At 47.9% G+C, this 118,258-nt stretch overlaps 4 protein-coding genes across 6 annotated transcripts; 3 read left to right on the top strand and 1 right to left on the bottom strand.

Annotated features, from left to right (window-relative positions):
• Positions 1-3,826: 3,826 nt before the first annotated feature.
• LOC109436403 (mas-related G protein-coupled receptor member X2-like) lies at positions 3,827-10,253 on the top strand. Its single transcript, XM_019714943.3, has 2 exons — positions 3,827-4,047; positions 8,406-10,253. The coding sequence occupies exons 1-2, from the start codon at positions 4,037-4,039 to the stop codon at positions 9,415-9,417; spliced, it is 1,023 nt and encodes a 340-aa protein (XP_019570502.3). The 5' UTR covers positions 3,827-4,036; the 3' UTR covers positions 9,418-10,253.
• Positions 10,254-32,170: 21,917 nt separating this feature from the next.
• Positions 32,171-88,048, top strand: PTPN5 (protein tyrosine phosphatase non-receptor type 5). 2 transcript variants are annotated; one of them, XM_019714966.3, is made up of 14 exons: positions 32,178-33,156; positions 51,783-51,859; positions 73,334-73,527; positions 74,080-74,187; positions 74,427-74,504; positions 74,983-75,224; positions 76,437-76,626; positions 78,986-79,070; positions 82,951-83,030; positions 83,214-83,351; positions 83,870-83,980; positions 86,141-86,301; positions 86,386-86,499; positions 86,908-88,048. In XM_019714966.3, the coding sequence occupies exons 2-14, from the start codon at positions 51,835-51,837 to the stop codon at positions 86,999-87,001; spliced, it is 1,620 nt and encodes a 539-aa protein (XP_019570525.3). In that variant the 5' UTR covers positions 32,178-33,156; positions 51,783-51,834; the 3' UTR covers positions 87,002-88,048. The 2 variants fall into 2 exon arrangements, with proteins under 2 accessions (XP_019570526.3, XP_019570525.3); XM_019714967.3 differs by lacking the exons at positions 86,141-86,301; positions 86,386-86,499; positions 86,908-88,048 and adding an exon at positions 84,232-86,127 and having other exon boundaries at positions 32,171-33,156.
• Positions 88,049-88,197: 149 nt separating this feature from the next.
• IGSF22 (immunoglobulin superfamily member 22) lies at positions 88,198-109,323 on the top strand. Of its 2 annotated transcripts, XM_088791694.1 has the most exons (22): positions 88,198-90,799; positions 93,435-93,566; positions 93,812-93,948; positions 95,114-95,213; positions 95,300-95,339; positions 95,546-95,720; positions 96,361-96,474; positions 97,002-97,164; positions 97,794-98,066; positions 98,971-99,255; positions 99,883-100,007; positions 100,094-100,235; positions 100,390-100,686; positions 101,737-102,039; positions 103,005-103,178; positions 103,391-103,519; positions 104,149-104,445; positions 104,910-104,998; positions 105,185-105,377; positions 106,074-106,373; positions 107,442-107,771; positions 109,098-109,323. In XM_088791694.1, exons 1-22 carry the CDS (start codon positions 90,694-90,696, stop codon positions 109,166-109,168), a joined length of 3,975 nt encoding a protein of 1,324 aa, XP_088647820.1. In that variant the 5' UTR covers positions 88,198-90,693; the 3' UTR covers positions 109,169-109,323. The 2 variants fall into 2 exon arrangements, with proteins under 2 accessions (XP_088647820.1, XP_088647819.1); XM_088791693.1 differs by lacking the exons at positions 88,198-90,799; positions 93,435-93,566; positions 95,114-95,213; positions 109,098-109,323 and having other exon boundaries at positions 107,442-107,938.
• A 1,164-nt stretch (positions 109,324-110,487) lies between these two features.
• Positions 110,488-114,848, bottom strand: TMEM86A (transmembrane protein 86A). Its single transcript, XM_019714968.3, has 3 exons — positions 114,668-114,848; positions 112,316-112,580; positions 110,488-111,972 (listed from the first exon to the last, which is right to left on the bottom strand). Exons 1-3 carry the CDS (start codon positions 114,686-114,688, stop codon positions 111,536-111,538), a joined length of 723 nt encoding a protein of 240 aa, XP_019570527.1. The 5' UTR covers positions 114,689-114,848; the 3' UTR covers positions 110,488-111,535.
• Between the last annotated feature and the right edge of the window lie 3,410 nt (positions 114,849-118,258).

Raw genomic sequence — 118,258 nt, 5'->3', positions numbered from 1 at the left:
TGGTAAATGCCTAGAGTACATTGTTGGGTTGTATGGTAAGTGTATGTTCAATTTTTAAAGAAAATGCAAGCGTTTTCCGCCATAGCCGTACCATTTTACTTTCCCACCAGCAATGTATGAAAGATCCAGTTTCTCTAAAACCTTCCCAATATTTGAAACCATCAGTATTTTTTTATTTTAGCCTTTCTAAGAAGTAGGTAGTGGTATCTCATCATGGTTTTAATTTGTATTTCCCTAATGGCTAGGGATGTGGAACATCTTTTCATGTGTTTATTTGCCATCCATGTTTTCTTTAGGGAATGTCTGTTCAAATCTTTTGCCCTGGTTGAATCCAACTCTCTACTAACTCCAGGCCTGTTCCCAGAGGGCTGAGAGTAGCTAGAGAACAACACACAAACATGCCCAATGGTTTCACTTCTGATTTATGTCCACGAGCCCTGCATATCCACTTAGCTCCGCTGATTAATCATGTAACTTTTCCATGAGTGCTCTTTTACTCTCCAAAGGTAACATTTCATGCCATCTCTCTCCTGAAATCCCCTCCTCACTCTTCTATCACTCTCAGATGATGCTGCCCTGAGAATCTCCCCATCTCCACACACCAAATCCACCAGCCAGTCTGCCTCTCCGCTCATTTCTCTGCCTTTCTTCTCGTGCCAGGGAATAGCTCTGCATGCTCGCATCTTAAACCCTTTTTCCATCTGCCTATAGGTTCCCATCCCTCTTCTACATAGAAACACTTCACAAGATATTACCTCTCCCACCTGAATCTTCAATGTTCCCTTCTCAATGGGATCATCTCAATACTGTACAAACATGCTATCCTGTCTCCCAGCCTGAAACACCACCCAAGTCTACATTCTCCGCCTCATTTCTCTCCTTTCCTTTATCGCAAATCTCCTTAAGTGAGTTTTCTATACTCTTTTCCTTAATGTCCTCACCTCCCAGTCTCTCTCTCCCTGTTCTCAACCTCTCCCTTTCTCTCTATCTCTGTAGCTCTCTCTCCTCCGCCCCCTCCCTCCGCTTTCTCTATGGCTCTATCCAGCTCTAGCTTTTATCTCTTTCTTCCTCCTACTCCCCCCTCCCTCTCCCCTTCTCTGTCATCTTTTATATATCTCTATCTTCTTATCTTGGCTGTATCATTAAATTTATTTTCCATGTTTTAAAATTTTATTTTTGAAATAGCAATACATTCACATCTTTAAAAACCATTTTTAACGCACACATGGCAAACCGTCATTCCCTTTCCAGGCCTTTAGGTGTCTATGATTTCTCCTCAAAGACAAATACTGTTATTATAGTTATTTGTTTCTCAAAATCTTTCCAGAGATATTTAACGCTAAAATAAGCATATATAGATATTTTGTATGAGAAGGACTGTATATAATACACATATCATGTTATATATTATACGTTATATCTATAAACATATATTTATTTATTTATTTATTCTCATACAAATACACATTGTTGGACACTCTGTCTTTTATTTTTAACTTGGGGATCCTTTCATAACATCTTTTTTGCTCTCCTTGTATAGCTACACAGTATACCATTGAATGGATTGACCATAATTTATGCAATATTGATGGCTATTTTGGCTGTTACCAATCTTTCTTATTGCAAATTATTCTACATTTATTAACTTTGTACATATGCCTCTTGCACATGTACAGATATATCGTTAGGATCAATTCCTAGATGAGGAATTACAGGGAGAAAAAGTATGACACTTTGTAGGTGTTTCAAATTGTCCTCTCTGGGTGTCTCTATCAAATTTCACTCCCACCAGAAATGTGTGAGAGTGCCACATCCCACGCCATCTCCCTCATGGTACACAACCAAACTTTTTGGTCTTTTATATTTCAAAGAGTAAAATATATCTCTGTGTAACTTAAATTTGTATGTCTTTTATTAGAACTTTGGTTTCTCATCTTTCCATAGATTTAAGAGACATTTTTTATTTTCTAGAAATAGTAAATTCATGACCTATAGTCATTTTCTTAGTGGCTAGTAGGATTTTGAATTATCATTTTACAAATAGGAGAATTAGTACTTTGTCTTTGATGTGAGTTACCAATACATTCCTAACTTGTCATTTTTTCTTTTGATTGCGACAGTTCCTGCCATGCCAAAAAAAAAAAAATTCTTTATATTCTCATCTTTATTAATCTTTTCTTTAAAGACTTCAGAATTTCATGTTATATGTTTAAATTACCCAACTTTGAGTTAGAAAGAATTTTCCTATGGTTTCTCCAGGCACTAGTATATTTTCATTATTAATTTTTAACTATTTAGTATATCTGGACTTATCCTAACATCATATGTAAAATATATTTTGAATTTTATTTTATTTTTGGTGGTCACCAGTTGTCCCAATTCCAATCACTGATTAGGTCATGTTTCACTCACTACTTTAACATACCGTCTTTGTCATATACTAAATTACCATATGCATTTGTGTCTGATTCTGAGACTTTTCTTCCGTTGATCAGCTTCTCTATATATGATTTACTGGATGCAACTTTTCCTCCAGACTTCTAATGGATGAAGACCCTTCAGACCTCTTCTCTTTTCAGTCTGTATTTACTTTCTGAGGAAGCTCATCCAGACCTTTGAGGATAAGCTTCAAAAGGCTGTGGGTCCAGTTTATGGTTGTTGTTCATAATGAAATGCCATTGTCTGAAGTAATGCCTGGGGCACAGTAAGTCTGTATTAGTTAGCTAGGGCTGCTATAACAAAATATACAGAGTGGGTGGCTTAAATAACAGAAATTTATTTCCTCACAATTCTAGACACTAGAATTCTGAGATCAAGGTGTTGGGAGGGTTCATACCTTCTGAGGCCTCTCTTTTAGGTTTCGAGATGGCATTTTCTCCCTGTGTCTTCACATGGCCTGCCCGCTGCATGTCTATGTCCTACTCTCCTCTTTGTATAAAGACGCCGGTCATGTGAGATTAGCACCCACCCTGATGACCTCATTTTAACTCAATAAGCTCTTTAAAAATCTTATCTCCAAATGGTCATATTGTGAGGTACTGGGAGTTAGGATTTCAATATATGAATTTTGGGGAGACACAATTCAGCCTATAACAAGGTCATTATTAAATATTTGCTGAATGAACCCATTGAAGAACTTTTCTGAATATTTGAAATAGTTTCTAATTCAAATGACATTTTTAAAAATAACAAGTAGCTTAACATGGCTGTAGCATGAAGAACACTAACGCAAGACATAAGAGCTAAGACCTAAACTTTTAATATTTACACCAAATGAAAACAAGTTTTAGAATTTCATGAAGTGCAGGGAGGAAGAAAAAAAATATGTTATGTGGGCTGAACTCCTTACGTTTTATAATGGAAGTCATTTGATACACTGGTTAATGCTGATAAATTAAAAATATACATTTATCCTTCAGAGCTAATAAAAGAACTAAGCATAGAAAGTGTAATAAATGGTTGCCTCTGGAGAATGGGATTCAGGGAGCCTGTCACCTTATATATACTTCTCTATCATTTGGAAAGAAATTATACACATGAATACATTACTGCTACGATAATTGAAACAAACAAAAAGTGGGTTCAGGCCATGGTCAACTTTCAATCACCCTATGATAGGTTCTGTTCTTTCATTATAAAGCCTCACAATGCAAACTTACACTGCTTGACATTGCTCCCCAGGCTCACAGTGGTCAACTCGAGTCTCCACAACAACGATTACGTACTGGAAGGTGGACCGGATGGCGTAGGATGGGAGAGGCTGATACGTGAGTGGAAGTGGTGCAAATGCTGAGAAACATCTCGGTGAGTGAGCGTGTCTCGAACATCTCTGGCCTCTGAATTGCCCACAGTTCCTGCACAGGAAATTGCAAGGTCTGTCCAATACTTGATAAACTTTTCGTAGTCACCAAATTTCACTCCAGCTGCTGCACACATCTTGCGATTTACAGGACAGCAAAGTATCCTCTGGCATCACTCAATCCCGGAAAGGCTCTCTCCTTCGGCACAGGTCAGCTCTCCACCTCTGGCTAGAAGAATGAAACAATGGTAAGAATATATACCGAGACCTGTCTTATTTCCAAAGTCAGTTGTGGTTTTTGCGCTAAGTTCCCATCCCTGTGTTTCCAATGTGGGTGCTACATGCAGAGGTCCTGTGCATCCTTTAGGAAAAGGCTGGAGTTATGAAGCTCTCTTCTAGCATTTTTGGGTGCAGCAGCTCAGACTGTGAGAAATGCAAATGGAGTCAACCAGAACCTTTCTCCCTTCTGATCCACTTTGCCATATTCTCCCCTTCATTCTAACCATTCAAATCTGTTGTCATGGAAAGAATGTTGCCTCTTAAACCTTAATTCAGGCAGCAAGGTACCATGCAGGTGTTGCTTCCCAGAGCATAATTGCTGTTAACCCAGATTTCATTGTTTTACTGGCTTTTCAAAGTTATTTTCTCTTTTGGACCCGGCAGAGTCCCGGGAGTAAACAGTCCACTGGGATTAATGAGGAGTGGTTCATGAGGCGACTATTGAGCTGGTTTAAGGGAAAGTGACAATGCATTGTGAAGCACCCTAAGGCAAGCAATAACGCAGCACTGTTTCCACCCCACAGCTTAAAGTGACCAGGGACAGAGCAGTTACCCAGAAAGAGCATAGCCATAGCCAAAGCAATAGCGGTAGGAGAGAACGACCAGACAGGTGGAGAAGGGTTGCCACTGCCAACACACAGCCCAGCAGGGAGAGTGCCAGGAAATGAAAAGCCCAAATCTCTCTTCCCCTGCCCTCGTCTCCTGGTGGCTCAATTCGATCAAAAACCAGTACAGGATCCTCCTGATGAGGTACCTAGAAGCCACCCTCTTGGGATGCCAAACAGGGTACAGAAGGATGGAAAGGAGATTCTCAGAACAATTGGAGACTATCTCTCACATCTCTTTGTCCTCCTCACAGTTTTTCACTTCCTGGGTTTTTCTCTACCTCAGTGTCATGAAATCATTTCTCATCTCGTCTCTGTCAGAGTTATTTTTCCGACTGTTTGCACCTTCTTTCTCTAGTGTTACTTTTATGGAGCAATCACCTACATTCATCAAAAATGCCTTGAAATTGGAATGTAACTTAAAAAAGGAATACATATTCCTTGTAAGTGTGGCTCTCTAATAGACTCGCTGCAATGATGACTTAAACAAGAGAGAAAGGTTATTAGACCTGGACTGGAGGCTTCAGGGCGTTCAAAGATGCACCTTCCAACTCTCTGCTCCCTATCCCGATCCCCATGACTATTTTGTAACTACCAATTTGTATTTCTTAATCCCTTCACCTTTTTCACCCAGCCCCCAAACCCCTGCCATCTGGCAACTATCAATTCATTCTCTGTATCTATGTGTCTGATTCTGTTTTGTTTGCCTGTTTATTTTGTTCTTTAGATTCCACATGTAAGTGAGATCATATGGTACTTGTCTTTCTCAGTCTGACTTGTTTCACTTAGTGTAATACCCTCTACGTCCACCCATGTTGTCACAAATGGTAAGATTTCATTCTTTTTATGGCTAAGTAATATTCCATTGCATGTATATGCCATATCTTCTTTATCCAATTGTCTACTGATGGTCACTTGGGTTGCTTCCATATCTTGACTATGGAAGTAATGCTGAAATGAACATAGGGGTGCATACATCTTTTTGAATTTGTGTTTTGTATTTCTTCTGATAAATACCCGAAGTAGAACTACTGGGTCAAAAGTTGTTCTATTTTAAATTTTTTGAGGAACCTCCATACTGTTTTCCATAGTGGCTGCACAAATTTGCAATTCTACCAATAGTGCATGAGGTAAAAGACCTGTACTCAGAAAGTTATAAGACACATTATTTTCGCCACATCCTCACCAACACTTGTTGTTTGTTCATGTATTGATGATAGCCATTCTGATAGGTGTGAAGTGTTATCTCATTGTGGTTTTAATTTGCATTTCTCTGATGATTAGTGATGTTGAGCATCTCTTCATATGTCTATTGGCCATTTGTATGTCCTCTTTGGAGAAATGCATATTCACGTCCTCTGCCCATTTTTTTTTTTAAGATTTTATTGGGGAAGGGGAACAGGACTTTATTGGGGAACAGTGTACTTCCAGGCTTTTTTCCAAGTCAAGTTGTTGTCCTTTCAGTCTTAGTTGTGGAGGACGCAGCTCAGCTCCATGTCCAGTTGCCGTTGCTAGTTGCAGGGGGCACAGCCATCCCTTGCAGGAGTCGAACCGGCAACCTTCTGGTTGAGAGGACACGCTCCAACCAACTGAGCTATCTGGGAGCTCAGCGGCAGCTCAGCTCAATGTGCCATGTTCAATCTTAGTTGCAGAGTGCAGAGCCCACCATCCCTTGTGGAATCGAGGAGTTGAACCGGCAACCTTGTGGGTTGAGAGCCCACTGGCCCATGTGCGAATCGAACCAGCAGCCTTTGGCATTAGGAGCATGGAGCTCCAACCACCTGAGCCACAGGGCCAGCCTCCTCTGCCCATTTTTTAATTGGATTGTTTGGGAGGTTTTTTGGTGTTGAATTGTATAAGTTCCTTATAAATTTTGGATATTAACCCCTTATCAATATATCATTGGCCAATATCTTCTCCCATTCAGTAGGCTGTCTTTTCGTTTTGTTGATGGTTTCCTTTGCTGAGCAAAAACTTTTTAGTTTGATGCAGTCCCATTTGTTTATTTTTTCTTTTGTTTACCTTGCCCAAGGAGGTATATCAAAATATATATACACCTCTTTGTTAAGAGCAATGTCAGAGAGTTTATTGTCTATGTTGTCTTCTAGGAGTTTTATGGTTTTGGTCTTACATTTAAGTCTTTAATCCATTTTGAGTTTATTCTTACATGTGGCATAAGAAGGTGGTCCAGTTTCTTTTTCTTTTGTTTTTTCTTTGCATGTATCTGTCCAGTTTTCCCAACACCTTTTATTGAATAGACTGTCTTTACCCCATTGTATATTCTTGCCTCTTTTGTTGTAGATTAAATGACCATTAAATGGACTTATTTCTGGGCTCTCTATTCCATTCCATTAATCTATGTGTTTGTTTTTATGCCAGTTCCAATACTGTTATGATTACTATAGCCTTGTAGTATAGTTTGGTATCAGGTAGCACAATACCTCCATTTTTGTTCTTCTTTCTCAAGATGCTGTGGCTATTCAGTCTTTTGTGGTTCCATATAAATTTTAGGATTATTTGTTCTAGCTCTGTGAAAAATGCCATTGGTATTTTGATATGGATCTCATTGAATTTATACATTGCTTTGAGTAGTATGCACGTTTTAACAATGTCAATTCTTCCTATACATGAGCATGGTATATGCTTCCATTTATTTGCATCTTCTTCGGTTTCTTTCTTGAATGTCTTATAATTTTCTGAGTACTGGTCTTTTACCTCCTTGGTCAAATTTATTCCTAGGGATTTTGTTTGTTTGTTTGTTTGTTTGTTTGTTTGATGCAATAACAAATGGGATTGTTTTCTTAATTTCTCTCTCTGGTAGTTCATTATTGGTGTATAAAATGCAACCGATTTCTGAATATTAATTTTTGTATCCTGCTGTTTTACTAAATGTATTTATCAGTTCTAGTGGTTTTTGGTGGAATCTGTCAGGTTCTCTATATAGAATACCACATCATCTGTAAATCATGACAGCTTTACTTCTTTTTCAGTTTGAATGCCTTTTATTTCTTTTCCTTGTCTGATTGCTGTGGCTAGGACTTCCTGATTGAATAAACATTTATTGAGTACACACTATGTGTCCCACACAGCTAGGCACTGGGCATATAAAAAGTACTTCTGTCCTCATAAAGTTGACACACTGAGCCATTTTGAGCCCACCTGGCCCAGCTATCCTCACTCCTGTCTTAGCAAGTGGTCATATTCCCCTTATGCTTCTAAAGCATGGTCTCTTTCTCCTCTGTGGACAGGCCACTCTTACTAATGAGGGTGGCCCTTGGTCATTTCTGCATCCTCTTGACTTCATGCAGCTGAGAGAAAATTTCCAGCCCAGGACAGAGTAATATTTGCACACATAGTCCTCTCCTGGTCTGTCAGATTCTATCCCAGACATTTATCTCCTCCTTCAAGAAATTCTGTGGACACAACATAACGTCTGGACAATGAGTGAGGCATGTAGAGACACGATGGGACTACAGAATATTCCCATATCAGTAGCTGGTCTGTATTGCAGTAGAGAGAACATAGGCTCTAGAATCATATAGAACTGAGTTTAAATCCAGGTTCCAGGACACCAAGGCTGTGTGGCCTTCAGGAAGTACCTTAATCTCTGCAAGCCTCCATTTCCCTCCTTTGTAGCACAGGGACAGTAATTCCCACATAGCAGAGTGGCCATAAGAGTCAGAGATCATACAGCAGGTACTAAGGTCTCGTTTCTGTTCTAGTGACACCAGTGGAGGGTTCCCGAGCATGAATGCAACTGTCACAGCCTGGGGGACTGCACTTACTCCAACAAATGGAAGTGACCAAGCCATTCCTAAATGTGACACGGTGACCCTGACCCCAGCCCTTCCGGTCTTCATCATTGCCCTGGTGGGGCTGGCAGGAAACGCGGTTGTGCTGTGGCTCCTGGGCTTCCACATGCGGAGGACCGCCTTCTCTGTCTACATCCTCAACCTGGCGGGAGCCGACTTCTTCTTCCTCTGCTGCCAGATTATATGTTCCCTGGAGGCACTCATCAAATACTTCCATTCCATCTCTATTGGCATACCCTGCTTTTTCATTACTATGTCGATCTTTGCCTACATCACAGGCCTGAGCATTCTCAGTGCCATTAGCACTGAACGCTGCCTGTCCGTCCTGTGCCCCATCTGGTACCGCTGCCATCGCCCCAGACACATGTCGGCTGTCATGTGTGCCCTGCTCTGGGCCCTGTGCCTGCTACTGAGCATCCTAAATGGGAACTACTGTGGCTTCCTATTTAGGAATCGTGACAAAGATTGGTGTCGGATGTTTGATTTCATCACTGCTGGGTGGCTGATTTTCTTATTTGTGCTTCTCTCAGGGTCCAGCCTGGCCCTGGTGACCAGGTTGCTGTGTGGCTCCCAGCGGGTGCAACTGACCAAGCTGTATGTGACCGTCCTGCTCACAGTGCTGGTCTGCCTCCTCTGTGGCCTGCCTTTTGGCTTCAAGTGGTTTCTGTGGTACTGGATTGAGCATCCTTGCAGCATGTTCTCAGATTTTCTTAGAAGGACTGGGATTACCCTGTCTAGTCTTAACAGCAGTGCCAACCCCATCATTTACTTTTTTGTTGGCTCCTTTAGACAACAGCGGAAGCTGCAGCAGACCCTGAAGCTGGTTCTCCAGAGGGCTCTGGAGGACATAGCTGAGGAGAAGAAAAGTGGAGGAAGCCTTCCTCAGGAAACCAGGGAGATTTCGGGAAGCAATTTCATGTAGTGATTCTGTATCAAACAAGCCTCAGTCGCAGAAGTAGTATTTCTCAAAGTTTATGTGTATAATTGTGTAAGGACACACACACACACACACACACACACACACACACGGTTAAAATGTCTCTGTAAAGCTGTTGTCTGTTTGATGCTAGAGCTTGAAGTTTGCAAGGCTGAACTGGGAACAGGAGCTAAAACCCATGAGAACTTACCACAATGCATGCCAGTCTCTCTAAGTGCCTGCAGTTTTGATGATGTGGGAATTCTGAAGGAGAAGTTGGCTTCCTTCATCATGGAGCTAAACACATACCTGGTCCAGGAGTCAGAGACACTGAGGGAGGATCCAAGTGAAGGTGGAGCAGCTGCAGGCCCAGCTGCTACTTTATACCAATTTGATGAGCCAACAGAGAAGCAACACTGTGCATGAGTGACCTGGTAACTTGCACTAATCTTTCACACATAAAAACAATATGGCTGCTGCTTCATTTCCAACCACCAAATGTTGTGCAAAATGTCTCTTTTGATGCCCACCTTAACTGGAAACATACATGGAAGGGAAAATAATTCTGAGAAATGTAATTCAGACTAGCCAAGTTTCAAACCCATCGCAGTCTACCCCTTGTCAACTTGGCACCCACGAACACCTCATTAAACCATAGTTAATTCCAAATAAAAATAATAAAGCAAAGTCAAGCTTCTCCCTAACATGATATACCTATCTCACATATACCTGAAACATACCAACCTTTTCCCCAAAAGAGGATACATCTTTTCATGTGCTATTGACCATTTACATATCTTTTCTGAAGTGTCTATTCAAGTCTACTATCCATTTTTATTGGGCTGTTTGTCTCTTTATATTGATTTGTTGAAGTTCTTTATATATTCTAAATAAAAATCCTTTGTCAGATTTATGTATTGCAAATATTTTTTTCCTAGTCTGAGACTTGCTTATTAATTTTTCATTATCTTTTTATGGGCAGAAATCGTTGGGGTGTTTTATGAAATTTAATTTACTAATTTTTTTCTTTTATGGTTAGCACTTTATGCAGTCTAAGAAACCTTTGCCTACTCCAAAGGAAACAAAGGTATTCTCCAATGTTTTCTTCTAATGGTATTATAATTTTTGCTTTTTACAATAAAGCAAAATTACATTTAGATGTATGAGCCGTTTCAAATTCATTTTTGTACAGAGTTTGAGGTAGGGGTCAAGGTTCTTTTTTTCCCCCATACAATTATACAGTTGTATGGCACATTTGTTGAAAAGACTCTTTTCCTCCCATTGAGTCATTTAGCTCCTGGGTCAAAAAGTATTCTTATAAGCCCTGGAGTATTTCTAGACATTCTGATCTGTTCTATTAGTCTATTCCAGGAGTCAGCCTATGGACCAAATCTGGTTCACTGCCTGTTTTTGTAAATAAAATTTCATTGGAACATTGCCATACCTGTTTATTTACATATTGTCTGTGGCTGCTTTCGTACTACAACAGCAGAGTTGAGTAACTGTGACAGAAACTATATGGCCCCAAAGACTTAAAATATTTACTATCTAGCCCTTTACAAAATAAGTTTGCTGATGTCTGGTGTATTCTTAAACCAACACCCACTGTTCTGGTAACTATAGCTTTGTGGTAAGTCTTAAAATCCTGTAGAGTATGTCCTCAAATTTTGTTTTTCTTCTTCAGAATGATTTTAGCTACCTAAGTCTTTTGCGTTTGCATATAAATCTTAGAATTAACTTCTTAATTGCTACAAAACTCCTGATGAAATTTTGACTGTGATTGCATTGAATCTATTAATTAATTTGGGAATAACTGACATCTTAGAATAGAGAGACTTTGAATTCATTAACATGGTATATCTTGCTATTTATTTAGGTCTCCCTTAATTTTTCTCAGCAAATTTTTGTACTTTATACTCTACAAGTCTTGCACACCCTTTGCCAAATTAGTACTTTACATTTTCTGATGCTATTGTACCAAATATTTTTTTTACTTCATTTTCTGATTGTTCATTACTAGAATATAGAAATATAATTAAGAGCAAGATGGCTGGATAAGAGGCTCCTGACTTTCCCTCCTCCCACAGAGGATCAATTTCCTCTGAAAGAAATCCAGAAACAAATTGAGGGACTCCTATAGATCAGGCAATTGAGAAAATGTGATAAATTTCTTTTAGCTCATGAGAAAGAAGGAAAGAAATGGGGAAGAAAGAGGAAGAGAGGAGCTAACAAGATGACCAGTGGCTGCTTGAGTACCTGGTAGGGCAAAGGGCCAGTGAGAAATCTCTAGTGAGGGGAGGGCCAAAAATGTACATTAGAACAGAAATGTATAATATTTATATGTTGGTTATTTGTTTATGCGATATAATGTATGGCCTCTTCCCATGACCCTCATATCTTCAATGAAGTCTTCACCACACTTACAAATAATGTGGATAGATATATGGGGAGTGGGGAGCATTGTGTGCATGTATGTGCATATGTCTGTGGGTGTGTGTAAATCAAGTTAGATGAACTTTCCTCTGGGAAGATACACTAGAGAAAAAGAGATCATCTATAAACCAGATGCTGAAGACAGAGGTGATATAAGCATGCAAGGTCCCAGATGACATCTGAGTTATCCAGGACAGTATAAATTAAACATGGAGAAAAATAAAAGAAAGATACTCAAGGCTGGAGACAAAATGATGCCAGAAATTAGACTCAAGTGCAGGTCACACAAACTCCTTAGCTCCCTGAGTTTTCTAGTGGGCAATCTGAAGACCAAGTCAGTCACACATTCATGATGTATAAATAGGCAAACTTCCCAAGAGAACAGCAAATGTACTTTGTACCAAGATCAAAGTATACTTTGCCCCGGGACACTCTCATAACTCAACATTCTCAACTAGATCCTGACAGAAGACTTAACCATGAGCTTCTGCAATGATTTCTGACACCAAGTAACTGGAGTCAGGCTAAACTTCACAGATGAAAGGCACAGTCCTCACAAGACTGCCCTCATTTAGACACCAGCTGAAAGTTCAGGGGAACCCTGGCCAACCTCACTGCTGACCAGCTGGCTATAGATTCAGTGTTATGCACTATCCCTCAGGTTCAGCTATTCTCTAGAAAGACTCACAAAACTAAGGAAAGCACTATATTTACCATTACAGTTTTATTATAGCAAAAGAATACAAATCAGAAATAGCCAAATGTAAAGGCATGTAAGACAAGGTCTGAGACAGTCCCAAACTTGAATCTCCCATCATTCTCAGGAATGTATCACCCTTCTAGGACACCAATGTATGGAAACATGCAGAGTATTGCCAACTATGGAAGCTCACTGGAGCTTCAATATCCAGAGTTTTCACTGGAGTTACATTACGTAGACGTGATTATTTGACTCATTGCCATGTGGTTTAACTCAATCTCCAGATCCCTCCCCTCCCCGGGGCTCAAAGTCCCAATCTATAATCACATGGTTGGTCTTTCTGGCATGGTCAGCTCCCATCTTGAGTGATATAGTTAGCATAAATTATCTAGGGCCCACCAAGAGTCACCTCATTACCACAAACTATCAGGTATGGCCTGAAAGGCCCACCATGAATAACAAATACTCTCCTATCACTCTGAAAATTCCAAGGGTTTAGATGCTACCTACCAGGAACAAGAACAAAGGCCAGCAAAATTCTTTATTAGATGTCCTCTCATTGGTTGTTTCTAACAACAGAAGAGAAAAAAAAAAAAAAAAAAAAAAAATATATATATATATATATATATATATATATACTTATATTTATTCATAAATGTTCAAAGCATCTTTATTCACAATTTCCAAATATTTGAAAACATCCAAATATTCAGCAACAGGTGAGTGGATAAACAAATTTTGGTATATTCACACAAAGGAGAACAACTCAGCAATAAAAAGAATGAAGTAGGGATATATGCAACAAAAGATTACATAGTGCAATAGTCCATTTTAAATAAGAAAAAAACTATGCTTTAGTGACAGAATACAGATCAGTGGTTGTCTGGGCAATTGGTTAGGTTGGAAGATTGATTGCAAGAAAGCATAATGGAAATTTTGGGGGGTAATAGAAAAGTTTTATATTATGACTGGTGGTGGTGATTACACAGATGTACGTATTTGTCAAACCTCATTTTGATTATACCTCATACACATAAAATGTGTGCATTTTATAATAATACATTTTGTAAATTGTAGTTTAATAAAGTTGATTAGAAAAATATGAAAAGGGGAAAGGTCAAGATGGGAGAGTAGGTAAACGTTGTGCTTGCCTCCTCTCCCAACCACATCAAAATTACAATCTCATTGAACAATCATCACGGAGAATCTCCTGAAGTCTAGCAAACAGAAGTCCTATAACTAAGGATATATAAAAGAAGCCACATCAAGACTGGCAGGAGGGGTGGAGATGTGGAACAGACTGGTCCCAAACCCATGTGTGACCATTAAAAATCAGGAGGAATATCTTGACTGCAGTGATTCCCCCTGAGGAGTGAGGGGTCCCAACCCCACACCAGGCTTCCCAGCCCAGGGTTCCAGTGATGGGAAGAGAAGTCCCCATAACATCTGGCTGTGAAAACCAGTGCAGATTGTGGCTGGGTGAGTCAGAGAGCCTCTGGAGTCCCAGGCATTCCTCTTAAAGGGACTACGCATGATCTTACTCACAGACAGACTCACTCACTCTGAGCTCCAGCACTGGGACAGCAGCTTGAAAAGCACCAGGGACATATGGAGAAGAACAGAATTGTCTGGATTCAGGGCAAGGGCTGGAAGGGCAGCTCTCTCCCAGAGAGAAGTGCTGGAATGTACTATTCTTTTTTTTGTTGAGTCCTCCCCTGACCCAGAGTGCAGTTGCCGGCAGCTGCCATATCTAAGAACCCATAAGCCTAACTAACACCATTTGCCCTGCCTTGGTGATTCCCTGAAACACCGCCCCACCCAATTTGTGGGCTCCCCTAAGACGCTTCCAGTGGCTTTTCCACATAAACAGATTGTCTTGGCTTATGTTGCAGACATTCCTAAAATCTCTCAGAGGTTCACAAACCCCAAACAAGAAGGGCCTCAGCATGCCCTGTACCACTTGCTGAGAAGTCCCGAGCCTGGCACTAATAATAGCCAGACTCGGTTCTCATCTTGGCCTTCCCCAGGCACTTCCAAGCCCAGTGCAAGTGGCAACCATCTGCAGATTGCTTTGTAGCTCATATTATACTAAGTGGCCCTATGCAGGGCACAGGCAGTGGCTGATCTGATCCTGCAACAGAACCCCTCTCCAGGGGCCCCAGAACCAACACACCTGGTGGTCACCTTCAAACCAGTGCACCATCCAACCACCTCCACAAAATACACATACAACGGGCAAACTGGGCAGGCACCAGTCCTGCTAAATCAAATCCTGCTCCATAGGGTCAGCTCCTCCACTGGAGTCACGACCAATAAGCCTGAAGGTTAATTCCTCCCATTAACATGCAAACATCAACCATGGCTCAACTACAACAAGAGGGTACACACAAGTACACAAGGGATATACCTAGAGCACCTGGCTCAGGTGACCAGGGAGGCTGCACTACTGGACCCCCTAGGACACGTACTACATAAGTCCACTCTACTAAAATAGGGAGACATAGTAGCTCAACCTAATACATATGAACAATTAAGTTCACAAACTTGTTGCAACGATGCTGCTAACCTTTATCAGAGGGATTATTCATTATGAATTTGTACCAAATGGACAAACAGTTAACCAAGTTTACTATTTGGAAGTGCTGAAAATGCTGCATGAAAAAGTTAGACAACCTGAACTTTTCACCAATGATTCATGCCTCTTGCATCACGACAATGAACCAGCTCACACGGTACTGTCTCTGAGGGAGTTTTTAGCCAGTAAACAAATAACTGTATTGGAACACCCTCCCTACTCACCTGATCTGGCCCCCAATGACATCTTTCTTTACCCAAAGATAAAGGAAATATTGAAAGGAAGACATTTTGATGATATTTGGGACAGGAAGAGTAATATGACTAAGCTCTGACTCCCATTCCAGAAAAAGAGTTCCAAAATTGTGTTGAAGGGTGGACTAGGCACTGGCATTGGTGCATAGCTTCTCAAAGGGAGTGCTTCAAAGGTGACCATAATGATATTCAACAATGAGGTAGAGGTATGTAGCACTTTTTCTAGGATGAGTTCACGAACTTAATTGTCTGACCTCATAGAAACAAATACAGGGATGCATCCAAAATAGGGATATAAAAGATGTGTCCCAAATGAAAGAATAGAATAATGCTCCAGAAAAAGAATTAAACAAAATAGAGACAAGCAATCTACTAAATGCAAAGTTCAAAACACTGGTTGTAAGAATGTGCAGTGATCTCAGTGAGAACTTCAACAAAGAGATAGGAAACATAAAAATGGAGATAGAAAACATAAAAAAGAACCAGTCAAAAATGAAGAATGCAATAACTGAAATAAACAACATATTAGAGGGAATCAACAGATTAGATGAAGCAGAGAATTGAATCAGCAATTTGGAAGATAAGGTAGCAGAAAACACCCAATCAGAACAGCAAAAAGAAAAAAGAATAAAAAAAAATGATGATATTTAAAGTGCCTCTGGGACAACATCAAGCATACCAACATTTGCAACAGAGGGGTACCAGTAGGAGAAGACAGAGCAAGAAATTGAAAACTTATTTGAAAAAATAATGATGGAAAAATTCCCTAATCTGGAGGAGGAAATAGACATAAAGCCCAGGAAGTGCAGAGAGTCCCAAACAAGATTCACCCCAAACAGGTCCACACCAAGACACATCATAATTAAAATACCAAAGCTTAAAGACAAAGCAAGAATCTTAAAAGCAGCAAGAGAAAAGCAGTTAGTTACCTGCAAGGGAGCTCCCATAAGACTGTTAGCTGATAAAAGAATGGAACAGTGCCATCTGTGACAACATGAATGGATCTAGAGGGCACTGCGTTGAGTGAAGTAAGTCATACAGAGAAAGACAAATGTTATATGGTTTCACTTATATGTGGAATCTAGAGAACAGATAAATGAACAAACAAAACAGAAACAAGCTCAGAGAGCATTTTGGTGGTTGCCAGATTAGAGGGCGGAGCTGGAAGGATGGTTGAAGGGGGGAAGGGGATTAAGAGGCACAAATTGGTAGTTACAAAATAGTCATTGGGATGTAGAGTATAGCATGGGAAATATAGTCAGTAGTATTGTAATAACTATATATGGTGTCCGATGGATACTGGATTTGTTGGGATGATCACTTCGTAAATTATTTAAATGTCTAATCACTGTGTTGTATACCTGAAACTAACATAATATTGCATGTTGACCATAATGGAAAAATAAAAAATATTTTATGTAAATAAAGAAAGAAAGAAAAATAAGGCTAAAGGCAGACTGAAGAAAAAGAAAAATATGAAAAGGACAAACTCTAAGGATAAAAATTGTCCTTTAAATTGAGTAAATCCAGTTTTGCTGATTAACAGAAGAAAACAATAGCACAGATATGTAACTCATATGTTTATAATAGCTCAGAAAGTTGTTAGTGAATTAAATGTGTTCATATATAAGGTGATTAGAACACTGCTAGCAATACATAAGTATTAGCTGCTATCATCATCATCATCATCATCATCATCATCATCATCATCAAATTACTCTTTAGATTGAAAGCAGGGGCTCGGGGCACAGAAGTGATCCTGAGAACAAAAACCCACTGTGAAACAAAACCCACAGAAACAAAAGCGACCGTGAGAAACAAAAACCCACAGGAATTAAAAGTGCAACAGAAGAGGCAGAAAGAGAGGAGAACAAAGGTGGGGGTCCTAGTTAAGCCAGGTACAAGGTTTAAAATTAAGACCAAGATTTCTGCTCCCTGGAGGACTGCTTCCCATTTTATCCCCTAGGTATGCATACAGCCCATGTGAAGACAGGTTTCTCAGAAACACAAACTGCATTGGCCATAGCATTTTTTATTTGTTTGTTTTGTAAATATAGAATAATGAAATGACTTATATCCAGAATATATAAAGAACTCTTACAACTTAATAATAACAAAACAAAAACAAAAAAAACCTCATTTTTAAAATGAGTAAAGATTTTTTTTCAATTATAGTTCATATTCAATATTACATAAAAGGCCATAGCATTTTTAAAAACTCCCTTGGAATAGCTCTCATAACCTAGATCTCTGGGGATACACCATTTTCCCCTGATCTTCCCTAGTGGCTCCTTGTGAAAAGGAAACATCTTTGCCACTTCCAGTCAGAAAAATCTCAGTAGAGGATGTTCATTGGTTCTGCTTGGGTCACATGACCCATGGGCCAATCACTAGAGACAAGGTGTATGGCATTCAGTATGACCCCGGTTTACTCACATACCATTATCCTTTTCAGGAAAGTGGAATCCGTCATAAGCAAACAGGAAAAGGTTGTAGTTCAAAGTATGGACACTAAAGGATTTGTGAGCCAGCCAGCCACACAAACTAGTGTCAAATGTCTTTATTCAGCCCTATGCTCCCTGGTCCTCTGTTATTCAGAGAGTTTGCTTGGTGCCGCTCAGCTCCTGTGCTGCCAGATGGCTCAGCTGGTTGGTGTGTGGGCTCTGAACCACAAGGTTGCCGATTCGACTCCCGCAAGGGATGGTGGGCTGTGCCCCTCTGAAACTAACAACGGCAACTGGACCTGGAGCTGAGTTGCGCCCTCCACAACTAAGACTGAAAGGACAACTTGACTTGGAAAAGTCCTGTAAGTACACACTCTTCCCCTGTAAAGTCCTGTTCCCCTTCTCCAATAAAATCTTTAAAAAAAAGAGAGAGAGAGAGAGAGAGAGAGAGAGAGAGAGAGAGAGAGAGAGAGCTTGCTTGGAATTTGGACCGACACTATGTTGCACGTTCTGCCCTTCTGCTGAATGGACAGCCATTTCTGTCCAGTCATGGGTTGATTAATAAGTTTCAGGTATCAGTACTGGTAAAGCACTCTGACTGACCCTGTGATAGATGTACAAATGGACAAGATACAGTACTACAGGCTGTTCTCAAGAGGGCAGAGATGCTGGCTACCAATAACTACCATCTCAGAGCTAGCCGAGTACAGAGGTTGAGGTCGGTGAGGACTTTCTGGGGTGGGGGTACAAACAAGGGGGCAGCTTCAGGAAGGGGCTGGAATTTGAGAGCAGAAGCTCTTACCTTTATACAGTTCTTCACTTACAAAGCAAGTTCCTAACAACTGTCAATATCTTTCTTATCTTTCGACACTCATTACAATCCTAGGATGTGCCTAAGTGTAAGACAAGAAAATTTTCCACCAGTAGAGATGGCAACAGGGAAAGCAAGCAGACACAGGGTAATTTCAGGAAAGGCACAAAAATTACTTAGAAAGCATTGAACAATGTGGAGGTTTCCTCTCTCAGGTTAACACCAATTGATTGTTAAAGTCTGTGCAGTGCTGTCTTCAGAGGAATTCTCCAGTTCCAGCCAGACTCAGTGTGACAAGTTTCTGAGATCCATTACCCATGTCTTCTGTGGGTGGGGTTTGGGAGGACGATGCCAGAAAATAGGAGACAACAAGTAGGTAATGAGGATGGAAAGGTAAATAGAAGCCTTAATATTAAACATCAGAGGATCCGGAAAGTTGATTGAACACTGTTTTCTCTAGTTGCCAGAAGTTAAAAAAAAAAAAAAAAATTATTAATTTGGGTTATGCCGAACTGTGGAACCTATCCACCCAGGTGTGCGAGACACTGCATCCCTAACAAGTAAAATGAAAAATCAGGACCATTTTCATAACCAAGGTACTCATTTGCCCGCAGACTTAGTCTCTCAGCTCCCCCTTCTGGAAAAACTGAGGCACAGCATCACAACAACTGTGTGTGAAGACTGACTATACTTGTCCACAACCAGATGATGGGGGAATCTGCATCTACCTTGCAGCTCAGCTCCCTAGGCGCCTCCATAAGCAGAGGGCCAAACAGCCCAGAATCCTGTCCTCACTGTAAATTTTCATCTATACAGCTGCTACGACCAAGATATGGTCATCTGCTTCAATCATGCTCCCTCAGGAAGACAACTTGAAACTGCCCAAAAGTCACGCCCACAACAGCACTCATGTGTGCAAATTCATCTCAGGCTGCAGAGCTCTGTCAACAAGTAGCAACCAGCACTCAAGGCTCTTCCCTTCTGTGGTCTCTGTTCCACCAATCAGAGAATGACATAGTCCCATCATTTTATAAACACGTGTCTACAGTCTTTAGTTGAAACCCTTGAGCCAAATATGATCACATATGAACGATGACCTTGATGGCAGCCTCATAAAACCCCATGCAAAGAACCCAGATAAGCCATACCCTGACTCCTGACCCACAGAAATTGTGAGACAATAAATACGTATTGTTTTAAGCCTCTAAATTCATGGTAATTTGTTATGTAGCAATAGATTAATTAATACAATAGGCAAGTAGATATATGAGTCTGGAATTAAGAGGTTCTTGGGGAAATAAAAATGTGGAAATCATCAGTATAGATCGCATTTGTGCTGGCTATTGTTTCTTTGCCCCCACCTCAACCAATTCTCCATCCTTCTCTGCCTTTCTTTGTGCCCCCAGGAGGCTACCTTCTACTGACTAAACTCATGGGCTTCCTTGGTTCAGCCAATGGGAGCTAACAGCAAGAGATCAGAAAGCAGGAGGGAGTAGTCGAGATATTTCTTCCCCTGCTCCCTTCTAGCTCTGGGTTGTACCGCCCTTAGACTTGGATAAGAGTGGCCCCTGTAGGCCAGCAGTGCCACTGGGATGGGGCTTCACCCTCCAACCCTTCACTTTCCTACCGCATGGGGTTAGCACTAGTAGGAATAGCGATAGTTCACCTACAGGAACAGAAGGGAAGGGATGGCACATAGTTAAAGGTGCTGGTAGGTAATAGATGTAGAGTTGGAGCTTTGAGGAATTTCTCTTCTGATTGTTTCTATTGTTCCGATTAAGGTCATCAGTTGATAGTGAGAATGATGGAGACGGTGTCAGAGGCTTAAGGAAAGAGGAACTCACAGAATAGTCATGTAGGAAAATAAGAGGTGAATGGACTGGGGAAATGTACCATAGTCGTCTGGCCGTATTAAGGATTCACTTGAGACTGTTGGTCATTTTTAAAGAGATACTATTCATTGGATTCCTTCTCTAGCCATGGTCTGTTCTTCGGGTACAGACACAAAATAAGCAGCTTCAGCGTCAACTAGGGTTGAGGCCTGTCCAAGTATAGCAGACACTGTCAGTGACCTGCCAAGATCCCCTGAGACTCAGTTTGTTCTTTTGATTCCATTTGTCCATCCAACAGCTGGTGCAGGCACCACTGATAATGGCTCAAACCTGAAACATTCTGCAGAGGCTTGTCTTTGGGTGAATGGAGCCATCTCACCCTGAGATGCTTGGCTGAGGGGGAAATTACTAAAACCCTTCTTTCTTGCCTCAAGATGGGACAGACTCCATGATACAATTTATACTCCAGATCAAGATGAGACTTGACTTTCCCTGAAACCATTTCCATGCTTAGCTCTGCCCCTTCTCTATTCTGCTCCCCTCACTTTCATACAGGTTCCTGCTGAACTTGCACAGCAATCCTCATTTCAGGCTCTGCTCTTCAGAACACCCCAGAGGAGCCTGCCCTTTCCAAGGTGAAAAGGAATGAACATTGAGGGAGGGCTCAGCTTGGTTGAGAAGCTCAGTGGTGGCTGTCCTCTGCAGACTGAAGCTGACAGTAGGAGATGCTGCTACAGAGCTGGGCTCCCTGGTTTCAATTGGGATGATAGGATTCTGGAGTCAGAGAGGCCAAATGGCAGCATTAATCACCTGAGGCGAGATGACCTTAATTACCACAGTGGGCAGCAATGTCAGAATAGCAGCCTGGGCCCTGACCTGGAGGACTGTGGAGATGGAAAATAGAGCAGAGTATTCCTCGGAGCAATAAAGATTTACAGGCATCAAATATATCGTTTAATATGTATAACCAAAAGAAATCAAGAATGAATGAGCAGAAGATTGAGGTCAGCCACCTCAACAGAGTGTCAAGATGCTTTACCCGATTTTCAGACCTGAGCCAGGTCTCAGTCCCAGAACCCATCAACTGAAAGGCAGGTTGATGAGTCCATGCAAGGACATCAGAGCCAGGGGTTGGGGGGAGTGATGCAGACCAGCTAGATCAATACATGCGTGAGGAGGGTGTCCCAGCAGAGTGCTGGCCTGGTGGGGTCAGGCTATTGGTCATATTCAGGGGGATTCAGCAAATGAGTAAATATATTGAGCATAATGGGAGCCAGATTTCTTCTAGTTGGGAAAGGCAAATACAAATAAATACAGGGAAAGCTGTGAACCCTGTTGGATTGGTGTTAGATTGGAATTTGAGATATAGGTGTTAGCTAATGGTTTTCAATATATACATTTAGATGCAGAAATATCCGTATTTATCTGTATGAATATGCATATGCACACAGCTACATATGCACACACACAGAGTATTCTAGCTCTTACAACTTGGGCATGTTGATGGACATTGTACAGATGACTGGCCTGTGATCTTCAAAACAAATGTCCACGTCATAAAAGCTACAAAAAGGTAGAGGAGCTGTAGCAGTGTAACGGAGACCATAGAAACATGACATGTGAATGAGACATGTGCTCCTCGACTAGATCCTTTTGCGCCAAAGGACATTCTTTTTTTTCTTTTATCAGTTGTCGTAATGGACATTCTTGATGAAACTTGAATAGAGTTTCTGGGAAAGGATACGCAGGACTTGTTTGTACTATTCTTGCAACTTTTCTGTAAGTTTATAATTGTTTCAAAATAAAAACCTACACTTTAATTTTCTTTAAAGAAAGAAAGTCTGAGTCCCCTTGGGGAAGTACCCTGAAATACCACAGTAAGTGTGTGTATAGTGAACCCTCCACTTTTTGAGTGACTATAGTGCCAATATTTGGGTAAAAGGCAATACCTAGGTCTTCTGAGGGCTGATATCTATGGAATCTGAGCTGACACAGAGACCCAGGGACCCAAAGCCCATCATTGTCCCCTGTTAGAGGAGTGGCACATGGGAGTCAAGTAATAAATGGAGTCCTGGGCTACGTCCGTCTCACAGTGAAACATGTGAGTGGTCATCTTCCCAGCTCTTAAATATATAATTGAAAAGGTCTTACCTAGCAGTTAGCAAAGCCCCATATTGGTCCCTTGACCTATAGAGTAAAAGCTACTGTAGTATGAAAGATCAGGTGGAAGTCCCTGAAACTACACCCTCTTCTAGCCCAAATAATAAATATAAAACAACATTGCCTTCCAGGGGGAATGCAGACATTGGTACTGCCTTAAAAAATTGAAGTGATTCAGGGGTAGTTGTCTCAATCATATGTCCACTTAACTCATGAGTTTGGCCCTTGTAAAAAGCAGGTGAATATGGCAAATAACAGTGGACTGCTGACATCTACCAAGCAGTAGTACCAAGTGCAGCTGCTGTGCTAAATTTGATATTTTCACTAGCACATAGTAACATGGCCTCTGCTATAATTTTTAGTAGCCATCAGGAAGGAGAATCAAAAGAAGTTTGCTTCGGGTGGGATGGGCAAGAGTATGCAACAATTGTACTCTCTGTCACAAAATATTCTGAAGAGACAGGGACCATCTGTACCTTCCAGAATATATATGTTCCACTAAATTGATGACATCATATTAGTTTGACTAGATGATCAAGAAGTGGCAAATATTCTGGATATCCAGGAGATAACTATTTAAAAATTCCAGGTACCTGCCTACCGCATCTGTGAAGTTTTGGGGGTTCCGTGGTTGTAGGCACGCTGGGACATCCCCTTCAAAGTAAAAGACCTTACACTTCTTGTCACCAAGAAAGAAGCTCGAGACTTGAGAAGCTTCTTTGTGTTCTGGAAGCAGAATATTTCACGGTGGGGGATACTGCTCTGACCGATTTATTGAGTGATGTGGAACGGACTATTTATTATATGCCAAACAATAAAAAATTAAACTTTTGTAATCTCACCTCCAGAACATAACCATGCTTGATTTTTAATCTAAATTAGAATCACACTATTGACACTTATTTGTAATATGCTTGCTCTTCTTATGAATATATACAAATTCAATTTCTAATTCCAATTTGCTAATGATCATTTATTGTGACTTCAGGAAAAGCACTTCGCTCTGAGTCTCAGTTACTTCATCTCTAAAATAAGGATCTTAGAAGAGATCATCCCTAAGATGCTTTTCTAGCTCTGAGAACCTGTAAATATAATACATGTATATGCAACTCCTGACGTCTGTATCTGTTCTTCTCTCTACTCTACTCTCATCCACAGGCTACACCCAGGACCAACTGCACCTTGGAGAATGAAGACCTTGAACCAGCTTCCCTCAGATTCCACTTTCAGAACCCAGAACAGCTGCCAGTGGGAGGGCTCTTGTCTGTCACGGTGATGTCCAGAGGCCTCAACTGCTTTTACTTCGATGTACCAACCTCCTTAGGGCCCCAAGTTCCGGACCAAAATCATTGCTATAATTTTTTTGTCAAACCAGACTAGCATTATTTGGAATTGATGAATCTTAGAACTTCTGATTAGAAAAGAACATTGGGGGTCGTTTCCCCCAGTAAAATGTAAGCTCATAAAACAAGGACATTTTTTTCTTCATAACATGCATGCCCTACCACGTAGGAAGTTTCTAGGACACAGTAGGTACTCAATAAGTATTTGATCATTTGAAAGAGTGAAATCTAACCTTACCTCTCCTCTTTCTAGCATTCCCAAAAAGGACTCCTGCAACATCTGCTTCTACATCTCCAACCACGGAGAGCTGATCATCTCTTGAAATAACCAATTCCACTGTTGCACTGAGAGACAGGTGTAACTGGAGGATGGCAGTATCAAACTCAATATGTCCTCTACCCCAACTGCTAAGTCAGGAATTGAGCAGCAAAGGGTGAACATGCCAAATGGGAAAAAGTTGGCTCTGAGAGTGGAAATACAAGATTGGAGACAATAACTTTCCCCCTTATAGACTGTATATTCTTTTACAGGACATTTATGCCCATTTCTGTTATCCTACCTTGAGGGTTAAGCAGAGGCAGGACTTAAAATTCAGTTTGTAGCATCTATTGAATGTCTGAACTTTTCTGCAATTTTCACATATGTCACCAGGGGGCGCACTTGTTGCTTTAATTGTCAATCATCCTTGCTGCTGGGGACCGGCGGAGTCTAAGAGCTCTATATTGGATTTGAAGAATAATCATAGACATTTAGGTCCTGTCACTGGCCCTTTGTACAACAAAGGAACGATGCTAAAGTAATATTATCTAGCAAAAGAGTAAGACACCGAGGGCACATCACATCTACTGAGAAAGGGGGATAGAAATCCCTCCTCTACCACTGATTAAGTAGCTAGAGGAGAGCCTGAGGACAGCAAGCCAAAGACCTACGGCAAAATATTATGGCTTCAAGGTGAAGGGCCTCTAGGATCTTGCTGACGAGAGCTGTAGAGACTTTACCTGCTGGTGCTACCTTATTCTCTAAATCTCTGGCAGCTCCTAAAATATTAGGGCTAGAAGGAAATACATACAAGAGCATCCAAGCACCCCCTCTACCCCTCTATTTTACAGATGGGGAAACTGAGGCCCAGAGGAAAAATAAATTACTTGCCCAAGGCCAAATGACTATCTAGTGGCAGAGCCAGAATTAAAACTCAGGAGGTCATTTCACTAAGAATTTAATAGTTTGGCCGGTGGGAGTGATCTTTAGACATAAATCCTTTGGATTCAGGACAACTTAAACTGTACTGGTGATTAAGATTGGTCTTTTAAAATGGGTTACTGATTATGATATCTTTGCTCAAAAGAGAAGAAAGGGGGGAAAGGAGGGGAGGGGAAGGGAGAAGGGGAGGGGAGGGAGAGGGAGGAAGGAAGGAAGAGAGGACAAGAGTTTTCTGATAGCCTTGTTTCCAGGCAGCCTCTGCTGCTCCTCTCTCTTCTTAGCAACTGCAGCTATGCTGCATTGTTTGAAGTACTCATTTTTTTCAAAATCAAAAGATGAAGGATAAACTCCCAAAACAAAAGGCATTTTTCTCCCAAGGGCTCAGATGAATCATAATTGAAGGACAAAAGCGTCAAGGGTGAGCAATCCCTCAAAACCCATCTGCAAAACAATTAAGCATTGTCAATAGTACAACTCATTTCTGAAGTGCAGACTTGGAGAGCCCTGGAAACCGGAACTAGAAAGGGCCTTGGAATCACTGTATTCAAATACCTCACTTTACAAATGAGGAATGTGCAGTGCACAGGGGGGAAAGGATAGGGTCATAAATCAAATGCTTTCAGAGGCCAGGGAAATGAAGCAAGCTGGGTCAGATAAGAGATATTTTAGATGTGTTACAGGAAATATGTGACTTTCCCCTTTCAGAAAAACGACAGGGCAAGCATCTTGATAAATGGCAAATAACACATGCCCTCGATAATGGGGTGGAGATTCTGGCAAACTGTACATGCCCTGCCTCAAGGGAGGAACTGCTACCCAGCTCCATTGGTCACTATCATGTAGGCATGTGAGCCTGAATCTGCCAGATTTGTTCCTTATTTTAATATGGATTTGTACTTGAAATGTCCCAGTTATTTTTTAATGGTGGCAACTAATTTGATTTGGTTGCAGGCTCAACAGAGCCCTCTGGAGTCTCGTTTCCACCATGAGTTTCTGTGTGCGCCCTCTGGACTAGGGTATTGTGGGTTGTGCTGGGCCCTTTGAGAGCAGAAGGGCTGAGATCATCAGTGCTTCTGTGATGCTGCTTCTCCCTAGGATCCCCCCAGTTCAAGGCTAGATCTCATCACTCTCCCCACTTAGCGACCTCCCATTGCTTCCAAGCCCATTAGAGAAACAACCAAACTCCTCCACAGCCTTCAATGCCCCATGCAGCCTGGCTCCTGCCCTCCTCTCTGCCTCCTCTCACTCTGGCCTCCCTGCTCTGCCTAGAAGAGAAAGTTCTGCCTGGGAAGCTCTCCCCCTACTCTGCACTGCTGGTTCCTTCTAGTACCTTAAGGCTCTGTTCAAGTGTTATCTCCTCTGAGAGGCTATCTCCGAACTCCCAATCAAAAGGACCCTCTCCACCTTCTCTCCCCATCACCCCATTCTCTTTTCTCTTTCTTCATTGCACTTACCACTGTCGAAAATTATCCTTCTATTCATTGTTTTAACCTGGTTCATTGGCAGTGTGTCCCCACTAGAATGTAAGTTCCATGAGAGCAGAGAAGCTATCTTGTTCTCTAAGCTTCTGGAACAGTGGCTACCACACAGTAGGCCAACAGATAAAATATCTATTGAATGACTCTGCTTTGCAGGAGCCCAGAGCAGTGACCATGGGAGAGACAAACTTCTGATTCCCACTCCTCCTGAGACAGTTTCTGATGTTTCTTCCTGGGACCAGCAGCCAGATGCCCTTGGCCTTCACCTTGAGCTTGCTGGCTGGTGTCTGTGGCCCCCAGAGGCTTGGTTCGGTCTGTGGCAAGCTCCCACAGCAAGGTTACATCACACTCCCTACCACACACAGCCCAGCAATCGTCTCAGCTCGGGTTCCCTCCTGACAAACCTTGCTAACGTCCTTGGCTTTTCACTCTTTAGGCTTGCAGCCAGGAAATACGACTCCGGAGTTGAGTGCTTAGGAACACAAGGATATCCTCTCCCTTTAGATCAATTGTTTCACACGAAAGCTCTGCTTTGTATTTTCCTATCTCCATCCCCATAGCATCTGCTCCAAATCCCAAATCCTTGGGACTTGTACTTGGACACTATTCCTAGACCCCTTATAAGGATTATCTTTGCCGATTTAAGTGTGGGGATGATGTCCAGTTTCCATTGAGCGAACGCATCAAAATGAGCCTCACGAATCCCATGTATGCATTTGCTAAAACAATGGTATGAAAGTCATTGGCCCCAGGGACGCTCAGGGTCTACCATCAGAAAGCCCTCCTGAAGACTTGCTCTGAGAGCTAAGTGCTAGAGCTGCCTCAAATTCTTTGTGGAAATGAGAAAATGAAAAGGAGAAAAGAAAAGAGGAGGGAAGGGAAGGGAAACAAAATAGGAGCTAGCAAAAAGAAAGCAAACTACTTTGCTACTGCATATTCAGAGGGTGCCAAAAAAACGTATACACATTTTAAGAAAGAAAAAACTGTATGAAATTTGTAATACTCTAATATATACTGACAACAAAAGATGGATACAAGTCATGTGTATACATTTTTTGGCACCCCTAGTATATTGCTCTGTTTCTTCCTCTCTAAAACAATCATTCATGTGTTCAAACATTTATTGAGTACCTACTATGTACCAGGCATTGTCCATGACTTGGGATAGATCAAAGATGCCTGACCATGTGGGCCTTGTATCGTAGTGGAAGAAGACAGACAATTACATAGTGAACACATTAAGTAGATAAATTAATTAATTTGTATGTATAAATAAGTTTATTAATATAGAATGTATCATAGAATATCTTACATTATATAAAACATACTATATATATTATATAGTTTAGAAGTTCTCCAATGTTACAAGGTAAAATGTGCTATCTTAGAAGAAAAGATAAATGGAGAATGAGACTACTGAAGGGATCAGAAGGAGACAGACTGCAGTATTAATTAAGGAGAGTGGTCAGGGTAGGTCTCTTGAGAAAGTGACTCTTGAGCAGAGATTTGAAGGCTGTGAGAGCACTAGTTCTATGTCACTGACTGTTTCCCTTTCTTTTTGGCATCCAAAAAGGTCAGAACCAAATTTGAGGCTCAGTCCTCTAGAGGGCCCTGTGGTCTGCAAACTTGTGGTCTTTTGTCCATCAGAGAGGCAGGACAGGACAAGTGGTTAAGGACATAAGTTCCTTCTCAAACTGGATCCAAACCCAAACTGGCTATACCACTTACTACCTACACGACTTTGGGCATCACATTTAATCTCTCTGAGCCTCAGCTCCCTATACCTCAAAACAGAGATAATAATACCACCTCCTTACAGGGCTCTTTTAAGGATGAAATGAAATAATGTACATAAATTCTTTGCATACAAAAAGAACTCAGTAAAAAATCAGCTATAATTATCGCATTTCCCAGAAAATAAGACCAGGTCTTATACCGTGTTTCCCCAAAAATAAGTCCGTGTCTCATATTAATTTTTGCTCCAAAAGACGCATTAGGGCGTATTTTCAGGGGATGTCTTATTTTTTCATGTACAACAATCTACATTTATCCAAATACAGTCATGTCATCTTCCTCTGGAACATCGTCATAACGTACTAAATGCGTCCATCTGGCTGACAATCTTAACTGGGGCTTATTTTCAGGGAAACACAGTATTAAGCCTAGTCTTGTCTCTCAAAGTTTATTTATGCTTTCCTCCGTCCTGATTCTCTGTCCTTGTTGATATTTTAACATTGTTTTATGGTTTCTGCTCTTGTGGTAAGCTACCTCAAATCCTTTGTGGATTGGGTGGGTTATAAATACGTAAATAAATAAAAATCTGGATAGGGGAACATTTTCACTCAAGCAAAACATTTTATTACCAAGAATGAATTGCAAGTGAGGCCAAAAAACAAAACATATTGACTCTAATCTCTAACAGTCCATCAGAAAATACCAGCAAGACACTCTCTGGTTACCAGACCATCTTTCTCTTTCACAAACACCTCTTCCACCCTCTATCAAGAGAGAGCAAATGAGTCACACAAAATGACCCAATAAGCCTAAATGCTCCCAACCTCACAACTACTTCATTGTCGTGGGTTTCAGAGAACTTTCCTTCTTCCCAATTAGAGAAAAGAACTTGATGGGGTTGCTTTGCATGGTGATGGGCTGAGGGAAGAGGAGTGCTGGCTCAATGCAGAGTCAGACGTAGGTTAGAATCTCATTACTGCCATTACCTAGTGAGGGCTGTGGCCATGGGAAAGTCCCCGGACCTCTCTGGGCCCGTTTCCTTGTTGGTGGTAACAATAGCTCCCTCCTAAGGTGTCTGTGCAGATGAAAGAGAGAATGAAGAGAAGAAACATGAATAGCTGTTGGTAAAGCTCTCAACAAATGTTAGACTTTCCTTCCTTACCTGCACCGCAGGGCAACACTCAATGGACTATGGGAATCAGAAGCTATTCTAAGAGGGTGTACAGGGCAGACATGGGGTGAGGAAACTCGTTTAAGTACATCCCTATATGATAGCAACTCCCTGCAAGAAGTAAGGGGAGGGGCAGACGGTGGCTCAGTAGGTTAAAGCCCAAGCTCTGGGCAATGGAGCTGCCAGTTCGATTCCCACATGGGCCAGCGAGCTGCACCCTCTGCAACTAGAATGAAGTCAATGAGCTGCAGCTCAGCTCCTAGGTGGCCAGATGGCTGTTTGTTGGAGCACAGGCTCTCAACCACAAGGTTGCCGGTTCAACTCCCGCAAGGGATGGTGGCCTGTGCTCCCTGCAACTAGCAACGGCAACTGCACCTGGAGCTGAGCTGTGCCCTCCACAACTAAGATTGAAAGGACAACAACTTGACTTGGAAAAGTCCCGGAAGTATAGACTGTTCCCCAATAAAGTCCCATTCCCCTTCCCAAATAAAATCTTTTCAAAAAAAAGAAGGGGAAAAGATCATTTTTGAGCCCCTCTTACTTTCTAAGTATATCACCACATTTCTTCCTCGCCATAATCCTTTGAGATAAGCGTTGTTATCCACATCTGACAACTAGAGCTGGACTTGAATCCAGAGCACACAGCTAGGAATGTCTGAGAGGCAGCTCTGGTCTTCTGAAATTGACTACAAAGGCCAAGGACCAGGTCCCACCACAGGCCATCAGAGGCACCAGCGACAGAAACCTGCGAGTTCCCAGCCCTTCTGCAGTGCCATACCTCTGTGACTCCCTAGCTGAACTGAGTTCAGCAAGAATCTAGGACAGGCTGACCTCGCGGAGGCTCCCTAAGCCCCTCCTCTCACCTCCATCAGCCCCCAGGGCCTTCCCTATTAAGGTATCCCTGCTTTCTATAAGCTTTGGAATTAGCTGGATCTAAATTTGAAACACACACCCCTCACCTATCAACTGGAGGACCTTAAGTAAGTCACTTATTCTTTCTGGTTCTGCTCCTAAAGACAGGGATATCAAAATGCCTCCCTCCCAAAGTTGCCATGCAGATTAAACAGCAGTGCATTGAAAACACACTAAACTGTACCTGGCACATAGTATTCACTCATTTATAGTAGCTGCTGTTGTTACCGTGATACCGTCTGGGGAATATCAGCAGTATGCTGAACCACAGAGATGATGGTTGTCAAGGAGAGAGCGTGTGTCCTTGGGCACCAGCTGACAGGTCTACCCACATTGCCACACAGGCCAAGCATCATGAACTGGTTATCTGACATTTATCTACCCTTCCCCTAGCCCCACAGGAGACTAGTTGGGGATAACAAGAAGACTTAGCAGGGCTCTGTGCTCCTTCTAGAGACTAACCAAGGCCCAGGCAAGGGCCTCCCCTTCACTGCCCTTGATCCACAAACATGTACTGCTGGTACCTTCTGTTCTGTGAACTAGGGAGAGAGAAGAGACCCAACCTTATCCCAGGAATTCACAGAGCACTTGGGGGGAAAGACAAAGTACTGCAATTACAGCAAACAAAAAAGAATGAGGGGCCAAGTGTCCCTGGGAAGATGAGGGAAGGCTCCATAGAGGAAGTATTTTAACTGTACCTTAAAAATTAGGTAAGACGTGGGGGGATGGCATTCCAGACTGAATGAACAGCATAAGCAAAGGCAAGAAAAGGGGAAATATGTTTTTTGTGTGTTTTTGTTTTTTTATAGAACAGAGTGGTCTGGTGAGGCTGCGTGAACTGGGTACAGGAGGGTTGAGGTGAGAGCTGGCAGTGAAGAGCCAGTGAGTCTCAGGGGCAGGAAACACAAAATAAAGATCATGACAACCATGGAGAAAATGGGGGAAGTGGCCTGCAATTTAAAATAGGATGGTCAATACAGAATTGTACACCTGAAATCTATGTAATTTTACTAATAATTGTCACCCCAATAAATTTAATAAAATAAAATTTAAAAAAAAAAAAAGGATGGTCACAGAAGGCCTCTTTGAAGTGACACATTTAAGAGGTTAAGGAGCAAGCCCTGTGACTATCTGGGGGAAGTTTTCAGGCAGAGAAAATAGCAGGGCAAAGGTCCTCAGGCCACAGAGTGGTTGCCGTGTTGGTGATGCATTAAAAAGGCCTGGAGTGGTAAGAAGTGAGGTTCGAAAGTTAAAAGGGAGCCAGCTCATGAGATACCTTGCAGGCAGTTACAGAGGCGTCAGCTGTCACTTGGATGAAATGGACAGCGATTGTAGGATTTCTAATAAAGGAGCAACGCGATCTGACTTATTCTTTAAAAGGATCGCTCAGACTTCTGTGTAGAGAATCAATTGCAAGGGATCAAGAGTGGAAGCAGGGAGACCGCGGTAAGGAGGCGATTGCCGAAAACCAGGCGAAAGAGTATGGTGGCTGGAGCCATGGTTATAGCTGTGTGGTGGTGCTCCTCGGTTTCCTCATGTGAAAATGGAGCTTAGGATCCCCGCCCTGTGTACAGCCCAACGCTTAAAAAAAAAAAAAAAAAAAAAAAAGACATCGGGAAGGAATGTCAGGAACCTCTGGCCAACCGAGTGCCAGCCTGGGGAATGTGGGATTGTGGGCTTCCTTACGCGTCCGGGCCCCTGGTGCCCACGAGAAAGGCAAGACAGGTGCGCGCCCCGCGATGCGTCCGGAGGACAAGACCTGGCAGAGGAATATCTTGCTCCCCAGAGACTGAAAGGGAAGGGTAGGAAGGAGGTTGCCTATTCCCAGCCCTAGAGCGGGTCCCGGGCACCCGGCACTGTGTGAACCCCGGTATGCAACCACTCCGCTTCTGCAGGTGTGGGCATCGTGCGAGCCTCATGAGGGTAATGCCACAGCACCCCCTCCATGCAACCCCCCCCCCAGCTCTGACCCCTTTGTCTCACTTTTCCCTACCCTCATTTGTCTGCCTGTCTGTCCCACACCGGGTTCGGCGCGCACGATCCCGCGGGGATCCCTCTGACTGTCGCCGTAGCGGCGCAGCCCGGGCCCGGGGCTCCCAGGAGGAGAAAATCATGAATGAAATGGATGCGGTTCTCTTGTTACCCCGCCCTCCCTGTCCAGGCAACCTCGGCGCGGGGGCGGCGCTTGCGGGGACTCCGAGCAGAGTCTGGGGAGGGGGCGCCCGAGATCTGGGTCAGGATTAAGGGTCTGCGATCGGCCTCACTCGGGCCCTGGGAGCTGCCGGAGCTCCCACCTCCCGCCCTCCAGCCCCGCCGGCCCTGCGCAATTCCCGGGGAGCTGCACAAGCCTGCCGGGAGGCGGGGCGGAGCTGGGTTTGGGGGGTGCCGAACCCACCCCGCAGCTGCGCCCGCGACTCCGCAGCTGAAGCGCATTTGGTGGGGCGGTCCCGCGAAGGAGCGCGCACGGAACGCGGGACAGAGCGCTGGGCGGACAGACCCACGGACGGACGCCCCCGCACACGCAGACGCATAGAGCTTAGCGAGGCCCTGTCACACACACACACACACACACACACACACACACACATTCGAGCAGACACAGGGACACACGCAGACACACGCACACTCTCGCTTGCACAACCTCCCGCCGGCCTGCCTGCCCGTCCGCTCGCCGGCGCCCGGAGCCCGCTCTGGCCGGTAAGTGTGGCGTCACCGTCCGCGCCTTTGTGTGGGGAGCTGGGAGGCGGAGGGCGCGGGGTCCCTCCCGGGGCGGCCTCGCAACTGAGACCTCCTCCAGCCCCCAGGGCCGCGGAGCCCGCGCCCGCCCCCGCCACGCCCCCATAGGGCTTCCGACGCCCCCGGACTGGGGGGAGGGGTCCCCCTCGCTGGGGGAGGGGGCCGGGCGCTGGGGAGCCGGGAGGGAGTAACAGCCACTCCCCACGGAGCTCGGAAGCGATGCTAGGGAGGGATGGGGTCATGGTCCCGGGTCCGAGCCTCTGCGACCAGGGTTTGTGCGCGCGCTTCCTGGCAGCATCGTCTCCCCAGTGTCTGAAGCTCCGGAAGGAGGTTAGAGGTCGCCGCTAGCCTGTTGGCTTGTAAACTGCGGCTCTCAGCCTTGGTCGCTTCTCCTCCCCCGGACCATGTAGCTTAAATCACTCGCTTCCCACCTACCTCCAAAATAAAAGCCCAGCGCATTCCCCTCCTCCAGGATGCCCCTTTTTTCTAGATGAGGCCCAGGTTCCTGCAAAACTTGGAGATTGCCTAGGTCAGAGCCCTAATGAGGGCTCGCCTTAACGAGGATCATAAGGCTGAGAGGGTCAGGATAAGAGGAACCTTTGGAACTCATTTAACCGCCTCATTTTACAGATGGGGAAACTGAGGCCCAGTGATGCGGTTTGACCAAGGTCACCGGAGAATTAGTAGCAAAGCCTGCATTAGAATCTGGGGTCCCCGGCTTTCATACTCATTCCTCGCCCCTACACAATTTTATCCTGTTCCCATTGAAGCCTCAGAACCCCAGAATTCATCTGAGTGTACCTTGAAAGTCTTTGTAATCCCAGCCCCGCCCCCACTCGGAGCAGCAGGTGCCATTCATTTACTACCATCCTTACTGTAAAGAAAAAGGGGGAGGTTAGCCTTTCATTTGCCTGTTTCGGCCTCAGAGGAGAGCGCTGTTCTTATGCAAGCACTCCAGGTTTGGGATTTAGTTTTACAGAATGAATCAGTCCTGGACAGAGCAGATTCCAAGGTGTACATCCTGGTTCTCCCAGGAGTCATTGGGCCTGTGTCCTCAATTGGACCAGGTGATGTGGCATTCAAGGAGTCACCCCCTTCCCCTACTCTGACCTGCCTGACTGCATGCTTTCCCAGTCACTATTCCCTCCTTTGTAAAGGCCTAGGTCTTCTAATCCAACGAGGCCCCTTTCATCATCCTTCCGTGGAAGGATGATGTCAGGTTACCTCTTCCTCCTTGCTGTTTGTTGAGTGTGGTTGTTGGTGTTGCTGACAAAGCTCCTGGCGAAGCTTGAGTTACAGCCTTATCAGGCTCGGGTGACAGCTCAGGGCAAGGCTCCCTCAAGGGCACAGAGAGGGTGCCCTGAGAGGCATGCTGAAGGAGTGCAAGCTGGGTGGTGTATGGACAAAGCCAGTTACCTTTGAGGAGACCCCATTGGATGGGATAGTTGGCAAGGAGGGCACTGTTCAGTCTCTAGGGGCCTCTCGCCTCAGGAGCTTCCTTCTTGGGTGGGGTGAGCAGTGTGGCATGAAGCAGAGCCAGGGTGACCACCTGAGTAACTCCAAGAGCCACAATTCATATTGTAGTCCGCCTAAATGGCATTGCGCCCCAGAAGCACCATTTGCGTAGACTTCATAATGAGTAGTGGCCCCTGGGTTTTTGCAACGCAGTGGCTCCCACCCTGAGAGTGAAGAGATCTGGGCTCCAGGCCCAGTCTCCTCACGGGCTGGACAGTTTCATTAAACGCTCATAATCTCTTGGGTCTCAGTTTCTCCATCCAAAAAATAAGATCATCATTTTGAAGAGTTTCAGGATATCTTGCAGGTCTGCATTGTTGGGGGTGGGAAGGGGAGCACTTATTTTATAACTGCTGTGGGCCTGGTTTTCTTTTATGACTCTGTGAAGGAATGAGATGAGATAATTTATGAAGGGTACTTAGCACAGTGCCTGGGGCATAGAAAAGCTCAGGAATAAGTAACTAATAAGTAACTAATACCATTAGTGCTCCAGCTTTATGTCTATACCCTCCACTTCTTCCCTTTTTCAGATTGCCCAAGGAATGGGATTTTTAGGGCCTCAAAGTCCCTCTCCCTCAAAATCCCTCCCCTCTGACCTGTTCTTGGATTTGAGGCTCAGCCAGCATAAGACATCCAGGCAAACTGCGTGGGAGAAGTCGCACTTTTGTTTATCAGTTATTTCACACCTAAGTGTGATTCAATTTATTAATTTATATGGTGCCAAAGCATTTCTTACACTCTGTCACTTATACTTAATCCTCATAACACACCTATGATATCAATAGTGTTATTGTTGCCATTTTATAGATGGGGAAGTTAAGATTCAGAGTTTAACTTATCTACGGGGGTGTGCTATAAAAGTCTCAGAGCCAGAGAGCTGTACCTCCAGCTCAGATCATCTGACTCTCGATTATGAACTCTTTGTTCTATGTCACAGTGCCTGTCCTTTTCCAAGATCTGTCCTAAAAGAGAGGTAGCTAACCCCTTGGAAAGAGTGGAGAAGAAAGAGGGTTTTATTCTTCTGGAAGATCAGGAATGGCTTCTTGGAGAAGCTAGGTAGCATTTGAGCTGGGTCTAAATGATTTGTACAATGGAAGAAAGGAGGGTAAATATTGCAAGTAGTGGAAACAGCGTAAGTGCTTCTAGGGCACGTGTAGAAACAAGAAAGCAGTTCGTTCCAACTGGTGCAAAAAAGGATGAAAGAGGAGCAGTGAGAAGCGAGGCTGAGTAGGAGGGGGGAAGTAGTTGCTGAGGGCATTGAGTGCCAAGCTAAGGGATTAGCCTTTAGTGTTTGAGTCGGGGAGAGACATGATCAAACCTGGCTATTAGGAAACTCACTCTGGCCACTCAGTAGCAACCAGATTGGAGGTGGAGAGCCTGCTGGCAGGGAGCCCAGGTAGGAAACAGTGACAGTGTAGGTGAGAGAGAACGATGGTCTGGACTGGAAGTGTTTGTAAGAGTGAAGAGAAAAAGGACTTGATGCAGGAGGTTCCAGTGTCACCAAAAGTGGCAGCTCATTGGATGGGAGTGCTGGAGGGAGGGAGGAATGAGAAATGATGGCAAGATTTTGAGCCTCAGTGACTAAGGATGCCATTCACAAAAAGAGCCCAACAGGGGAGCAGTGAGGAGGCTTAAAGTGGGGGCCATGGATCCGACAGGGAACCATAAAAACTCCTCCTGCAAAGCTGGCTCGCTGAGCTCCCCAAACTCAAGAGCTGGTTCCTTCTTTCATTCATTCTTTCTCCAAATACACAGAAACATCTGTAGCATGACAGGTTGTCCTAGGCTCTAAGGATACATCACTGAAAAAAAAAAAAAAAAAAAGAACTTCCTGCCCAAGCTCTACCAAGGTAGACAGAAAATAAAATATAAGCAAAGATATAACATTTGAAGGGAGTGAGCAATGCTCTGGAGAAAAATTAAGCAGGGTGACTGGGGGCGAGAGTAGAGGAAGAGATTTGCCTTTAAATAGAATCGTCTTTAAGGAGGTGATGTTTGAACCAAGACCTGAATCAAGTGAGGAGGAAACCTCGGGGAATAAAAAAGCACCGTAGGAAGAGGAGACCACAAGTGCAAAGGCACTGGGGTCGAAATCGCTTGGTGCTTTCAAGGAACAGCAAGTGTGGCTGTAAGAGATAGGCAAAGGGGAAGGGTGGTAAGGAGAAAGGTGGGAGAGAGGGGCAGGGCCAGACCATGTAGTTGCCTGAGGAATAAGAAATCACAGTGTTCATGAGTCCAAGAGAACCTGAGGCCTATTCTTGTATTCTTTATGCCTGGTAAACCAGCCTGACACTCAGCAGTGACTCACTAAATAGTTGCTGAATGAATGAATGTTGGAAATGAGCATTTGTGTGTGGAACTTCATATCTTGAGCTTATATGAACCACTAAATAAAGATATTATGACATAGTAAGGGCATAGTAAGGTATAGTGTGATCAAAATGGTAAAGCTCAGATGATTTGAATATGTTGTCATTTAAACATGAAAATTTGAATCAAATCTGTTTGTATAATTCGGTATGTCTTGATATTATAGACATTGCTATTGATTAAGACTAAATAGTAAAACATACTTGAAAAGACTGTAAAACAATTAAGATGGTAACATTTTTGGTCATCCCTCATCCCCTTCCAGTGCATACACAACCTCTGGCCTCATTTCAAATTTTCCCTTGTGCAACTCTTGTGCCCTCAGCCATTTCCCTCATACAGACTTTAAAGAAACTCATCTCTAGCACGAAGACCTGTATTTGCAGAACAACAAATTGTCATCTTCTCTGATAAATTGACAGATTCCTGAAAAGGCAGAGAGGGGAGTGGGGAGAGAGAAATTATTTATAGAAGGATAATTCTAAAGGCACCTAATTAATTGTTTAAATGGATCTATAAATGGGAATGGAAAAGCTCCAGAAGATGGCTAATCGTTGAAAGCTTTTGCCTCCATGAAGTTGAACACAGGGAGATATGTGAACATTTCAAAGCATATGGCACCAAAAATTTAACCAACTCATTATGAAATACGTATGAAGCAGTGTTCTTACTGGTGTGGGTCAACACAACTGTGTGTGTGTAAGAATCTGTGTTCAGTCCTAAGCTTACTCATGATTAAGTGACCTGGGGTGAGGTCCTTCCCCTCTTCCAAATTCAGTTTCCCCATCTCCGGGGGGGAGGGCTGGGGTTTCTGGGTCCCTGAAGCACTCAGCCCTGTGACCTGTTTTATCTGTAGCCCCACATCATTGTCTTTCTGGAGGACAGTGACCACTGTCACACAGTGGGGGTGTGGCCTCCTGTGGCACTTGATGATTTTGTGGATGGGATGTCACAGAGGAGATGGGATGCTCCCATCAGCAGACAGAGCCAGATATTAGGCTGGACCTTGTGAGAGCACGAGTTGACATGTGGTCTAGTCTTCTTAGAATCATAGACTCTCTAGGTGCTGTGGTCCCAATTCTGTCTCATGCTGCCTCTCTTGTTGCCTCTAAAAAACATGGAAACTCAGTTCAGCCCCCAAAAAAGAAAAATTAAAAACCCATTTTAGTTGGGGCGGCCGGTTGGCTTAGTTGCTTAGAGCACGGTGCTCATAATACCAAGGTCACTGGTTCGATTCCCGCATGGGCCAGTGAGCTGCACCCTCCACAACTAGGTTGAAAACAATGACTTGGAGCTGATGGGTCCTGGAAAAACACACTGTTCCCCAGTATTCCCCTATTTGAGAAAAAAAAAATTTTTAAAACCCAATTTAGTTTTTAAACAGTGTCATCATTAAAAATCTCTTCCTTATTTTAAACCATGGCATTATGGGAAATAAGATTTCCCCCCTTTCTTCAACACCGTCACCATCTTCTCTGCATCTGGTGAGATGTGGGACGAACATTTGGCCACCAATGTCTAGCAGAGTTCTGAAATTCCCAGACTCTCAGACTGAAAAAAGCTTTTGTCACTGAACTGTGGCACATAGAACAAAAACCACCCTCCTTCCTGCTGCTGTTGGCCAAAGACAAGGTCTAAGAGTGACAGTGGTGGTCACATGTCTACCCTCTGCGTCACTTCACTGCCCTGAGATGCCTGGACCTTGTGAGCTCCCATCACTGCCATGGCTCTGTCTTTCCCAAATCCAGACGTAGCCAGTTCTCTCTGTTCTTTAAACTCCTGTAGCTCCTGTGGCCTGCACACTTCTTCTCAACAGGGATCCTCTTGGCCTTTGGTTAGGAGAGTTCTTTGTTGTGAAAGCATCCCTGGCCCCAACGCTAAATATTTGCCAGGAACGCCCTTCAGTCACAGTGACAACCAAAAAAAATGCTCACACGCATTTTAAAGATATTCCAGGGGTACCAAATAAATGTATACACATGACTTGTATTCATCTTTTGTTATCGGTATATATTGAGTATTACAATTTTAATAGTTTTGTCCTTTCTTACAATATGTATACATTTTTTTTGGCACCCTCTGAATTTCATGAACGCAGAAATGTACAGACTTTAAGTGTTTCGTTAAGTTTTGACGATTGCACGAACTCATCCAACAACCATTCAGTTTGAGATGTGGAACATTTCCATGGTCCCTGAAAGTCCTCTCTTACTCCTGTCCAGCCAGTGCCCGCCCTCCGTAGTAACTGTGCCCGTTGCTGTCATTGTCGATGAGTTTTGTGTGTTCTTGGACTTCATATACATGTAATCAGATAGCATGTGGTGCTGTGTGTCATAAAGCAGTTTTTGAGATCCATCCGTGTTGTTGTGCCCCCACATTCCCTGACATGCATAGACTTCTAATTGCCAAATAGTGTGCGGATAGCTGCCTGGCGCCCACGGAGAAAAACATGGGCTATGAGTTAAAGTCAGTATGTCACAACCTGAGGTACAAAACCGTCTGCCATGTAATGTGAGTTCGCGCTCCTGCCCACTGTCCAGCCACACTGAGGTGCCCTCCTTCTCCCAGCACAGCGTTCTCTGCCAGAAACGCCCTCCCCCACTGTCTGGTGAACTGCTTGTCCTTGCGGTGCTCAGATATCACCGATCTGTGCAGCTTCCCAGACTCTCCCATTGTGCCCTCCTAGGCACTCCTGTAAGACAGCCTCCGCTGACACTTAGCACATTTCAGACTTCACTTACTGGGCCGGAAGCTGGTTGAGACAGGGACCGGGTCTTAGTCATCTGTGTATCCCCACCAGCCCAGGTCAGAGCCTGATAGTAAAGAAATGGATATAAGATTATGATAGGTCACTTCTCAAGATTATCTTAGAGACAAGCTGGGTTTAAAATAACTGTAAAATATGTCTGAAACCACCCTCTGAAGCTGATAAAAGAAAGGTGGTCCAAAAAGACACTTGTAATCTCTGACTACAAATGATAAATGTTGCATGAAACTCGGGGCCAGTGAGGCAGAGACCTCCAGCCCTTCCCCAAAGGGCCTGTCAACATGGGAAATGGCATGAGTGAATGCCAAGCAGTGCAGCTCAGGCACCCAAGGGGATGGGGAGAAGATCAGAGTCAATCAGAGAAGGCTGCCTGGAGGAGGTGAGTTCCAAGAGTTTTAAACAGGAGTCTGTTGAGCAAGGGAGTTACATAGTCAGAGGGTAATTCATATAGAACCGTAAAGCATGATCCAAGGCAGCCTGTGCATGGGCTTGATCTGTCCTCTTGTGACCCTGGTCCTGAGTCCACGCAGCTGCCCTTCCCTCTTCTTTCACTCCTTTTCACTCATTTCTTCCTTCCTTTCTTTCCTCCCACTTCTTCCCATCTTCCTTCAAAATCTGAGTGTACAGGAAAAAGCTGGATGTGCATTGCCCTGCTCTCCGTCCCTCCTTCTCTACACTGGGCTCCCTGTTTTGGGGGGTATTGAAAGAGGCCCGTCCCTTGTCCCTTCTCAGCCAGGGAAGCTCACAGAATCCAACAGCCAGGGAACAGCTAGGGTGGGGTAAAGTCCATTGCTAGATTCTGAGTCACCCATCAAATGCTGGGTGGTTGGGGGGCCTTCAGCCAGAAGAGAGGTCAGTATGTACCAGACTCCCTGGGGAGGCTTCCGGGAGGCTGTATGAGCTGAAGCAGGCCTTGGAAAGGCAGGTGACCACAGCTCAGAGGGGAGCAGGGAGGCCCATCTAGGAAGAAGGAACGGAAGACAAAGGCTGAGAAGCAAGAGTGACTGTGGCTGGAAGAAGGGGGCGTTTTCATGATGGAGGAGGATTTGGCAAATCCTACTAAGTCGGGTTTCTGGTTCTTTGACCTTCCCTTCCCACGGATTCTGGGTCTAACTTGGGGGACTTAGAAACAGTCTGGGGCTCTCCAGAGGGGAGAGGAGTCTGAGGCCCCGCTCATCCTCAAGCTACTGTTTCCTGCATTGTTCTCATTAGCTCCAGAAACACCGGACACAGCCTGAGGAATAAGGAAACAGACCTTTGTACTGATGGCACTGCCAAGTACAAAGAGCAGGAGCATGTCCCGTGCTGGGTTGACTTAGAGGGCGCCTGGAAGTGAGGTGCAGAGCCAGGTCAGCAGTAATGACAAGGAGGCTGTGTGCCTCAGGTTGCCTCGTACTTTATGTCAATCACTTCCGTGGTCCTTCCCACAACCCTGCAGCAGGCAGCTCTTCTTGCTCCCATGTCCCAGAGGAAGAAACTGAGACTCAGAGAGGTTCAGACACTGGCCCCGTGGGGGAGAAGGTGGCAAAACACAGCCTTTCAACCAGCTCTCTCTACCTCTGAATCCATCCTTTTTCCAGAGAACCATGAGTACTCTGACATGTGTGACCTCAGGATGGTCAGTCTATTATGTTATGAGGAATTCTACCCTTGATTGAGGAGCTCTGTTGGCAGCACACCCGAGGCCCCAGGTTGCCAGCTGTCCACTGGCACGAGGCAGAGAGAGAATCAACTCCCCTTGGCCCAGGACCAGGCTTTGTCCTGTCTCCTCCATCGGGCACCTGGGCAGGACCAGAGTGACCACTTCCCTGCACTCACACCAGTCTGTAGCCCCGTTGAGTGCCTAGTATGTCGCTCCTGTACAAAGTGGGGTAATGATGTCTTCTTCACAAGGTTGTCACATGGGTCGCATGAAATAGAGATTGGAAAGCGTGTGGCACATGGTAGGTATGCAGGTGAGATTTATTCAGTGTCAATTCAGGAGGTCAGACCCTTTCCAACCTTGATTCCAAGTCCCATCTGGCTGTTTTTTCTTTCCCATTCCATTTGACTCCCTATCTCACATTCTATTCTCTCCTGTCAAAAGAGCCTCAGACCTAGCTAATGCTCTCAAACGTAGCCTCTGCCAGGCCTCACTTCTGAATCAGTTTGCCTGACTCTTCTACCAAACCCTAAAGAGCCAGGATCTTCCCAGCCGGTGCTGCCACAGCTTAGCTAGCCTGAGCGCGGAAGGGTTCAATCGGAGGCTGAGGGAGAGGTCCTGACAGAGGACTAGACCCCACAGTGGGGTATGGCAGGAGCTAGGGGCCTCTCTAGCTACAGGTGGGAGCCATCCTAGCTCCGAACCCCAGCTTTCCCCTCTGTGAGTGCTACATGTCCCGTGAGAAGTGGTTAGAGAAGAGAGCAGAGGTCAGATGGGACCATCCTGGACAATGTGGAGCAAGGCACAGGCGGTCCTGGCAGTCCAGGCCAGGGCTTGGCATCAGAGACGTCTAGGGCTGAAACCGGAGGCAGGTAGCGCCCACAGCACAGTCATTTGTGATCAGGGTGGGTGAGTAACCAGCACAGGCTAGGTCAGAATTCTAGTTCCAGGTGGATGGAACTGCAAGAGTAGACAGGCTTCAGTCCTAGAAAGCAGATGATCAGGACAGACTCTGCCTGCCAGGGCATAGGCGGGAGGCCAGGTGCTGGGACTGGGCCGGTGTCAGAGCCAGACAAGCAGCAGTGAGCCTAAGTGTTGTTGAAATTCTTAACAACAGTAGTATTAGTTAATAGTTACATAGTGTAGTACGTGCGAGGTATTCTCAGAGCTTTCTGTTTACTCATCACAACAATACTGAGTTGGGTGCTACTACTGGTCCATTTTACAGATGATAAAACTGAGGCATCGAGAGTTGGAGTAAAATTCCTGACCTCCTCCAGGACTGGCAGGATAACCCTCACATTCATAGCTTGAAATCAGCTACGATGGGAGCATTTATACCATGGAAATCAGCAAATGCCGCAAATCAGGGCTTTTTTAATTTTTACTTCTTTTTGTTTTTTAATCCCTTCACCCTTTTCACCCAGCTCCCCAACCCCCCCCCCCAATCTGACAACCATCAGTTTGTTCTCTGAATCTACAAGTGCTGGGCCCTGTTCTAAGCATTTTACATGCGCCTCGTGTAAAAACTTTGTGTAAGGATCAAAATTCATTTTATCTCCATAGATCCCTCTGAAGTGTAGACACTGTTATCCCCATTTCACAGATGAGGAAACAGAGGCGCAGAAAAGTCAAGTGTCTTGCTTAAAATCAGGCAGCCAGTAGGGGAGACTTGATTCATGCTCGGGCAAATCCCAAAGCCTGTGCGTTGTAGTGTTTTTAATGAGCTATTTATACCTGCTCAAACTCTAGCCCACTTTTCATTTGTTTTGTTTAAGAAATATGTCTTGAATATTTGCCTGGTGCCAGATAGAGTATTAAGCATGGGAAACAGGAAAATCCATATAAGAAGCTATAAACCTAATGGTTTAAATAAAGTCTGAGCCTGGGGTTGAGGCAAACTCAGTGTGAAGCCTGGGTCTGCCACTGACCAACTGTGTGACCTTAAGCAAGTGACTGGGTCTCTCCAGGTCCCAGTCTCCACGTGTGTGGGAGGACGATGATAACTGTGTTTAGCTCATAGGGTTATAATGAGGAATGAGGTCATGCCCAGCGCTTGGCACAGTACCCAGTGCACAGTAAGCACTCAGTAAAAAGAGGCTGCAGTGATTATAACCCACAAGTTGGTGAGGCAGGGATACAAGTTATCAATAGATAATTACCAAACAGAAGGGTGAGAACAGAAGAGGGAGTACCCAGGTCTTCCTAAAGGAGTCAGGGAGCGTTCCACCAAAGAGGTGACATTTGAACAGGGTCTTCGAAGAGTCTTAAAGAGTTTTCCAAGCAGAGAAGAGAAAAGCGGGCTTTTCCAGTGAAGGGAAAAGTGCATTCCAAGACGTTACAAATAAGAGCGAGTATCTAACTGAATGGAAATACCAGAACACCCCCACAAGAAGTGTGATCACGCCTTCACATTTGTGATTGCCTGTTTTCTCTTTGTAAATTAAACTGTATACCTGGGGATTTGAGGGGATGTAGAGAGGGAGCAGAATAGAATGTTTTCGGAGTCTTGGAGAACAGACGGTTAAACCAGATGCCCTTTGAACTCTGAAAAGCTGCTCTTCAGTTGATCTTCTTTTGGGCTCTTGTCTACCACACAGGTAGGACTATCCAAAGCAGGCACTCCTTATTACAGCTGAACGTGGCCTCAGCAAGATCTGCCCTCTATACTTGAAGGTGAGGCAGCCTTTGCCAGGCTCTGCCGCCCCAGAGCCTTGTTTCCCTGGTGCTGGGAGCGCCCTCTGCTGGTTCCCTGCTGCTCCACCACCATCCACCTCATGAAACCTTGATAGCCCCAGAATTGAAACTTGACCTTAAGGAAAAACCCTTAAAACTCATTAAATTCAAGTCCTTTGACTTCTGTTTGGGGCTGCTGAGACTCATATGAGAGGAAACGACTGGCCCAAGATGACACAATGGCCGAGGACTAGAGCTCAGGGCTGTTGAGTCCTTGGCCAGTGAGTGCATTTGTCAGGTCAATAATGTAGCACAGCTGCATTACACACATTCCCCACCCAGGCCAGTTGACCAAGAGGGGCTCCCTGGGCCGTTCTTCAGGTGCACAAAGGATTTCCAGTCATTCTGTTCCTGAGGGGACACACAAAGCTCCTTCAGAGCTCTGGGCAAGGGGACAGGCACACTAGTGTCTCCCCCAGGCTCCTTCCCTAACTCACCTACTGTGTGAGCCTCACGGTCACTTCACCCCCTGAGCCTTACTTTCTTCTCCTATAAAATGGGGGTGCTGCTCCATAGACTTACAGTGAGGAATTTTTTAAAGAACATACATGCATACCTTGAAGATATTGCGGGTTCCATTCCAGACCACCACAATAAAGTGAGAATCACAATAAAGTAAGTCGTAATCTTTTTGGATTATGACTGGAGGGTCTTGCCTTCAATTTTTAACAAAATGCAACATCTGTGGAGTGCAATAAAGCGACATGCATTAAAATGAGGTATGTCTGTATATGTCGCAACAGCTGTAGCCTGCTGTTTCATTCCTGTTCATGCTCTCCCTTCAGAGCATTGTTTTAACAAAGGCTAAAAGCCAAAAGAGAGGAGAGCTTAAGAATATATACTGGGAGGTGAGGGGCAGATCTGTCACTAGCTGTGTGGCCTGGGGCAGGTTACTTTACTTCTCAGAATCTCCATTTTCTTATCTGGAAAATACAGGTAATAGTATGTTTCCCCAAGGGCTGTTTTAAGAATTAAGGTCCACCTTTTCTCTCTGGCAAGGAAGCGGGAGAAGGCAAACAAGAGGAAGAACATCACAAATGAGCATCTTGGTCAGTTTCTCGCCCCCTGTCACCCTTGTCATACTGAATTTCTTTCTGTGTTTTTGAACGTGCTCTGCTTTCTCTCAACTCCAGGCGCCTGCACGCGTCCTCCCTCTGCCTGGAACACCCCACCAGCTTTTCTCTCATACCACAGCTCCTGGCCCCTACTCCTCCTTCATGGGCATCACAGATTTATTCCTGGGAACCTTCCTTGATTCTGCTTCCTTAGGGGCCTTGTAGGTGCCCCCACAGCGCCCCCACAAGCCCCCACAGCAGCCTGCATTTCTCCCATCAAACGTGCCATTGCCTTTTGCTTACCTGTACTCCGCAATGATGCCCTGAGAGTCTATAGTTCATTGTATTTCCAGGGCTTCGTGCCATGGCCTGTATATAGTAGGTGTTTAGTAAACACTAGTTGAACAAATGACTGGTCCAGTCCTTGAATCAGACTCACATGAAAGATAGAAAACTCTGAGAAGCCTGAACCCCTCTGCAGGCTGGGCCTCTCCAGCGCCCTTCCTTCCATCTTCCCTTCCCTTGGGTCTCTGCCATGCTCACGCCCCCGTCTCCCACCAACAGAGCAGGATAGAGGAGAAGTCATCATTTATCTGGGCACATCCCAAGCAGAGAACACTCAGACCCTGTGTTTGGGATCCAGAACACTCCAAGTTTGCCGTCTGCTCAGACGTGGGGACAGATGGCTGGACAGTGGACAGCTGGGCAGGGAGGGTAGGCAGCTTGGCAGGATAGAAATAGCAGTGAACTAAGCTTTGGGAGTCCTGGGCTCACAGCCTATCTGTTCCACGACTTTGCTGCACATATCAGTCTGGTCCTTTGGTTGCCAGCAACATAAACTGACTCTTAGTAACTTAAGCAGAAAAGCTACTTATCAGAAGACTTTGGGGTATGACACAGAATGACAGGAACTGACCTCTTGCGCCCTTCCGGCGACAAGAGACAGGCAGGGTGCCAGAGGAAAAGCAAGGTAATTCCCAAAAGGAAATCAGGATTTTGTTAACTACCTGAAAACAATTGTTCACACACTATGTGACACGAGGCAAGTCACTTAACCTCTCTTGCCTCAGTTTCCCCACTTGGATGTTCTAAAGCTGACATCTCGCCTCCATTCATGTCTCCAGTGTTTCTTGCTAAGAAAGCTTCCTGCCCTGGTCCCAGATAGCACCTTTCCCCATCTAGACATCTTGAGAATGAATTATGAGGGAGCAAGGTGAGTGAGTGTGTGGGTCCTTGCAGCTCATCTCACTGAGGAGGGCAAGCCCTCTCCGCATGCGTGCTCTGGGACCATGACTCATTGCACGAGGTGTCAGCCTGATGATTTGTTCTCCATGGAACCAGCATGCCCTCTGCCTCTACATGCTGAACATGCTGATGGAAATCTGGATGGCACATGGGCTCTTCCTGCCCATCGTCTGGCCATCTTCTCCAAGATCCTGCCTTGCCCTTCAACATGCATGTCAGGAGACTCAGGCCCTGTACTGAACACTTGCAATGCAGTGGTAGCTGAGGGGGTGGGGAAGCTCCGAGTTACTGGAAGCCTGATGGAGGAGCCAGGTGCATAAACAGCTAATGTAGCAGCAAAACAAAGTAAGAGGCAGAGGGAAGTGAGTGAGGGGTGTGAGGGAGCCCAGAGATGGGAGAGTTTGATTCTTCCTGGGAGATCAGAGAGTACTTCATGGAAGAGGTAACCTTGAGAATGAGTACGATTGGGCAGGATGGGGAAAGGAAATTCCGGGCTGAAGGAGCAGCATGAACAAAAGCCTGGCGGTGGGAGTGGACAGGTCTGACTCAGGAAATGGAGGAGTCTAGTGGGGTCAAGCTTTGGGAGGGTGGCAGGAGATCTGTATTGACAGTGAATGGTGTCTGGAGGGCACTGGCAGCCAGTGTGATGTCCAAAGTAGAAGACATGTCTGCCTGGGGTTGGATCAGGAAGCTCCTGGCGGCTCAGCCTCCCACCCAAGAACCCTGGCTTCAGCTCCTCCTCGTCCCTCACCCACCTGGGGAGAAAGCTCAGGCTCCTCTGCCTCCCTCCCCAAACCTGTCAGCTATTTCTCTGCATAAATCCTTGGCAAAGCTGGCATCTGTTCAAGGATGCATCCTAACAGCACCCACTCGTCCCCCACTCCACCCCCAGACAGAGGTGAGGTGCTCCCAGCCTATCTTGGACAGGCTTCTTAGAACACGTCACCCAGCCCACAGCAGGTACCTGTGCTGTCTACCCCCCACAGGCAACAAGCTCTGAGAAGATGGGGCAGGCTGGTCCAGGCCAGGTCTCTAGCACCCAGCACGGGTGGAGTGGCTGCGTGATACACGTTACCTTCATACGTATGAATGAACAGATGATGGTGACGACAGTCAAGCTGCAGGGAGCTTTATAGAGTCTGACCAGTTATTTTATAAATGAGGCCTCAGGCCCAGGGTGAGACAGCCCTACTCAAAGTCACAAGCACGTTGAAAGCAGAGTTTGAAAGAGAAGTTTGGTTCATAGCACTATTCACAGTAGCCAAAAGGTGGAAACAACCCAGATTCGGTCCATTGCCTAATGAATGGATAAATAAAAGGTAGTATATCCTTACAGTCAAATATTATTCAGCCAAAAAAGGAATGAAATACTGCTACAACTGGGACGAACCTTGCAAATGGTATGCTGAGCGAAGACACCAGACACAAAAGGCCACATGTTGTATGATTGCATTTATATGAAATATCCAGAATAGGCAAATATATAGAGACACAGAGAAGACAAGTGTTTGCCAAGGGCTAGGAGAGGGGAGACTAGGGAATGACTCCTTGATGGGTGTGGGGTCTTCTTTTGAGCAGATGGAAATGTTCTGGAACTGGATAATGGTGGTAGTTGCACAACATCGTGAATGTATTAAATTCCACTGACTTGTACACTTTAAAATGGTTAAAGTGATGAATTTTATGTTATGTGAATTTTACCACAATAAAAGAAGGAGTCATTTGGGACCAGATCAGACACCACCAGCTGGGTCTAATGTCCATTCCTCAAACATATCTGCTGTTCCCCCTTCCTGTTATGGGCCTGCCCAGTCCAGGCCATGGGTTGGAGTGCCTGTGGCACCCCTCAGTGTGGGGGAGCCTCATGGTCAAGTGGAAGAGGGCTGTCCCCCAGGAGACAGGATTCCTGGCAGCCAGGCCTGCTTTTTGCTCATATTCCCCTGCTGAGTTCTATTCCCCTGTGTGTTCCCATCCCACTGACCAGTCTGCTTCCAATTACTGCCAAATGTTCCGTCCATCTCAGGCCTCCACGCCTTGCTCTTGCAGTCTGCACTATGCAAGAAGGTGTTTCCCTTGTGACCCCTCATCCACCTAGAAACATCCTTTAGGAACCAGCTCCTGTCTTCCCCTTAGAGAAGACTTTCTCTTTCCCCCGCCCCCTCACCGCAAGCTGAACTGAGCCCTTCCCAAGGTGTCACATGCATGAGTCAATTAAAGCAGGTATGGGTGCCATCCTGTTTGCACATGTGTCTCCCCAGGGGGACTGGGCGCTATGGAGGGAGGGCCTGGCTTGTTGGTCACTATTCCTGGGACAGCTCTGGTGCCATGCACATAGGGGTGCTCGGCAAATGCTTGTTGAATGAGGCAATGGCTTTGGGAAGGATCTCTTACCTCCCAGACATTCTCCACCAGTGAGGGAGGGACAGGCTGGGCGATGTCCCTTCATCTCCAGGGATCTCTGGTTCTAAGCGTAGCAATGGTGAGTGGTCACCCCAGCAAGTTTCTGCCTGTTGTCACAGGCCAGTTTTCTGCTCCGGTTGCCTGGCTGATAAAGGAGAGAGAAGGAGCCTGCAGCTATTTCTGCTCTTGGCAGGGAGGGAGGAAGGCAATGCCCAGAGACTAGGTTTCTCCATGTAGCGTGAATGGACCATCTCTTCTCTTTGGAAATCTAATTAAAACCCTCCCCTGCAAAGTCTAGACTTAAGGGTTTGCGCTGAGGTTGCCTGCAGTCCTTCAACTACAGGACCGAGCAGCGGACTCTTGCTCCATTTTCTTCTACAAATGCGAGGTGCTACTCTTTCTGCTTTTCTGATTATGAAATTAGTCATTTTCTAGGAAGCTTATTTATAGAGTCCTCTGCACGCATGCAGCACCAAGCTATTCTGAACACAGCTTGGGGCCAGGGAGGCTTAAGGTGTGAAAGCAGCTGTGAGTCACCCCTGGGGCCCCTTCGAGAAGTATCTGGATACTTTGTTCATGGGCTGTCCTCTAGCTGGGGTGCTATTTAGCACAAAGAAAGAAAAAGCTCAGGATTAGGAAATGTTTGCAATCCCAGTCCATGCACGATGTACGACCTGAGGCGAAATCAGGCCGCCATTCTGTGCCTCAGTTTCCTCCTCTGCAAAATGAAGGGCATTCCAGCTGTGTAATTCTGTGACTACTGTGGACAGCAGCTCTGGAGGAGGGTTCCCAGTAGCTTTACAAAAATCCACCCGCAAGGCAACTCAGATGATAGCCATGTTTGAGGTTCCCGGTGTTTCTTCAAGAAGGTCAGATCAACATTCATTTTTTTCAGCAAGTATTTATTTATTGAACACCTACTATGAGCCAGGCACTGTGTGAGGCTTTGAAGATACAATGGTAAATAAAAAAGAAATGGTGGTCCCTGCCCACATGTAGCTTGTAGTTTAATGGTTACAATAGATGTTACTCAAACAACAGCATAAATTAAAATGAAATTTCAAACTGTGTCAAGTGCTATGAGTAAAAAGTACTGAGCTGGGGGAGTTCTCCAGGCAGAGAGAAAAGAATGTACGAACTCACTGTAAGAAAAAGAACCTATCCAGAGTGGCCAGAGTGCAGAGATCAAGAACTATGAAATCAGGTTGGACAGATAAACAAATGTCAGATCATGCAAGATCTAGTAAACTTTGTTAAAGGATTTTTATCTTTGTTCTAAGCACAGTATGATGCCATTAAAATAGTTTTTCAAGGGAGGTTATATATTAAATGTGGAGTTTTGAAAGAGTTGATTCTAACTCAGGCCTGCCCCATTCGGTTGTGCAGGTTGTAAACTGCACAACCTATGAAGCCATATGTATTGGAGCATATGGAAACTATTTTGGAGGCCAGCCTGAATGGATGCTGGAGACCAGTTAAAAGACTGCTGCAGTAATCTAGGCAAGAGATGCTGGCTTGGACCAAGATGGAAGTGGTGGAGAGGGAGAAAAGTGGAGGGACTCAGGAGACATTTAAAGGGCCTTGACAATAGCAGACCTCTCTGCAGGAGAGCTGAGCTCTGGGATGTGGGATTCTCAGACACCCTGCCAACTGCAGTGAGGAAAAAATAAAATAATGCAGAGCCAGTTGCGAGCACCTTAACCCAGCCCGTCTGCCCTTAATTGTTTCAGATCTGCAGCCAGGCCTGAAATCAGCCTTAGGACCTGTCTGGGAGGAAAGACGGCAGGACTGGTGGGCAGAGAAGCAGCTGACCTCTCAGATTTCTTGGAAGTGTTATGCTAATGAGGCTATATTAAAGTTTCTCTTGGTTGCCGATCTCAGAAATCAAATCCCACTCACTGGCTTAAGCTAAAATGTTGGGATTTAGTGGAAGGACTCTGGGGTATCTCGTGGTCTTGATGGACATGTTACCCATTCGGGATGCAGAATGGGCAAGAATGCAGCAGCTCCAAGGCCCTCAGCAGCAGATTTTTTTCGGACCTTTAATCCAGGGCACTGTGGCTACCATGATTCAGCACCAGCGACTGAAGGCTCCAGGCCCTCTGGAGTGCATTTGAAAAGTGCAGGCAAGACAATCTGATTGACCCAGGCTAGTGGGTGTGTGTCCCCATCAGTCAGCTGAGAAAGCTAGACCCCCGATAGTCCCTCATAGTCTCGAAAGAGGGATACTACTTCTGCCTATTTCTGGAGAAGAATTTCACATCCCGCTGTCCACTGCCTGAGGCACTGGGCATTTGCAGGCTTTGGGGAGCCAGACACAGACTGTGTCTTACCCGGACCCCTCTTCTTGCTCACCCATGCTTTCAATTATTAAACCCACAGGAATTAGGAGGAAGAACAGTGCAGCGGTAAGAGCATGATCCCAGAGTCCTAGGCTGTAATTTCCTACCCAGCTCCACCTTGAGGAGCCAGGTGACCTTGGACAAGTTACTTAACTTCTCTGAGCCTTCTCATAACCCCTAATTCATGGGGTCATGATGGAGACTCAGTGTAATAAAGTTTGTAAAGTGCTTTGCACATAGTAAGCCCTGCTTCCATGGTAGAGATGATGGTGGTAATGATGGTTATAGGGCTGCTGCTGCAGAGGAGGATTGCACATGGGAGATACCTGCAGAATCCTGTCCCTGCCTCTGCAGCCTGACCCCTCGGCACGTTGGTCTTCTCCTCAGGTCCCCCTGATGGGGTGGGGTTATTCAAAGGGACACCGTGCAAGAAAGGAAGGCTTTTTACCTTTGCTCAGGCTTTTGTCTGGATCCCAGCTCAACAGCATCGTCTCATGTTTTTCGTCCTCCTGCAGGAGGGAGAGAGAGAATCACGCTGCTGATGACTCCGAGGGAGGGGCCCTGGACATGTGCTGCAGTGAGAGGCTGCCGGGTGAGTCTTCCCAGCACTCAGGTCCCCCCCAGGCTTCTGAATGGAGGGCAAGAGTCCCAGATGTCACTGGGGCTGGAGTAAAGCCTGGTTAGCTGTGAACTTGCTGGAGAGGAGTGACTCAGCTGGTCCATAGGTCTTCCTTTAAATGAGGATTTGTTTTTCTAATCCCTGATGTCTTTCCGACTTGTCATCATTTGAAGCTGCTCTGGGCTGAGAAGAGCGGGTCGCTGAGGGTAGACTGGGAGGGTGGAGAGAAGGGTGAAGAGCTGGGGAGTCCAGGGCTGATCAGAACATGACCGCGGCCCAAGAGGTAAGATTAGGAAACACAAACAACCTGTCTGTGGCATGAACCCAGGGTGGGGTGCATGATATGGAGAAACTACCTGACAGACCTGTGGAGAAGCGTGGTTGTGAATGTCACCTTGTGCTGTTTGAGTCTGGTTGACCACACTCGGCGGGAGCCTGGCTGTCTGAACCAGAGGCCATTGCGGTCACCACAAAGACTACCAAGCTACTCCTGCCCACGGGTGGCAGCGTCCCAGTCGTAGATCACGTACTCAGTTCGTAATAACAGACTTGGAAGGAATAAAGGGAAGGAAAGTGTGTGTGTGTATGTGTGTGTGTGTGTGTGTGTGTGTGTGTGTGTGTGTGTGTGTGAGGGGTTAGTGTGGTTTTTTCTTTTTAGAAAATTTTTATTGATTTTTTCTTTGTATAACAAATATCCATTGTAGAAATATTAGAAAATAAAGACAAATGAAAAAAAGAAAAGAAAAATCACCATAATCCTATAATGCAGCATACATTTTCCTATCTCCTTCCAAACCTTTTTCTTTAAAGCAAAAAAACCAGGCATTTGAATTCTGATGTTGAAATTCCAAACCTGTAGCGTATCAGAAACCTCATGGGGCTGGCCCGGTGGCTCAGGCGGTTAGAGCTCCGTGCTCCTAACTCCGAAGGCTGCCGGTTCAATTCCCACATGGGCCAGTGGGCTCTCAACCACAAGGTTGCCAGTTCGACTCCTCGAGTCCCGCAAGGGAGGGTGGGCAGCGCCCCCTGCAACTAAGATTGAGCCCGGCACCTTGAGCTGAGCTGCCGCTGAGCTCCCGGATGGCTCAGTTGGTTGGGATGCGTCCTCTCAACCACAAGGTTGCTGGTTCGACTCCCTCAAGGGATAGTTGACTGCGCCCCCTGCAACTAGCAATGGCAACTGGACCTGGAGCTGAGCTGCGTCCTCCACAACTAAGACTGAAAGGACAACAACTTGAAACTGAGATTGAAAGGACAACTTGACTTGGAAAAAAGGCCTGGAAGTACATACTGTTCCCCAATAAAGTCCTGTTCCCCTTCCCCAATAAAAAAATCTTTAAAAAAAAAAAAGAAACCTCATGATTGGCAAGGAACCTTAGGATGGAGTTTTCAGTGACACTCTTTCAGGGAGACATTTAAAACAACTAGGTATGCCTCTGAGTCTAAAGTGATGACTCTTTAAAATAAGTGGTTATTTTCTTCACACCATGAGCGATTGCCCCAGCTACTGCGGAAGCTCCTCAGGCGGCAAGGTAAGCATGGAATGCAATTCATGCCTTATCCAGTAGGGGGTGCCATTGCTCAAAACACTGGTCTAGGATGGATGCCACCACTGCACAGGAGTCGCTGGTGAGGACCAGAAACAACTAGCTTGAAGAAAAGAATTCTCCAAAGGGCTGTGAGAGCTGTCTGCGATTATCTGAAAGGCTGCTTTGTGAAGGAGGCAGCCGATTCATTCTGTGTGTATCTTAGGAAGATGGCATAAACCCAATACATAGAAATTAAAGAGTGGCCCGTTGGCCCACGGGATGCAGAACTTTTCTTTCTGACTCTAAAAGTGATCCAGTCATAGAATTTGATAATTTTACGAGGAAGAAAATGAATGTCCCATCACTAGAGGCATTCAAATATTTTCTGGATAGACATTGAAGAGGAAATTTCCACAGTGGGTGGGAGGTTGAGATGACATCAAAAGTCCCTTTCAACTATTGAACAGTTCTGTGATTCAGATATGAGTCATAGAATTCGGAGGTGATTCTACAACCAGGGATGGCCCCAGAGATTAGTATGGTGTAGAGGAGAAAGAGCACGGGGTTTGGCCTTTGAATCTGGCTGTTCCATTTACAGGCTGTGTGTTAACCTTGCTGGTCCTCTAGTATCTCATTTGTAAATGCAAACAACAACAATATGAATATTTATCTTCACAAGGATTAAATAAATGTAATCACACACTTATTCAACACATATTTATTGAAAACCTACTGTTCTGTACTAGGTTCTATACAAGGTGCTAGGAATAATAGTGGTAGCTAAAGCAGACAGAGTCCCTTTCTTGCTTTGAGTTGCTTCTGGAAAATGGGGTGAAGCCACAGCAGAGAGGCTTCAGCATGTTTAATTCTACCCCTCTCTCCCATTCCTCCCTGAGAGCCAGCCACCAATGTAGAATGGTAGAGGAGCACTGGTCATCTCCACTGGAGCTGGCATACTGCCTTCTTCATGCTATGTACTGTTTCCAGTGCTTTTACACGTATGTCTCATGCAATCCTCTCCATTAACCTAGGAAGTTAATGTCATTTGCTATCCCTATCATATAGTTGAGAGGACCAAGGCCCGGGGAGGTAGGGAGTCTGTCCAGGTCACTTACCTGCTGTTTCGTAGAGTGAGCATTTACGTAAGGCAGTCTCTCTCCAGAGCTCATACTCCTGGCCACTACTCCATCCTGTCTCCGTTGTTACCGTGGAGCCACCATCATCTTCTGGCATCTTGCAGATTAAGGCAGGAAGAGCTGTGTGTCTGTCCCCAGGGAGGAGTTTGGAGGAGGTGGCAGCTCACACACCTGCCAGTTTCCCAGAGGCCGGGCAAGTTGTGTGCCCCTCTCGACTCCCACGATGCCATCTTGAAATGATACTAAAGTAACTTTTTGTCTGTTTCTTCTATGGGACCATGAGCTCTGGGAAGGCAAATACCTCTCTATTTCATCCTCCATGTCCAGCATTCATTCACTCATTTCTTAATCCATTCACTGGCTATTCATCCAGCGCCTGCTGAGCACTCTTGTAAGCACTGGAGATTCAACAATGCACCAGACTGAGAAAATTTCCAGCCTCATAGAACAGTATTGTGTACTGGTTAAGAGCAAGGACTCTGGACCAGGTTTGGCGCCACCACTCGCCATTGGGGTGATCATGGCAAGCTACTTAGCCTCTCTGCTGCCCATTCACAAAAATGACAAGAATAATATTCACTGCCACAAAGTTGTTGGAGGATTAAATGAATTAAAAGAGAGAGCTTTGAACAGGGTCTGGTCCATAGCAAGTGCTGCACAGGCATTTGCTATGAAGGGAAAGATAGACAAAATAAGTAAAACACCTGGGGTGCCAGAAAAATGTATACACATTTTAAAAGATGTTATCTATGTCTTACTTTCCGAAGTTGAATTGAATCACGGTAGCAATGTGTAGTATGACATTTGCTCAAAAGGTGGCGTTCATCAAGTGAATGCTAGCGTCACCATGCGACAGGCAGGACAATCAAAGAAAATGGCAGAAGCACGGTTGTCGTTCGAGGGGCGCAAGACCATTTTGAAGTGGTATTTGAAATTCAAGAATGTTGTGGAAATACAGCGACAGTGGAGGCAATGGGGATGCAACAGAACCTCCAACACACCTAACAATTGCATGTATTCGTGGTAAGTTTGAGACTCATGGTACTGTGTGAAGAAACTGACACGGCATGTGCAGAGATACAAGTGGACACTTTGGTCAGTGTTGCTCAAGCAGTAGTTCGCCGTCATCAGAAGTGTCTGGACGTTGGTGGTAACCACTTTGAGCAGCTCTTGTAATTGCAGAAGTCAAACGTGAGTTGTATTCATCTTTTGTTATCGGCATATATTGCGTATTACAATTTTAATACAGTTTTTTTCCTTTCTTACAGTGTGTATTCGTTTTGTTTTGTTTTTGGCACCCTCTGTATATAGTGTAATAAGTACTATGGATAAAATTAAGGCCAAGAAGCGGGGGGTGGGAAAGGACTGGAGGGTGGTTTGGCATTGTAAATAGAGTGGTTCTGGAACCTGGTAAGGAGCAGATCTCCATAAATATTTGTCAGCTGAAACCACTCACCTGAACTGCAACATGGATATAAAAGGAGCTGGAGGTACAAAGGCTAGGTAAATTGAGGTGCTGGGCCTTCAGAATGAGGCCATGGGCACTGCAAGCAATTGCATAATAATGGTATAAAAATACAGCCCTCAAGTAACCTTACCCCCTCCCAGCTGTCTTTCCTGCTGGGCAAGATGAGAGCAAGGCAGAGTGAGGGCCGGCAATGCCTGGGTGATTCATTCATTCCCACATGTACCACCAGGCTGGGGCAACATGACCAACATTTCCAGCCAGTTTCCTGGACCAGAGCCAATGCCGAGCAGGTCACACGGTCCTCCCAGATTGAGATTTCTGGGTGAAAACATCCTCACATTGCCAACATTTCAGGCAACTCACAGCTGCCCCAGGGGCAGGCACGCTTGCTCACACCCCTGGGGCACTCCACGCATGTGCTCATACACTCGTATGTGTTCTCATTTGTCACCGCCTCCTGCTCACACGCGCACGTGCACGTACCCACATGCAGTTGCCCAGGCACGTGCCCACCCTCAGGTTCACACACCTGGTAGTCTTCTTCCTCTTGCACACTCAGGCTCTCTTAGCTCCATCGCTGCATCATCCGCAGCCCCACACACCCTTTTCCTATACATGCTTTCAGAGATGGACAGACTTGCTTGCTCTCTCATTCCCTCTTTAGTTCTTTTCTCTCCCGCAACCATGCCCCTTCTCCCGCACACATACAGACAAGCAGGCACACTCCCCTCCTGTCCTCTGCCCTGTTCCCAGGCCCTCCATTACACACAGTTCCTGGTACTGCAGCGGGCACTGGGTGTGTACCCAGCTGCCTTCTCCACTCCGTGCACACGCACACGTTTCTTTTTCTTCTCCCCTCATGCACACTTTTTCACATGGTCACCCTCCTTGTCTTCTCTTTCATTCCCCCTTGCTTGCTCACTTACTTGCTCACAGTCACCCAAACACATTTATACATTCCAGCTCACACTCCCCCTCTTCCATGCGTAGGTGTTCACATTTGCAAGAAACCAGGCAACCCTGCTGATGCTGGGCCTCCGCTCCTTCCCCAGCCAGCACCAGTTGGGGCCTAGCTTGGGACCAGCAGTTTCTTCAGGGTACAGCGCAGAGAAAGCAAGGAAGAAAATAAGGCAACCGGAGGTACTAGTGATAGCACGACATCAACAAGTGTTGCTCTGTGTCTCCAGTAGGCAGACTCATGGGTGAGCCTGCTCCTGACATGTGCAGGGACCGAGGCCAGACTACAGATGGGGCCCCGAGTGGTGCATCAACCCACTGCTCAGGCCTACACTGCCAGGGCCCTTGTGTGCATGCATGTGGGCCTGTCGTGTGTCCAAGCGTGGTGCACACTCCACCCCGATAGCTGCTCTTTGGCTACCCCTCAAACCTAAAGATCCCCAAGCAGGAGGCCATGTCCCCCTTCCGAAGGTACACCTGTACCCAAGCAGGCTTCAGGCCTGCTCCAAGCAGGGAGCTCTGCAGTCCTGGTAGCCAGAGCACGGCATGGAAAGAGGAGTGTGTGTGTGCCTCCTGGGCCCTGTGGACTTCTTACCCCATAGGGAATGGCACAGCCAGAGAAGAAGGCGCGTAGGGCCCAGATCTAAGGACAACACTGCTGTTGGGAACAGGCTGCTCCCTACAGCTGGCAGCTGGCTGGAGCTGTGATGTCATGGCCATCCTGAGATTTCAGTATGTCATGATAAGCTGGTGCTATACAAGGTTGTGAGTCGACACCGAGGCCTGAGTAGACCATTGCCCATTTGGTAGGAGCAGCTGGCCTCTTGGGCCGGTGACTCTGATACCCACTCCCACCTAAGTCCCAGTGACTTTTCCTAACTCTCCACCAGCCTTAGTCTCTGTATCATCATGATTATCAAGTGGACCCGCTTCTGAGGGGGGACGAGGTCTAGGTAGGTCTCAGCAAGAGGCCACTGCCCATTATAGGTGGCCTCTTAGAAAAGGTCTGTGTTGAGGAAACCTTTGTTGTCCTAATCCTGCAGCGAATCTCCCTGGCCATCAGGGAGGGGAGGTCATAGCTTCCACAGCATGGATAAGATCATAGGCCAGAAGCTAGCAAGGGCCAATTGAAAAGGCAGCCTGACCCTTGTATCGGTTTGACAGTTTTTTACTGAGCATCCACTCAGAGCCCGGCACTGGTGATACAGTGAAGAGCAAGACAGACCTAGACCTGGTCCCTGCTTTCAAGGAAGACAGGACTCCATGGAAGGGTGTCATAGTAATGTAACCTTGTCTTGGGGCAAGCTGGCTGGGGGGCGGGTCATGGAAGGCTTCCTGGAAGAAATGGCCTTTAATCTGTGACCTGAAGGATGAGTCAGGTGCTGGGTCGTGTCTGTAGGAACTGGCTATCAGGGCATTTCAGGGAACAAGTTAGCCTCCTAATGGGCCTTGTCCCCATCTGCTAACCCTTGTTCTCACAAAACCATCCAGTCTGGTGCCTAGGACTGGTTCAGACGGGTCTGGGAGCAGGTACAGGAGCCCAGATGGACAAATGTAGAGAAGACAGACCTGGGTATTGTATTATTACGGAGATGTTACTTGTGTCTGTCAACACTCAGACTTTTATTTCTTTGCTAACGGATGGTTTTGTTTTCCCTCAGGACTTTGAATGCATTTAGGGGTGTTTATTGTGGCTGATGGTATAATAAATTGTCTTTGACTTGAGTCTTTGAAATGAAAATTAAGGAAAAACAAAACACTGTTTGGATGTGCTAGGAGCCCTAAGTGGGTAGCATTCTGTAATACCATAGTATTGAGAAAAGAAGTACCCAGCCACCTACTCACTGGTCAGCTATGGTATACGTTAACTATTTTCAGACACCAGAACAAATATGGAGGTAGGAGCCCAGGTGGCTGGATCTTGGGGTGCTATGAGGAGGCAGACAGACCTGGGTTCAAATCCCAGCTCTGCCACAGACCAGCAACCTGACCTTGGGTAAATTATCTGACTACTTTGAGCTCCAAACTCTTCACTCTAAAATGAAGGGGGTAATATGATGAGATCTTCAGAGATTTTGTGAGGACTAAGTGCGTTGATGCACGTAAAGTGCTTGTTACCCAGTACTTGATAAATGGTAGGTCATGATGATGGCGATGCGTGTGCCAGGATATGGAGTGTGAACAGAGAAAGCCTTGCGTGTTCCCAGAGCCCAGGCATCAAGTCCCAGGCCAGTCCTTCAGCAGAGGCGTGGACGGTTAGCTTTATGGACCTTTCCTGGTCCCTGCCACAGGCCTGGGACCTCACAGAACCAGCACAGACACATGCAAGACTGTTGTCTACTTGCAAAGTCAGATGGGAAGAGGGGCCAGAGTTATAGGGGAACTCATCCATTTTTCTTCACCAGAATAGAAACAGTTCTGATAATTCTAGGGAGATACCTGGATGTGTGAGGAGACTGAAAAGAGAGTCTGCAACTGGAAGAAAAGCCATCCGGTCCAGTCCCCTGGCTCCACACAGTTTGATGCTAAAGCCCATTCAGACAAATGGGCATCCATCACATTCGTGAGACATGCAGTGATAGATGCTGTCACCTTCCTCTTTGGCCTGGCCAGGGACTAACCACTCCAGCTCTCAGGAAGTTCTTTGTACCGTAAAAAAGAAAAAACAAACAAACAAAACAAACAAACAAACAAAAACCTTCATCTTTCCATGTAAGCTTATTTCTCCTTTCCAGGTTTCAGCACCTGCTGTGGCTATCTGTTGCTATCTAATAAACTGCCTTAAAACTTAGTGGCTGAAAACAGCAATCATTGTATTTGCTCATGATTCAGAGGGTGGATCATGCAGAGCTCAGCTGGGTGGTTCTTTGGTTCCGTGTGGCATCAGCTGAGGTCATTCCCTCAGCTGTATCTGCCTGGTGCTGAGCTGGGATGAGGTTCAAAAGAGCTTGTCTTACATGTGAGGTGCCTCAGTGCTCCTCCACTTGGCCTCTCTCTCCATGCAGCTAACTTGGGCTTCCCCCAGCATGGTGGTCTCAAGGGAGTCAGACTTCTTATATGGTAGCTGATTTCCAAAAAAGAAGCATTCCAAGAGAGCATTCCAACAGGGGCAAAAACAGAAGCTTCTGGTCTCTGAAAGCCCAGCCTCTGAAGTAACATGGCGTGCCTTCACCACAGTTACTGACTAAAGCCTGTCTAGGGCCAGCCCAGATTCAAGGGGAGGGAAATCAATTGCACCTTCTGACAGGAGGAGTGCGGAGAATCAGTGGCCATCTTGAATCCACCAAAGTACCCTCCTTGTAAGTTTCCACATACCTCCTAATACTAGCTTCTTCCTCCCCTAAATCTTCCTTCCTTCAGCCTCCATCTCGTGGCATTCTTTCCTCCAACCCCCAGCTTTCCATTATTTAAACTACTCACCCTTTGTAATTTAAATCTGCAGTGAGCATAGCTGTATGCAGGCCCACCCCTGACATTCGTAGGGCCTATATGTGCGATGTCTGTGTCTAAACAGTTAATTAAGAGTTCGAAAGCAAGCTAACAAGCTTTAAATGAAATGTATTCTGTCCTTCTCCCTTGACAAATATTCCCTTGTAAGGAGCTTGAAAGCCAGATTCAGATTTAGAATTCTGACTCCTCAGTTCTGCACCAAAATATGGAACCTCAGGACAGCCAGTCCCCAGCCATCCCTGGCTCTGTCCACCATCACAAGGGCTCTCGTGCACATTTTTGCGGATGGGTACCCCAGCCCACACATCCAAGCTCCAAACACACCTTCTGCAGTCACTCCGAGCGAGGCCAGTCCTAGGGATGCGTACACAAGCACAGTAATCGGGGAAGAGGACCACACAGGGCAGGAATCAGGCTCAGGACTATTTTGGCAGGGAAATCTGTGTTGCCCAGTATGTGGTCTAAAAGGGGGACTGTCCCTTTGGCTCCATGAACTTCTCACCATGCGGAGGAGCGTGCCTGTGAAGGGTTGAAGAAGGGTCTCTCTTAAAGTGTGAGGCCAGTGTGAGGGACATTTTCCTGAGTGTGAGGACAGTGCTGAGTGTGTGTGCCCCTGCGTTGGGCATCACCTCTCACAGACGGGCTCCCACAAGCCCTTGTGCTGCTCCATCCCTCGCGCTGTGCCATTTGCTTCTCCCCTGTGAAATGGGACCAGCAGTCTTCTCATGGCACTTGCCAGAGTGCAGTGAGAGAAAGAATGTGAATGAGGGTTTGTACACCGTACAGGCTTACTCACATGTCATTTTTTTACGGTGTCTCACTGTTGAATTCAGAAGCCCTGGATGGGGGTGAATTTGAGCTTTGTTCCTTTGGAGGTAGGGGTCTTGCACGAATCACTGTACATCTCTAAACTTTGAGATTTCACACACACACACGAAAATAATGCCATGGGACAGGTGGAGCTGCTTATTGAGACCCCAGTGCTATTCCTTTTTAATCCCGAGTGATTAAAACCTGAAGGATCTAAGGGACCAGGGAAAGTTGTTAAAGGAGGATGTAGACTGTCTGACCAAGCATACCCGGACGTTAGCTGGGGTCCCACTGCCTTTTCAAATAGAGACGAGAAGCCTGCCCCAAATTGCCTGTTCCATGCAATCTTGTTTTTCCCACGCAATCTTCTTAAACCAAGACAAAGCTTTGCCTATAGCACCCCTCTTCTAAGGAACAAACATCAGCCTCCGCTCTCTTCAGTCCCACCTCTCAGTCTGCCTTTCCCCTGCTACAAGCACTGAAGCCTGGAGGTGGTTCCCAGAGCCGATCCCTTTACCCTGGGTCATTCAGTTTGTGGCTAACGGTGAGCATTACATCCGTTTCAATCATCGTTTTGCCCACATCCCTCCTGAACATCTCTTAGCTTAAGACGGACCATTCCTCCATCACAAACAAGACCCTTTGGAAGGGTGCTTCTGTCCTCCACCCAGCCCAGCATCACCTTCTGCCAACCTGAGCCGCCCACCCACTTGGTCCTGGCCTCTAGCATCAGGGAGAGTGAACCCTCAGTCACACCCAATCTCTCAGGCCTTCCTCTCCCCAGTGGGAGTCCTGGCCTGTTGTGAAAGTCCACATTACCTGGATAAAACTGCTTGTGTTAGTTATATTTTGCTATGATATTTTGTGTGCATATATTTTTAATTTGTGAATATTGTGTTGTGTGAGTGCACATACTTTTCGCTCAGCACTGTTTCTAGGATCCTTCCATATGTACCATATGTACTGGTGTCATATGTACTCTGATCCTTTGCTCCTAAGGGCTGCACAGTGCTCCCCGGTGTGTCCCTGGACACTTGGCCTACCACCTCCCCCAAGCAATGGGCCTGCCGATACCTCCGCAACCCCCACCCCACCACAGACAGCAGGGAAGGGCACCACGGCTTTCTTTCCCCCTTAGGGACTGTGTGAGAATTTCTTGGAGCAGAACAACCAGTTTCCAGACTTTTCTATTTCCCAGACCTGTTCCGGGAGAGGATCTGGAAGAAGCTAGAGCAGAGAGAACCAGAAGAAAGGTGGTGTGGGTGGAGGCTGGGGAGATAAGGGGGACCCAGAGCATGCTGGGCCTTTATTGTTGGCCATGGCGAGAATTTTGGTCGTTATCCTAAGAACCAGGGGAAGCCACTGAATTAAACTAAAACTGGGGCTCTGATTTTTCTAAGGCAGCAGTGGGTCTTTAGCGCTAGAAGGGCCCTGAAACACCCTGTGTCACACTCTGAATTGACAGGAGGCCTCTAAAGCCTATGGAGGCAGTGAGATGCCCAGGATCAAACAGTCCACTAGAGGCAGAGCTGAACTGCCACTCAGTCCTTGTGACACTTTGCCTACATTATGAGGCTCCTCAGTTATAGAGGACCATCTGAGGGTTGCAGCCTCTGGAGGCTTGGGATTTGTTGGCACTACTGTCCTGGGGGGGTCTCTGGTCACTCTTGCTCCTTGCTCACCTCCTATCACTGACTCTCCTAGACTTCTGAGGACACTTTATTAGGACCCACTGAAGAACCCCAAGCCAGCATCTAGCCTTCTGCTGCCATGGGGCCTCCAACCTTTGATCCCTTCTGTGAAACTTCCCATGCTGCCTTAATGGGCAAGAACTGAGCCAGAAGGTTAAAGACATGCGTGCCGATGCTGGTTCTTACTCTCTGGACCTCAGTTTCCTCATCTGTGAAATGGGAGGGTGGAACAAGATGCACTCTCAGCTCTGTCCCTTCCTTCCCATGCATTTGTGTTTAAGTCTCGCCCAAGGGCCTCTCTGTCAGTTCTTTTCGTTCTCAGCATGGGGGCGGGGGATGCTGCACCCTCAGAGTTTCATTGACCCTTTCACCCTTGTACTTCTGGGCCTCCGCTCCAGAGAGGCACGAAGAACTGAGTCTTTGTTTGCAACAACAAAGCTGTTTGGTTCTATTTCAGATAGAACCATTTTATTAGATCCCATCCAGAGAGTACTTGAGTTGCATTTGGTTTTGAAAGCTTGTTAGCATTCCGGATTTAATTAACTGGCAGAGACAAAACTGCCCCACTTGCACCACCCCCATTTCATGCCCATTCTATCCACCACCCCAGTTGCCAGTCAGCAGCCTCAAAGCCCCTACCCATGTGGGGGCGGGGACCCATTGTCCTCCTGGGGGGCCCACCTGGCAGATGAAAGGGAAGTTCTTACTGCTGCCTCTGTCTCAGCTCCCATCTCCTGCACCCCACCCCCTCCTCTCTAAATTCTGCCTACTGTTTACTGAGCATTCACCCTGTGTGGGGCACCAGGCTGAGCCCTTGGAATGCTTTACCTTATGGTATCCTCAAAATCCAAGAGACAAGCTGTAGTATATCTGTTGTGGAGAGGACAGATTAAGTCACTTACGCAAGGTCACGTAGGTAGTAAATGGCAATGCCATGCCTCAAACCTAAGTCTGTGTGACTCCAAAGCTTTTACTTTGAGCTACTAGACCCCTGCCTCCCTGGAAACCAAGCCATTTGTGGGGATAGCAAGAGCTGCGCTAGAGACTTGTAGGGTCAGGTCCGAGAGATATTTCTTGTTACTTGGAAATCTGCCTGCCTATAGCATCCACATACAGGTCTTGCCTTTTGAAGTGCCCTCTTCCCTCGCAGGTGTCTGCAACCACATTCAGCCCCCTTGGCTACCAGCCCCCAGCCTGCCCGTCTCCAGACTAAGCATCAGATACCCTTAGTTCCCAGACATCTTCCCATCATCTTGGTCCCAGTCTTGCTTTTCTCTGACCCCGCCCCCACCGCATGCCGGAGTGTGATAGTCTGTGCCATGGGGAGAAGGCCTGTCCCCTTTGTCCTAGATTGGGCTCAAGCTCCTTCTCAGGCTTACTTCCCCCAACAAGGAAGAGGAAGAAGCAGCGAAGGCCCAGGCTGGGGTGTCCAGCTGGGTCTTATTTTCAGGGAAACACGTAATAAATGGTGAGCACCCATGTTCTATTCCGGAATCCTCTGATGCCAAATCACTTTCCTTTCCCATGCCATCCTGCCTACCTGGGGAATGCAGAGATAAATAAGACTTGGGCCCTGCCCTCGGCCAGCTTACCATCCAAAGGGAGCAAACACGTACTGCCAGCCCAGATCCTTGCTGTGTCCTTCTGTGGATGTGTCCGCTGTGTTACTCACTGATCCGTAGGACTGAGCATCCAGAGGGCCTGTGGGAAGCCTGTGCAGACCCGCAGAACTCCACACCCACCATCGCTTTGCCTGTGCCCGGAGGGGCTAGACATTTTTCATCAGGGCTCTTCTCAAAATTCCTGGGAGTCTTGCCGGTAGGCATCAGTACTGAGACACAAAACATCCCCAGGGCAGAGAGCAGGTGCTCTGTAAATGTGTGCCAGATGAAAACACTGGGGAAACTTCTCTCACCCCAACACATCCCCTCTGACTCCCAGTTTACCTGCGGTGCACTCGCCAAAAGAGAACAGAAAATGGGGCCACCACCCCAGCCTGTCCCAGTAAGGACGGAGACCACAGCAGGGCCCATGCCCAGCAAGGCCTAGCTATCCCTCAGAACCCAGGGGAGTGCTGACAAGTGTGATGATTGCAATGGCAGAAATGGCTGATTGGGCCTATTCATTCTAGACTCTGAAACTGAATTTCCCTGGCAGTACCTCCCTTGGTTCTGCATTCAGGACCTACCCAAGCAAAACTTCAAAATAGGCCTGGTCAGCCTGCCTCACCCCCTCTTGTGGGTTGCCAGGTCTTTCTGTGGAATAGCAGAGAGATCATGGACTGCGGAGTCCAACAGACCTGGGTTCATATCCCAGTTCTGCCACTTCCTGACTCTGTGACCCTGGACAAGCGACTTAACCTCTCTGTGCCTCTACGGCTCCACAAGTGAGACTGGACAATAAAGTCAACCCACGATGTGGTTATGGGTATTAAATAATGAGCATAAGGCTTTTGATGTGTCTGGCTCAGAGCTGGCAGAGTAGGAGCATGACAGAGGATAAGTCTTCCCTGCTGGTTAACCCCCTCATAGGTGGAAGCTGTTAGAAAACCGCTCAGGCTTCCTCCTCATCCCACCCACACTTCCCTCCATCCCCACAATAAGATAAGAGCAATAATCCTATACACAAGTATCCAAGTCTAATGGTGGGATTTCAGACGCAGTGATAAGCTGTGGAGTCCAGCACCATCTCCCAGATAGATGAGACCGTACTTCTGAAACATTGAGAGGTGGGAGTGTTGGAGATTTCTTAAAGATGATGCGGAGTGGAGAACAGAATACCTGAGGTAGTCTCATCTAGTGTGTTGGTTAATGGAATGGGCTCTGGAGACAGACTGCCTGAGTTCTAGTCTTAGCTTATCCGTTTATTAGCTGACCTTGGCCAAGGAACTTGACTTCCCTGTGCCTCAGTTTCTTCACCTGTAAAATGGGAGTAAGAGTAGCACCTACTTCCTAGGATTGTTGTAAGGACTACATGTGTTAATATGTGTAAAACATTTAGAGCAGCGCCCAGCACATGGTAAGCACTCTTTCTGTGTTAGCTAACAGTGGTGATGGTAGCAGCCAGCATCCTGGCTCTGCCATTGGCTGGCTGTTGACCTTGAGCAAGCCGCTTCCTATCTCTGGGCCTCAGTTTCCTCATCTGAAAAATTAGCAGACTAGATCAGATGCCCCTCAGGGCCTGTCAGGCTCTGGCAGTCAGTAGTTCTAGAAGCCTGGGCAGGACGGAGTATGATGTTCTGTTAGTCAGGGTCCCCTGTGACTTAGGTGGGCATGGCTGGGAGGTCACCCTGGCCATGTTAGGGAAGACTCCCTCCTCATGTAAACAGGAACAGGCCGAGCCAGCCTTCTGCTCCAGTTCCGGTGAGCTAGCAGCTGGGAGCTCCAAGGATGAGTCACTGACAGGAGCAGCCACGGGTTCTCCAGCTCAGGAGCCCCAGGGCACACAGCTGCAGAGCTTAATGGTGGGATCTGAGTGCCTGTGAAAGGAGAAGGATCACAGTGTTTCCACACGCCCCAGGTAAATCTGCAAGCCATTTGCCTGCAGGCCCTACCCAAGGCCCTAGAGCTTTGGCCTGGGATACTGAGCTCCTGCCTTCCAGGACCTCTTCCCTCCCTCCCTCCATCCCTCCCTCTTTCTCTCCTTTCCTCCCTCCCTCCCTTCCTCCCAAACTCTCACCATCTCCCGGCCTTTGCTGCAGTGACCCTTTCCTGAAAAGCATTACGGCAAAATGGAAAGATCACTTGGTGTCAGGAAGCTCTGGGTTCGAATGTCAGGTCTGCACTTCTTCTGGCAAGCCACTTAACCTCGCTAAGCCTCAATGTCCTTGTCTGGAAAACCCCCTTCACGCTGCGCAAGAGGCAAGCGCATGAGGAGCTGGTGCGATGTTAAATCACTGTCAGCAAGCTGCCTCTGAGTCAGGGTTTCATGCCTGGCAAAGCAGCTACCTCGCTGTGAACTATTGAAAAGCCAGCCCTTGACACAAGCAGCCGCCTCTCACCGACAAAACGGGGCTGCGGATGATAATATCTACCTCACAGGGCTGCCGAGAGAAGCAAATGCAACTGCGTGTGCAGAAACGCTTTGGGAACTGCACAGAGCCTGCCCAGCAAGGTGGCATTGTCATTCCCAAAACAAGACAGTGACTGGAAGGGTGGGCAGGTCAAGGACAAGATTTGGCGTCATCTCTAGGAATGGGACCGGAGGCGAACAGGACAAGTGGGCCCAGGATGCGGTGGTCCATGCAGGCAGGGACTGCTTTGAGCCTGATCCGGTGCTTGGCAAAGTATATGATTGGTGCTCAATACATGTGTGTTGGACTCACACATAAAAGAGCAGAGACTGAAGTCAGCCCAGTTCTCCACCTCCCACACCTTCCACCACTTTCTACTCCCTGCTGCTGAGATCAAGGGTTCTTAACAAGAACCCCTCCAAAATTGTACATAGATTATAGTGTGTGTTTGAAAATATATCTTCCTGAGTAAAGAAATGTTAGATTTCTGCCCAGAAAAGCTTTTAAATAAACCCTGCTCTGAAAGGTGGGCATCTACCAGACGCTTAGTGAGTATCCCACAGTTGGATTTATCTGGCCCCGGGGCTGCCAGGTACCCTGTGGATTTAAAACAAAACGAAACAGAATGACAGCCTCCACCTTTGTCTCTGAGATGTGCATACAGGGCTCCACCAGCCTGCAGTTTTTCTTTCTTGCCTGTTAGTTAACCTGCCACCTTTCATATGCAAAAGTGATGCTCATGCATCATCAGGGGCCTGACTTCTGTCCTGTATGACTGGGTGGGTCTCACAGAGCTATGCACACTCTTTCAGTCTCTTTCACATGTCCCACTATGTACATTTAGGTGTGACAGGTGGGAGTCAGGGCCCCCGAACCTGGGAATATTAACTAGGCCTCCTGGTATCTAAACTTACAATGGTGATCTCTTTTTAAAAATATTTTTCTCACTAGAAATAAATATATGTGTATGTGTATATACATATACTGGGGGTGCCAAAAAATGTGTACATATGACTTGTATTTAGTATCAGTATATATTGAGTATTACAATTTTACTAGTTTTTTCCTTTCTTAAAATGTGTATACATTTTTTTGGCCCCTCTGTATACTTATACATATGTATACGTATAAATGTGTGCGTGTATTTGAGGAAATCTAGAATACATAAACAATGAAACAAATCACCTCTAATCTCACCCTCCTCCAAAGAACTGTTGTTACCGTATTTCCCCAAAAATAAGACCTAACCAGAAAATAATCCCTAGCATGATTTTTCAGGATGCTCGTAATATGAGCTCTGCACCAAAAATAAGCCCCAGTTAAGATCGTCAGCCAGACAGACGCATTTAGTATGTCTGTTGCAACACAGAACAGACACATTGAATTATAAAATAATAATGTTAATATACAATTAAATATAAATAAATAATATTGACATTAATACTTAAAATAAATGATAATATAAATTATAATTAAGTATTTGTAAATACTCAAGCAGGCACCTTTGGATGAGAGGTGATCGCCTATGTAAACAGATGAACTCGAGACTTATTGCCGAATCAGAGTACAGACACAACGCATGAATAGCGTGTGCACTTGATAATGAACGGACGTGGTTGTGTCTAATATGAATCTTCATAATTCAGTATGTCGTGTGTTGAATTAAGACATACTTAATGCACTCATGTGAAATAAAGAAATGTTTTCTGAATTTTGGTGCCTGCAATTTTTCATTGCTTTTGTGTGGACCATCATTCTTAACTGTCATCATTTTTGTTGCCACTCCTGTCTCATAAGTCTTCAATTAACACTTGATTTAATGGTAGATTTAAAAGGAATAATATTTTTACCCCCAGACAAAATGAGTCCAAAAAAAAGAGCTATTCTGTCGAGTACAGGAAAGGAATCATGGAGGATTCCGGGGCAAGAATCTCACGGCTTTCTGCAAAGAGAAGAAGTTAGATCTCCGAATGGTCTGAAAATGGCGAGCAGAGTACAATAACCTCAGTCAACAGGTAGACGAGGGAAATACTAAGAAGCGTAAGTGTGGATCAGGTCGGCAACCATTATTTCCTGAGCTGGAAGACATCATCTGTGAATGGACTGCTGACAGGAGAGCAAAGGCTTTGATTGTGTGTAAGGCTGATATTCAAGCATTTGCCCTTGCAATGGCACCACAGTTAGAAATATCCCCAGAAGAATTCAAAGCATCACAACACTGGCTCGATGGCTTCCTTCAGCGATATGAACAGTCTCTAAGATCGACAACACTGTTCAAGCTGGAAGATACTGAAGTTATTAAACGTGCACTTGCATTCAAGTCCTTTGTTGATGGCATCGACTTTTCTAAATATCAACATGATTGCTATAGATGAAACTACAGTGTTTATGGGCCAAGGATCTCAAACGATCAGAGGGGTGCCTTGTCAGTCTACATTCCCTCCACTGGTTACAAAAGTGCACGTGTTACCTGTATTTTGGCAATTTGTTTGGATGGAAAGAAAGCCCCACCTCTAACCATCACTAAGGGCAAGAAAGATAAGGTTGAACGTGTTTCAGGCATTTATGTTCTTGAAACCGAAAAAGCCTGGTGCACACACGCAGTTATAAGGAAGTAGGTCGATTTAATGCTGCCATTTGTTTTGCGAAGTGGCCAAAGAGGTCTGCTAGTCTGGGATTCAGCCAGCACTCACCGCGCTAAAGACATGAAGAACTTCCTTACAGAAAGAAGAAGAGATCAAATAATGATTCCCGCAGGAATGACTGCCTATCTCCAGACTCTTGATATTGCAATAAACAAGCCATTCAACAACAATTTGCACATGGAAATCAATGACTATATTGAAAATAGAAAGGAGAGAAATCAGCGTGGAAACTTTGTGAAGCCTAGCCTGCAAGAGGTTGTGACTTGGGTGAAGAATTCCTGGGATAAAATCACTGACAGCTGTGTTGCCAATGCACTACGAGCAGGCTACATGCACAAGAAGTGCTCATTTAAGGAGAGCGCTGTTGCTGGACATGAGAGATTGGGGCCAATGTTTCTACAGGAAATGGAGTTGCAAGAGATTCAAGCCAGAATTCGGGGTTTGAAGAGTTGTGATGATGTTCCAGAAGAAAATGACATGACTTTGAATAAATGTAGATTGTTGTACATGAAAAAATAAGACATCCCCTGAAAATAAGGCGTAATACATCTTTCGGAGCAAAAATTAATATACGACCCAGTCTTATTTTCGGGGAAATACAGTAATACCTGGCTTCTCTTCTTCCCACGTACTGTGAATGACATTTATGGAGCACTTACTATGTACCAGGCATACGCTGTGCTGCATGCTTTCCAAGCATGATCTCATGTTAACCTCTTCTCCTAACATCAGGTATTCTCTACCTTTTTATACGCACATTTATACTTTCTTAAATTTTAAGACCAAGGACATCATACTGTTTTGTAACCTTGCCTTTCTCACTCCACAGCATCGAAATTTCTTTTCATGTTATTAAATATTCATCTACAGAGTCATTTATAACAGCGACATGATGTTTTATTGCAGGCAAGTTCCGTGCTTCTCAGACTGGGGTACGTGTACCCCTGAGGGCGAAGCCACAGGATAAATGTAGCACATTTTCCTGAAGCATAAATTTGATTCAAAGCTTTGGGAGGGAAAAAAATAACACCTTATTTTAATCTCAAAACAAGTACAGACATACCATAGTATAGAACAAAGAGTACCCATGAATTTTAAAAACAAAGCAGCCAAGTTCAAGATTGTGTGAGCGTGCTGTTTTTCCCCAAAAACCCAAGTGCCCCTGTCCTCTGAGGATGGCAAGAACATCTGAGAAGAACTGAGTTCTAGTTCAAGCCCCTCTTTTTAAGGCAACTGCGAGCCAGGGAGAAGGGATTGTCCAAAGTCCACAGCGTGTGTGTTGCAGAGCCAAACCACGTGACCCCTGGGCCTGTACCCCTCCCAGCTTTCTGTATTTGGCAGCATTGTGGACTACTTATTTGAAGGGTGTGGGTTGAGACCTTGCTACTTGAGTAATCAACCCTCTGCTTATCAAAGTGTAAACTCTTGGCTTCCAATGTGATCCACCTCTTAGCAGCAGCTTTTGCTTTTTCTCCTTGCTGGCCAGGATCTGAACCGTGTGCTCAAGTGGTTAGTAACTGTAGCTTTTATGGGCAAAGGTAGATGCCCTCCCCCAGCTCCCTTGGACTCCACCAGCACTTAGATTTTTCACTTAATGTACTATATTATAAACACGTACCCGCTGGTCCATTTTACCCATGAGACTGAGGATCATGTGTAATCATTATTAGAATCTGGAATGTATTGAGCACCCACTAGATGCTCCGTGCTATGCTGGGTCTGTCATCTGTAGTATCTATAGTCTTCATATAGCCTTTCAAAGTACATATGATTGTCCTAATTTATCAGTCAGAAAACTAAGTAGAAGATTGTCACTTACCCCTCATCATTCACTCATTTAGTAAGTATTTACTGCAGGTTCACGTGCCAGGACTTGTGTTAGATGCTGTGGACCGTCATAGTGAACAAAACTGATACCACTCCTGCCCTTACAGACGAGTGGGGGAGATGATAGTCAACAAATAATTTTACAAACCGTAGTGAGTGTAACGTAGCCCAGAGACCGTCCCACTGCCTCGGTTTGAACCTACCTCGGCCACTTCGCTAGCTGACCTTGGGCAAGTCTCTTAACCTCTCTGCATCTCCTCTTCATCTTCTGTAAGAAGAGGCTGACAGTACTACAACTGCACAGGGGTGCTAGGAAAAGGGAGTCAATTAGCACACATACAGCACTCACAGCAGGGTCTTGCCCATTCCAGATAGAGTGCTGCTGCTGGTGGAACGAAGGAGAGGTGTGGGGTGCTGGGCATATATGATAGGGCAGGACCTTCTTCCGCTGACATCTGCTTGCGTTCTACAAGATGAATAGGAGTTAACATGGCTAAGTGTTGTTGGGGGGGAGGGGATGTTCCCGGCAGAGGGGAGAAGAGCATGTGCAAAGCACAGAGGGTGGCCTCACCTGAGGAGCTGCATGGAGGATGGCTGGCACACAGCAGGTGCGAGCCATACAGGGTCAGCATCAGGGAAGGAGGAGGCTGTGATAGAAATACAGCTGTCTCGGACCTGGGCTCCGCACCACGCTGTTGATCCAAACCATGGGAGATGCTCGGTACATGTTTGTGGCGTGAGCAAGCAAGCACATCAACAAGCAGCTACGTTGGCCTCCTGTGGTCCTGGCTGTGGGGGTTCCATTGTTGCCCAGCCAGAAAAGGAGTCCCTTGTCCTATATACACAATGGTGTGTGGACAGTCCCATCCCCACTGTCAAGGGGTACGCGTCCATTTTGCTGCCCCCTCTCTTTTTGGCACTAGACTGAAACATGTGGGTTTGGATGGGGACCTTCAACATCTGGGACTCACCAAGGTGTCTGCTGCTGGAATCCTTCCCTACGCTACACTCAGGGCCTCAGACCTAAGCCAGTGGCATCAGACTATTTTAGTAGTGGAACCCTGTGTTGAAATAACCTTAGAGGAAACCCAGTGTATGGAACGGAGACAAACAGAGCTTCCATGGTTGAGCCACAAGTATAGGAACTCAGAGCACTTGGTAATGCCTGGTGCACCTTAGAAAATGCTAGGGCTCTAAAAAGCACAGTTAGAAAACCAAGGGTTGAGCCTAACCCCCATTTTCCAGGTGTGGAAACTGAGGCCCAGAGAGGAGGTAGTGCTCCCAAGGTCACACAACTAGGGACAGACGCAGAACTGAATCCCAGGTGTTTGAGATAAATTCTGCTACACCAAGATTTTCCTCTGCACCACCCTAGCCGCACCCCACACCCCCTCAGTGTGGGGTCTTGGGGAGGGGCATGTGGCCATGAGCTTGTCAAGTGTCCAGCTTCCAGCCCCAGTCAAAGCACAGAGCAAGAGAGTCAAAAACCCAGAGGGCAGGCGTGGGTGGCTTGTTCAGGTTCTCACCTGGTTATTCTCTCTCTCTCTCTCTCTCTCTCTCTCTCTCTCTCTCTCTCTCTCTCTCTCTCTCTCTCTCAATTGAGTTTGAGGTGGTTGGTTCTTGTTTCCTTAAGAAATGCAAAAGAATGACGCTACATAAACTCAACAATGTTAACTCCCTGAAAAACCTCCTGCCATTTTAACTCTGTTACTGGAGAAATAAAAGAAATAATTTGTCCACCCACACTTAGCTCTTTCTGACGAAGGTAGGTGAATATTGCTTTGCTAATCGAGGGTGAATGCTGGAAGTGGAGCCATGCTGACTGATTCCGGATTGAGAGGAAGCCACAGCAGCCCCAGAAGGAGCGGTCCGTCGTGGGCCTGCAGGACCCGAGACATCGGTCTGCTGTCTGCTTTCCACAGGTCTCCCCCAGCCGGTAGTGATGGAGGCGCTGGACCAGGCGGAAGGGCTCGCGGACTCGCAGAGAGAGATGCCACTGCCCCCACCTCCCTCACCGCCCTCAGAGCCAACTCAGAAGCCAACACCTCAAGGCACCAGGAGCCATTCCCTCACTGTCAGGAGCAGCCTGTGCCTACTAGCTGCCTCCCAGTTCCTGGTAAGGGCATTGCAGGCCTCATAAGGGCCTGGAGATGGTGTGTGTCAAGGGACAGCCTTCCAGGGCCTCTCCGATATTGCTGTCTGGGGATACAGAAAGATGAGGGGCCTGCGTGGTGCCCCTCATTGACTCGCAGCCCTTGGGCTGGCATGAAGAGAAGGCTGGAGTGCTGAGCTACAGCCTAGATAGCTAAGCCCTCCTTAACCCCAAAAGCAGGAACATAGCCCCCTCACCCTCCCCACATCCTCCTGGTCCTGCAGGGGTCTCTCTGAGGACTTCTTGTCTATGGATGCATCTCTGGGAGACTTGCCTTTTTATGTATTCAGCTGGGGTGGAGGAGTCCTCTCTGGGAAGAGCTTTCTCTTGGCTCCCTTCAGTTCACTTTTCTCCAGAGAGAGTCCTGAGGCCTTCTCTGGGCACAGGGTACCTCGGCCCTTTCCTCAGCTGCTCAGTCTGGACCTTGGGGGGCCAGGTTGAGGCAGAAGGTGAGCTCTGCAGGGGGGGAAATGGAGCCGAGGAGCCCGGGCTCCAAACTCGGTCTGCTTGTCCCAGCTTGCCTGCGGGATGCTCTGGCTCAGCGGCTATGGCCCCATCTGGTCACAGAACGCCACAGACCTCTTCTCCTCCTTGCTCACGTTCCTGGAACAGCTAGGACCCACAGTGAGTAAGCTCGGGGACCCCCAGGGTAGGAGGGAGGAGTTGGGGGCCTCCAGTCCCACCGACCCTTGCATGGGGCTTCTCTGAGTTCAGAAGATACTTATTTCCTCAGCTCTGAGGCGCTTCTCCCTGCTCCCCACCCAAACCTGGCCCAAAGTTTTCAGAGCCTTGGTTCTGTCCCTGATGAAACAGATGAGATCTCTGCCCCCCACCACCTGACCTGTTTGTCTCATGTCCCCCAGGCCTGGCTGGGCATTGGGACCTGGGAAGTTTTCAGTCTGCTGCTGGTCTCGCTGTCTGTGCTGCTCATTACCACCCTGGTAAGGCGCCTCCTGACCCGACTCAGTGCTCCCCTCCTCTGACCCTGAGGCTGATCCCCGAAAGCTCCCATCTGACCTATAGACTAGACATTCTAGGTAGGGCCAAGGACAGGGCATCTGCCTCCTTCAACCAGTTTGTCCAGCCTGGGCTGAGAGGCAGTTTCTCAAAATTGGTTTACAATGTTCTAGGCCAGGGGGAGGGGCTGAGGCAGGGAGAAGACTGGAGTAGGAACTCCCACACCCCACCCAGAAGCCCTCAATCCACAAGGAATTGAAGGTGGGGGAGGGAGGGGATAGGAAGGATAAGGGGGGGGGAGCCTCCCATCTAGGGGAGGGGCAGTACCTTGTAAACAGCTCCTAGGAGAGCAGGGCTGCTGTAGACATACTAAGGGGCAGGGGCCTCAGTCCCATGGACAGGCCATCAGCCAGGGGGCAGCGGCATGGTCCCAGGTCCGTGATGCCATATGCCTCCAACTAGGTGTGGCACCTCCTGAGGGCTCCCCCAGAGCCACCCACCCCACTGCCCCCCGAGGACAGGCGCCAGTCGGTGAGCCGCCAGCCCTCCTTCACCTACTCAGAGTGGATGGAGGAGAAGGTCGAGGATGACTTCCTGGACCTGGACCTGGTCCCGGAGACTCCTGTGTTTGACTGCGTGATGGACATCAAGCCTGAGGCCGACCCCGCCTCACTCACCGTCAAGTCCATGGGTCTGCAGGAGAGGTGGGAGGGGTGGAGGAGGGGTGGGCTCATGGGCCCTGGAGCTCTCAGCTCCTAATCAGAAGGGTGGATGCCTGACTCTAACTCCCGGTGCCCAGGACCGAGCCGGCCTCGTAGCTTAGCCAGTGTAGACACATGCTCTTTAGGTCTGATGCATGTAGATCAGAATGCCCCAAGGTGAATGCTAAGAAATACTGTTACTGCACACCAACACACAGGCATACACACGGGTACACACGTGCACACTCACACGTACACTCCTGTGCTCAAGTAAGTTTGGGTAGGTTTCTTTACTGCAAGTCTAGTCAGAGCCTTTAACATGCATGTGTTGTAAATCAACAAGGGAGTAGGCTGTGGCATGCCTCAAAGTCACTGGACGACAGAACCCTCCTTTAATAGAGTACCTCGCAGCGTTCCACAGAGCACACTTTGGGAGGTGTCGACACCCTCTTTTCAGAGCCCAGTTGGGTAAGCCAGATCACACCAGGTTTGAGTTGCCCACATGATGTCATAGAAGGAGCCAGAAAACATAGCTTTTTGTTTCAGCTCTGTCACCCCTTACTGCACAGGCTTGGGCAATTTCATGCCCTCTCTGGGTATTGGTTTCCCTGTCTATGTAATAAGGCCCTTCCTATTGTGCGCCTTTCGACACTGAACTCTGTAGAGTTTGTCCAGGGTAGACATCCTCGCCACCACTGTGCTGCCCTTAGAACTCCCTCTTTCCCTGACAGCTGAGGGTCCCGGCCTCTCCTGGATGAGATGTCCTTGATTCATTGGCACCCTCATCCCAGCCTACCGGGCCCAGGACCATGATACAGAGGGTCGAGCCCTGCTTCTCTTCTCTAGGCAGGTGCCCTCTCTCTGGGAGCTTCCCGGGGGCCACAGGGCTGGGCAGTGCCTCCAGTAGTGACACAGGAGAGTCCAGGGGAGGGCTGTGTTGAGGCTGCCTCAGATGGAACCTTTGGTACAGGGGCTCCCAACCCCCCACTCAGCGACTCCACTGCAGGAAGGAAGAGGTGGGGAATTGGGCCTAAGCATTGGAACTGAGACTCGTGCTCCTTATATCAGGGGTGCTGTTCCACCCCCACTCCTCTTTGTGGAATGCATCCTGTTCCCACTCCTGATCCCTCCCTCCCTCATCTTCCTGCTGCAAGGCCCCTGGCTGATGCCCCTCCCTGCCCCTGAGACTCACTTCCTCTTTCCTGGTTCTTCCAGGAGAGGCTCCAACGTCTCCCTGACCTTGGACATGTGCACACCAGGCTGCAACGAAGAGGGCTTTGGCTATCTCATGTCACCACGGGAAGAGTCTTCCCGCGAGTACCTGCTCAGCGCCTCCCGCATCCTCCAGGCCAAGGAGCTTCACGAAAAGGCCCTGGACCCCTTCCTGCTACAGGCAGAATTTTTTGTGAGTCCCCTGAGCCGGCCACCCCATGGTGGTCAGACTTCTGTGCTCGTGTCAGTCACCCACCTAACAAGGCAGTAGAGCAGGGTGCTCAGAACTCAGCATTAAATGCTAAGTTTAAAATAGATTAACATCATTTCATTATCAGCTCTCCTACTGTCTTGGGCAAGCTGTTGCTCCTCTGGGCCTCAGTTTCCTCATCTGGAAAATGGGGCTAAAATAATGGGGATGTTGCAAGAATTAAAGAGATCACTAATGTGTGCAAAGCGCCCATCCGGGTGATGAGTGTACAGCGGCATTCTCATCTTTAGTGCCCAGTACTATGCTTTGAAAGCCACAGAAAGCCTTTTCTTCTGACTCCTGTTTTCCCACCCTCCTCCTGCCTGACCACCAAGCATTGTTCATCCTGCTTTGATGTCTCTCCACCCCTGTGGCTGTAATTTAAGGTGGTCCTGATCACCTCCTTTCTAGTCCTCTGCAGCAGCTTCCAGCTGCCTCCTGTAGGCCTTTGAGGGATTCAGTAAATGACACCCCTGTTTTACCTGCCTGAGCACTCAACCAGTTAAGAGTTAAGACCTAGGAGATCACAATATCACCTTTATTTTTGTTGATAAAGACTAAGTTTAAAATGAAACTTAGGTATGTAGCAATAGTGAGCTTCCTAATACCGACCCCCAGAATTAACAAACTTTCTACCCACCCCAGGTGGTGCCAGCACACCCTGGGCCTCTCACCCCATGGGGCATCCCTATAATTCTTTCCCGGCAGGAGGGCCCCACGAGGAGGAGGAAGGAAGGGGCTGGGGCCCAAAAGCCCATTTCTCAATCAAATGCACCTATCAGGTAACGTGCCCACCTCTGTGGGCATGTTGGACGAAAGGTCATGAGTATTTGAGGACAGTCCCTCCTGGGAGAGGCCAGAAGGTTGGGGAACCGTGTGCCTCCCTCACAACTTCCCTCACTCTAGGCCACTCTGCTCCCTGTCTGGACTGGATGGCTCTCCCTCTGAGTAGACCCGCACCACCCTGTGACCCACTGCTCCAAATTCTGTAGGACTTGGCACGGCCTGCATTACCAAGTTGGGCTAGCCCCAGCCACCTTTTTCAGCCTCACGTCCCCTGACCTCTGCAGGGACTGTCCACTTCAAAGTGGGCCAGCCCCTGCTGTGTCTTTCTCCTCCAGCATTTCCACGCATCATCCCCCACCCTGGGTGCCTCCAGAAAGAAAGCCTTCCTGGACCACCCAGCCCTTACTCCTGCTCCGAGTTCCCATTGCCATCACCGCCCCTTGAATAAGGGGCTTGCGTCCTTTCTGTTATTTCCAGTAAATCATTGTCGATTTTGCCCAGAGAGAAAGGAACACAGCCTGCACGCCTACTCCATGGGGGCCTTTACATGTTTTTTATTCTTTTGATTCTCACAACAACCCTAGAAAGTGAGTATTAGGACCCTCCTCTTACAAAGTGTATCCTCAGTGGGTCCAAACAGTGAGCACAATAAAACTATATGTGGTCAGGTGCTAAACTATGTGGACAGATAGATGGGGAGTGAAGAGCTGAGAGGCACCGGGGAGTCATCCCACAGGGCATGGGGGGAGGTGAGGCTAGAGGGGAACCTTAAAGGGTGGGCATGATGTGGAGAGTTGAAGAGGGGTGCTCTCTGCAAGTGGAATGCCATGAGCTCAGACCTGCAGGTAAGATGGAGAATGGCATGTTAGTAACAGGAAGAGACCAGCATAACTAAAGTGTGGCTCTCTTGAGAGCAGCCAGTGGTAAAGAAAGGCCAGATCTCAGATGACCTCACGTTCCAGGCAGAGAAGTTTACCCATGGAGCTCTGGACACAGAGAGTGGCTGGGAGCTCAGAAAATAGCTCCTTTCCTGCTGGAGAATCAAGGAAGGCTTCTTGGAGGAGGTGGCATTTAAGATGGACAGGACATGAGATGAGGATAGGGGATGGATGTTATCACACAGTAAATAGCACAACTTTAGGGTCTGAGATGGGGATGTCCAGGGCGAGAACACGGATCAAGAAAGCCACTCAGCGTGGCTGTAGCACAGGCAGTGTGGAAGAAGGCAATGATTGGCCAGGTCGCTTTTTCTCTTGTTTTTCTTTGTTCATGAACCATTTATTGAGTGTCTGCCATGTGCCAGACTGGCTCTCGATAAGATGTAGTAATAATAACGTTTATTATGCATTCAGCCTGTGTCAGACACTGTTCTGAAATTTTTTTAGGTTCACTAACTCATTTAATAGTAAATGTTTGTTGCATGAATGCATGTACTTAACGCCTGCCCCAGGACTCAAAGGTCTGTCTATGAGCGTCAGCCCGCCGCTACTCACACCCCCATGTGGTCCTCCTGCAGGAAATCCCCATGAACTTTGTGGATCCGAAAGAGTATGACATCCCTGGGCTCGTGCGGAAGAACCGGTACAGGACTATCCTGCCCAGTGAGTACTCACTGCCCCAGGGGATAGGGACGGGCTCACCCTCACCTGGGTGCCCCCTCACCCTGAGGAAGACCTTAATTCCAGAGCTAGGGACACAGCTAGGTGGGGGTGCACAGTGAAGGGAAATGCCCCCTAGTGAGGGCAGAGGTTAGTTAATTTCTTCACACAGCACTTGGACCCTTGCCCTGGCCAAGTGTTGTGCTGGGCTCTCTGGAAACCCAGAGAGAAAGAGTGATGATAACAGCAGCTCCTACACAGTGCGTGGTGACTGAAAGTGTTTTCACATCCTTTGTCTCTTCAGATTTTAAGGAGAGGAAATTAAGCTCAGAGAGGTTAAGTGGCTCATCCATAGTCACACAGCTTGGAAGTAACAGAACTGTTTCACACCGGGCCTCTGTGACCTCAGAATTGGGCTCTTTAGTTTGCCTCGAGTTTAGTTTGTCCAGAGTGTGCATCCTGGAGCAGGCAGAGCCACCCCACAAGGGAATGAGCTTCCTGTTAGGGAGTAAGCACCCCGTCAGTCAAGGTGTTCAAGCAAGGCTGTATGAGCAGTCCCCGTCCCCTGGAAGGTCTGATAGGGAGTTTCCCCCTTTAGGGGCAGTTAGACCAGGTGACCTAATGTTTCTCTTTCAGCCCTTGTGTGTCATTTTCAGGTAACTTTAATCAAGCCCCTGTCTGCCGGTCACCCTGCAGAGTTTTGGCCCCAGGCCCCAGGGCTAGCTTCATGGGGGGAGAGGGGGCTGTGACTTGTTGAAAGTGAATCCCCACAAACCTACTCTGCTCAGTTTATGGAGTGACGAGGCTTTAAAAAAGCAGTTTGCCGTCAGCATTTCCAACCACACGTAAGATGTCATGACTTATTTTTAACTTTTAAAATATCGACTTGTGGTTGCTATGGTTACACAGTCTCTAGGTAGTTCCAGTTAAACAAAGCACCATTTAAGGCCAGGATGCACGATTCAGGGCTGCTCACCTCTTGCCTCATCTTGCCCCCCACCCGCCCACCTAGCCCCACCTGGAGGGAGTGGCTCAGGTATGTCAGAACCTGGGCCTTTGCTGGCCACACAGAATGGCCACTGGGGAAGGGCCTCTTGGCACTGGATAGCTGAGAGACCTCAAGCTACCTCCACCTATGTCCTGAGCCTCCAGGCCCCTGAGCCCAACAGAGAATTGACCCTGTGCTCTCTGAGACTGGAATGGGGGCGCTGAGGGGGAGCGGTGACCAGAGGGCAGAAGCACCCTCTCAGATCCAAGACACCCTGAGATTTGTTCTCACATTCATTCTGCACATTTCCTGAGCCCCTGCCCCTGGGGCTGAGAATTCAGACATGAATGAGACACAGACTGTGCGTAGGGAGCTCACAGGCTAGTGGGAGAGACAGATCCATGGACAGTTTCAGTACAAAATGACCAGTAACCCAGCAGGCAGCACCGAGAACAAGATGCAGGGGAGCAATTTCTGTCCATTTTGCCACTGTGTCCCAAGCACCAAAGTAGTGCCTGACACATGATAGACATTCTGCACCTATTGGAATGAGTGAATGAATGGGTGAGTGAGTGTGAACGAATGAATGAATGTATGCATGCATATCTCTCAAATCTAACTCCCCCTCTCCATCCTCACTGCCAAATGACTTTTTCAGGGGGGTTGGGCCTTCCATGTTTCCCAGTTCCCAGGGGCGCTATTTACATAGACTACATTGACATAATACCCTCTGACCCCTGACGCTTCTTACTTGGACCATCACAGCAACCTTCCAACTGGTCTCCTGATTTCACATTCTCCCCTCCTGTCTGTCTTCTACCATTGTCACCAAAATGATGCAAAACAGAAATCCAGTTGTGTCATTCCCCTCCTTACACACTGTCATGTCACTCTGTAACCCTCGGGTTTAGGTCCAGCCTTACAAGTATGGTTTATAAGACCTTTTGTCAACAGGTTCCTCTCCAGCTCCTCTCTCATCAGCCCCCACCTGCCCTGTGCACTTGAAACAGGCAGAACAGTGTTCCCTACTTCTTCTACTGGTCCCTCAAACCCAGCCCAGGTACCACCTCTTCTAGGAAGCCTGACCACCCTAGCCAAATCGAGGGGCCCCTCTATTTCCTCATCCCCAGTGGTCACAAACCACACACTACTTGTGTGCCTGCCCAGCACCCTGGGACAAGGACGGTATCGTGTTTGTTTAGGAGTGTCTGCTCTCAAGCACAGTGCCAGGCGCAGAAGCGGTACTCAGTAGGGTCAGTGGGACCATTCCCATTCCCACAGTGGTTCTTTAATACCAAAGACCCCGATGTCTGGCCAGAGGGGGCGGTGCCCACTTGGGGCAGCTAATGTGGGCACGCGCTGACAAGGAGAAGAGAAATGGCCCATGCAGCACTCCCTGCTGCTCCCTTCTGCTGGTCACCCAGAGCCCCCTTCTGCTTATCCTCACTCCTCTCCTTACCCTCGCTCTTGTCCACTCCTGATACCCCCACCACCCCTGTCCACAGAGCTGCCCCACCCCCACTCCCAAATCAGCTACCAGAACTTCAGGCACTGGGGCTGGGGCGGAGGAGAGCGGAGGCTTGTACTGTTTCTCCTGCCGGGAGTGGGATCGTTCTTTTTACCTGTTAACTTATACCTGCTATATAAGTTATGGCAGGCATAGAGTGTTTTCTGTTATACAGTGTCTTCTGTGTGCCGGGCCAAGTTACTGATCTAAGAACTCGGTAACGTTCACTCTTTTAACCTTTACAAGATGAGTGAGGTTGTAATGCAAGAAATGTTCCCACTTTACAGATAAGGCACAGAGAGAGAGGAAGTAAATGGCCCATGTTGCCACTAGTAGCAAGTCAGAGACAGACTTAAACCCAGGCTCTCTGGCTCAGCGGTGTAGACTCTTACCCACTTCCCTGTACTGCCTTTGAGATCCCCATGCTGTACATGCCGGAAGCGCTTTTAGTCCAGCCTCCTTATACAGGAGAGAAACCGAGGCCCAGGGAAGAGAGAAGAGTGAGCTGTTGACAAAGTTAGACCACAACCAGGACCGCGGGGTCCCCAGCCAGCTTCCTGCCCACCCCACACACTGTTCCCATCTCAATCCCAGCCGCTGCAGGCTGACAGAATAGTCAATACAGAGAGGCTCTAGCTGCAACAAAACAGATTCTATTCCAGGAAGAAGAGCAGGATGTTATGAGATTTGATGTGTGAATAGATTTAAGAGAAAAAAATATCCTTTTGTACACACAGCTCTGCTGTTAAGACCCTACCGTCTCATCTCAGACATGAAAGGCTTTACTCCTTTCATCCCAATATTCTCCTTCAGTTTTCGTCCCCAAACTCTTAACAGCCCTTTAGAGTTATAAAGTACTTTACAGTTTACGTAGCACTTTCACAGCTGTTTTGTCACTTACCTTCTCAACAATCCTAGGAAGTAGGCATCTTTATCCCCATATTACAGACAGGAAAACTGAGGCTTAGAAAGGCCATGTGCTATACAAGTGTACACAGCACATTGGTGAGAGTGAACACTTGAATTCTCACTGCCCCTGCTATCCAGGATGTGTACCCTAGGTAATTTCGTTCTTAGCTTTCTTCTCTCCAGAATGTGAGGTATAGTGAGTACAGGACAGCTTAAGGGACACAGACAAGGGCCAGGCATTGATGCTGCAGAGGCAGAGACCCAGGGTCTTGTACTCTGACTTCCTCTTCAGCCTGGGCCCTCACCTGCCACAGTGGACCATGAGGATGGGTCAGTGTTTTGCTACTGGGGAGGGGAAGGAGGAACTTCAAGAGTTCCAGAAGAAGTGTGGGTGCCCTGAATGGGCCAGACAAGGTGGGCCCTGCCCCAGCGGGCTTGCACGTGTCACATCCCAGCCTCACCTGTCTCCCCCACCCCAGACCCTCACAGCAGAGTGTGTCTGAGCTCACCAGACCCTGACGACCCTCTGAGTTCCTACATCAACGCCAACTACATCCGGGTATGTAGCCCTATCCCGATGGCCTCTCCCTGAAAAGGAGGCCCAAGCTAATGGGACCCATCCTTTAAGCTTGTCCCTAAGCCAGGGAGGCTACTGCGAGCCCCCGGGAAGAGCCTGAGTGTAGAGAGTGGGTCCTGGGAACACTGCGTCTGACCCTGACAGCCTGGACTTGGCTGGCCGCAGGGCTACGGTGGGGAGGAGAAGGTGTACATTGCCACTCAGGGACCCATCGTCAGCACGGTCGGCGATTTCTGGCGCATGGTGTGGCAGGAGCACACGCCGATCATTGTCATGATCACCAACATCGAAGAGATGAACGAGGTAGGTACCCCTGTACCATCACCAGTTGTCTGCTGCTTTGTGCCTGTGCTAAGCGTCTTGTGTCCCTCTTAATTCTCACAGTCTTGTGAGGTTGATAGTGTTGACTCTGCTGACAAGGTATAAGGCTCAGCGAGGTTAAGTCATTGGCTCAGCGCCGCACAGACAATCAGAGGCAGAGCCTGGAGCTGACCTCTCTACCTCCAGTGCCCCTGTTCTTAAGCAGGATGCTCTGCTGCCTCCCAGCTTCCCACGGCTGGCACTGGCTATTTCTATACCTGTAACACCCCCATTTAATTGAAACCCCAGAAAAGTCCTTCAAAATGGGTAGTACTCCCATTTTCCAGATGAGGAAACTGAGACTCAGAAAAGGGAAGTTAACTCACAGGTTATGAAGCTGTACTCTCTAACTGCAAACCTGTTGCCCTTTGATATCTCTCCTCGCTAACCCTGGATGGGCACTGGGGAGAGTTTGATGGGGGAACTGGGAGAGTATCTCAGCCTGATCTGGGCCCCTTCAGAAGTGCACCGAGTATTGGCCAGAGGAGCAGGTGGTGTATGATGGTGTCGAGATCACCGTGAGGAAAGTCATTCACACTGAGGATTACCGGCTGCGACTCATCTCTCTCAGGGTGAGGCCTGGGGCTGGGCTGGGCTGGGCTGGGAGGATGGGGGCAGAGGCTTGATTGGGGACTCCGCAGAGAACAGGTCCCAGAGTCCACTGTAGCTGAAATCAAGGCCTGTGTCTCCCAGGATTTACTGATAAGCAGGGATGAGGGAGGGGTGAATGGAGCTGGGGGTCAGAAGCAGGACCAAACCTCAGTTGTATTTCATGCTCTTGGGCTCTCTCTGTGTCTACACTGTCATTCATAATGCCTTCCAGCTCTGCTTCAAATGCACCCAAATCCAGGACTGTCTGGATAAGGGGTCTCCAGCTGCCTCCAGCCCTGTCCTTATAACTGAAGAACCATGGTGACTTTGAGATCCCGGCTAGAAGCAACCCCTTCACCTGGGATACTCAGCTTCTGGCCTGTAGTACCCAATCTGTCCACCAGAGGGAAGGCACTCCTTGCTGCGTTTGGGTTGCACAAAGAGGTGGTGATTACAGAAAAGGGAAAAAAGGAAGATACACAAAATATGAGCAATACAAAACAGCCCAGAAGAGTTGGGGGAGGCATCCTCCCACCCCGAAGTTGTGCTTCTTCCAGAAGCAGCATAATAAAGGAGACTGTTCCTTTGGAATCAGGAGAATCAGTGGGTTCTCATTTTGAGAAATGATAAGGGGAAGGTGGAGCCACTGTAATAACCCCAAAGGCTGGAAGAGGGGAACCGGGCACCAGAAAGCGTGATGCCCTATTCACGCTTGGAAAGTCCAGTAATGCTGGCAGCCATGGGGTCCAGCTCAAGGCCTGAGACTTTTTCCTCTGAGCTGCGCCCTCTCCACCTGAGCAGCTCTGGGATATAGGCCTGGCTAGAGGGCAGAAAGGGCCAGGACATGGGGAGCAGAAGCTGTGGTAGCTGCCACAGCCAGATAAAGCAGGAGCCCAAGGAACCAGCTTCCTGATTCCCCAGAAAGAGAGGCTGGGAGGCGGGGGCTGTCTCATCTTCTCAGTGCCACTGGGCTGGTTAGGGAAGAACTGGGCAGTTTAGGGTTGGGAGGTACTTACTTCTTTCCATAAACCTTTACAAACACCTGCCCTGGGCCTGGTTCTGGGTTGGGTACTGGGAACACAGAGCTGTTCAAAGCCTGGACTCTCCTCAAAGAGCACCCATGTATGGTAAGTACTGAGCTAGAGGTAGGTAAGAACACAGAAGGAAACAGCTAGCTGGGGTACTCAGGGAGGGCTTCCTGGAACTGGTGATGCAGAATGGGGTTTTGAAGGATGAGTAAGAGTTTGCCAGGGGGCAGACAAATGGAAGGAGCATTCCAGGCAGAGAAAAAAGTAAAAGTAAGGACATGGAAGACAGAACAGCTGTGTGTCACACACATGCGTGTGTGTGTGTGTGTGTGTGTGTGTGTGTGTGTGTAGCAGAGGGTTTTATCTACAAACCATTAGTGCAGGAGCATAGAGTACCAGTATGCAGGGGTAGGAGATAAGCCTAGAAGGGTAGAACCTGCAATGCATGTAATATTTGCCAGGCTGAAATCTAAGGAGAATGGGTTTTGTTCAGAGAGTAACAAGCACCATGGAAGCGTTCTGCGCAGGAGAGCAGCACGTCCAGATTTCTGCCGTAGGTAGACCATTTTGACTGGGGTGGAGATGGTGCAGTCTGAGGGCAAGGAGAGGTTTACACAGGGAGAGATGATAAAGGCCAAAGTGGAAGAGAGGTGTTGATGGTAGAGAGAGGGACAAGGAGAGGAGGGAGAGAAATGACCATAGTTGCCAGGGGTGGGGGTAGGCAGACCAAGCATAGTGAGGCGAAAGGAAGGGTCCCGGAGCTCTGGTTATGTGACAAAGGGGTGACTGGGCTAGTTGTTAAGATCAACTGGGAGACAGGAATGAATTGGAGAGGGACTCTTCACCTCTCTTAGATGATGCTGGAGTTGCTGGGGAGAACTGATATAAAGACCAATGCTGACATCACTCATCAGCCCCCACTCCCGAGATGGCTATGGGTCTCTTGTCTGCTGCCACTGGGCAATGCGGTATAGATGGCAAAGGCCAGAGGTTCCACTCCCTGTGTCCTCCCTCCTGTGTTCTTCCTCCCCCCATCCCATCTCCATCTCTGGGCTGGTTTGTGGGCTCAGAGAGCTCAAGTGTATCTGGGGTGGGCCTCTGTCTCCTGGCCAGAGCGGGACCGAAGAGCGAGGCCTGAAGCATTACTGGTTCACGTCCTGGCCCGACCAGAAGACCCCAGACCGGGCCCCCCCACTCCTTCACCTGGTGCAGGAGGTGGAGGAGGCCGCCCAGCAGGAGGGGCCCCACTGCGCCCCCATCATCGTCCACTGCAGGTGGGTCCTCCCAGCCACCAGCCAGGGCAGGGCAGCACCCCCTGCTGTCCTGCCTCTCACCCTGCCCATCCCCTCGGCCCTCAGCGCCGGGATTGGCAGGACTGGCTGCTTCATCGCCACCAGCATCTGCTGCCAGCAGCTACGGCAGGAGGGCGTGGTGGACATCCTGAAGACCACGTGCCAGCTCCGTCAGGACAGGTCAGCCCACAGGTGGGGGCGGGAGCACAGGGAGAGCTAGAGCCCCAGGAGCAGAAGGCAGAGGCTGACCTGTGTGTGGGCTGAGGGGCGGGAGGACGTACCAGGTATGGACCAACTGGTTGACGGGAGGAGGGAAGACAGATGTGTAGAGGGGCTGGATGAAGAGGAAAGAGGAGTTGCTGGGGGCCGGAAGGTACAGGGGCTGAGAGCAGTGGGACATGCCGTCTCTGTCCCTGTTATCTATGTCAAAGCTGGGAGGGGCAAGAAGCAACAGGGGAGTGGCTGGCAAGGGTTGGCCTCTCCAAGCTGCGTAAAGACAAAGCCCCTCACAAATGACTGGTATTCCATGGGTTTGGGGGCCATCCTCCTGCATCAACCCCATCCCCACTGTGTGTCTCTGCTGGGCAGGGGCGGCATGATCCAGACGTGCGAGCAGTACCAGTTTGTGCACCATGTCATGAGCCTGTATGAGAAGCAGCTGTCCCGTCAGCCCCCGGAGTGACTCCATTCCTCCTCGGAGGTCCCCTGGGCACCACCCAGCCTGCGTCTGGGCCCTCCCCCCAGCCACCCCTAGGGCCCTGCCTTGGGTCCTGGCCTGCTCCCTGCCCTGCCTCTCCTGCTTCCTTCAGCCTGGCCCCTTTCCCCCAACATAGCTCTTCCTACTGTATATATTGGGGAGTGGGGCGGGGTGGGGGAGGGATGGGCCAGGCCAGGCCTGGGGCCCCAGGCCAGGCCTGACCCACACCACACAGACCTGGGGCCTCAGTTTTTAATGATGGTTTCATTGCTACTTAATCCAAAATGTTTGTGCCGCACTCCAAGTGTTCTGCCACAGCGTATTCTGTCTGTCCATCCATCTCTGCTGTCTATACCGGACACTGTGTCTCCTCAGCCTGGGAAACGGGTAATGAGCTCCAGCCCCTAAGTAGCCCAGGCAGAGGTGCCTGACTCGGGCGTCCACCCCACTTCTCCCAACAGGCAGATTACATTTTGCCCCCAGTTACTGGGACAAGGGTGGGGAGAGGGGCCTGAGGTCCTGGGGGTCAGGCATGGTGAGCTTTTGAGAGCGGAGAAAGATCGCAGCGGGGAGAGAGGAGCATCGCAGCCTGGATGGCCTCTGGGTGTCAGATGCTCCCAGGAGGCAGTGACCAGCCTGTGAGGCATTGGGAGGGAAGGGGACACATGGGGGCTGGGAACCCAGAGGACCTGGGCCCTGGTGGGGGCGGAAGGGAGAGGTGTAGCTCCGAAGATGGGGTAGGAACTCAGCCCCAGATCTGTGTGAAACATTTTCCTGTGTTACTGTGGGAAAGCCTTCCCAGAAGTCTTGCTGCGTGTAGCTCTGCGTGTGTTCCTGTGTCCCTGCGTGTGTTGAGAGCCCATCTGCAGGGCATGCATGACTCTTTGGCAACATGTGTTATCTTGGAGCCACGTGTTTTTATTGCTGACTTTAAATATTTATTCCACGGCAGACAGAGACACTTGGTGTCTTTTTATAATTTGCTCGTGGTCATTGAATAGAGCAATAAATGGAGCATTTTGAGCAAAACTAGCCCTCTTGGGTCTGTGTGATTGCCGCTCCCCTCCACTCCCTGCCTCCCTGTTCTCCTCCTCCTAGAAAGAGAGAGTGTGTGTACACAAGTACACACACACACACACAAACACACATACAAACACTGCCCTCAAGCTCCCTAATGCCCCCTTGTGGAAATTGGGAATGTGAAGCGAATCCAGATTTGCAAAGCCAAAAATAATCCACTGGAGAGAATTCTCACACACCCTCACCCCCATCAAGCCAGGAGCCCTGGGACATGGGGACCCTCAAGGACAGGTGTGGAAGGCTTCTACAGAAGGCACAGTGGCTAGCAGGCCTCCAGCTCTGACAGATGAGCTAGAGAATGCTGGGCTCGGGCAGGGGAACATTCAGATCACCCCCATGTTCCTCCCTGTTGGCCAGGATAAGGATAACTTATCCCACGTTAGCCCTACAGGTCCCAACAGCAGCTGCAACCCAGCAAGTTCCCTTTTAAGGCCTGGTCTGAGAGTAGCCCCTTGGTCTATTCTTACCCCAGCCCCTAGGGATGCAGCTAAAGTAGCTGTGATGCCACTGCTGGCAGGCAGGGGTCACTCCAGGTCAGGAGTGGAGCTCAGCGCAGGGCTTCTGACCAACCAGCAGGTCCTTACAGGTCCCAGAGCCTTGTGTGGGCTGGTTAAGGGTCCAGGCATGCAGGTATGGCACAGACAGTGAGGAAGGAAGAGGGAGTAGCTAGAACAGCTGAAATGGAGGTCCCAGGAGAGGGGGAGGGGCATGTGCTCCAGCCACCCTCCAATAGGAGAATGGGTCCTCCTACCCTCATACCCAAATTGGGAGGAGAGCCAACGTTTCCTTCTCCTCCCCCAGGGTGGTCCTGTGAGGTCACTCAGGCTATGCAGGACCCATATATAGAATGCAACATGAATGGTGCCCCCCTGGATTTATGCAAAATGGAAGACCCTCTAGACCTTCCCATTGGACTGTACATGCACACATACACACATACATACACTAGCCTGAGCCTTCAGCTCAGAGAGTTCCCACCCAGCAGCAGTGAGAACCAAAATCTCTGCCACAAGGGAACAGGTAAAGTACCCCTGGGCCACCACCTCAGCCCCGCCCCCAGCATTTCCTCTAGCCCTGGCTCCAGTCTCATTTCCTCCATCCCCTGTTTCCCCACCACCACCCAAATAAAAGGCAATGTGCCATCTAGGCGGGGCAGCTGCAGAGACTGAGTAAGGGATCGCCCCCAGGGGACCAGACATTTAAGGAACCTGTGACTCCTGGTGGCCTCACTATTGGGGCAAAGGAAGAAGGAGACTGGCCAGTTTACAGCCCAGGCAGTAACTGCGCCTCCAAAGCCGTGAGCACAGCACCTGAGGGTTAGGAGGGACTGGTCACGCAAAGGTAAGACTTCCCTCTTCCCTCAAGAAAGAGCAGAGACTGCTACTCTCTGTGCCCAGAGCGGGACAGCAAGAGCTGGGATGGGGGTGGACTTGGAACCCAGAGGGAGAAACAGGCCCCGCAGAGATATATCATTGGGGGGATAGCCTTGAATTGCCTGACTTAGAACAGGGTTTTTGGGGTCCCCTGGAAGGGCACTGGACTGGTAGTCAAGAGGCTAGGATTCCAGTCTGAGTGACATTAGACAGGTTATTACTCTCAGAGATCAGTTTCCTCATATACCAAAAAAAGGGGGTTAAAAACTGCCATGCTAGTTAGACAGGTACCTCCATTCATTGAAATACTGTGTAGCTAGTAACAAGAATGAGGAAACCTTATGAACTGGTATGAAGAGATCGCCACAAGATTTACGAAGTGAAAAAGAAACGGGCTGAGTACTGTGTATGATAGGCTACATGTAAAAAAGCGGGCGAGGACAAAGACATATTCATATTTTCCCGAAGGAGCTCCAGAAGGAGCCTGGAGAACACCAGTGGTTACCTGTTTAGGGAGTATTGGGAGATGGACGGGCTCAGGAGCGGGAGAGAGTCTCTTCACATACCTGTTTATACCGCTATTTATTTTTTAACTATGTGATTGAATTACCAATTTTAAAAAAAAAGTATAAGAAATAAAAAGTCAACCTCTGTCTTGACTATGTGGCAAACAAAAGAGCTGTCGAAATGCGCTGTGGTCTGGCTTTAGCATTCCACCATGGCCAGGGGTCCTGGGGCCCAGGAAGAAAATCCACAGCTGCTTCCAAGGCCGGCTCCAGTATGGCTTAGTCAGAAACTGCCTCCTCAGGCCCGAGTTCATTTCCTTCTGATAAAGCCTCCAGCACTGCCTCCCTAGTTCCATGCACTGTCAGTAGGTATCCTCAACTCCCTCTGGCCTTACTTAGTTCACTGGGTAAACCTACACCTCACAGCGTCCTCCTCCCACAACTTGGAATGGTTTAGGATTACTCATTGGGGGACAGGCCTATTGGTCTCTGTAACCAGCCTGGGAAAGTGAGATACAAAGGGAAGAAGAGAGAAGATTGCTGCCCAACCTCTCCTCACCCTCTCCAGTGCACAGCTATCTCCCCTGTGTCCACCTGCCCCTGTACCTTCACACACACACACACACCAATGTCTCTGCATCTCACTCCTCCTCCCTCATCCTTCATGGCCTCATCCTCTCCCGGTCCTCCCAGGTGAGTGCCCACGCCTGATGTCACCATGACGACCGTTCATAAGCAGATGGTGCAGGAACATGTGTCCATGGAGTTCTCCAGCTCCACTACCCATGTGCAGACCTTCTCTCAGACAACCAAGATCGCGGGAGGCAAGTAGAATGGGATGGGAGGGATTGGAAAGGGGCAGCCTGTCTTTCTCCACATCCACCCCCTGGGTGGCCTCAGTCTTTGTGACTAGTGGGCCCTTCAGAAGCCCAAGAGGAACCCTTTCCCAACCTGTGCTTCTAATCTGTACTTTGATAAAGCTTCAGCCAGTCGGCTATTCATCCACAGATCAGATCTCCAGGAAAACATCGCAGGAAAAATCAAGCACATGGCTGTGTGTGAGTAACTGATGAACCCTTAATTGAGGTGATCAGAACCATAGGCAAAAGCTTGTCTCTCTGATGGTGTAATTTTCAGCATGGAGGAAGTTAGGGAGCTACCTCGTCTACACATAAGTAATGCTGACCCTGCGCCACTTAAGAAATCAGAGACTTTGAGCTGCCGGTGGAGAGAAGATGAATACATAAACAAGTGACCTAAGCTTCCAGGATCTCATCCCTTGGGGACCAGACCTGGGGGAGGGCAGATCCAAGGGAAAGCTGAGAAATGGCCTCAGAGCAAAACAGATTGTTTTAGTCCTGTCTCTAGAGAAAAGTGATTAAAAGATGGTCACAGGCCAGGATATTGAATATGCATCCTCCCCGTCATTGCCCCTCCTTCAAAGTCCTGGAGGGATAGTACTCTGTGCACAGAGGTCAAGGCCAGATAAACACACTATACCGACTCCTCCTTGTCAGTGAGGCAGAACATATAGAATTACTGGGACTTGAGACCAGAAGTTGCAAACTCAAGTGATTATGGCAGTGATTCTCAGTGCTGGCTGCAGGAGTGCGGGAGGGGAGGGGGGGCAAGAGGGAAATAAATAGCAATACCTTGGTCTCACCCAACTGTTAAATCAGGTGTTTGCTTTTAAAGCTCTCCGGAGATTCTAATATGCAGCCAAAATTGAAAACCACTGGTCAGTAGGGTCCAGGCAGGGAATTTAAATGCAGGAAAAAGACGGAAGTGAACTCCATACTTCATCTAAAGGGGCCGTTGTAGTCACCTCCCACTGCATGTTACCATGTGGGAAGATGAGAATCCAGAAACCTGAATTTTTATGTGAAATCTCTCAAGTTTCCTATGTAAGGCTACTTTTCGTTTAAACATTGCTGAAGTCAAATAAAAGGTGTACAGGCCAGTGCAGCCTGAACGTTGCTTGAGACCTCTGACCACCATTCAACAGCAGGCCACAGGCTGCTTAACACATGTTTTGCTTTTCAGTCCTTCAGATTGGTGGGGATAATAAATGCACCTACTTCACTGGGGTATTGAGAGGATTAAATAAAATAATCTCTGAAATGTGCTTAGCCCAGTTCCTGACACAAGGAGCTCCATGAGTCAGAACAATTATTAACTCACTAGCCAACAAGATGTTGCGTATTGTAGGTTCTATTAAAAGAACAACTTTTTGTTTCCCAAATATAAAATTATATTGCCATATTGAATATACTCTTGCCGATAATGAGATTCCCATATGTAGTCCCACTGGAGTGGGAATGTTTCCTGTCTCCCACTCAGGTATCACTACTCCCGTGGCAATGAATGCAGAACCCACAGAAGGGCAGGGAGAAGGCCCACAGCAGAGCTCAGCTAAGCTACCAGCAGGAGCAGGCCCCGCCCCTCCTAATACTACTGGGGGACCAGGACTTCCAGGAGAGAAGCACAAGTGATCAAGAAAATCCCAAAACAGAAGTTTCTTCTTTAAAAAAAGAAAATTAGGACTCAGGTCCATGGCCCAGTAAGGGCGACAGACCACTGAGGGGGTGGGAGAGGAGTTGGCTCCCCCTGCTGTTTAAAATTTGCCAAATACAATAACCCATCCATTCTAAAGGCCTCCTTTCTTTTTTTTATTCAGATTTTTTAAATTATTGGGCTGACATTGGTTAATAAAATTACATAGGTTTCAAGTGTACAGTTCTATAATTATCTGTATATTGCATTGTGTGTTTACCATGCAGTCAAATTTCCTGTCACCGTATATTTGACCCCCTTTACCCATTTCTACCTTCCTCCCTCCCTCCTTACCCTCTGATAACCACTGACTGTACTGTTGTCTGTGTCTCTGAGTTTTTGTTTGTTTGTCTTGTTCATTTTTGCTTTCAGTTTTATATCCTATATATGAGTTAAATCATACGGTTCTCAACATGTTCCATTTGACTCATTTCACTTAGCATGTTCTCAAGATCCATCCATGTTGTTGCAAATGGCAGTATTTCATCTTTTCTTATGGTTGAGTAATATTCCATTGTATATATGTACCACATCTTCTTTATCCAATCATCTATCGAAGGGACACTTCAGTTGTTGCTATGGCTTGGCCCCCGTGAATAATGTTGCAGTGAACATAGGGGTACATATATCTTTACAGATAAATGTTTTCTAAATTTTCGGGTTGCTGGGTCATATGGTAATTCTATTCTTAATTTTTTGAGGAGCCTCCATGCTGTTTTCCATAGTGACTGTACCAATTTACATTCCCACCAGCAGTGTATGAGGGTTCCTTTTTTCTTAAGGGCCTCTTTTCTTAGCCAAAGCCAGTCTTGCTGGCGCTGGCCTAAAGTGCTCTACCATCCCCCCAAGAAAAGGTCAGCGCTCTGGTCTCGGGAGCCCATTCTGACCTCTCCCCTGCCGCCACAGAGGAAGTCGTGACAAGGAAGTCTTCAAGCACTGTAGAGTTCTTCAGTTTGGTGACTCGGAGTTCCAACATCCCTGAGGGCCAGAGCGTCCCTGAGTTCATGGAGAAGCCTCAACCAGTCACTGCACCTGAGGGTGCGTCACCCTCCCACCCCACCTGTATCTCCCCAGGCCCCTGGCTGCTTCTATTTCTTCCCCAGTGTCCCCGCCACCCCCTACCACCACCACCACTGGCCCCCAATACGCAAACACTGGCAGAGCCAGACCAATGGTTCCTCTTTTGCCCGGGCGGGGGCGAGATCCCTGGGAGGAGGCAGGGAGCAGGCGCAAGGTGCGGCCTGGAGGCTAGGAGGTGCACACGTGTCCTGTGCCCATTGCAGGAGATAAAGCTGTGTTCCGAGCCCAGGTGAACGGGAACCCCAAGCCCAACATCTCCTGGAAGAGGGAAAGCGGCATCCCCATCAAGGAGTCTGCCAAGATGTTCTACGACAGCATTAACAAGGAGCATGTGCTGAAGGTGCGGGGTCTGAGTCTGAGCTCCAGTTACCGCTGAGACCAGAGGTGGGGAACCCAGCAGGGGAGCACAGGGCCTCTCACAGACAAGACAGCCACCCAAGAACTGGGAGATGGGAAAAGAGGCTGTCATTGCCCTAGAGGAGGGATAGGATAAGAGTGCAGTCAGGAGCTGGGGCTTTCCCAGAGCAGGGGACCAAAATTAGGGGCAGGGCAAGGCAGAGCTAGGGCAAAGACAGAACAAATGGAAGAGAAGGAATGAGTGTTCCTGAAGGTGAGTGAACCAAGGGACCCAGAGACCAGCGCTAAGGGAGTGGCTAGAAAGGGGCGGGACCATAGCGGGTGGAGTGAAGCTGAGCTGAAGTGGACCCAGAAAGAGGGAGGGGCTGGTCATAAAGTAGGGATGAGGGTTAGGGTTCCTGGGCTCTTCAGAGGAGCCTTCCAGAAAGTCTTGCCAACAGCTGATAATCCTTTGATATAACCAGCTTCTGCAACCTCTGGTTCCAGATCCTTTGAGGAAAAGGAGGGATGGCGTCCCTGGGCGACCTAGGCCTGTAATTACTCCTGTTTCAATTGGTCCAGCCCCAACTTCCGTTGTGAAAGGCAAAGAGCCTCCCCTCTCCCCCACAAACCAAAGCTGGTTCCTTCTCCTCATAAAAACCCATTGTTGGACCATCAGCCCCCCACAGCACAATACAAACTGCCCCAGAGTCCCCCTGTTGGCCGCGCTTTACACAAACGCATTCTTTCAGCAAGCACCTCTGAAAGCCCCCTGGGTTGTAAGCGCCCTGTTGCAGGCACCAAAGTAGCCTTGTTCACCGTTTCCTCAGAGGCTCAGCCCAGTGCCTGGCAGGAAAAGGAAATATGTGTTAACATAGGAGTACTCAGCCCAGTGCCAGAAACTGCAGATAGAGTGACAGCTCAGAGGAAGTCCCTGTCTTCCAGGAGCTCACAGCTGAGGGGGAGAATCTGATGCGTGTCCGGCTACAAACAGTCACACAGAGTGCTACCTGGTACCTCCAAATCATGGAGGCTGTTCAAACCTCCACACATACACCCAACACTCAGTTCCCCCCCACCGTCCAAAAATGCCCTCCTTTCTCATCTTGAAGAAAGTCTCCCTGTGGTCCCCTCCCCCCTCCTCCACTAATAGCCTGACTCTGATCCAGCTGGAGCCACTGACGTTGGATGACTCTGACAACTACAAGTGCATTGCGAGCAATGACCATGCAGATGCCATCTACACCGTGTCCTTGCTGGTGACAGAAAGTGAGCCAGCCCCCTCCTCCTGGCCTTTCTTCTTAAGGACCAAACTCTCCCTGTCTGACCCTGTCCCTCTCTCTCTCTGTCCTCAGGTCAAGATAAAATGGATTTCAAAAAGATGCTGAAGAAGAGGTGAGGCTGGGAGGCTCCTCTGCCCATCGTGCTCTCCCCCCATCCTCCAGGCTAGAGCTTCTCGAGGGCCTCTCAACAGGGCCCTGAGTTAATGGCCGAGGCTCCAAGAATCCATGGAGTAGGGAGGGCATCTCAGAGTTAGGAGAGGCTCCCTCTGTCTTCAGAGGGAGTCGCTGAGTCCAAGCTTGGCACCCACCTCCTCCCAGGGCTCCCCCTGCTCCCAAGAAGAAGCAGAAGAAGGTGACAGATGAGAAAGAGATGCTGGAGATTTTGTCCAAGGTGCCCAAGAAGGACTTCGAGAAGGTCTGCATGGAGTATGGTTTCACTGACTTCCGGGGGCTGCTCAAAAAGCTCAAAGGGATGAAGAAAGTAGAAGTGGAGGTCAGTACCGATGGAGTGGGGGGCAGGGGTCTGCAGAACAGGGAATGGATCTTACCAAAAGTGCTAGTGCCTGTGTGTCTCCTGGTGGCAAGGTCTCCCCATCCTGTACACACACACACTCACAGGCATACTGTACAGCAAAAGCAGGAAAGGAATTCAAATCACCTTCCTTCTACCTCTCCTCTCTTCACCACTCCCGGATGGACTTCAGAGTCAGTCAGACCTGGGTTCAAATCCCAGGTCTGATGCCTTATTAACAGTGAACTTGGGTGTCTGTCTGAACCTCAGTTTCCTCATCTGCAAAATGAAAATTATACTTTCTTCTTTTGTTTCCATGTTATTGCTGTCATTCATTCAGTCAACCAACTCAGGATTCTTAAGCATCTACACTGGAATTCAAGACTCTCTGTAATGAGCCCAGGTTTATAGTGACTGTCCCATGAATGATGGTGCTTTTCTCATCCCCCATCATAATCTGTCTTCCCCTAAATCAGTGGCAGGAGGTGGTGGGAAACACAGCCATCTAATCAGCCTAGTCATTTCTCCCCAGATCCGTGGGGGGCTCCTCCAGGATTGGGGACAGACTGGGCAGGCTTCAGGTGGCCCTGACACCTGCCATGTTGTTATCTCAATCTCTTAGGCCATCCGGATTCTGAAGCCCCTGGAAGATATAGAGACCAAGGTTGACACCACCGTGTGCTTTGAATGCATCATGGAGCTGAAGGACGCCAATATGAAGATGACATGGGTCAAGGTGGGGAAGCACCCAGGCAGGATCCACCCTGGCAATAGCATTTCCTCTCTGCACCCCTTCCCTTTCCAGACCCTCTCATTCTCCATCAGCCATATCCTGTCTTCCATCCTATCAAGAGAGTGCCTCCTGGTATGGTTGAAACTCGGTGGGAATTGGGCTCTATTCTTAGCTGTTCCCCCACTTTGCTGTTTGATTTGGGACAGTTACTTTCCTCTCTCTCTCCCTCAGTCTACCCATCTGAAAATGCTGGGTTAGATAGTCCTGAAGGCCACAGAAGAGCTAAGAGAAAGCATCTAATGAACTCATCATGCAAATTAAGAGTTTAGGCCTTGGGGAAGCAGGGACCCTGGATCACACCAAGCCAGATAATGAGTCTAGAAAGATCTTTGGAGCCTCTGGGTGTGTTTGGGGAGCTTAGAGAGGTAGACATGGCACCCTCCAGCTTAGACTGGCCTTGAGGAATGGGGACCTCTGGAAATCTTCTCCTAAACCGCTTCAGCAGCTTTTCTACCTGTTTCACGGGGCAGGGTAATGAACCACTGAGGATCCAGTACTCCCTGGGAAAGTACGATGTGAAGCAGATGGGCACCAAGTACATGCTGGTTATTACCAACGTGACTATGAATGATGCAGGCACCTACAGCCTGTCCGTGGGTGACAAACGGATGAGTGCTGAGCTCAAAGTGCTGGGTATGCGTGTGGGCATGAGGGTCAGGGAGGAGGACTAGCCAGGGATGGGGTCCATGGGGCTCTGAAAGAGAAGACTATGCAGGAAAGGACTGCATGGGAGTGGGAATTCATGCAGGAGGGAAATGTGGGGTGGAAGGAAGAAGACTGAGATAATAACTGCCATGGGGCCGTGTAGTACAGCGATGAAGGCACCATCTCTAGAGTTAGACCACTGGGGTTCAAATCCCAGCTTCTGTCACTTACGAGTTGTGTGATTTGGGGCAAGTAATTTGACTCCTCTTTGCCTCAGTTTCACCATCTATAAAATGGTGAATAATAGTAGAATCTACCTGTGTGAGAATTGGATGCATTAATATGTGCAAATTGGCTAGAAGAGTGCCTGGCACATGTCTAAAACTACATAAGTGCTTTTTAAAATAGCTGTTAACATTACCGGGGAGGAGACCATATGAACATCATGGGAGGGGACTCCAGGATTCACAAGAGAAATGAAGAGAAGGATACTTTCCCCAACTGTGGGCTACAGGTGGCCAGTGACATCTGAGTCTCCATGCCCTCCTCACCGTCCCACCCCTCAGGAGAGAACAGAGCTGCAGCCCAGTGATTGCCCCTCCTACTTTTTGCTGCAGATGAGCCACTGAAATTCTTGGGAGAGATGAAGCCAGTGAAGGTGACAGAGCGCCAGACAGCTGTGTTTGAGATCCGCCTCTCCAAGAAAGTGCCCGATTTTGTGTGGAAGTTCAATGGGAAGGAGCTGAAGAGGGATGAAAAGTATGAAATCACAGTGTCCGAGGATGGTCTGACCCACACACTTAAGATTAAGGATGCTAGACTCAGTGACAGCGGCGAGTTCTCTGCTGAGGTGGGGGACCTGGTACAGAAGGCCCAGCTCACTATTGACCGTGAGTGGTTGGGTCAAAGCTTGAGGGGAGGGCTTCATGCCACAGTAACCTCCATGTGGGCAGTCATCTATTCATCCATCCATCCATCCATCCATCCATCCATCCATCCATCATCAATCCATCTCCTCTTTGCAAGGCCCTGTGATGGGTAGAAACAAGAGTTCTCCTCCTCACTAACTGCTAGTCTAGTGGAAGAGGCAGATGTGGAAATGGAATTAGTACAAAAGTTCTCAAGCAAGGAGTCATGATACATTGGGGTCTTATTATCAGCTGGGAGATCACGGGCCAAGAAATTAGCTTTTGTAGCCCTCATATCATATATTACAATACATCACTCTTGACTGCTCACATTCTAATATTATATAGCTCATGTGGAGAGTTGCACATGATGGTGGCTACACCACGAAGCATGTCACTCATGTGAACCATACTTGACACATGTGACGTGGAATTATCATTGCTGTGATGGAGGGAGACACAGAAGCTGTGGGAGCCCAAAGAAAGGGCACCACCTGGTGGTGTCAGAAAGGATGTGATGAGGTGATAACCAAGTTTTACCAAGAAGAACAAAAAGTAGTTCAGCTTTCAGAGAAGGAGGAAGAGGAGAAGACATTCTCAGCAGAGGGAACAGCATCTGTAAAAGCCCAGACACCAGAGAGACAAAGTAATTATGGCTAGAGTTCCAGGGGGCATTCATCCCATTTTACAGATGAGGAAACTGAGACTTAGTGAATGCATTGCATACAATTAGGCAGCAAGTAAGGGGCAGAGCTGGGACTCTCCCTGCTCGGTATCTCAACAGGTCACATGTTGCACACAAACACACTCCATGTCACAAGTCCCTGTGTTTCTGCAGAGCTGCAGTAAAGGGATACAGGAGGTCCAAGTGTTTATCTGTCCTCAGGCATCCCCATCAAGTTTGTGAGCACCCTCAAGAATGTACGCGTGAAAGAGAAGAGCCGCGCGTGCCTTGAGTGTGAGCTGACATCCAAGGATGTGACGCTGCGCTGGAAGAAGAACGGGCAGCTGCTGGAGCGGAGCTCCAAGTACAGCATGAACCATGAGGGCAAGCGCGCAGAGCTGATCATTGACGATGCACAGCTCAGTGATGGTGGCGAGTACACCGTGGTGGCCATGCAGGATGGAGACCCCACTGAATACGTCAGTACTGCCACGGTCACCGTAGAGGGTACGCGCCCACCCTGTCAGTCCCCACTGACCAAGCCCCCTCCCGACCCTCACAGTGCCCTACCCTGGACACTCATCAGCCCACCTACTGACTCCAACCCTCCCCCAGGCTCTGCTCGGTTTCTACCTCCTCACTCTTAACAGCCCCCATCTGCCAAATTCTGACTATCTCTGATCTCCCAGCTCCTGAACATCTCTATCTCTTAGACACTGACCATCCCACACTCTTTGACCCTGACCATTCCCCACGGACGCTGACCACCCTCAACTCCCAATAACCCTGGGCATCCCAAGACCAGCATAACCACAACTAAGCATCTCAACTCCACTAACCACCTGCATCCCCACCATCTGTTCCCCATCTTCAACTGAGCATCCTAAGTCCCCACTGACCATCCTCTGATGATCATCGACACTTCCCCCCATCAGCCATCTCCCAGTCTTCCTGGTCACCATTTCCCAGGGCCCCTGATTTTCCCCCAACCCCTCACCTATTAGCTCCCATCCCCACACTGACCATTCCCCAATTGCCCACTGACCATTTCCAAACCTCCTGCTCACCACAAATAATTTTGATAGACGCAGCACACCTGGCTCTTCCCAAAGCCTCTGCTCCCTTTCTCCCTAGAGCGTCTGGCCACGGTGAAGAGCGGGATGTCCGACGTGCACGCGGCCACCGGGAGCCCCGCGGAGCTGTGCGTAGTACTGAACGACGAGAAGGTGGAAGGCGTGTGGCTGAAGGATGGCAAGGAGGTGGGGAGCAGGGCCAGGGAAAGGGACCGAGGAGGAAGGGGGCCAGCGGGAAACACTCACACTCACGCCCACCCCTTGGCCCCCAGATCACGGATTTGCCCGGCGTGCAGATCGTGAAGCAGGGCGCGGTGCACAAGCTCATCTTTCCCAATATGGGCCCGGAGCACGAGGGCAAGTACACTTTCCGGGCAAAGGGCGCAGAGAGTGAAGCCTCGGTATTCGTTGCAGGTAAGGTCGCCCCCCACTGTAGAGAAACCTCGACCACGCCTGCCCCGCCCACATGCGTGTAGCCCCTCCCCCACCCCCGTGGCCTCTACCTCCATCCCCTCGACCCCTCCCCCATCCCTGCTGGGCGAGCCTTCCCTACCGCCCCAACCTGCAGATCCTCCAACCATCGACCCATCGGTACTGGAAGCGTTGGCCGCGCACCCCGTGACCGTGAAGGTGGGCCACACGGCAAACATCAAGGTGCCCTTCCGGGCAAAGCCGCTGCCCAAAGTGACATGGTACAAAGACGGCGTGGAGGTGACGGAGGAAGAACGCGTGTCCATGGAGCGCAGAGAAGACCAGGCGCTGCTCACCATTTCCAACTGCGTGCGCGAGGACAGTGGCCTTGTCCTGCTCAAGCTCAAGAATGACCACGGCTCAGCCACGGCCACTGTGCACCTTAACGTGCTGGGTGAGGGCAGGACCCTGGCTGGGCTGGGCGCACCTACTGCCTGGTGCTCAGAGGATAGAGTTGGGGACAGAGTCATTTGGATTATGAATGGGATTGGAGTGCTGGCTTTGTAGCCAGAAGCCCCATTTCCTAACTTCTAACTAGGTGGCCTTGGGTAGCCTAAGCCTCAGTTTCACTTACGGAACAGGGTGACTTTTTTAAGTATCTATTTCAAGTGATTTTTAAAGCACGCCTTCTAATGTCACTTAAGTATTGACTTAGAGATGAGGACATGGTTGGAAATAAGGTGAAAATGGGGTGAAAGAAAGATGGGATTTAGGGATGAAAGTGAGGTTGGTTGCAAAGAGTACTGGGGTTCGAAGTGAAATGGAGTGGGGGAGGGGAGAGATCGGCTTGAGGATAAAATGAGGTTGAGGGAAAGATGGTATAATGTGGGGAATGGGATTTGGGATGGGTCTGAACATAAGGTTAAGGAAAGAGATGAGAAGCTGGCCTTCGTGAACTAATAATATTCGACCTGTAACACACACACACCATCATTACCTCCTCCATTTGCATCTCCATCAAGCTGTGGGGTGGGGAGATTTGAGTTTCAGTTCAATTCAGCAGCAAGACTAAGCACCTCCTGTGTTCTCAGTACTGGGGACACAGAAATGAAGTATCCCCAGCAGTCCTTCAACCCAAAAGGGATGAAAACTGGTAGACATGTAATTATAACATAAGGCAGACTGTAATACCAGAAAGCACTGGAGTTCTGGAAGCTCAGAAAATGGGGAGATCTTGTCTGGAAGAGGACAAGGAGGGGATCGGCAGAGGAAGGGGCCCCGCAGGTCTCCAGTTCACCCATTCCTAGGCAAGCAGGAGTCTCAGGGGGGCGAGGATCGAACTCTTTGGACAAGTCTTAGAAGGAAGGGCAGCAGACACAGAGAAAGGATCCAGGCAGCTCAGAATCTAGCTATGTCCCAGTCTGGCTGGACCTCCCGCGAGTGGGATGAAGCCCTCTGCTCCTTTGCTGCAAAGCCCTGCACTGATGCTATCTTCTGTCCTCAGACCGTCCCAAGCCTCCCCAGGGCCGGGTGGAGTTCCTGGAGCTCTCGGGTAATTGTGTGCAGATGAAATGGAAGGCTCCAAAGGACAACGGTGGACGGCCTGTGACCCAGTTCATAGTGGAACGGAGGGCAGTCGGCAAGAAGTCCTGGGTCAAAATAGGCGAAGTGGACAGCAAAGTCACCACGTTCTCTACCAACAAAGTGGAGGAGGGCAAAGCCTACCAGTTTCGTATCCTGGCGGTCAATTCAGAAGGAGTGAGCGATCCGCTGGAGACAGACGAAGTGTTTGCAGGAAATCCTATTGGTCAGTGAGATAGCCCCGTGGTCAGTGGGGAACTCAGGGGGCAGGATGGGGGCCTGCAGCCAGTGAGGAATGCTGGTCTGTAGGGAACTACACAAGGTCATTTCTCTAGCTGCCCCATGAGATAGATGGATTTCAGAGCAAGAGCACAACATCGTTTGGGGCAGGAATTCTCAGCTTTTTCCAGTGAGAACACATGCACAAGATACTCCTGTGTGTACCCAGAACTGTGCACAACTCCAGGGAACTGACTCCACTTGTTTCTCCATTCCAGAAATCATCGCGAATCCAAGTGAGAGATGTTACTTGAGGGATAACCTTGAAACCATGCTAAATTTATTCCGAAGAAAACCCTGGACAATATCAATATTTTAATTATGATTACTGTGTTTCCCCAAAAATAAGACCTAGCCAATCAGTTCTGATACATCTTTTGGAGCCAAAATTAATATAAGACCCTGTCTTATTTTACTATAATATAAGACTGGGTCTTATACAATATAATATAAGACCGGGTCTTATATTAATTTTTGCTCCAAAAGATGCATTAGAGCAGATTGCCCAGCTGGGTCTTATTTTTGGGGAAACATGGTACTAATTAATTACTTTCTACACTACTCCCAGCTGGTCTCATGTCCCAATGTGTCAAGAAAGTACATTAAGAACTAGGGCATTAGGGGTGACACAGGTTGGAAGGTTTAAGTCAGTGATTCTGAATCATTAAAATCAACATCTTTTTAAAAATGCTAGTGCCTTGCTTTCACCCCAGGCCAAATAAATTAAAATATCGGGATGTAGGACCTAGACACTAATTGTTGGTGTTGTTTTTTTTCCTTCCCACTTCATTTGATCTAAGCATCATGGGTTTAAGGTGTTTTTTTTTAAAGAGGGGGTGAGAAGTCAGCATGGGATGGGCGAGTGTCTTCATGCTCTCTCTCCTAACCGTTGTCCTCTCTCCATCCCTACAGAGCCCCCTGGTCTTGCCTCCCAGCCTCAAGTGACTGACGTGACCAAAGAGGCCGTGACCATCACATGGAATGCCCCCACCCAGGATGGGGGAGCCCCAGTGCTCGGCTACATTGTGGAGCGGAGGAAGAAAGGCAGTAACTTGTGGGTGCCAGTCAACAAGGACCCCATCCAGGGTGAGTTTCTAGGGACAGAAACCCAGGAGGGACTGAGGGAGACTTTGCTGGGTGGACCCATGTACCCCCTGCTGCTCTGAACATACTCCCTCCCCCAACTCCATTGAGGAGTTTAACAGTATCCCATGTCCCTCTCTTCTACGTCCCCTTAGTCTATGGTCTCCCACCGCATGGGCCTCTGGGCCTCATAACCCCTCAAATTCCCATTTCAGGCACCAAGTGCACAGTGGATGGTCTCCTGGAGGATACAGAATATGAATTCCGAGTTATAGCTGTGAATAAGGCAGGCCCCGGACATCCCAGTATACCATCCAACTCAGTGGTGGCCAAAGACCCTGTCAGTGAGTTTGGGGCTGCCAGGCACCATACATAGTAGAATTAGCCATTCAAGGTAGAGAGAGAAGACGTCTTTTCTGGGAAAGTCTAACAGGAGGGGGGTCAAAAGTCTTCACTTTTCTGGGAGCTCCCAGCCTGTTGGAGGGACAGGATTCAGACCTGGAAAAGCCAGCAAATAAAGGTTGAGTGCCAGGGACCGTGAGGAGGCAGGGTGGAAATCAGTTGTTTATCACACTTTGACTATTTCTAGTAGTAGTTGAGTTAGTGGAAGCATGTTTGAGGATGAAGTACGGGTAAGGAGGGCGTTGTGTTTAGGAGGTGAGGTGGGGATACTGCATGGGAAAGGATATGGTAGAGATGGATGGGTTAAGGGCTGGGGTGTTGAATACAGAGGGGTTGAATGCGTAGGGTAAGTTGAATTTGGAGGGTATTGACTTCAAGGGTGAAAGTATTGAGTCAGTAAGAGAATTGAATTCAGGGAGTGTGCCAGGTTGGATATCGAGGGTGTTAACTAATGGGAGTGGGAGGTAGAAGTGGTGAAGTTGGAGGGTTTCAGGGTTATTGAGTGTGAGAACTGGTGTGGAGTTAGTGGAGATGGGTTTCGGGGGCTGACTGGATGTGTATTGCACCCCAGAACCCCCAGGCCTGGTGCAGGGCCTGCACGTGTCTGATTCCTCCAACTCCAGCATCTCCCTGGCCTGGCGGGAGCCTGCAGAGGGAGACCCGCCCTCTGGCTACATCCTGGAGATGCGGGCTGAAGACACCAAGGAGTGGTCCAAGTGCACGAAGATCCCCATCTCAGGGACCTGCTACACGGTGGGAGGCCTCACTGAGAGGCAGAAATACTTCTTCCGAATCCGGGCTGTGAACGAGGCTGGGGTTGGGGAGCCTGTGGAGTTGGATGACGGGGTCCGTGCTATGCCACCACCAGGTGAGGACACAGAGAGGGCTGAGGGTGTGGGCCCCAACGTCCTAGCTTCCAAACCTTCCCCCCCCCATCCCCCAGGGGGAAATTGGGTGTTACTGTGATTAAGAAAAAATCATCCAAACTTGCTGTGCCTGGACAGAGCCAGGGGTCACCCCCAGGAGCTTCCCTGCCAAAAAAACAAAAAACATTGATTATGTGCCAAATAGTATCTACTGCATGCCAAGGGAAGCGTGAGGGATATAGAAACAAATAAGACACTGGACCTGCCCTCAAGCGTTTTATATACCAGTAGAGGGAGACAAATGAGAAAACAAATGCTTCACAGTGAATCAAGGCTGTTAATACCTGTATGTCCTATAACAGGGACATGAAGGAGGAGAGGTTGGGAAAGGCTTTGGAGGGGAAGCTTAAAGCTGATCTTCTGGAAAGAGAGGTCCATTCCCCCATCTCTGTTTCCTCCATCTCAGCTGCCCCCAAGTTTGATCTCAGTGCCCGGCTGAAGAGTCACATGGTGGTTCGTGCTGGCACAGCGCTCTGCATCCATGCCGCCTTCTCCGTGAGTCATTCTTGACCCTGGCCCCAGATGCCCACCACTCAGCCAAGATGGCTGCTGCTTCTGACTCTGCCCCTCGCCCGATATCTGGCACTACAGCCTGGCAGGAGACTCCTCAACATTGGGGAGGAGGGCCTGCCCCCAAATACCAGTTGGGTGACCCCTGGTGCCATCTCTTGTCACCACCAGGGCTCACCACCACCCAACGTGATCTGGCAGAGAGATGGCATTCCCACCAAGGGCAGGGAAGCCATCACCAAAGGCAAAAACTACTCCCAGTTCCTCATCAATAGCACCAAGCGCTCCGACTCCGGGGTGTACCGCATCTTGCTCCAGAATGAGTTTGGAGAGGCACACTATGACATCCATGTGCGAGTGGCAGGTATGACAATGGGCAGGGGCCTCGAGGAGCATCCCTGCACACTCCCCAAAATATAGTTCCCCACTGCTGCTTGAGTTCCTGCTACTATCAAGTCCTGCCTTAAGGTAGTAAAGGCTTCTGTGGCACCACAAAGTAAGACTTCATTAGCCTTTGCCTTCATGGGGTGGGTTTCCACATGTTCTCACTGTGCTGAAGCCCCAGGGGCACTGAACTAGGACCAAGCCCTTGTTTCGGTTTCTGCAGTCATATCTGGTGAGCTTTGGGACATATGCAGAGTAGGTCGGAAAAAGAGAGCAGAGAGAACCGGTGACAGGCAGGAGGGACAGATGGAGATGAATTCATTAAAAATCAGGGTGACCTCTTAGGGCTGGAAGCTTTAAATAAAGCCCTAAACCCCCAAAGGATGAAGGGATGAACTTTTATTGAAGTTTCTACATGCCAGGCATTTTACCCAACATTTCTATGATAGTTATTGCTAGCCCTATTTTTGCAAATAAGGAATTGGGTCTCAGAAAAGATAAGTGACTTGCCTAAGTTCACAGGGCTAGTACATAGCAGCGCTATACTTCATTAACAGTTCTTTTTGATTCCCAAGAAGCCAGCTGCCTGAGACTCAAAGGGCTTGGCAGGTGGCTGGGGTGGGGGCACAATACTTCAGGTCCCTTGGGGTGGTGATGGACCTTCCGACTGTTCCAGATATACCGCGGCCACCCACAAACCTACAGCTGTTTGAGGAGGTCCCAAATACGGTGACTCTGACCTGGAACCACAGCCCTGACGTGCAGGAGGATGGTGAGGCCCATTACGTCATCTTGAAACGGGATGCCAGCACTGCCACCTGGTTCACAGCTGCAGAGCGCGTCTTCAGCAACAAGTACACGGTTACTGGCTTGCTCCCTGGCAGGAAGTACTACTTCCGAGTGCTGGCCCGGAATGAAATTGGTGACAGTGACCCGCTCGACTCCAAGGATACTTGGCTCGTCAACAAGGACAAGAGTGAGTCAGGGTATTTGGGGGTTCAGGTTACATCTGGGATCCCTGATGCTGGGGATGATATAAGAGTTGCCGGGGATGAGATGGCGAGATGGCTCAGTTGGTTAGAGCGCAAGCTCTCAACAAAGTTGCCGGTTCAATCCCCGCATGGGACGGTGGGCTGTGCCCCCTGCAACTAAAGATTGAAAACGGCAACTGGACTTGGAGCTGAGCTGTGCCCTCCACAACTAGATTGAAGGACAACTACTTGGAGCTGATAGGCCCCAGAGAAACACACTGTTCCCCAGTATTCCCCAATAAAATCTATTTTAAAAAAAAGAGTTGCTGGGGGTACCCAAGACTTCAGGTAAAATCAGAGGACCATTGAGGTGGAAGGGTGAAAGTCAGGGTCGCTGGTGGGAAAAGTCAGAGGTCAGGAAACCTAGAGAAGATACCTTTGGGGTACCCTGAGGGGTGGGGCTAAGATGGAGGTGGGGAGGTGCCCTTGGGGGTGGAGTGACAGTGGAGGGCCGGATGGACTGGGGGGTGTGGTGCTGAAATGTGGTCCTCTCTGAGCCAAGGGGGTCTCTAAGACCCTCACTGGGAAGGGTCTCTAACAGGTAGGGAGCAGGTGTGACTGACGTCCAGGAACCCTGGAGGCAAGGGGTCAGGGGTGGGGCCAGTGTCAGGAAATGTGAAATGAGGGGCTAAATAGGAGAGAACTGAGACCAAGGAGGCTGGGATGACATCAAGGAAAGCTTGGAGGGAGAGTTAAAAGTTGAATAACAGCTCAGGTCTGGGAAGCTGGTGGCTGGAAAGAAGTCTAGGACTCTAGGGTCTGGGAAAGCGTAAAATCCCGTGGACCTGGCTTAGCTCGGGGAACCCTGAAGTGGCAAGGGGGGTGGGAGAGTGGCAGAAGGGGAACTTTAGGAACCAGTGAAAAGGCTCCAGAGTTGATGGCATCTGGGAATCTAACCCAGGTCATTGGGGTTCCACGAGCTGGGTCTCGTGGGGTGCCTTCCAAGCTCTAAGATAGTGGGTGACAGGTAGGGACCTGGGGGTGCTAACAGCCTCTGCATCCCGCCCATGCAGTCGAGGACCTGAGCTCCAAGCTGAAGCCATACCAGAAGAAGGACTGGCGCCACGCGCCTCGCTTCCTGACCCCGCTCAAGCCACACACAGTGCTGCGCGGCCAGGACTGCACCATGACCTGTGCCTTCCTTGGGAACCCGCGGCCCACTGTGACCCTCTACAAGGGCGAGGTCAACATCACAGCCAACTCCAAGTTCTGGTACAACTCCACCAGTGGCGTATGCACAATTGTCATCCCCACCTGCACACTCAAAGACAGTGGCGAGTACAGCGTGCTGGTGGAGAACGAGCTGGGCAAGGACCGCAGCAGCTGCACGCTCACCGTCTATGGTGAGGGTGCCATGGCATGGGGGCAGGAGGCGGGCTGCATCCCATCTGGGGCAGAGGCACAAAATGGCAGTCTTGTGGGCTGTTGACTCTCTTTGCATGGCTGGCAACTTTTATGTAATCTGCCATCAGGTGGTATAAACACTCTCCATCCTCAATGTCATTTGTTATGTGCCTGGCCGCTGCAGATGTGGAGGTTTGCAAGCCCTTGGCAGATTGTGGTTTGCAACCTTTGCTGGACCTAGACTTGCCTTGAAAATGACACCGGTGATCAGGCCTAAACCAGATTCACCAACCACAATCTCTCTGGCAGGGTCCTGGAAGGAATCTTGATGTTTACAAATTTTTGCAAGTGATTCAAGATTGAAAACTACTGGTCTTGGCCAGATGGGAGGCACAAATGCGGGGAGGATGGAGGGGAACCTAGTGAACGCTCTCCCTCTGCACATTTGTGCCACGTTTCTGCTCATGTGTACACATGGAGGGGAAATATTTTAGTCCTTCCTACACAGTGTGCTGTCTTCACGCCCACACAGCTGGTAGCATGAACTCTCAATGCCATGCTGACCTGCCTTGCTCCCTCTTGCTTACACTCCCTCCTAGCTTTCCCATGATCCTCTTGCTAAAATCCCAACCAACAAGGCCCCTCCCTCACCCCAACTCCCTCTCCAGCCACATCCCCTGCCACTCCCTGAACTCTCCATGGCACTCCATCAGTGTCCATCGTCACCGTGGTGACAGACATTTTTCATCGTGGTATAGATACCTTTCCTTGGGGAAAGGACCATGTCCTGTTGCTCTGTCTCCCAGGTACTCAGCTACGTGTCTGGCACTGAGGTGAAGCCTTCAGAGTGGCTACTGCTAAACTGTGTGACAGAACTAGGCCAGGGAAGGTGCTGTGGGAGACATCCAGCTTTCAGTCGATAGCGAGATCCCTGACCACTTAATTCTGGTTGTAAGCACATGGGTCCAGGGTCCTGGCTCCACCATTGACCAGCCGTGTGACCTTGGCAAGCCACTCTAAGTCTGTTTTCTCCTCTACTTCTTAGGGCTGTTCTGAGGCTTCAATGAGATAGTGCATGGAAGTGCCTGGCACCATGCAGATATTGCCTGGCAAATATTAAATGCTCAATAACTCGCAGCTCTTGGCCCCACACACTCACCTGATCTCGGGAGACTGGGACTGGAGCCATGCCAGCCCCAGGGGAGGACGGAGGGTCCCAGGCAGGGTCTAGCCCCTGGTTCCTGCATAGTAACTACAGGTCCAGCTGTATGAAGTCTCCCTTGCTCCTAGCACCATTAACACTAATACTTGTTTTGCTCTTTCAGATAAAGATGACAAGTCAATTCTAGCATCAGTCACGGAGAGTCTGCAGAAGAAATCAAAGTACCTTATGTGAGCTCCAGCCCATCCCAGCCTCAGGTGGATATTGTGACGTGGGGCTTCTTGGCCTGTCTCGGGCATGGTCCCCATGAGGGAAGCCCACTTTGCTCTGTGGTGCTTGTCAATGTAAACATCCAGTGAAGGGATGGGACAATAAACTGACTGAGCTCACCCTCGCCTATTCCTGAGGGTGGTGTACAGCCTGGACCAAGGAGTTGGAAATGGGCGTGGGATGGGGAGGCACAGAACCCAGAGCTCAGAGCCTGGTCCAAACCCACCTGCATGGGGAGTGACCAGCTCCCCTTTGACTGGGCCTTGACTTGCCTTCTCTCCTCTCAGGGCATGGATGGGCAAGTGTCGCCAGATTCATCCTTCTCCCCATCCTGCTCTGTCCCATTTCTTTAGACCGGGCAGGTCTGTCGTCAAGAGTTCAGGGTTTGATGGGATCAGGACCTTGCCTCTTACGCATGTAGGGTTCCCACTCTTTGAGGACTAGAGCATCTCAGAGCTAAAAAGGATTAGTCATCCAGCTCTGACTTTCAAACTTAGGTTTTGCAGCAGAATCCTTCCTTTTTTAAAAAAAATCCTAAGCTACTGGACTTGAAACAAAAGATAGGGGTCTTTGAGCCTCCTTCCTCTACTGATTCTTTTTCTATTTCCTACCAGGGATTTCTGTAAAAAAAAAAAAAAATCCTTGTTTGAAAATCACTGATTCATCCAACACCCACATGGGACTATGAGTCTCCTATCACATCCCCGCAACTGTGCAACCCCTCTACTAATGGCATATTCACCACCACCCAAGGCTTCCCTTTCAAATTCTGGGTCAGGGCACTGCCCATTAAGATGCAAATGTCCCTGGAGTGGGGGGGACACATTATTCTGCCAGGGCTTCACATCCAAAGTATGAATCACCCAGTCTAATCCCATTCCTCCCATCTGTTCAACTGAGCCCAGAGTCCAAGGAGAGAGGAGATGCTGGAAGGGAATCTGGATTGTGTCGGAGCAGGCAGCACGTCTGGGGTTAGGGAGGAGGTGGGCAGCAGGAGGACACTGGGGAACTTGGTGCACAGGCCAGTGCATCAAGGACAAATGTGGACAGTGGCAACTACTACCCATCCCCCATCCTCCTGAACTACATCCTCACCCACACACACGTGACCGGTCAAGTGAGACCCACTCCAACCAGTACAGTGTTACCAGAGCCAGGGAGCCAGCCTGGCGCCAAGATGCACTGGCCAGGACTGTGACCCAAGCTGTGAGGACATCCAAGGCCCTGGCTCCACATTCCCACCCCCTCCTCTCCAGGACAGGCACGTACTACACAGACAGACAGACAGACAGGGCAGCCAACAGCCCATGGTTTTTATTGTTTTTTCACATGAGCAATAAAGGATGGAGTTGTCCAATCCTTGCTCCTCTTGCATTGAATGTGCCTCGGGTCTTAGGACCCTAGAGTGTCTTTGGAGCCCCCTCTTCTTGCTTGCAGTGCAGGAGTGTCATGGAGGAAAGCATTAAGGGGGGGGGAGCTCCCAGCTCTCTCAGCCAGGCTCAGCACCCCTTCAGCAGCTCCCTGAGGCCTCTCCCTATAAGACTTTAACAAACAGCAGAACGAAGACAGATGGCAGAGAAAGACAGGCTGGGAGACAGATTGCACACACACAGACTTACACACACACACACAGGCTGGCCCCTTCCTTTGGCATGGTTCACCCTAGCCCTGGGAACAGAGTCTCAGGGTGGCGATGTGGGGCCTGAGCTCCGGGCTGGCCTTTGAGAGAGATGGGACCAACTTGAATACTTAATAGCTCAAGTTCCCAGCCCCTCTCTTGCCTACCTGGACATAAACCCCTTCACATTCTCACCTACCACAGAGAGATTGAGATTGTTCAAGTAACAAGGATAGATGAGGGAAAGGGAGCCTGTCCACCCTCATCTAATCTTCCCAACTAGGGGCCTACGACAGGGGCTTCAAGCCTTGGCACTGATTTCTCCTCTCCCCCTCAATTCTACATAGAGCAGAAAGAGTGGGAGTGGGTCAGTCAGACTCTTCCATCTAGTAGAAGTAGGGAGAGGCCAAGAAAGCAAGCACCGTCACCCTCCAGAGGAGCTCTGACAGTCCCGCTGGGGCAGAGGTGGGGACATGTCTACTTCGGGCTCCAGCGTGGGGCATTCGTTTAGCTCATTTTAGCTCTCCACATTGTCCTGGACTACTAGCTTTGCTAGAGAGATGCTTTCCTGCTCACCCCCTCAAACTTGTACATTTTCCAGGTGGTACCTGCTGCCCCAGGCTGGTACTGCAACCATCAGTACAGCTTTTGCCGTTTACCAGGTTCTGGACCCCAGTCCCAGGGGGAGAGAGGGGTGACCAGACACCAGCCCCTCAGTTGGCCTTGCTCAATCTGTAGTCTTCCACTGGATCCCGGCTCTCAACAGCTGACAGGGCAATGAGCATCTGGGCGGCATAGTAAGTGGACATGATGAGTGCCCGCGAGTAGGGCACGGGGAAGCAGAACTTATTGAGGGCGATGGTCAGGTCTGAGATGATAAAGAGCAGTGCACCACTGCCCGCCGCCAGCTCAGTCCAGCGCCAGGCTGCTCCAACCAGCCGGAGCCCTGCTATTGCCCGCCAGCCCATGAAGCTGATAATGGCCACGTAGACCCCCACCAGGTAGGTGAAGGCACCCGAAAGGCCTGGGTAGAGGAAGGCATAGGACAGGCCCGACAGCACTGCCATCACCACACCTGTCCGAAGAGCCAGTGGCCTCATGCCAAAGGCTGAGGCGTAGAGCATGTGGGTCACAGCAAACATCAGTAGACCTGGGAGTAAGAGAATGAGGGGGTGCTGAGGGCAGGCTCAGGTAAGTAACAAGTAATGAGGCTGAGGTGGGAGTGGAGTGCTTGGGATAACCCAGGAGCTTTGTTTGAGGAGTAATGGGGGGGAAGAAATCCCCAAAGGTAAAGACACCCCCCCACACACTCCCCTGAGGAACTCTAGCACTGACCACCAGATCACCTGCAAGGTCATCCTCCAACAGGGGCCCCACAGTTCTTGGTCTCAGAACCCTTCAGATTCCCCATATTCTTGTTCAAAACCTCCCAAATCTTTGGCCCCCTTGCACCCTCTAACCCCCAACCCCAGGTAGCTACTGCAGCAACTGACCGTATTCAAAGTAGCCCTGGTCCTGCCAGATGAGGAAGGCATCACCTAGGGCGGAGAAGACGAGCCCCACAAAGATTCGGGTAGCACTGGGGTGGGCCAGCAGGAATCCTAGGCCGTGGGCCAGAAGGAAGAGCCAGAGGCAGAAGATGGGCAGGCACTTGATGAGGGCGCTGACCCACGATGGGTTGGATGTGGGCAGCCAGAGCACAAAATACACGCAGGTGGCCTTGAAGAAGGGCACCAGCTTGGGTCCCTCACTCTTCACCTGGAGAACATAGGACAAGGGCAGCACTCAGAACCTGGGAGTTCAGAAGCCCATAGGAGAGCTCAGACATCCATCCTAGAGACAGGCCCAACTCCCAAGTGGGGCGGATTGACACACACAAACCAGTTTGGCCTGCCCCAACCAGCCAGGAGAATGTAAACAAGCCCATCACCACCCTGATGCTTAATTGACTAGGCAGGGGCCGGGTTCCACTATACCTGCTGGCCATGTCCATTCTTGGTCCTGGGGCAGGCCCAGAATGGTCATTCACTGGGCAGAAAACAGACCTTGGGATAATGTCTCCTCCTGCAACCCAATGCTTCTGCCTTCTGCCCCCCCTCTCCCGCCCCAAAGTCCCTTTAGCCCCTCTGGCAGCATCAGCCCCCAGCTGTCTGGAATGGAGTATAGTCAGCAGCAAACCACAGACACACTACAACTGGCCAACTCGTGATCCTCAGCAGTGGGGCCAGGGTACAGGCTTAGGGCCCTGGCAACACCAAGGTGAGTGCCAGGAATGTGTGAGGTGGGGCACTGCCAACCACCTCTGCCCCCATAGGCTTTCTCCTTGGCCAGTCTACTCCTCAGCCTCCACTCCAGCTGCCCCAGCCTCACAGTAACCATCCAGGACAAGGAGAGGAGTTAGGGATGCTGGCTAAAGAAATGGACCCATGAGTTGGGAGCAAGAAAACTACCCCTGACATGCCAGGAATTGCAGGGATCTGGGGATTGGAGGGACATGTCAGTCAGTCTCATGTCCCCGAGAACAGGAGCAACTCAAAGCACACGAGAAAGAGAGGCAGGAAGGAGTGGAGGTTCTCCCCCCAGCTTTTGATCTGAAGCCAGCAGAGAGGCTGGGAGGAGACGGAGAACTGAAAGGGGGAAGTTAGAGCAGCTGACTTGGTCTCAGCCAGATTAGGGGGAGGGTGGCTAAAGAAAGGTTGTGTCCAAGGTCACTGCAGGCACTCTCCAAGCTGAGGGAGGGGGCTGCTGCTGATATTCTGAATAACTGATCACCTGAAACCCCTTTCCTTGGGCTTCTTTCTGGTACGGGGTCTCTGAAGGCCATTCAGAGCAGCTGAGGTGCCCTGTGTACCCACACTGCCCAAAGTGATTGTGCATCCAGCTGGGTGAACTGTCCAGCACAGAGCTCTGGGGACACACTCAGACTCCCAGACACCAGCTACCTGGGGATTGATCAGACTGTGATGGAGACTGGGAAGAGGAAGGTGGGTGGGCCCAGGGTCTAAGCCTGCCTTGCTCTGCTGGGACCAGAGCAGGGAGAAGAGATGACTAAGTCCCTTCCTCTGGAGATACCCCATCCAAGCTGGGCAGGGCAGAGCATGGGCAGAGGAGGAGACTGAAGGAGACACACAGCCCCCATAGTCCCCAGGTCTCCCTAGTATCCACCTGCCAGTCGCTAGAAGCATCAACCCCTCCCCTAGCCCCATATTACCTAGAAGAAATAGGCAGTAGTAGCTGGGGAGACGTTGACAGTCATAGAGAAGCCTGCACTTGACCGAAGGGTGGGGAAGACACAAAAATTCGACTTGCGAAAGTCTGAGAAAGAAGAGGTGTCAATAGAGAATCACCCCTCTTCCTACAGCGCGTTACCAACGATGCTTATACTCAGGGGCGTACCCTCCTCCGCCCCAGACTTGTTTATAAAATGAGGAAGCAGAGGAAACGAATTTGGGACAGGATTCCCAGGAGGTCCCAGTCACCCTCCTGCTCTCCCTCGCCCTCTCCCACGCCTCCCTGTGGTCTTCCCACGCAGAACCCGCCGCTCTCTCCTGCCCAGCAGCTACCCGGTCGACCGCGGCAGACGCACAGAGATCAACAAAGTCACGCTTCCGAGTCACGTGCCCACTGTGTCCCTCCCTCCCGAGGGCGGGAGGGTGGACGGGGGGCGCGAGGAGGAAGGGCATCGCTGGTCTGAAGAGCCGGGGGCCTTGACAGCAATCGCCGGCCGCCGAGGGACCTCTGCCCTTCCTCGGCCCCCAGTGGCTTGGCTGGCAGCACCCTCGTCCCCAGGCCGGTGGGCTCCGGCCGCGCCACACACTGGCTCGCTCGCTTGCTCGTTCACTCACCACGGTGACCGGGGACACCATGGCGGCGGCGACGGCTGCAGCAGCTGACACCCCTCTCCAGGCTGCAGCGGCCAGTACGCGGCAGTAGCCGGGTGAGAAGACGACAACGTAACAAAGCCCGGGGTGACGGACAATACCTCCCGCGTGCGGTGCGCTGGGGTTTCTGTCTGCGATCCCCACGACGTCACCACAGACATGGCCAATGAGCGGGCTGCAGTGGGGGCGAGGCGGGGCCTGCTGGAAACGCCCTCCAGGTCCTAGGGGCTTCTGCTCCCAGGGGGAGGAAGGCGTGGCCTCCAGGGAAAGCAATGCCACAGGCATCCCAGAACGTGACGGATACCCCAATCCCTGGATGAGGACCGAGCCTGGTTGAGAGACAAACATTCCTGTCCTGGACACACGGCTACATACATAAGGGGATAAAAGACAAAGACATGTTCCCTTAAGCTTTTGAATATTCAGTCCACAAGGACACCAGACCCACAACCTTCACTGTGTACACACACACATCCAAGATGGACACACAGTGGTCAGCAGAAACATAACTTTCAACATGAAAGGAGGGACATAAATAGGTACACAGCAGCCCATAGATCCATACTCCTAACATATATACACAAGCACATACAGAATCACAGCTATCCTTAGACACCAAGCAAATACATAGACACAAAACGACAACCACAGATGGACACACATCCTTCAACATAAAAACAGAGACATATATTAATATATAGGCACACAGCAGCCTACAGACCCCATAACTCAAGTCCCTTTAAGCACACACCACTCACAACTCAGAAATGACTGTAACATGTACAAGAACACACCAGGAATGATGGACAGACAGACCTCAGCATATTTAAGGACCCAAGGGAGTGTGAACTAACTTTGCCAAAAATACAACTTAAGCAGATTTTATGGTAATATTACACAGACTAAAGGTACCCAGGCACATTTAGAACTGAGAGTGTTCAGAAGCATGGAAATTACACAGGTAGACCGATAGGCAGTCACATGAACTGATATCTAATCCCAGCTTTGTCACTTCCATGCTATGTGATTGGGTGAATCATTTCCCATCTCTTCCCTTGATTTCCTCATAGTATTTGAGTGGATGATCGCTGCAGTTCCTTCCACGCCCAACATGTGTAGGATGTTGTAGGGGTTCAGAACAGGCCTCCCAAAAAATATGCCACTTTGGCATGTGAATTAGTTTGCGCTGAAAGCAATCAAGACCCTGCAGGATCACAAGAAACTTTTACCTCTCCCTTAAAGAATTTATATTAGGGGCCTTGCCCATAATAAGAATTATCGCCAGAAATAATTTTTATGATCTATCTATAGGGCAGAGCACATTTTAATTTTTAAACATCTCTTCTTATCACCCTGCAATGACCCTTTGAAGCCCCCAAGGCTCCCTACCTTATCCTCAGCGCAGAATGCCATATATACCTCACTTTAACATTCTGTCCCTGAACCTCTCATATATGTGGCGTCTTTGAGCATCCTCCCCAAGCTAAACTAAAACTATGTACCCAAAGGAAAAAATGCAAATTAGGAAAATGTAGTTAGCTAGATCAACCTATGATGTCACTCAAGTTACAACTCAATTTTGAGAGCAATCGTTCTTACAAAACTTTGCAAAACCAGAAATACAGCTCTAGAAGCAATTCAAAGCCTACGTATCTTGATCATCCCCAATTCCGAAGGCTGAAGGGAAAAAAAAGGCAAAAGAGAGTTTCTTTAAAGCATAAACAGCTTCTCTGGCTCCCTTGCCAAGGACAAATACAAACCCTAATTATTTTCTCCACAAATACTAATAAGAAAAAGCTTTTGCCATCTAAGTAGGTACTTAATTTATTCCATATGCCGGAAACACAGTTTGGATGCTACTGGCCTTTTACATTATCATACCCATCTTTTGGCAGTAATTTTTTTAATTTTTATTTTCGATTACAAGTTGACATTCAATGTTACATTTCTAAACTACATGGGTGGACTACATAGTGGTTAGACATTTATATAATTTACAAAGTGATCCCGCTGATAAGTCTAATACCCACCTGGCACCATTCATAGTTATTACAATATTATTGAAAAGGCAGTAATTTTAAAATAAAGGTTAGGAGGTCTGTGTGTCTGTATGTTCATGTGTGTTGTGTGGGCTTTCTACATCCGGATGGTATTATTAATTTACAAAAGAACTCTACTTAATTGGCTTAAACAAACAAGCACTTATATAAGAAATCTCAAAACTATAACACAAACTAACTCAAATGCTTTTCAGAATCAGGTGATCTGGGAAAATATTTGACATTAAAGCCGGTTTGGTTTGGTTAAATAGGCATTTCTTTAGAGTTATCAGCATTAAGTATAATACTCTACCTGGATTTATTAGTCAAGTAGGTTCATGTTATCTCCATTGCAAAATTTGTCAGCAGGAAAAATAACTCGATATGATGAAATTTTCTTAAGTAATCTAAACATAATGGTTAAGAACAAGTAAATTAAATAAATATAAGATAAAGTTATTTTTTGGTGAACTCTTTAGCAATAATTATATTGTACTTACAATATAAAAATAATTATACTTAAAAATGGTTTCCTAAAACTTTTTGGTAACTTGACACTTTAGAATTTTGCTAAGTTAAGTTAAATGATAAGTCTAAATGTCTAAATTATTTCCAAATAAGATAAAATGATAAAATGTTAATTACTGAATATAGGTTTATCTGCTTTTTGTTTCTTATTATAGAGAAACTAAAGATAATTGGGTCTATTAGTAAACATGTCTTAGGTCACATTTTAAAAATTGTGTTATGAGGAAATATATATTTCTAGAAATTATGAAGTATGTTCATAAATTTATCAACTAAAAGCATACTGGTGTAACAGACAGTTCACAATTGCTTACTTCTTAGTTTTCACTAGAAATTAAGGTTTTTAAAGGTTAAGAATTCTAATATACGTAATTAAAGTTACAAAAAAATAATGATGATAGGGAAAACAATTGTGTATACCCAAAATATAGGATACGTTTGGCTTTTTTTTAAAAAGAATGAGATATGGAGATGTGTTTTCATTAAGGGAAATGAAGTAGTTTTGTACTGATTATTTCTGAATTGGTTAAGAGAACAAGCGACACACTAAAAGGAACAAAGAAAGTTGTAGAAAGTTTATGAAAAGGAATCTTGAGAGAGGAAATTTTATGTGTGATCAAGCTGGATAAGATTGAATAAATTTATTAGACGCTTTTTTTTTAAATTAAGCTTTAATATCAATTGTGTACTAAAAACCTCTGGAAGGTGAAACTTCTCAGGAAGTTTTAGAGTAGGAAACTGTAGGGGTTCAGAGCAGGCCTCCCCAAAATGTGCCACATTGGCATGTGAATTATTTGAGCTGAAGCTAATCAAGACCCTGCAGGCTCATGAGAAACTTTTGCCTTTCCCTTAAAAATTTAAATTTTCCCATAAGAATTATCACTAGAAATAACTTTGTCTGACCTATCTATAGGGCAGGACACACTTTTAATTTTTAAACATCTGCTTTTCTTATCATCTTGCAATGACCCTTTGAAGCCCCCAAAGC

Source organism: Rhinolophus sinicus, chromosome 14 (genome assembly GCF_057876585.1).
Source record: "Rhinolophus sinicus isolate RSI-liver-muscle chromosome 14, RSI-T2T, whole genome shotgun sequence".
Classification (NCBI taxonomy): Eukaryota; Metazoa; Chordata; class Mammalia; order Chiroptera; family Rhinolophidae; genus Rhinolophus; species Rhinolophus sinicus.
This window is presented reverse-complemented; position numbering and strand designations above follow the sequence as displayed.

Coding starts and splice junctions, on each gene's coding strand:
- PTPN5 (XM_019714966.3), top strand. CDS start 51,835: ATGTGCTGCAGTGAGAGGCTGCCGG. Junction 79,071..82,950: donor GTACAGGACTATCCTGCCCA/GTGAGTACTCAC, acceptor CCCCCACCCCAG/ACCCTCACAGCAGAGTGTGT. Junction 83,031..83,213: donor TCAACGCCAACTACATCCGG/GTATGTAGCCCT, acceptor GGCTGGCCGCAG/GGCTACGGTGGGGAGGAGAA.
- IGSF22 (XM_088791694.1), top strand. CDS start 90,694: ATGACGACCGTTCATAAGCAGATGGTGCAGGAACATGTGTCCATGGAG. Junction 100,236..100,389: donor AGCCTCGGTATTCGTTGCAG/GTAAGGTCGCCC, acceptor CCCAACCTGCAG/ATCCTCCAACCATCGACCCA. Junction 103,520..104,148: donor GGTGGCCAAAGACCCTGTCA/GTGAGTTTGGGG, acceptor ATTGCACCCCAG/AACCCCCAGGCCTGGTGCAG.
- TMEM86A (XM_019714968.3), bottom strand. CDS start 114,688: ATGGTGTCCCCGGTCACCGTG. Junction 112,581..114,667: donor TGGTGTCCCCGGTCACCGTG/GTGAGTGAACGA, acceptor TATGTTCTCCAG/GTGAAGAGTGAGGGACCCAA. Junction 111,973..112,315: donor CCAGGGCTACTTTGAATACG/GTCAGTTGCTGC, acceptor TCTTACTCCCAG/GTCTACTGATGTTTGCTGTG.